This window comes from Microtus oregoni, unplaced genomic scaffold, assembly GCF_018167655.1.
Source record: "Microtus oregoni isolate MIOR12 unplaced genomic scaffold, Mior012 000015F_ref0000493, whole genome shotgun sequence".
In the NCBI taxonomy this organism is placed as follows: Eukaryota; Metazoa; Chordata; class Mammalia; order Rodentia; family Cricetidae; genus Microtus; species Microtus oregoni.
The window spans coordinates 28,233,200-28,372,106 of record NW_024543074.1 but is presented as its reverse complement, the minus strand read 5'-3'; the positions used below and the strand labels follow the sequence as shown (position 1 = coordinate 28,372,106).

Genomic DNA, 138,907 nt, shown 5'->3' with positions numbered 1-138,907 from the left:
AAACCTCTCCCAGCCCTTAAGTAGGCATGGGCTGCCAATCCCGGATTGCCAGGTGGGCACTGCCCATAGGTTCACGCATATGCAGGCAGCTGATAATCATTGCGTGATCATAGCATAGGTCAGACTTTAGCCATAGGAGTTGATTATACATCTCCATCAGTTGTGATTCCACGCAGCTCGCTACAGTTCCCCCTTTTGTTTTGCAAAGCACCAGGTAAGAGTAGAGGTCTGATCTCTGTTAAAAATGGAACATGTACTAGTGTTTGTCCAAGTGTCATCCACTCAGAGAACGCTAGACCTGTCCGGTGTCTTTTTACAGAGGTGGGAGCTAGACACCAACCCACATGCAATCAGACTTGCTCTTCTTGAGGCTGACGTATGCTTACCTCAAGTGCAGTGCGCAAGCTTTGCATCCTGTGCTCGCTTACATCTCTAGTCAAACTTGGGGAGACTGTCCTGCTTCAATGACCGTGAAGGCCTGAATGATCATAACTGCATTTCGATGTTGTGAAACCCTTATGCACCACAGGCATACCAGGGAGGCAAGCACCATTAAGCCTTGTTAGGGCTCCTATCCCGCCCACTCCTTCAGATGATCCATGGAGTGATCCAGGAAGATAGTTCTTCTGCCAGGCTGGCATCCATGCGTGTGGAATCTGCAGTCATCATCGTCACTCGCAGCTTTTCCAGTTGTTGTTCGAATTCACCAGACCAATTACCTAAAAGATAGCTAGACAGTTCTTTAGACAGATTAGTTGCATGAGTCATATTGAATGCTGGTCACACACAGCCCCAGATGGATAGAAATGTCTGACAGACTAGGGTATAGACTTAACATACCCCAGCTTCCATACCCCGTGGCACATTCATTCTTGTCAGCTGAGTGCATGGAAGACACTTTCTCCCTCGTGCACCTCTTTGGCTTCCCTAGCAACCCAGCTGATCCTGCTTCTGCTCTGAAAGGGCCCCGCTTAAACCGTGTTTTAGGGGATTTGGGCGTTGTCAATCTCTCTGGCTACTTCCTGCTGAGCGGGGATGTGGCATTCTTAAAGGTATTTGCTACAATCTACTGCTATTTTCCAGTCATGCTCGGACTCGGTTCGCAGAGACAGGGGAGAGGTGGAGACTTCACTTCCCCAACGTGCTGTAAGGTGGAGGTGTGGCGGGGCTGAGCGGCCAGCCCTGACCCCGGTCCAGCTGGTTGCCCTGGACTGGGACAGAGGTTCAGGCCAACAGATCTTACCGTGGTTGTGCTTCTATGCCCTGAGGCAGGTCCCGGTGTTTGCCGTTTTGCAGACCCTCAGCGCTGCTTGACCTTGGAGCTGCAGCTGCTCACACTCCACTACAAACTTCGGAGGTCTCGGTAACTCAAACCACACAAATATACCTCCCTTCCTTAGCGTACCTTGTTCAGCAGCAAAATTCAGATCTCTACCAAGCCTGTCCCAGGATGACACATTAAGATTGCCAGAGACGGCAAACCAAAGAGCAATTGTGTCACCTTCAGCCAAAAACCTCTCCAAAGGCTTAACAAACCTTAACAGCTCGTTAAGAGCCAGAAAAATCAGGTGTGATGTTGAAGCGCCCATTCTAAAATCCTATTCTTCCTTTTATTTTCATTTTAAACTGTCCACTATTGTCGTGGCTATACTTTAAACCGTCCACTTTGATCGTGGCTCTGACTTTAAACCGTCCGCTTTGGTGGCGGCCCTATTACCCCCACTCTCCCTTCTTCTACCGGCAAGAGTGGAAAACCCGCCTTTTGTTGAGGATCCCCAATCTTTACCTTGAGGATTATTTGGTGCACCCCCTGACTGTAGCAAGTTCTGGGCTCCACGGAGAGAGGTTTGGAGGTTCCCCGTAAGCTTGTCCCCGTACGAGGCCACCAACTGTCACACCCCACCTCAGCCAGCAAGGAATGACGCGACCACCGGAGCTCTTCTCACTGCAGTTTATTCCAAGACCTTTATTCACTCTCTCTCTCTCTTCCTCTCTTCCCCTCTCTCTCCATTGACCTCTCTCATCTCTCCTTTTTTCCTCTCTCTCTCCTCTCTCCGGGCAAACCTCTCCAAGCCCTTAAGTAGGCATGGGCTGCCAATCCCAGATTGCCAGGTGGGCACTGCCCATAGGTTCACGCATATGCAGGCAGATGATAATCATTGCGTGATCATAGCATAGGTCAGACTTTAGCCATAGGAGGTGATTATACATCTCCATCAGTTGTGATTCCACGCAGCTCGCTACATGTAGACCAGGCTGGCTTTGAACTCACAGGATCTGTCTATCTCTGCCTCCTGAGTACGGGATTAAAGGTGTGCATGTCCACCATGCCCAGCCTCCTCTTTTCTTGATAATAGCTATTCTGATGGAACCTCAAAGTCGTTTTAATTTGCATTTTCCTGATGGCGAAGGACACTGAACATTTTAAAATACCTATTTGCTATTTATGTTTCTTCTTTTGTTCATTTTTTCCTTAGATCTTTTGTAGATTGACAGTTTTGTTTTAGTGTTCCATTTTTGCAGTTAGACAGATAAAGATATATCCTAAATATTAACCCCTGTCTAGATGGATAAGATATTTTCATTCTGTGGGCTCTTTGCTCTGCTACCTCAGGATTCCCTTTGCGATGCAGAAACATTTTGTCTTCTGCAGCCCTGTTTATTAATTCTCGGCACTAGTTCCTGTCTTATTGGAATCTTGTTTAGAAATCATTTGATTATCTGTATCCTGAAGGGCTCTCTCTGTTTTCCTGTAGCAATTTCCGTGTTCCTGGTTTTAATTTAAAGCTGATCCACTTTGAACTGACTTTGTTCTTCTAAAAGTGGACATCCAGCCTTGCCATCACCGTGTATTAAATCGGCTGTGGCAAATATGAGGGGACCGCAGCTGTGTGGGCTGATCTCTGGGACCTCTCACTGGTATAGAAGCCTGTTTTGTTTTGCCGATATCGTGCTATCTTTGTCTCTGTAGCTCTTAGTATAAGTTGAGGCCAGGTATGGTGACACCTTGAGCTGTGCTCTTTCTGTTAAAGATGAGAAACACTAAGATTAACAGAACCAATACCCAAAGATAGGGTGGAAGGCAGACCAACTGGGCATTACTGAGATTTATGAGATTACTAACAAAATGGGGCCAAGTATTTGCCCATAAGTAAGACTTCAGCTAAGAACAAAAAGGAAAATCCTCTGGCTGTGATAAAACAAAAATGAGCATTTAAGTACATCCTTTAAAAACCTGCATTGGGGGCTGGAGAGATGGCTCAGTGGTTAAGGGCACTGACTGCTCCTCCAGAGGTCCTGAGTCCAATTCCCAGCAACTGCATGGTGGCTCACAACCATCTGTAATGAGGTCTGGCGCCCTCCTCTGGCGTGTGGGCATACATGGAGGCAGAATGTTGTATACATAATAAATAAATATATCTTAAAAACAATAAATAAAAACCTGCATTGATATATATTACTTTACCACCTCTCTAATTATTTTTGGACTTAAGAGGAAATGCTAAAGAAAATCCCACTGGTCTAGATGTGAACAATGCAAGCCCAGCAAACTGAAACTGTGGACTGGTACAAAGCGGTTCTCAGGAGGAACTGCGTGTCATCATAAGAATGAAGTAGAATAAGTGTTTTTAACTCACAAAAGTTTGAGAAAGGATAGAAACTCCTCCACTCCCTTAGTCAGTAATAAAAGTCTTCAGGAACCCTTATGGGGCAAAGATCTATTTTGGCTCTGGGTTTCTGTGGTAGTTTGAATGAGAATGGCTTCCATAGGCTCATACATTTAAATACTTGGTTCCCAGTTGGTGGAACTGTTTGGGAAGGATTTGGAGGTGTGGCCTTGTTGGAGGAGGTGTGTCACTGGGGTTGGGCTTTAAAGTTAAAAATCCAAATCCTTATCTCTGTGAATTCAAGGCCAGCCTGGTCTACAGAGCAAGTTCCAGGACAGCCTGAGCTACACAAAGAAACCCTGTCTCAAGAAAAAAAAAACTGAAAAAAAAATCCGAATCCCAGTCTCCCTCCCTCCCTCCCTCCCTCCCTCCCTCCTGCCTTCAGATCAGGATCTAAGTTCTCAGCTAATGCCACACCTGCCTGCTTGCTGTCATGCTTCTTCCACGGTGGTCATGGACCAACCCTCTGAAACTGTGAGCAAGTTTGACTAAGTCAAGTGCCTCTTTCTGTAAGTTGCCTTGGCCATGGTGTCTTGTCACAGCAACACCACCATGACCAAGACACACACACACACACGTGACAGTAGTGGCAGCAGTCACAACAGTCACAATGCCAAACCAGTTAGAGAAAGCAAAGGAATGAATTTACTCATAGTGGTGATGGTGAGTGAGATGACCCCAAGAGAAAACATCCAGAGTTACACATAACTCGCAGGTGTGCCTGGAACGTCAAGGAAGAGAAGAACAAGATGACTCCAAGCCTCGATGCTTTGGCCATCAGGCTGGAGCAGTCCTGAGGAAGGAAGGAGAGAGAGCGGCTTTTCAGAGGATCCTGATGAAGATGATGATGATGATGGCTCTGAGCAGGAAAGTGGTCACAAAGGATCGATGATGGGGATGCTGTTCTGACAGCCCATTTGTGTCTCCATTGCAGCAGCAGGCACCCACTGCTGTCTCCTCCTCAGATAGAAACACCTCCCACACCAGCTCCCAAAGCTTCTCTCTGACTACCACTTGCCCCACCTTTGTGGCCATCTGGATGACTTCTGGGGCCTCTCCTGGGGAGGCCCAAAAATGTGAGCCTATTTCCACCTCATCTGAGGGTCAGAGAGTTTGGAGGTTGCTCAAATTTGATGACAACAATTAGGGCTACACCTCCTGAATCAGGATGTGGTGACTTGGTACTTTTGACATTAAGATGACACATACAGGTGGATCCACTCCATCCTGACAGATGGTCAGGACATGCAAGCATACGCTGCTCTTTCTTTTGTAATAGGAGGTTACCCGGGGAGTGGCTGCCTTTAGGATACTTGGTCTAAGGTGTCTTCACTGCCTAAACAACAGAATGCTGATGACTTGAGTCTCAAAGTGTTGAGCAATTAACTGTTCCAATTGTCCTTTGTATCATGTTAAAGAAGTTTTTTGTTGCCTTCTTCCCCCTTTTGTGTTGGGGTATAAAAGCTTATGGAAAATTAAACACACACAATTTCAGTATTCACTGGAACTCCCTCTCGGTACTATCCTATGTTTTCTGTTTTATTATTTTATTCGCATCTTTGTCCTCTTTACTATTTTTCTGATCCCCACATCCCTACCCTGGCAAACGGTATTTTTGTTGAGGCTGGTCCCTGACACTCTCCACTCCTGAGACTACCTGGGATTCCAGGAATGGAGGGCTCCTACTAAAACTTCTACCACTATTGCACCTGACCTCTTGGCCCTCTTCCAGGTTCATCCACATCTCCTTAGCACTCTCTCCTCCAAGAGCCTCACCAAGGCTACATCCCCCTGTACCTCCAAGTGTCCACACATCTTGTTCTGGAATGATGTGCCCTCCTTTGGGGTCTCCACTCAGACCTGCCCCTAGTGGGCGTCTCCAACCAGCTCCCTTGTGGAACTAGGGGTGTTAAGTGCCCCAACAAACTTAACTCAGTGACCTAAGGCAGATGATATGGATTCAGCCACCACTGAGAAAGAAAGGTGGACAACCAACAGTACCAACCCAGAGATGATTAATTCTGGGACAGATGTGGGTTCATCCATGCCCACTGTGTGGAGGGTATGTCAAGAGGCTGATGGGGTTACTAGTGCTCTCCAAAAAAAGCTAAGGGACAATTCCATCAAGCCTCTCACCAAGGCATTCCCCATCCCCACAAATACGGCCCTTCTGTCTGTCTCAGTACAAGCTAAGGATGGTGTTTATGAGCGACCTTGGAGACCAGCTATGCCAGCTTCTGATGTCAGAACCAAGCTGGTTTGTGGAACAAGAGACTGGGGTTGAGCCTTTCTGGATATTTTCTTCAGTTTGAGGAAGATCCTAGAGTTTAGATTTGCTTAGACCTTCTTCACAGAGAAAGCGTTTGCTCAGAACAGAGTAGGAATCGGAGAAATGCTGCCCGCGTCCATTCTCTCCAGCATCATAGTCTCTACCCTTCTGTCCCCTTCTCCGCTGCTTTGGAATTAGTCACAGAGAATCTTTGTTCTGACTCTCTTCATCTGTGCTATGGGCACCCGAGCAGAGACTTCTGAAAACAAAAGCACCCCGCCCCATCCTGGTTCATATCATCTTGATCTTTGTGTTTGAGTTAGTTTGATATTTTCTCTGTAACTGGTTCATAGTATTTGACTTGTGGTGAAATGGATCGCAATGTCATTTTCTAATACAAAGTAGGATGTGTGGGGGAAGAAAATGTAATATCTTTGAAGAAAATCATTTCCCATTGACCTGAACCTTGAGTTTTTCATGGGAAAAATGCTCTATTCCAACATACCCTCTGTTAATAATAACGTGTAAACAATACCTGCTTTGTGGGAAGAAGAAAGGCACACATTTAAAACCTGGGATACAGAATGGAAACCAGTCTCACAGAAAATGTGGCAAAAAATCCAGTTTAAGTTTTTAAGAGATGAAGAAAAGAAGAAATTATTTTTCTTCAAAAGTTCAAAAGTGTGACAAATAGTGCAACTCAACTTTTCAGAGCATCAGAGCTAGTCCCAGGGCTGGAGAGATGGCTTAGTGGTTAAGAGCACTGGCTGCTTATCCAGAGGGCCCAGGTTCGAGTCCAGCACCCATATGGTGATTCACAGACTTCTGTAACGCATCCCAGGGGATTCTGGCCTCCGTGGGCACTGCATGCACACTGCGCAGACATGTTTACAGGCAAAAAAAAAAAAAAATACACATTTCAAAAACTCACTCACAGCCCTGACCATGGCTCCTGTGGAAAGCTTTGGAGCCTGGAAGCTGGTTTTAGTTACTTTCCCAGGAATTTCTGTCCGCTTACACTTGAGGGTGTTGACAGTTTAAAGAGTGTTCATGTGACTTATCCAGTACCCTTGCTTTATACACAGAAACCCTTCCACATGGCATACACCATACCACACGCTCACACATGCTACACACAACACATACTGCACACACACCCCACATACCACACACACACACACCACATAAACCATACACACCCCACACACAACACATACCACACACTCACACATGCTACACACAACACATACCACACACTCACACATGCTACACACAACACATACCACACACTCACACATGCTACACACAACACATACTGCATACACACCCCACATACCACACACACACCACCCATACATTCACAACCCACATACACGATGTATACCATACACACACATATATGCATACCACATATATATATATATATACACAAACACACACAGTACCTATTGTAGCTTGAATCCCTTTCCCGTGAGCCCCTAGCATCAAAGATTGCTGACGCCCTTACAGGTACTGCAGTGACAATGAGATGTATTTTCTAGAGCTGAGTTCCCTGATGGGTTTTAGATTTTACTCTGGTGTACTGAAACAAACTCTGCTGAAGCATTAAGGAGACCTCTTGTTTGAGGGCTTTAGTGTAATGAATGGATGCCGGAAGGTCAACTGGACCAGTGTTCAGATGCAAAGGCTAAAACTGTTATATCTTTAAATCAGTGCTGTAACATAGTTCTGTATAACACCAAACCATTTCCTGAAGCTGTGAAGTTCTGCCCAGTAGTGGAGGGTGGAGTGGTGGCAGGAACCATAGTGAGCAGAGCTGGGGACTGTCCTGCTCACTGCTGTCTGCTAAGGGAGACAGTCACAGTTGAGTCTTGCTTAGAGGAAGTAGGCCTGTTCCTTTCGCAGAAGAGGGGGACACTTTGGTTTGGGGATGCCAGGATGGCAAGTGTACCAACCGCTGGCCCAGGAACACCTCCCTGTTGGGTGACAAGCCCAAGTGAGTAACGAAGGCTGGCAAGATACGTCAAAGAAGAAGCAGCTGTGGCAAACAGCGGGAGCCTCTGCCAACGGAGGAAGTGTATTCGCCAGGACATGCACTTGTCACGGAGCAATTTAATATTGTGATGAAATGTCGAGTATGAATTTTAAAAATTAAGAAGGGAATTATCTGATGAAGGGAAAAATCACATCGCAGAAAGTTAAGAACTCATGAAGGAGATTGTGGGACCGGAGCAGATGAGGTGTGAACTAAATTTCAGAAAGGAATGGGGAAGTCGTAGACGCTGGAAAAACCGAGACGAAACTGAAGAAGTGGAAGAGACACACATCGTGGAAGACATCGGGAAAGGATGAAAGGCGAGGGGACCACTCCTTGGGGAGAGTACCTGTCGCATGAGGGTCAGGACTAGAGTTCAGCTCGCCAGTACTCCCGCAAAACCGTGGGGCACAGATGCCCACCTATAATCCCAGCACTCAGGAGGAAGCTGGCTGAGTCAGTGAGCCCCAGACTCGGCAAGAGTCTCACCTCCATCAGTGAAATGGACAGAGATCTAGGAAGACATCTGACACCAGCTTTTGACCTCCACATGTGTATAAATGTGCACACACATCCACACACATACGAACATGAACATATGAATACGAACATAACCATTCATGTACCGCCTATATACATATACCCTCGAAAGCAAAGCAAAACAAAACCCAAAGGCTAGAAGTAAGAAAAAGTGACCCAATATATATGAGACTTGCCAAAGAGCTTCAGCACGTGCCGGATGTAATGTGATCTGTGCAGGTAAAAACGTACAAAAACTACAGACACGGACGCCAAACCCACACATTTCAAGACACAATTCACGGAATTTCCCCTGCGACACTGTAGAGTTGCATGAATCTGCATGTTGTGTGAGAAATCTGAGGGCCGGGGCAAATACACAGTATTTGTCTCTTGAGTACAAACTCTCCTTAGGGTTCTTCCTCGGCGCTACCTGCGAGGTGACTGCCATCTCCTTTGCGGCATCATGGCTGCCCTCCGGCCTCTGGTGAAGCCCAAGATCGTCAAAAAGAGGACCAAGAAGTTCATCCGGCACCAGTCAGACCGATATGTCAAGATTAAGCGAAACTGGCGGAAACCCAGGGGTATTGATAACAGGGTGCGGAGAAGATTCAAGGGCCAGATCCTGATGCCCAACATTGGTTATGGGAGCAACAAGAAAACCAAGCACATGCTGCCTAGTGGCTTCCGGAAGTTTCTGGTCCACAACGTCAAGGAGCTGGAGGTGCTGCTGATGTGCAACAAGTCTTACTGTGCTGAGATTGCTCACAATGTTTCCTCCAAGAACCGAAAAGCCATCGTGGAAAGAGCAGCGCAGCTGGCCATCAGAGTCACCAATCCCAACGCCAGGCTGCGCAGCGAAGAGAATGAGTAGATGGCTTGCGTGCACGTTTTATTTGTGTTTAAATAAAACCACAAAAACTGCCGACTTGGTATTTTCAAAAAAAAAAAAAAAACCAAACCCTCCTTAGGCTTTTTCATCCTTTGCTTTAGCTGTGCGCCACCCAGTGGTAGGTTTGAGATACTGACGGTGGTTTTCCCATGAGTTCAGTCCTCAGTCTGCAGAGGATGAGATCCGTGCCTGCCCTGCTCTGATGGTTGTCCTGGAGTCTATAAACAAGATTAGGGCTCAGCATTCCACGGCAACATGTTCTCACTGGGTCTAAGTGGAGAGAGGGCCGAAGAATGAGTAATGGTTTCCCTATTCTACTGGAACTGCGGAAGGCTAATCCTGAATTTTGTCCCGAGCTAGCCCTAGTTGGGCCACTTGCTGCCATTCTGCCGTGAGATGCATGAGGGTTTGAACACAAGAAAAAAGAGGGAGGAGCGCATATTATTTTCATATTTCTTTGGGGTGTTAGAAGTTCCTGCTCAGAGCTCTGACCTGAGAGCTGGCAGGCATCCTCAGGTGCCCCCTCTGAGCATGCGCTGGTTTCTGGATTTCAGATTGTGTGACGTTCAGGCTGGAGGACACTAGTCTGTCACCGTGTGGAGAAACAAAGGGATGGGGGTCTCACACATCAAACACTGGCAGATTCTGATGAACGTTGTTCATTTGTTTAGACAAGTTTCACTATGTAACCCTGGCTGGCCTGGAACTCACTGTGCAGACTAGGCTGGTCTTGAACTCATGGAGATCCACCTGCTTCTGCCTCGCCAGTGCTGGGAATAGAGGAGAGCACCACCACATACAACATTCTGGTGTTTTGGGTTTTTCTTTTTTTCTCGTTTTGTTTTGCCGTCAATGATTTTTATTGAAGTTTATTTCTCAAAGTCTTCAGAGAATTGATGCATATGTTCCAAACATATTTCACTGTTGTTCACCGTTGTCAGGTGGAATTCCATCTTACCTGGAACCAGAAGCCCTCAATTAAGGTTTAAAGACTTAAAATAATAAATGTCCTATGATCAGAATGGAATTAAATATTAAACACTAAATTAATAATAAAAAGATACCGGAAAGACGCTCCACATAGGCTGAGATTACGCAGCCCACTTCTAAATCACTCCGGACCACAGAAGAAATCACAAGATAAATAATGTTTTGAACTAGATGAAAAATGAGAAAATGATATATTAAAAAGGTGATCACAGGGCTTCACAACCTCAGATGTATTGAGTCATCTTTGGGTAATTTAGGAGGTTGGCTCCAAGTCCTTGACTGCGGATGTCAAAATCTTCAGATGGGCAAGTTCCATGTCTAAACTGTGTCCCATTTGTGTATGACCTCCACACATTCTCTTTTGTAATTTATTTTTAAATTACTATAAATGCTTAATGCACAGTTTAATGCCAGATAAGCAGTTTCCATACCATTGACAGAACGGTAAGAAAAGAGCCTGCACATGCTCGATATAGTGCTAATTTTTCCAAAATATTTTTGGTTCTCCCTTGACGGAATCCATGTGGCCGGAGTCCCTGAGAACACACAGCTAGCTAGCTGAAAAGAAGAATCCAAATAAAAAATTCTAAGATTCCGCCTTAACAGACCAGAGAGGGAAAGCCATGTATGTGTAACACAGGAAAGTGGTAAACACACTGATGAGCAGAAAGCAATGAAATCAAAAAAAGGAGGGGCTGGAAAGGTGGCTCAGTGGTTTGAGAGCACTGGCTGCTCTTCCGGAGGACTCAGGTTTGATTCTCAGACAGGCAGATCTCTGTGAGTTCAAGGTCAGCCTGGTCTACATAGTGAGTTTCAGGACAGCCAGGGTTATGCAGAGACACCCTATCTCAAAAAAAAAAAAAAAAACTTTAAATAAATAAATAATGTGAAAATCAAGTAAGTCTTAAAGGAGAGACACTGTTATAGAGCCTCGCTCAGGAAGAGGAAACTATGAACAGTCTTCTAGCAAAAACTTATCAATAAATGAGGTGAAATGGACGCATTTCTTAAAAAGTACACATTACCGGAACCAGAGCCGAAAGAAACAGGGAGTCCGAGCAGGTTTATATGAATTTAGAATGAGTTTATAATTTGAAAACTTCTGACAAAGAAAATGTTCAGTTTGAAATGATGGTTTTTTTGTTTTTTTGTTTTGTTTTTTTTTTTTGTGAATTCTATTGAGTAGCTAGGACAGGGTATGACTGTTATGGCCTTGTGAGGGTGTCATGGTGGGTGACATGTGTCCCCGTGTGGCCCCGCGAAGGCTGTGATGGTTGTTTAGACATGTCCCAGTGTGGCCCTGTGAAGGCTGTGATCGTAGGTTAGATGTGGCCCTGTGTGGCCCTGGGAGTGAGGACAGTGAGGGAAACAAAGACACATTGTAGTCCAAAGGGAGAACAAGAAAAGGATGTTGAGGATCAAGAAGGAGGTGACAGGACAGCTGGAAGTCACCAAGAAAGAGAAAACTAGGTCCCAGTCCTACTGTTCCAACCCCAGCAGGAAGGGAAAGCCAAAGCCACAGCCGGGAGGTAGGCCCGCAGCTTGGTGACAACAGAGTGGCCGTCCTAGCTGAAGTAGACACCTGCGGTTACTGTAAACCTTAAACCAAGTGTGGTGGTGGTGGTGTGTGTGTGTGTGTGGTGTGTGTGTAGTGTGTGTGTGCACGTGTGTGCATGTGGTGTGTGTGTGGTGTGTGTGTGTGTGTAGTGTGTGTAGTGCGTGTGTGCACGTGCGTGCATGTGGCGTGTGTGTGTGGTATGTGTGTGCGTATGGTATGTGTGTGGTGTGTGGTATGTGTGCGCGCATGTGCATGTGGTGTGTGGTGTGTGTGCACACGCGCATGTGTGTGCACGCACGTGTGTGGTGTGTGTGTGTGTTTACTCCCACCGAGCCTAGCAGAGGACACCAGAATCCCTAGAGCTGGGGTTACAGATGGTTGTGAGCCATCCGCTGAGTGCCAGGAAATGAACTCTGGCCCTCTGCAAGAGCAGCAGTTGGTCTCAACTGCTGAGCCATCTCTCCCACCCCAGCAGGGCTGCCCCTAAGACCTAAACACGAGGATCAGTTGCCACACAGGGCGCCTTGGTTATTCTACTACAGCATGGGGGTAGAAGGGGTCAGGAGAAGGTTGTGGCAAGGGAGTGGATCCTGCTCAGATCTGCTGAGTTTACGCAATCGCAATCGGAAGTTTGGGCTATGGCGCCCAGTGGCTCTGAGCTCTGTAAAAAGGAGCCAGCCCTACCACCAGGGGACTACAGAGATGGAGCACATGGCTTCTGAAACTGCCTCTCTGTCAACAGGCTTTGCTCTCAGGGACAAGGGGCCCTGAACACAGGTGCAGAGAACTGCCCAGTTTCTCTGGCCTTTCCCCTCCTGCAGGGCAGCTCATTGTTGAGTGGGGGCTGAATGTGCCGAGCCCAGCAGGCAGAGTTCCCTCAGTACTTTAACCCCAGAGAATGAGTGTATAGTCTGTTTACTTCCCCAGCTCTCTCCGAGCACTCAGAACATTCCTAGGCTTGGACCTTCACAACCCCTGGGCAAACAAAAGGATACACCTCAGAAGTGAGAGGAAACTACTCTCTGAGACTCTGGCCACAAAGGTTCTCAGGGCCAGCAGCGGCTTCCAGTACCAGAGCTTAAGAGAATGCAGCCTGAAGTGGAGAAGGACCCTGGACCAGCTCAAACCAGCTGTGTATAGGGCGTGTAGACCTCCACAGTGGGGGGCTGCAAGAGTCCCAGCTCTCACTCTGTGGGGCTCCTCCAGGCAGTCTGATGCAGAAATAATTCAAGTATTCCTTAACTTTTACCTCCACGTCTCCTTTTGATAGCGTTTTTAGTATTGCTTTTATTGTGTTTTTGTTTTTAAAAATCTTTCACAATTAAATCTTGATTCCTCTTCTTGCCTGTAGTACTTGCTGATAACCATGACACCAGAAGTCAGACCGGAAGTAACCTCAGCTCTGCCGGAGGTAGAGAGTATTGCTGGGGCTGAGAAGACAGAGCCCTGGGCTCAGGGAGAAACCTTGCCTCAAAGGAATAGGCAGAGTCAATGAGGATCATACTCCATGTCCTCTTTGGGGCCATGTGTGCACACAGCATGCGCTCTCACACACGTGTGTGCACTATAATCACTAACACAGACAAAAATAAACAAAAGCTCTTATTTGGGGGTGGATATGATCGAGGTATGTAATACGCATATATGAAAATGTTGCTTTAGGGCTGGAGAGATGGCTCAGTGGTAAAGAGCATTGCCTGCTCTTCCAAAGGTCCTGAGTTCAATTCCCAGCAACCACATGGTGGCTCACAACCATCTATAATGAGGTCTGGTGCCCTCTTCTGGCCTGCAGGCATACATGCAGACAGAATGTTGTATGCATAATAAAAATAAATAAATATATTTTTTAAAACTGTTGCTTTAGATTCATTAATTTCTACCTGTATGGCTATATTAAAATATCTTAAGTTTTAAAAGACCATATACAATTAGTCATTCGATCTTGTGAAGGTTTAAATGAAAAAAGCCCCCCCCAACACACGCACACTCAGGCGCTTTGACACTTAGTTTCCAGTCCTTGGAGAGGTGTGCTGGTTTGTCCACTCCACACAATCTAAAGTCATCTGGGAAGAGGGACTCTCGATTGAAAACCTATCTCCATAAGATAAACACATGGCAAGGCTGTCATTTTCTTGACTAATGGCTGATGCGGGAAGGCCCAGCCTACTGTGGGTGGTGCCAACTCTGGGCACTTGGTCCTGGGCTGTATAAGAAAGCAGGCTGAGCAAGCCATGAGGAGCAAGCCAACAAACACTGTTCCTCCACAGCTTCGGCTTTGGTTCCTGCCTTGAGTTCCTGCCCCGACTTCCCTCAGTGATGGAGTTGTCAGATGGAATAAAGCCTTTAGTCCCTGTGCTTTTGATCATAGGGATTTATCATAGCACTAGAAAGCCTAAGACTGGAGGTTCATAGGTGTGGCCTTGCTGAAGGCAAAGGTGTCACTGGGCATGGGCTTTGAGAGTTTGTAGCCTCGTCCACTTCCAGTGTTCTTTCTGCTCCGTCCTGTGGTTAAGAATGTGTTCTCTCTGCTTCCTGTTTCGGCCGTTATACCTCCTGGCCGTGATGGAGTCTTACCCTCTGCAACCACAGCCCAGATAAACTATTCTATTAGTTACCTTGGCCATGGTATTTTGACACTGCAACAGAAAACTCAGAGGGTCACAAAGCTAAGGGCTCCCAGTCAGCAGTGGCAACAAACGCAGATGTTTTTATAACTAGTTAAGGAAAGTCACTAAAGATGAGCGGAAGCAGCACCAGTAAACAGCAAAAACAACTCAAGAATGATTACGCCCGACGCTTTATTGTGCTGCTATGATTCCTCGGAAGGTGGTGGGGAGCATCTTAGGACTTCTAGTACATCATCCTTTCATAAAGTTAAAGGAGAAAAATTTCAAAATAATGCCAGAGCTTTCACTCTCCTGGGGATTTTTCTCCCACACAAGTCGTCTTCAGAAGCTTCTGCCGTCTCTGTGGTCACGAAAGCATCTCAGTGACTCCTGGCTTGCCTTGTAGACTCACCAGCGGGGTGTCTATCAGTCACTGTGGCTCTGCTGGGGATGGGGGTAGAAGTGGGGGCAGTCCTCACCCACACCCGGCTCACACCCTTGCCTCTTGTCTGACCGTTCTACCATCTAGTTCCTGAACAAAAAGAGCAAACTGGGAGGGGCAGGTCATGTAAACAGAATTCAGGTCTCAGATGAGAGCCATATAGGCCAGATCCCCAAAGAACAGACCTGATGAAGGCCATGGGACACAGGAAGTCAGCCCTGCCCACCCATTTCCAGACTCGTTCAGGACCAAAGAGGCCTGCTAGAAATATAAGGAGCCTACAAGTCTGGACAAAATCTTGGACTGGTGGAAAGACAACGGTGATGTCTCCCATTCTACCGACTGCACAGACAAGCCGTTCTGAACACCGTCGGTTTCCATGACATCCCAGGGCTCAACTCCATTACAATGTTTGAGGTCAGTTTAGCTGGTCAGGGTTTCTAAAGCTCCCAGGGTAACTCTAATGTGAAGCAAGGTTGAGGACCATTCCCATAAATGCAGCAAGTCTTGGGAACCAAAAGTCAGAAGCCCCTACCTGTCCTCCTGGGAGTAATAACCACGAGGTCGGCGTTCTTCAATGGCCAGGACTTGCTGCTTCCGACCAGCACGTCTTTGAAAGACACAGTAGCAGCTGCTTTATAATTCAGCCAATTAATGGGGCCGCAGGTTCTTTCAGAGTCTGATGGCGCAAGAGAGGATAAAAAAAAGTGGAGGCTCTTCCTAGTGGACCATGGACAAGAAGTGGGGCCAGCAATACCAATAATCCTCCTTATCATTACTCTTAAGATCAGCCACGTGGTAAGCCAAGGATCTCAGGTCACCCATTGCTGGATTTGCAGTACGTAACGATTGATCTGAGACACACGGATGAGGGCAGGGAACTGGGTGTTCTCTCTTCTCAGTGGGTCCCTGCAGCACATATGCCCTGCAGAGCCCAGCCCAGGAGCCTCCCTCACTCCTTTGCACTCCGTGCCCAGGCATAGGAGCACAAGCATTTGACCTACTTTGGGTTCCTGCCTTTTTTCCTCCAGCCATCTCTCCATGGAAACCACCTTTGAGTTCAAACTGCAGGCTAGAGGTGCAGGCAGCTCAGCCCAAGAAGTTGTTCCTGTTTACACACTCTGGGAGACTAGCGAGTCTCTCATCCCCTTCAGGTTTCTGCTTAAAATTCTTTACCTCAGTTTTCATAAATAGTGTTTTTTCTTGCAAGGTGTGGCCCAGAAGACAGAGGACTGGAAACTTAGGAGTCAACCTCTGTACCCGGATCCGTCCCAGCCCAGAGCCGCATCCAAGCCCTCCTTCCTCACTCTCCTAAATCAGGGCGTAGAATTCAGTCCTGTAGTTGGCGGGTGGGGGGCGGGGGTGATTGTGAAAGTGGTTCTTAGGGAAACCAGTTCCCTTGGTAACTGATGAGTCTGTTGAGATGGCTGGGACTGATTATATGATCTCTCGGCCAGGACACAGAGGGTGCAGCAAGCCAGCTCAGGCAGGTGCTGTTAACATCTAGCATTGTATGGAAGGAAACTATGGCTTAGGAGGTGATGTTCTATGATAACTGAACGCAGTGGGTGGCCTAGCCAGCAGTCATTGCCACCAAGAGTCCTTCGGCATCTCCACCAGTGTCCTCAACACTATCCTCATGCATCTCTCCGTGGTTCCCTCTGGATATTGATGACAATGACAACCGATAAGGAGAAGTTGTTCATCTACAGATGCTATGACAGGCCACCACAGGGGGCACAATCCCGGAATGGCCTGGGGTGAGGACCAAATAGGTAAAGCCAAGAGAGATGCCTAAAATGGATGAGAGACTCCCAGGAAAAATGCCATGAGGATATTTTAATAAAATAGAAAAGAAAAAAAAAGAGAACGTAAGAGATTTGATTTGGCGGCCAGCCACACATTTAACACACTCACCAGTCTTGCCTTGCCTTTTCTGGTACGCTGCATGGTTACAGGACAGGGCTTTAACAGATTAGGGCTTAAATAATTTTTAACACTTTTTGAGTAGTTTTCTAAAGCACATTTTTTTTTAAACAAAGAAATGAACTCAGCTTCTAGGAGATTGTTCTCTCATCCCAGGTATGAGAGACATCATGTGGTCCTGGCTTATTTCTTGCAACTTAACAGTTCCACCCATGGTCTCGAAATAATGGTTTCATTTTTAAAATGTGTGTGTGCGTCTGTGTGTATGAATGTGTCTGTCTGTGTGCAGTGTGTATGTGTGTGTATACACATATATGTATATATATATGTATGTGTTCATGTATGTATCTCTGTGTGCCTCTCTGTGTGTATGTATGTATGTATATACGCATGTGCATGTGTTTGTCTCTCTATGTGTGTGAATGTGTGTCTCTGTGTGTGTGTGTGGTGTGTGTATCATGTCAAATGTGTGTAGGTTCCTGTGGCTCTAGAACGGAACACTGGGACCCCAGGAGCTGGAGCTACAGGTGATTTTGAACCTCTTGACCTGGATCCTGGGAAATGAACTCGTGTTCCTTGGCAGAGTAGCAAGTGCCCTTAATCACTAAGCCATCTTGCCAGCCCCAAATGACAGAATTTCACTTTTTTTCTGGCTGAAAATGATCCATGATACATGCACACTTAGTTTCTCAGGTGAGAGACGCTTGGGCTGCTTCCATTTTGTTGGTATTGTGACTAGCCTGCAACAAACATGGGAGTGAGGATAGTTCTTCCAAACACTGGCTTAGTTCTTTTGGATACAGGAAAGTAGTGAGTTTTCTAGGTCACATGTGGTTCTATTTTTAATTTTGGTTTTCTGTAAAATCTGTACAGTTGTGTGTGACTTATACTTCTATAATGTTCAACTGTTCCCCTTTCTCTGCATGCTTGCCAACATGAACTTCCTTATTTTCAACATCTGGGAGGGGGAACTGGACAAGTAAGAACTCCCCTGCCCCAATAGTTTCTTTTATTTCTCAGAATTATGGGTCTCTCAATCGCTGTACCAAGGGCTGACATATACTCCTACTTCAGACCAAGTTTTCTTACACACAAAATGGAAGCTAACAGTTCGGTGTACTGCATCCACTGGGAACACGGTCTCTCTCTTGTGGAACCATCCCTCAATATGATCATAATATAGTACTATCTGATTGGATGCAAACTCCAAGCAGATCCGAAGGGGTGAAGCTAGAACCTCCCCCACTTCTTCCCTTGGGAACCAGGGAGAGGGAACCGGTTAAGATGTGGTGGGTGGGACGGAAGTGTAGAACCTTTGCTTCTGTAGCTTGCTTGTGCCTTTCAGTCTGTCCCTTTGATCTGTCCCTGCTTAGGCACATCCCATCTCCTCCTGACAACCGTTATCTAGTTCCGGTAATGTAGCACGAATAATAAAAACTCAGAGACAGATACTGGGGTTCAAGCCAAAGATCAGAAAAGCAAAGCAGCCAAGCCACTAGAAAGCTCTTACCTCAGACAAACACAGGGGTGATCCTGTACTCAACGTGACTGCAGACTGCAACGCTCTCCACCAAACCTTGCAGACTGAGCCCTGAGCTCCTGTCTCCTCCTGTCTTATATTCCTCTCTAGTTCTGGGATTAGAGGTAGGCACCACCACCGCCTGGCTTCTATGGCTAACTAGTGTGGCTGCTGGGATTAAAGGTGTGGCCACCCCTGCCTGACCTGTGTGGCTGACTAGTGTGGCTGCTGGGATTAAAGGTGTGGCCACCCCTGCCTGACCTGTGTGGCTGACTAGTGTGGCTAGCTTTGCACTCTGATCTTCAGGCAAGCTTTATTTATTAAAACACAAATAAAATATCACTATACGGTGAGCTTCTTTTCTGCAGGACATGTGTTGACTAGAGTGTGGCATCTAAGGTCATATGGCCTCTCTAATGAAGATCACATATGACTAAAGAGAGACGGGGCCCAAAATATTGGCGAGCAAAGGCCACAAGATTGGCTGTCATTTTTGTCTGTTTGTTTCCCTCATTGCTATAGGACTCTGAGCTTTGATTGTCAAACACTTTAAAGAAATTTTATTTGTCTTGAAGAGGAAGCCATGAATTTATGTTTTAATTTTCGTGTAACATTTATTTTTTAAAATGAATCCTGATGTTGTTACAAATAAGTTTTCTGTATCACCCAACAAAATTGGGAGCATGGGGGTGGGAGGGGAGAAGGAAGGGCAGAGGGGGAAGAAGAGGGGAGAAGGGGAGGAGGAGAAGAACTTGAGGGAACAGAATAGTCGAGTTGGAGGAAGGGCAGATGAGAGAAAGGAAAGAGATAATTTGATTGAGGAAGCCATTATGGGGCAAGCAAGAAACCTAGCACTAGAGAAATTCCCAGAAATCCACAAGGATGACCCAGCTAAAGCCCTAAGCAATAGAGGAGAGGGTGCCCAAACTGGCCTTGCCCTGTAGTCAGATTGATGACTATCTTAAATGTCACCATAGAACCTTCATCCAGTAACTGATGGAAGCAGAGGCAGAGACCCACAGTGGAGCACTGGGCTGAGCTCCCAAAGTCCAGTTGAAGAATGAGAGGAGTGAGAATATGAACAAAGAGGTCAAGACCATGATGGGGTCACCCACTGAAACAGTTTACGTGAGTTAATGGGAGCTCACCAACTCTGGCTGGATAGGGAAGGAACCAGCATAGGACCAAACTAGACCCTCTGAATGTGGGTGACAGTTTTGTGGCTGGGGCAGACTATGGGACCACTGGCAGTGGCACCAGGATTTATCCCTACTGCTTGTATTGGCTTTTTTGGAACCCAGTCTCTTTAGATGGATACCTTGCTCAGCCTATATATAGTAGGAAGGGCCTTGGACCTTCCCCAAAGCAATGTGCCTTATCCTGTCAGAGGAGTGGATGGGATATAATAAAAATATAGGGCTGAAGAGATGGCTCATTGATTAAGAATGTTTTCTGTATTCTTATCTTACAGAAGACCTGGATTCAGTTCCCAGCACCCACATCAGGTAGGTCACAACCACCTAAGCACAGTTCTAGGGGATATGATGCCCTCTTCTGGTCTTCATGGGAACCTGCACATACATAATACATGCGCACACACACACACACACACATACTGGGGGTGGGGGGCTGGGAAGATGGTTCGGGGAATAAGATGTTTGCAGGGTTTGCTGTATATACAGGATGACCAGAATCCAGGTCCTTAGAATCTATGCCAATGCTGGGAGAGCACAGAGGCCTGCCTGTTTGTCTAGGATTCAGAAAGCAAAGACAGGGAGCTTCAGAGCAAGCTGGCTAGCTAAAAGTCCTAGCTTCCTTTCTGTTGCTGTGACAAAACAGCCCGACAAAAAGCAACATAGGGGAGAGCTTATTTCGCTCACAGTCCCAGCAGGGAAATCAAGGTGGCTGGGTCTGAAGCAGCTAGTACGTCCTGGTCAGGGTAGCAGAAAGGAATCTGTGCACACCCACTCGTGTGTTTGCTGTGCTCGGTTCAGCTTTTCCACGCTGATACACTTCAGGATCCCCGCCGAAGGAATGGTGCCGTCCACAGTGGGTTAAGTCTTCCTCCATCAATCAGCTTGCTTGAGACAATTCCCTACAAACAAGCCCACAAGCCAATCAATGGAAGCAATCCCTCATTGAGACTCGTTTCCCAGGCATTTCTAGGTTGTGTTGTGTGCAATTGATAATTAAAAGCTAACTATTGCACTAGAGTGGATACATTGCTGACGTCTGGGCCAAGAGCCATTGAGGAAGACACTCTCACATGCCCCCACACATGTGAACATGCATACCACACATGCACATACACATATCCCCTCCACGTATGCGCAATAAAGATGAAGATGAACAACGATGTTGTGCAACGATGTTGGAAAACATTGGGAACTTCTCCCAAACCATGCAGTCCCTCCAAGTTCACGCCATACTGATCATAGCAACGGCAAAAACAAAACCCGACAACCCTAGCCTGATTAGGGTAGGTTGCAGGCTTTCCCTGTTGCAAAAATCCAGAAACGCTAGGATGTAGTTGGGAAAGATTAGAGTGTGTGACAATCTATCTAGTTGGTGACAAGTTCTAGCCTGTGATATCAATATCTTGGAAATGGGCTGGAACTTAACAGAAGCACAAGGCACACAGCACAGCTGATGCACCGGGGTGCTCACAGGCTGCGTGGAAAAGAGGGACTTGCAAAAGCTACATGCTGTGAGATGCCCCTCTGTATGCTGTGAATATATCTTATTACCATTGGTTAATAAAAAAGCTGATTTGGCCAATAGCCAGGCAGAATATAGCTAGGCAGAAAATCCAAGCAGAGATACAGAAAAAAGAAGGTGAAGTCTGGGAGATGCCAGCAGCTGCCAGAGAAGCAAGATGTGAAGTAAAACCATGGCCACGTGGCAGTACATTGATTAATAGAAATGGGTTCATTTAAAATGTAAAAGTTAGTTAGTAGTAAGCCTGAGCTATCAGCCAAACAGATTGTAATTAATATTGAACCTCAGAGTGGATATTCTGGAACTGGCAGATGGGAGAGAAACTTCCAGTTACAGCTACATTTTCACAAGATAACAAAACCCCAAATTTTCAATTTTAGGAAACATCTCTGGCAAGCTCTTTAATTATGCAAAGAAACCTCCCAAGTTACTTAAGACCCTCTTCTCTTGAACCCACTCCCTTTCCTGAAGGAGACAAACCACTCTTTGTTTCTAAGTTGCTTCTAGAGGCAGGAAGACATTACTTGGACATGGCCATTGCTGATGTGACAAATTAGGTCGTGTTGTAGTAAGCTGGACCCTTGATCCAATGTAACTGATGACCTTCTAAGAAGAAAAGAGACAGACAGACAGACAGACAGACACACACACACACACACACACACATACACGGGATGGGGCGGGGACAAAGCTACGCAATGTCAAGAGCCTAGAGCTTGAAGTTCTGCAAATTGGCCCAGAGCCTCCCAAAGTGCTAGAAAGTTCTCTACCGCGGAACTCCAGCCTCAGCCTTGAGTTCTGTAACTGGAAGCTAAGCAGGAAGCAGAGAAGTAAGGAAAGGTTCTCCCCTGCATCTTCTCAAGGAAGCATGGCTTCGCCCAGATCATGATGACCAATGTCTAGGCTCTAGTAAGAGGATGTCTCTGTTGTTTTGAGCCACCTACCTAGTGGCGGTAGTGGGTTAAAGCAGCCTTGGGAAACAACCCTGGGGTAGGGACGACCCCTACTGTGCTCACCTTTCCTCTTCTTCCCCATTGCAGACCACCCTTCTTATCTCAGTGACAAACACTCTTGGTAGCCATTTCCTTTTCCTTGCTGCAACTAGCCCCTCCCCTCTTCACTTGAGGGCTAAAACTGGATGGGTTGAAGTCCACTAGGATATGCCTGCTCTTTCTAACCCATCATGATTATAGGAGTACCCATGTACTAGCAAATGACACTTGAAACTATCTCCTGAAGCTTCTGTGAAAAAGAAGTAGTGTGTGCGTGTGCGTGCGTATGTGTGCATGTGCGCATGCACATGCCCATGAAAACCAGAAGGGTGCTGGATCCTCAGGAACTGCAGTTACAGATAGTTGTAAGATACTGGACAAGTGTGCTGCACACCAAATCTGGGTCCTCTGGAAGAGCACTCTTAATTGCTGAAAATCTCTGCAGGCCAAGATTTTCTTTTGTGATGAAAAGGGAAAGGTCAAGAAAGGGGTGTGTCTCAGCAGTAGATGCTCCCTAGCAAGCAGGAGACCCTGGGTTTGATCCTCCACCCACAGGAACAGCAGACATCTGAGTGCTTGGTTGTCTAATGGGTCCACTCCCAGTCTCAGGGCAGGCACTGAACAAAGTGCCGTGAGCATTCTGCCTCTTGCCTGTGATGAGAATTACACGTATGTCTCTCTGTCACTGTTCATACAGGCTCAGCAGAGAGGAACGACATGGGTTAACAGAATCTGAGGAAAACGTATGAATCACTGGGTAGAAAGGAAGACAAATCGCTCTGATGCCACCGGAATTCTGAGGCTTTGAAATGTCAGCATGAGTCATAGCTGGTCATGTTTTATAAGTTAAAAAGCAATTCTATTGTGTGTTACTCACAGGGTGCCTGATTACTTCACGGGGGTGGACAGGAACAATCTATCGCCGTTTGACAGACTGGCTGCTGAATGAGGGAAGAAAGCCATTAAACCAAACACAACAAGCAGTGGGTACCTCTTCCCCTCCCGGCACCACCAGAGTTCTCCAGGTTGATTTGCACTGAGGGGGGCAAGAAAACCATCTGTTATGCTTTGGTTATTGCTCAATTGTGTTCCCCAATGGCTCAAGCATTGGGGCCTTGGTCCCTACGGTGGTTGGACATTTAAGAGGTGGTGTCAAGTAGATGTCAGGTAGGCCATTGAAGGCACTGCCCTAGAAAAGATTAATGCCGTTGTTGAACAACGAAGAGCAGGCCTGACCTCTGCATTGCCCTGGCTTCCAGCATTACCACGTGATTGCTCTTTCACGTGGCCACACCACCATGATTTCATCTGTCACGGGTCCTCCACAAAAGCTGAGCCGATAGCAACACTTTGCCCTTGAGCCTACAAAACCATGAGCTAAGTAGGACTCTGTACTGTATAAAGCTACCAGGCTTGGACACCACTTGAAAGCAAAAGTAAACGGCCCAATGCATTTCCCTTTCAGAACACAAAGCACAGCCACTACGATGAAAGCCAGCCACGTCCAGGAGCACACACACTCCGGGCATAACCTGAGCACCAAGAGCTGGAACTAGGAATGGAGAGGGTCCGTTCCAGAAAGCCATAAAGAGAACACATGCAAACCAGGCGGCTTTTGACCTTGGTAGAAAAATTGTAACATCAGTTCGGAAATGAACACCCCACTGTTCCTTTCTATCAGGCAAGCTGTTGTGCTCCCTCCTCCTGGAGGCTCTGCTTCAGCAAAGGAGTGGCAGTGACTAGGAAGTGATGGTCTGTGCCTTTCACCACTCAGGTTACCACTTACCTCTACCAGTTCAGCCTCAGGGCCAGCCGAGTCCAGACTGAGGTCTCAATGTAAGGCTCAATATAAGGGCTGGAATCCTCCCTCTTTTCCTTGCCTGTCCTCTGCCACCACACACAGCTGATCTTTCTTTCCTTAAGCGATTATTTAACTTTGTGTATGAACTTTCTGGCCTGCATGTGTGTGCACCATGAGCATATGCCCAGTGTCTGTGGAGGGCAGAACCCCGGGATCGGGAGTTGGGATGGTTGTATGAGACTTCATGGGGATCCTGGGACTCAAACCCAGGTCCTCTTCAAGAGGAGCAAGTGCTGTAAACCACTGAGCCACCTGTCCAGCCCAGTCTCACTTCCTTTATCACAGGCAGAGAGGAGGCCAAGTGTGGCGGTCCCTTCCCTTAAATCCAGCACTCAGGAGGCAGAGCCAAGAGGATCTTTCTGAGTTCGAGGCCAACCTGGTCTACGCTGTAGCTCCAAGACAGGAAGGAGGGAAGGAGGGAAGGAAGGAGGGAAGGAAGGAAGGAAGGAAGGAAGGAAGGAAGGAAGGAAGGAAGGAAGGGAAAAGCTGGGGGGTGGCAAAGCCAAACAAAGTTGCACATTTTCTAACTCTTCCTATTTGAGACTCACACGAGCTTCCTTGCCTGCATTCGGAAGCTGGGTTTCCCGACTTTGTAATGTCTGAATTGTGCCTTTTATGCAAGCCAGCATAGCAGGCAACGAGTCACACTCTTGGTCTTCTGTATGGGACCTGAGGGAACAACTCCTCTAAGCCAAAGTGGCCCATTGTGCCCATCGGCCATGCTTAGCTGCCATTGGCACCTGGCCCGCTAGTCTCACACGATGCCGGCCAGAACTGGCCCTAGATCCATGGATTGGACCTGAGATAGAGGGAGTAGCGATGGATGGTCCCAACTAGAAAACTTGTTTGTTTGTTTTTTTACAATAATCTCTTTCTCGTCACGTTTCCAGTGGAATGATTTGATGATCTCTTCCTCCAAAGAAGGCCTGTGTTTGCTTCAGCAAAGGTCTGGGGCCTGTCTAATCCACCAGTTCTTGGACCTCAGGTGTGTGTGTGTGTGTGTGTGTGTGTGTGTGTGTGTGTGTGTGTGTGTCTGGGTGCCCTGCTCTGATTGGGAGCAGACATTTCTGGTTATTTCATTCATTCATTCGTTTGTTTTGAGACAGTTTCACTATGTACTCCTGACTGACCTGGAACTCTAGGTAGACCAGGCTGGCTTCAAATTCACAGACACCTGCCTACCCCTCCTTCCCAAGTGCGAGGGTTAGAAGCACGTGCATCCTTGTCCAGCATTCATTCTGAATTTTTCTGAGATGGTTCTTCCTTCTCTGCCCAGAGGTGGGGATAAGACAAACCAGGTTTCTTTTTGCCTACTTTGTGGTCTTTTCAGAGCCTACGGTCACTGTCTCTCACGAGCCACACGGGAATGCCCCTTGGCTCCACCACAGGCGGTGATCCCTTGTGCTGGAATGGTTCTAAGGAATGTGATTAACTGCCCCGCTGTGAGAACAGGAAGTTAAAGGTGTGGTTTTCACCTCTATAGCCTGTATCCAGCCGTCTTGCCAAATTTTATTATTAATTCTGCTATTTTATACTAAAGTTGTCATATTTTCTAGGTGTTTAGTCTATAATCATGAACTTTCTTTTTGTCTTTGCTAGAATTTCTAGAAATCTGATAAGTAAAACCTATGTGGAATATCTTGCTTATTTTCTCTTTAAATTTATTAGATTTAGTAATTTTTCTCTTTAGAAATTTTTCTTTTTAACTTTTTAAAGAAATAAACTTTATTAATTTAATAAATTTCCTAGTAGGCCTATTTTGTTCGTTTGTTTGCTTGTTTTTGAGACAGGGTTTCTCTGTGTTGCCCTAGCTGTCCTGGAACTCGCTCTATAGACCAGGCTGGCCTGGCCTTGACCTCACAGAAAGCCACACGCCTCTGCCTCCTGAGAGCAGGGGTTAAAGGCATGTGTCACCACAACCACTGGTCAGGCCTATTTTCTTTAGTTTTCCTCTTTTCTAACTAAAAATGTTTTAAAAGATTCATTATATTTTATTTTATGTGTGTCTTGCCTGAATGTGCATCTGTGGACCACACACGTGCAGTGCCCACGAGGGACAAAAGAGGGCATCAGATCTCCTAGAACTGACCTGGAGTTACAGACGGCTGTGAGATGCCATGTAGGTGCTGGGAATCAAACTTGGGTCCTTTCCGAGATCAGCCAGTGCTCTAACCCACTGAGCCCTCTCTCCAGCCCCTGAAGGTTTATTCATAGTTAGGCTATGGTTGAAACTCATCCTGGCAGCTGGGGTCTGGGGTGGTATCCGTGGTTCTTGTTTCCACCGAGGGCTCAGTGGATGCCCCGGATTTGGTTACCTACCTGGGACGGTGCTGGTGCCTTGGGGACATGCTGATCTCGGTGGCCTGGGCTGCCACAGAAGCAATGGTGGCATCTGGGCCTGAGTGGCTGCTGAGGGCCATGACGTCTGGGTTGGTGGTCCTGCTGCAGCTGGGGTCAGTGGTGATGTCCCATGGCCTGTGTTAGCCTGGGGGTCATTGAAACCATGCTGTGCTAAGCATACCCAGCCTTCCCTGACCCTGGGATGGCTGGCCCTGCCCTTGCTGGATACTGCAGCACGCAAGTTGGCCCTACCTCTCAGGGGAGAGTGCACCTCGGCACTCAGGAAAGACGGCCCCACTTCTCACCAGGGGCATGCCTCTCACGTGGACAGCACATTAGAGCTGACCCTGGTGTTGGGGACGCAGGGGAGCTAGCCCTGAGGGTGTGAGAGCAACAAAGCTGATCCCACAAACCCCTCTGCCGTGTGGTAGGTGGCATGGGTGAATGAAAAATACCCTCCCTCTCCACTCCTTGCTACCTGTGGCAGGAGAGAGAGCTGGCCCCAGGGTCCTGAGAGTGATCTAGCCCTGCCCCTCACCAGCTGCAGCACACAGGAGAGTGGGTAGGCACACTAGAACCGACCCTGCTGTCAGAGGGCACGAACGATCCAGTGCTGAGGGCCTGAGAGCAGGAAAGCCGATCCCCTCCCCAAACCCCTCATCCCCTCAGTAGCAATCAGGCGAGAAGGCCTTGTACTTCGCCTGGGCTAAACAGTAGAGCTGGTGTGGGTGACCTGGATCTGAGGCCCTGAGAGCCAGAGAAGAGGCCCGCTTCTTGCTGTAGGCTGCATTGTGTGAGCTAGCTGAGGCAGCGCCGGAGAGCTTGCCCAGATAGCAATGATGAGGAACCGCTGCTGCTGACCAACCCAGCTACCGCCCAGGCCCAGAGCCACTGCTGTGAGTCGGCCCACCCCAGCATGCACTGGACCTACGAACTGTTGAAGCAAGTGAAGAGGATGAACCTACAGATCCAAAAAACGGCAGAGGGTGGGTGTGAGGGGGCGGGAGTGGGGGGATGGGAGGGATGAGGGGCAGGTAAGTGGGATTGGAATGCACCATGCGAAATACACAAAGTCAATAAAAATTAATAACAAAGAAGCTATTGTCTAACCCATTTGAGATGCTATAACAAAATACGGTAGAAAAGAACTTATAAATGATGGAACTGTCATAAGCACCAATCTGGAGGCCGAGAAGCCGGCAGAGTCGGTGTCTCACGGGAGCCATCTCTCTGTCTCCCAGATGGTACCTCACATAGCAGGAGGCGGCACAAGCTCCCAGACCTTTTACAAAGACAGTAATCTCACTCACCGGGGCTTTGTTTAATTGCTTCCTAAAGTCCCCACTTCTTGATACTGTTGTGCTGGGGATTAGATCTCAGCATATGGGGTTTGGAGGGATGCAGACATTCAGATCACAGAATTTACCATCCTTTTTTCATGGATTAGAGAACCGTGACACAGTACGAGTAAATACTGTCTCTCATTCATACCGCAGCTAACTGACTAAGACAGAGCCGGAAGCCAGCTGTCCCCCTTTCTGGATTCCTGTTCTAACCACCACTCAGCAGTGCCACTTGAGACTGCGTGTATTGAAACCCATATTCCATGCTGACTATAATACTTTTACTGCTAATGCATTTCCTGTGGCACCCGGGGCCTCACACACCTTAAACAAGTACTCCACTGCTAAGCTGTCTCTCTGGGCCTTTTACTTTTGCTTGTTTGAGACAGGGTCTCAGTGTGCAGCCCTGGCTGGCCTGGAGTTCAGTATGTCATCCAGTTACAGTCTCCAGAGTGCTGGGATTGAAGGCATGCACCATCACGCCAGGCTCTTTTCACCTTTTATTTGGGGACAAAGGTTTACTAAATTGCCCAGGCTGACCAGCAGCTCACTCTGTAGCCCAGGCAAGTCTTAAATGTTAATTTCCCTGCCTTGGGCTCTCAAGTAACTAGGCTTATCTGCCTGCATTGCCCAGCTCAGTGGCTGTTAAGTTTTTGAAAAGACGTGTATTATTAACACACATTTGTTTACAGAGGACTCCCTGGGCCTAGCATTGACTGATTTCCCATCAATCATTATGGATAGTAATGAAGAGGAGTCTTGGACAAAGAGAAAAGAAATTCAGCCTTTAAGTAACTTTCCATATAGACACTTTAGAAACACAGAATCCACCAAAGGTGTTGATGGGCTACTGTAATGTTTTGTAGACACATATCTAAGCATGGAATATTTTAGAATTTTCCTTTCCATACTTTAGAGCCCATAAAGGTGTCCACCCCTCAAGCACTTATGTAAACACTGGAGAAAGGTTAGCTCTGTAAACACTGGAGAAAGGTTAGCTCTAAGCCCTGATTACCCAAGGGACAAGTCACCTCTGCCTAAGCACAACAAGGAAATAAACTCAGAAACCACAAGCCTCCCGAGAGCCACCCAGAAGTCAGGGGAGGTGGCACACACCTGGAGGTTCCAGCTACTCATGAAGTTGAAGATCATTTGAGCCCAAGAGTTTGGGGTCAGCTTGGGCAGCACAGTGAGACCTTCCCTCCAAAAAGAAGAAGGGAGAAGAGGAGGAAGAGAGAAAGGAAGGAAGGAAGGAAGGAAGGAAAAAGAAAGGCTAGCTAGCAGGCTTTACATATGGTGGTGTTTAGTACAGACTCTTAGCCACGCTTGACTCTGCTGCTCTGAGACCTCTCTGGCCCCACTCCATCTGCTCCAAAGCCTTTGGCATCAGCTTCTTATCTCCCAAATCCCTAGATCCAGTGAGGTGTAAGCGCATTTCCTATAAACCAGAAGGTCTCCAGTTGCCAAATGCCTTGCCTCACCTCACCTCCAGGTAAGATCCTGACACCACCCTCAGGAATATGTTTTGACTGAGGAGCACCCTCCATGCAAATGAGTCCTGGTTAGGGCTCAAGCAAAGAGCAGCGCCCACCGCTGTTAGATTCAGTTACATAAAGGCTGGTGAAGCCATTTGTCCGAATGTGCTAGAGAGGAGGAATCTCTAGGGAGAGCGGCTGCCAGGGTATTTGAAAGGTTGAAAAACAGAGCGGGCAGGAGGAAGCTTTCAGAGGAAATAGCACCAGGTCGGACAAGGGCAGAGGAGATCTGTGACAGATAAGAGGAACTCAGTTCAGAAGCAGGAGCGCTGAGAGGGAAAAGAGCACCCAGTGGATAAACAAAAAGAGGGTGTAACCGCCGCCAGGTCATGAAACCTGCGGACTGGGGACTTTCCCAGGTTAGTCAAGGCTCCAATTTCACCCAGGCAGGCATCTGCCTTGATGAAGAAAGCGGGGTCCCCTGCTTCCTCGGTCCTGGAGAGCTATGCACACTTGTTTGGTTGGAGTGTTGGATAGGCATGTTTTTGCCTGGAGTATTGTTATTTCAAGCCGGGCTGACTGACCTCCGGCCTGCTCTGGTTTGTCAGTGCCCACAGGGTGTCTCGTTTACATTCCCACAGCTGCAGGGAAACCTGTTACCCGACTCCCTGCCTCCTCCCACTCCTGGCTTCTAGTCCTGGTTGACATGACTCAGCTAAGTAGAGATACTGGCCAGGCCAAGCCCCTGCATCCCAGTGGGGTTATCTAAGGTTTATCTAAACACATCCTCTAAAAGGCCAAGTAAGTTAGGTGCTAAGGTGCCGGTTTGGGACTGGAAAGTTAGATAACTAGGCACAGAAAACCCAGTGGTAACCGAAAAGATGGGCCCAGCAGAGAGGAAAACGACAGACCCACTCCTTGGCTCCTTCTAGTCTGATGCCCTTCTCATTTCAAACAGGAGAAGCAGCACAGCCTGAGGCAGAGAGAGAACTGGGGGGCCAAGTAGGGGGTGAGAACTGATAGAGAGAAAATTAGGATGAAATGAACTGGAGGACGGCCATACTAGGAAGTAGTGACCCTACTATGCACCTGGGTTTGTGATGGGGCCCTTACGTCTCCTCCCACTAGAGGGCCATCCTAGGTTAACCTGCTTTTAGAGATGCCAAGGAACTGTGGGAGTCAGGAACAATACTCTTCATAAGTCACCAGGTCCCGGATGTCATTGCAGGATACACATATGCTGATGCCAGGATTCAGAGTCCTCCGTTCCTCGGATTGAGACAATCTGTTTACTTGGACTAAAACAGTTAAAAGACATCGTAAGCTACCTTGAATCCGAGCTCCTTTCTTGTAGAAACCCCCCCACCTATTGTTCGGCTTTTTGTGTATTATTTTTAAGACAAGATCTTATCATGTAGCCCAGGCTGGCCTTGGGACCTCTCCCCTTCTTCTCAGCCTCCTGAGTTCTGGAATCACACGCATACACCTCATGACATTTTTGTTTCTTAGTTTGCTTGTTTGTTACATTTGTTTGTCTTTAATCCATTTAATTTTCATTGAAAATGCCTTGCTGTGTTTCCTTCTCTGGCCCTAAGCTCCTGACTTAACCTGTTCTCCAGCCTAGGCCTCCAGAGCAGCTGGACCAACTGGTGCGCACTTCCGTGTGGGGTTCTACCTTAGTTTAATAGGAGGCAGAACCATCTATCTGCAGACACGGAACACATGTGTTCGCCTTCCTGGTGCTCTGTCGACCGAGGAGGAACACACAGGACTAAGGCCAAAGGGGTCAGGGCCACGGCTTTGAACTTGAATTTGGGAGCTCCTCTGCCAAGATGCAGAGAACATTTATTTCCAAAGAGTAGCAAAGGTCATGAGACCCAGTGTTTGCAGCCAGCTGCCAGCAGCGACACCTAGTGTCCTAGTGGTGGCTTGAGCAACTTTTAGTCTAGTGCCAGTCCCATCCTGCCAGACCTGTCTGTAGTCTTCTTGGTGGTTTTGTGAGTAACCATCATGTCTCGTTCATGAACTATGTTAGAGTTTGTATCTATGGGTTTTTAAAAGGATTTATCTATATGTGTGTGTGTGAGTGCCCGTGTGAGTTTATGCGCATCACATGCATGCAGGTGCCTGGGGAGACCAGAAGAGGGTGTCAGATCCCCTGGAATTATAGTTCCAGGTGGTTGTACTCTGCTTGATGTGGGTGCTGAGAACCCACCCTCTTGCAAGAGCACTGAACCAGCTCTCCAACCTGGTCCATGGATTTTTAACAATCTGACACAGACCTTAAGCTCTAACATAGACATTGGCCAAAGTCCTAGAACCAAAATATTTCAAATAAGTAAAGTCAGAGCAGAGATTGCCTTCATGAGGAATTCAGGACAAACTGTTAGCATGTTAATAGGGGTGGGAAGTGGGGGGAGATGACAGATGGGGACTGGGTGGGAAGAGGCGATAGTAACAAATTTGATAAAGGAGCTGAGAGGGTGGTCATGCAGGGTAGGACTGCTATCCCAGCATAGGCTTTGGTCAACCCAATCAGCAACACCCCCAACACACACACACACACACACACACACACACAGGCTCAGGGGACTCAATGTGGTTTTCTATCCAGCTAATTCATGTAGTCACCAGACAGATTTGTGATGGCACAATGGCCCCACAACCATCCTGCACCGTTCCCTATCTCAGTGGTGTTCCTGTGGTCCTGAACCTGAAACCTGGGCCAGTGTGGCCTTACCTCCTTCCCAGGCCATGTTCTTCTGTAGGCTGTGTATCTGAAGGCTGAATTCCATGCTGACTTCCTGTGACCTGGTCACTGGATGAGTTGGGGTGGCGGCAGGTGGGGAGGGGGGCGGGGACAACTGGGGAATGAGAGGGGAGAGGCACATCCGTTAAGTTCTAGAAACCAAGCGATCACAGGAAGACTTGTCTTTTTTGGTGTTTCTTGTGGATGGCATGCATGCCTGCTCCTCGACTCCTAGCCACCTCTGCAGATCGTGCCCCTGGTACGTGGGCACAGGAAGAGCTGGGCTGCACGGAGCTTCACAGAGGCTGCAGGCAGAAGGCCTTAAGAATTTACAGGGTTCCTCTGAAAGCCATTTTAGAGTTCACTAATGCAGTCATGCTCCTAGATCCTGTGACCCCAACATAAATAATGCCTATACAGTCCTTGATCTCCCTATGGCTTTCCTAAAGCCCTTGTCTGGCTCCTCAGCTAGCTCTGTGCTTTCTCCACAGCCTGTGGCACTTCGAGCCCCGAGCCCACTCAGTCAGTCAGTCATTCCTTTTCAGAGTCTTGTCCCATTCGGCAGCTCATCCTCACCTTTACCACCTTCACATGTGGGCGACCCAGAGGTTGAGAATCCCACCCTTCATTTACCGTCTTCACATGTGAGCGATCCAGAGGTTGAGAATCTGAGATCCAGCCTCCGGGGCCTGGTGTTGTAGAAACAAGAAAACATAGGGGAAGGAAGACAAAGACAAAAGCAGAGTTTCCTGGCAGGCTAGAAGGGTTCTGAGGGAGGTTAACAGAGACAGACTAAGCCAGTGCCTGCTGGTGATACTAATAATCCCAACACACAGGGGGCTGAGGCAGGAGGATCACGAGTTTGAGGCCAGCCTGGCTTACAAAGTGAGTTTCAGAGCAGCCATGGTTACATAACAAGATCCTGTCTTAAGCAAACAAACAAATATATCAGGCCAACAGTTCTTGACCTGTGAGTTGCAACCTATGGGGGCAGTTGTCAAACGACCTTTTCACAGAGGCCGCCTAAAACCATCTGAAAACACAGGTATTTACATTACGATTCGTAACAGTAGCAAAATTACAGTTATGAAGTAATTTCATGGTTGGGAGTCACCACAACCTGAGGAACTGTATTAAAGTATCACAGCATTGTAAGTATTAGTTTACTGTAAATATTCATCAAAGGAAAATATAAAATTCCCTCTGAAGTTTCAACATTAAACATGACGTTTTGAGAAGCTTCTCATGTGTAAAAACCTATCCTCCACATTCTCACTCCTCTGACTGTGGCGTGACTCCTCTCTCACATGTCCAGCTTCCCATTTTAGTGACTCATCCTTCCCTGGAAACTAGGGGGACATATCTCTTGGAAAACATTGACATTCCTTTGCTCGGCCTCAAGGTCTTTCAGACAGGCCTCCCTGCCGCAAGACTGTCCTACCACCATGACCCTACAAAGTAACTTTTCATAGCTCTGCAAACCAAAACAATATGCCAAGTTACTTCACCGGTCTCGGTTGTCTCTGAGCTGTGCCATTTGCGTGGATTGCCCCTGCCGCCACATTCATCTGGCAAACTCCTACTCATCCTTCAAGGCCTTGCTCAAGGACCCTCTTCTGTGAAGCCTCCAAGCAGGCCCAAGCTAAACGAGCCAGTTTCTCTGTGTACCACTCCAGAGTAGTTTTCTTTGTCTTCCTTGTGCTGAGACTTTTTTCTATGACTATTCCTCTGACTTGATTGTGGGAGCTGGGAGAGGGAAGATTAATTATTATTTATGCATGTATCCTTACTCCTAAGCCCAGTGATGGATATGATAGATGTCTATAAACACACACACACACACCACACACATACACACACCACACCACACACACACACACACCACACACACGCACACAAACACACACAACACACACACATACACACCACACACACACCACAGCTATTCAGCCAGGGCCTTCTGGATATAGTGGTGTATGACTTCTCCTGGGGAAGTGTGTATAAACTCCTGCTCACCCCCAGAACAGTGCAGTGATGACAGAGCAAAGAAAACAGTCTATCTTGGGGAAGTGATGAGTTGAATTGGGGTTTTTTACAGGAGCACAGGCAAGCTAAAGGTGACACCATGGAAAAATGTCTCCCTCCCTAGCAATTATTAGCCACTTATGTGTCCCCAAGGAAGGATGGCTGCCGGAGACATCTCATGAGTCCCTCACACACCACTCATGCTACCTCGTGACCCCTGTGAGGTCTGAGCACTTCCGCATGGGGGGCATTAGTGGGCCCAATCATGTGAGTACCTCATGCAGTCACACCATCCCAAGACAGAAGCAGCCCTGTCGTGCCCCGAGCACACAGTTCTCCAACACTCCACTCTTCTCTCCAGCTCTTACGCTTTTCCACTCTCTCCTCTCCACGTTCCCTGAGCCTTGGAGGTGATGTGAACGTAGGGTTGCTTTCTCCCACTTAAAGCTGAGCATGGTTCCACTACACCACTGTCAGTCATTCATACTCTCAGCAGCAACCTCCACCTCTCTACAAAGAACCACAAGAGCAGTAACCTAGGGTGTAAACACAATGTTTAGAAGGCAGACGGACAGGCCTATCATAGTCATTTCATAAGACAACCGCAGTAACTTCTCCACTAGGGACGTTTGTCCTAAGACACCAAACATGTGCCCCTTTCTGGAAAGTGGGCCTGAGATTCAACAGAAAGCAGGTGGTTGCCCTCATAACAGTTGTGCCCCTGTTGAGCCAGTGGGCGCATCTTGCCTGGCGTGCCATAGTATTGCATGCAGAGTCCTTACCGAACAAGATCGTGGATGACAGTTCGCCCCGCAGCCGTCTGCAGAGTTCCTTCTGGCACCACAACAGCCAGGGATCAAGGAAGGATCTCTGAGTTCAACTCCAGTCTGATTTCTCCATAGCTTGCCACTAAACTGTATGGTATCTTCAGCAGTAGGGTCTCCAAGTCCAGTGCTGGCATGCACCCAAAGACAGTGGTAATAGCCAGTCTTGTGTAGGAGGCCTCAAGGACATCTCTGACCAACATCTCATAAGATGGAGGCCCATTTTCTGGCACTGAGATTTTCATTCAGTAACCTTACAGCACCAGGTGGTGGTGGTGCATATCTTTAATCCCAGCACTCGGGAGGCAAAGGCAGGTGGATCTCTGAGTTCAAGGCCAGCCTGGTCTACGAGAGCTAGTTCTAGGACAGCCAGGGATACACAGAGAAACCCTGTCTCAAAAAAACCAAAAACCAAACCAAACCAAAAAGACCCTTACAGTTTTTTTCTCATCCAGGCAAGGTACCTTAATTCAAAGTCTTTAACCATTATTTTACGTTATAGGCACTGGTTGTAGGATTTTTGTCAATCATCTTGTTGGATGTCACTTACATCTTAGGCAACCATAAACCCCCTAAATACCACCATGATGCCTGACCCTTGCACCCTGTGTGAACTGCTTCCCACCCTTGCTCCTTTAGGTGCTTACTCCACTCTCAATGCTTTTCTAAAGCTGTAAAACACATTGAACATCAGATAATGAAATCTTTTTGCAAAGGGTGGGCAGGATCTCCGATTTCCCACCGCCAACCATTTCAAGCAAGCGCCAACTGATCTTGAGATTTGGCAGCAAAGGTGATGCTAGAAAATAGGAAGGTTCACGACCGCTTGAAAAAATCTCATCACTTTGCACCAGCTGTTCCCTCCAAAGAGCAGGGCGGGTTATGGCATCTTGGATGAGAGGCGTGGTCTGATTTGGGTTTCTATATCCACGGCCATTCTCCACAGCCATTCCATTTCCCCACCTTGGATCCACACATGTCCTCACTCCAGAAGGGCTTACTAAGTCTGGCTCCCACTGTTTCATCCGCTATGAGGCCTTCGGGAGTGGGACTGCACTATCGGTTGCCACACAGGCTCTGGCTTCCTACTCTGATAGGCTCTAGAGTGGTTGCTTCCTTCCTATTGGTCACATTTGCCTGGGCTTGGTGAGTAACCTCCGCCCTCAGAGGAAAAAAAAAATGTATCCAGCATCCTCTGGGGAGAGAATTGCCCACCCCTGGGGACAACATACTCCGTTTCACATTTACTGTGCTGTCATTCACTCTTGTTATCCCCAAGGAGGCTCGCAAGCGCTGACTCTGGCTTTCGGACAGCTTTTCCCTCTAGGGACTCCAACTCCACAAAAATCTTGCCACATTCGCTTTTGAGTGACCTGGAAAATCCCTGGGTCTGCTTTTCCTTTTTCTTGTCCTGTATTGCTTGCTTTAGCACTTCATGGGCATGCTTTATGCACCAGCAACAGTCACTCAGATCTGCTAGGGCTCCTCCTATCTTCTAAAGAAAATAGCTCACCATGGGGCTCGGCCAAACCACTAGGCACCACAGGCCTGAGGTCCCTGCTCACCAGCTTCTTTCCTGGCTCCCCTGTGCACACAGCCCTATCAGGTCAAGGGAACTTAACCACAAACACTGCCTCTCCTACACCCAAGGGCCTTAGTAATGCTCCTCCTCCTCCCATGATCTTCCAGCCCCGATACTCACAGGACCCGAGTCAGGAATAACCAAGTGCCCCTAACAGGCCTGGTTTCTCTCATATCATCTCCGATACGCAGCCTCTGAGTCAAGGATGCAGGAGTCGCGAGTTGTCTTGCTCAGTTTCTTTGCTTCCACAGCATTCGGACTGACCCGTCCACCCCCACGTTCCATATTCTCTCCAGCTAAGGTTGCAGGCACTGTATGATACTTTGGTGAAGTCTTTTCTAGTTAAAGCAGTCCAGAGGAGTCTGCGATTGTCAGGGTTTTCTGCACTGGACCATGTGTAAGGCCTCTAGCTGCTTGCTGAATTATGGGCTTTCTCTTCCTCTGGATTAAAGGCCCGAAGGGCATTTCCTGTTCTCTCTCCCCCTCAACCCCCCCCCCCCCGTCAGATTGTTCCTATGGGTCCCAAGTTTTGGGATCTCAGGAGGGACTATTTAACAGATCTAATTTGTATTCTCTTTCCCTTAGATTCTTCACACACCCCACCCCCAGCAGCAGCAAGTCAATGCCTTCCCTTCTTTCCTCTTGTTTTCCGCATGTCCTGCCAATTAAGAGGCTATTGAAAACGACAGAATCCAAACATGGTTTTCAGGTTGCAGTTTCTCACTTAGGTGAGCAAGTTCTTCGTGGGCAGACAGTTGAGCCACAGTTGCATGTACGGCTTCCCTCCACTCCCCACACTCACGCGTGCATGCGCACGTACGTAGTCAGAGGAGAGCTTGTGGCAATCAGTTTTCTCCTTCAACCGTGTGGGTGTAGGGGACAAGCTCAGGTCACCATGCATGGTGACAAGTGTCTGCCCAATGAGCTGTCTCTCAGGATCCTCATGCCTTATTGTCACAGCAAAGGTCACACAACTGAAACCAAAGGCTTCTTGGGAACTTATTTTAGGGGACTGCAGAATATTCTCTACCGTCAGGCATTCGATGGTGTCTGGCGATGGTTCTCACACTTCTGTGGCGGACTCTACTCATCAAGGAGGTGCGTCATCCACGCCATGGAGGAGGGCGGCCATGCTGGGATCCCTTCCACAGACGCTTCCAAGGACACAGTCCCAGTTGCCTCTTAGCAACAGAACCACTGCTGCTACAGCCAAGCAGGGAAGGGCGCTTATGTCGGGGTGACCTCTGAAACCGCTCCACCTGCAAACAGTATCTTCAGTTGCCGCGCTGTGCCATCCAGAGCGGGAGACAAGGCTCCTCTTTGGTTTTTTCATATGGTTATTTGGCTGCCAACTGAGATAATTTTCCAGGGGAGATGTTAAAAAAAAATTCTGTTCACCCCCAAAGGACACTCAAGACTGACAAAAGAAACACTTCAGTCAGGCATGGCGGCAAACACCTTTAGCCCCAATACTTTAAACCCAGTTTCATCATCAGATGAAGCTCTGTGAATCCGAGGCCGGCACAGCCTGCTACATGCGCAGATTCTAGGCCAGTCAGAGTTACATGGCGAGATTCTGTTGTCATCCCCACCCCCTCCCCCCAAAAAGGTGCCATTGAAATCTAGCTTGGCGAGTCAACGAGTTTAATTGGGATTATTTACAGAAGCATGGTTGAGGAAGAATTTAAGAAAGCTCAGGTTTCATCTTCATCACTGCAAAAACAAACCCAAGCCTGCAACACATGCCCTGAAGGGGTGAAAGGGTAGCAGCATTAGCAGCGAAGAATCTTTTTCTGCAGCAGTAACTCGGCCCTTGTATGTTCTCGAGAGGTGCTGCGGCCTGGTGAGTATCTCACACGTTGCCACGGTGCCTCCCGGTGATCTACCCACGTCTTCACGTGAGCTTTGCGAGCCCTCACGCCTCCATAAGGAAATGCTAGCGTGCCTCTCACACGGGTACTCTGATGTCAAAGATGGTAATGGCCATGTCACCCTTTAAGGACAGCGTTCTACAACAAGACAGCTGCCCAGGAACTATTTTTGTAGCTCAGGCTGGCCTTGAACTTGTGACCCCTCTGTCCCTACCACCTGAGTGCTAGGATTATAGGTGTATATTACTACTCTATAGATACCTTTTATAAAAATGAATACAACTTATTTTGACTTCTCTTTTGGTTTTAGAGTCAAGATAAGGAAGTCGTCAGGTTCTCACAGAATTGGAAAATGTGATGAAAACAAAATAGTCACGATGAAAAAGCAAAATTCTCTGTATCAAGCAGGGGTCTTTCTGAAGGAACAGAATAAACACAGGCATTCATATGTGTGTGTGTGTGTGTGTGTGTGTGTGTAACAATGATGCTGTGGACTGGAGGGGATGTGCACGAAGTCTCAGGTTTCATCCTCAGCACTACAAAGGCAAACCAAAACCAACGGCACATCTTGATGGGGGTGACAGAAATGAGTGCCACCATCAAGGACTTGAAAGATGCAGGGGTGGCAGTCCTTACACCGCCCTTTATCTCTCCCATTTGATCTCTGCAGAAGACAGATCATGAAGAACGGCAGGTTCATCACAAACCTAATGAAGCAAAGATTCCCACTGTAATTGCTGTTAGATGTGAGTGTCCTTATTTGCACAAATTAACACATCTTCTGGCACCAAGGATGCAGGTAGTGACAGAGAAGATGCTTTTTCCTTAGCTCGTGTACACAAGGACCACTAGACTGCCTTCATCTAACAAGGCCGGTAGTACACCCTTTACAGATATACCTCAAAGGTATATCAATTCTCTAGCCTCATTCAAAGCGATCTTGATCACATTGTCCTTCCACAAAATGGTCCGCTATATTGACAATATTATGCTGTTTGAGCCAAGTAAGCAGAAGGTAGCAACCACTTAGAACTCATTGGTAACATATGCAAATCAGAGGATGGGAACTAAATCCAACCAAAACTCAAGGGTCTTCTACCTTAGTGAATTTTTTTAGGAGTCCAGCGTGGAGCATGCAGAGATATTCCTTCTAAGGTGAAGGATAAGTAATTGGACCTGACCCTTCCCATCACCTAGACAGAAGGACAACGTTTAGATGGCCCATTTGGATTCTGGACACAGCACATTCCTCATTTGGGTGTGTTACTCCGGTCCATGAACCAACTGACTTGGAAAGCTGCCAGCTTTGTGTGGGGCCTGGACCAGGAGGAGGCTCTTCAGCAGGTCCAGGCTGCTGTGCTGGCTGCTCTATCACTTGGCCCATGTGATCCGGCAGCCCTAACGGTACTTGAGGTGGCAGTGGTAGATAGGGACATGGTTTGGAGCCTTTGGCAGGCCCCTAGAGGTGAATCACAGTGGAGGCCCTTGGCTCTCCACCATCTGCAGACAACTGTTGGCCTGCCACTGAGCCTTAGTGGAAATTAAACTTTAAAAAAATATATATTTTACTTTTTATCTTATATCCATGGCTGTTTTGCCTGCACGTGTGTCTGTGTGAAGGTGTCAGAACTCCTGGAGTTGTAACCACAGACAGTGGTGAGCCACCGTGTGGGTGCTGGGAATTGAACCCATGTCCTCTGGAAGAGTAGCTAGTGCTCTTAACTCCTAAGACAGCTCTCTAGCCCCAGAAACTGAACTTTTGATGACAGACTACCAGATAACCGTGTGGCCTGAGCTGTCCGTCACGAGCTGGATATTATCTGGCCCACCAAGCCACAAAGCTGGCTATACACAGCTGCCCTCCATTATCAAACGGAAGTGGTATATGTAATTGGGACTGAGTGAGCACTGAAGGCACAAGCAAGTTCCATGAAGAAGTTGCCCAAATGCCTCTGCTTTCTGCTTCTTTTACAATGCTTTCTGTCCCCAAGCACACCCTACAGCTTCATGGGGGTGTGCCTTATGGCTTGTTGACTAAGGAAGAGAAGACTAGGCTCTGGTTTACAGACAGTATGCATGCTGTGCAGGCACTGCCAAAGAGTAGACAGCTGCAGCCTTCCTGTCTCTGTCTGGGGCTGGGGGGCCTTAAAGGGCACAGGTAAAGGGAAATCCTTCAGTGGACAGAACGGACAATGGTCATATGTTTTGCTTGGAAGGAGAAACGGCCAGATGTGGGATTTTTCTACTGATCCACGTGGGAGGTAGCAGAAGTTCAAAGTCATCCTTTGCTATGCAGTGAATTTGAGGTCAGCCTGGGCTTCATGAGCCCCTTCCCCCCACCAGAAAAGGTGTCACAATTTTCATTTAATTTCCCTATAAATATTCATGCTTTATAACCCATGTGATTCTACCAAAGCTCGCCGGATTGATGTGGTTCATTGACCTTGAATTTACTAGAGCAGTTTGAGTCCGTAGTAACCACCTGGCAAAGGAAAGCGATGTTTTGGAGTCCAGTCAAGTTGCCCTGAGTTACTGTGTTGACGGTGGGACTAGCACAGATCACATTCAGACACTGTTCTAAGTCTCTTGCGCTTGCACACACCATGACAAATTTAATCCTCATAACAACCCTATCAGGTAACTATTATTATAATCATTTCAAAGAAAACAAGGAAACAGACTCTTGTTTGCAATCAGATAGCTAAGCGAGAGAGCTGAGAGTCAGGCTCAGTAAGCCTTGCTGGGGGGGTCTGCTTTTCCAATGCTATATTACCTCCACGAATAACACACAGCTCCGGCTAAGAACATCAGGCAGAAGAAGAATGCACCCTTTCACAACTGATAATCCTAGGCTTTTGGGTTTCTCGTCCTGCCATGGTACACAGCATTACTTGGTACAACCCAGACCCAGAGGCCCCCAGTCTCCTCCCTGGCTATATTTCTACTTCACCATGGAGAGAGCGATTCCTTTCGCTTGGCCTGATTCAACTTACAGCAGAGTCCTCGGCAGCCTTCTCGGGAAACCAGTTCCCTGCCTCCCTGGTGACCCTGGCTGGTGAAATCAGTGAGGCTGCTTTCCTACGGTGCTGGGATTAAAGGCGTGCGCCACCACCGCCCAGCTCCTACGGTCTACTGTACTAGGACATTTCAGCAGATAGAAACCACTTACGCTAAAACGCAGAGCTGAGAAAAGAGTAGAGGGGAGTAGAGGAAGCTAATTCCCCAGGGTGGGAGGGTGGGATGGAAAAGTAGTTCCGCTTGCCCTTGGTGACTGGGGGCCTTACCCACAAGGGTGTGCTGCTGGAAGTCTGTCTGCCTTCTCTAGTCTTCCAGTCTCACAACTTTGGAGCTATTTTTCTTCCCTTTCTAGGCAGATGCTTTCTCATCAATTAGGAAACACTGCCATCCTGTGGCTATGCGTTGATATATGCTCCAACCTGCAAATTGCTGAAATTTCAATGACATTGTTTAATGATTAAACCAAAAGAGCACACCTATTGAGTCTGAAGGAAAAGAGCACACCTATTGGCTGAAGGAAAGCCAGAGTGACCTTGTAAAGAAGGATGCTCCTGGAGTCTTCAAAGAACAAACAAACAAACAAACGAAAAGACACCTGCATTCGTCTCTGTGAACTCTGACTTTGCTTATAAAAATCTAGCCTAAGCCTCTAGCGATTCTGGCGGCAAAGATGTCATCTACTCCCAGCCACCGTTGTTTAGAATCCTACTCACGGTGGCTCTGCTTAGACGCTGCCCTTTGCAGGGAAGTTCACATCAATCTGTCTCCAGGCTATTTCCCTAGGCTAGAGCAGGCTCTGTTTCCACTCCTAGGTCTGTTCGCCCTGTATCCTCCCACGGTAGGCTAAACCTAAATTCAAATATTTCCGCTTTCTTTTTTGAAGCTGAACGATTTGGGGGGTATGTCAGCTAAGTCTTTAAGCATCAGTTACTCCATCTGTTTGTAAAGTGGGATAGCAACTTCATCATAGGGCTAATGTAAGAATGAAATGACAAAGTGTGTGTGTGTGTGTGTACACTGCCTGGAACATCACAGGTCTTGGTAGTAGGAAGTCATATTCCCCGTGAGGGCTTGCTAGTATTGTCCATTAGAGGCCCAGTGATTTGATGTCGGAGATTTACAGGATCCTCAGCAACAAATCCGAGAATGGAAGAACTCTTTCAGGCTTTAGAGACCACCGTTATTTTCACGCGTGGGCAGCCGGCCGAGCACGGATTGCAACCCGGCTCTTCTTGCGTGCGCAGTCGGCTGCAGGTGCGTGGGCGTGAGCCCCCGCGGCGCCGGGATGGGCGGGGCGCGGCCACTCATTCCTCGCGGTTCCCTATCCAGGACTGGGGGTTGCGTGTGGATAATTCAATCCCCGTGGGACTCGGCGTCAGGCCTCGGCCCAGTCTCGGTGGATTGGCTGTCTCGCTTGCCCCCGCCCTCGGTACTCACACCCCCACCCCCACCCCGTGTCCCAGGTGGCTCGGGCCCCTGTGGTGATCTCTGTTTACGGAGAGAGCGGGTCCAAGTTGGGCTCCATCTCTGCACTGGCTGGCGGCTCGGCAGAAAACTGCTTGCCAGGAACGCGCGGAGAAAAACCGGCCTAACCCACCTTCGCCCTGTCCCTACTCCCAACGCCGGGAGAGGTCGGGTAAGAGAAAGAGGGTGCGGGAAGGAGGAGCCTTGGCCTGGGGGATCCTGCTGTTCCCCCATTCCAGGACCTCACGCGCACCCAAGACTTCTATCCCTAGGCCTGGTTCCCGCGCCCATGCTCGGGGCGACGTGCTCACCCTGGGCGAGCAGCCCGAGGCTGGATCTCAGGGACGTCAGCTCCCTAGCGGAGGCCCAGGCGTGGAGACTTCATTCACAGGTGTCTCCCCACCCCAGCAGACGGCGATGACCCCCAAGCCGGCCGGACCCCCGGACGGGGGCTGGGGCTGGGTGGTGGCGGCCGCAGCATTCGCCGTGAACGGGCTCTCCTACGGGCTCTTACGCTCCCTGGGCCTTGTCCTCCCCGACCTCGCGGAGCACTTTGAACGAAGCGCCCAGGACACTGCGTGGGTCAGCGCCCTGGCCTTGGCCGTGCAGCAGGCAGCCAGTGAGGGGGGGCCCCGAGGTGGGAGGCGGGAACCGGGTGGAGAGGCCGTGAAGGTAGTGATGGGAGACAGCAGACTTGATTACCAGACAACCTGAGAGCTACTGGTGGAACCAAGTTCTAGAAGAGTGGGTCTTGAGGTCAAAGGGAGGAGTTACCAGGCCAAGCAAAACAGCCAATGAGAAGTGTTGGAGATAGTTTGGGGGTCCCGGGGCATGTCTTCGTTGACTTCGCCCCCTTCTAGGCCCAGTGGGCAGCGCCCTGAGCACTCGCTGGGGGGCACGCCCCGTGGTGATGGTTGGGGGCGTCCTAACCTCGCTTGGCTTGGTCTTCTCGGCTTTCGCCCGAAGCCTCCTACATCTCTACCTCGGCCTGGGCCTCCTCGCTGGTAAGAAGAATGGGATGCTCATAATGCTTCAGGGATGATAATGCAGACAGGAGCTTCTTGTGGGGTAGGGGGCCGAACAAAGCGCTGTGTGTGTGTGTGTGTGTGTGTGTGTGTGTGTGTGTGTGTTCGTGCACATGGAGTAGAGAAGCAGGGCTAAGGAATGCTAGGAAAAATCATCCTCGTACCCCTATCCTGTCCTATCCATTTGCAGGTTCCGGCTGGGCCCTGGTGTTCGCCCCTTCCCTGGGTACCCTCTCTCGGTACTTCTCCCGCCGTCGGGTGTTGGCGGTAGGGTTGGCGCTCACCGGTAATGGGGCATCCTCGCTGCTCCTAGCACCTGCCTTGCAGTTCCTCCTTGATACTTTCGGCTGGCGGGGTGCCTTGCTCCTCCTTGGCGCTGTCACCCTCCACCTCACACCCTGTGGCGCCTTGCTACGACCCTTGGCTCTTTCTGGTGACCCTCTAGCCCCACCTCGAACTCCCTTAGCTGCCCTTGGCTTAGGTCTCTTCAGGCGCCGAGCCTTTACAATCTTTGCTTTGGGCACTGCCTTGATTGGGGCCGGATACTTCGTCCCCTACGTGCACTTGGGTCCGCATGCTTTAGATCAGGGTATGGGGGGTTACGGGGCAGCGTTGGTGGTGGCTGTTGCCGCAGTGGGAGATGCGAGTGCCCGACTGGTCAGCGGATGGGTTGCAGACCAGGGCTGGGTGCCCCTTCCGCGCCTTCTGGTTGTGTTTGGGTCTCTGACTGGGTTAGGGGTACTGGCAGTGGGACTAGTGCCCACTGGGGAGACGGAGGAGGGTTGGGGGGCTCCCCTGCTAGCCGCGGCTGGGGCCTACGGCCTGAGCGCTGGGAGTTATGCCCCACTGGTTTTCGGTGTGCTCCCGGGGCTGGTGGGCATTGGAGGTGTGGTACAGGCTACAGGGCTGGTGATGATGCTGATGAGCCTCGGGGGACTCCTGGGCCCTCCCCTGTCAGGTAAGGGCTGAGTCTGAAGATTCGCTCAAGATGTCTGCCCCTGGGATGCCAGGCCTCTAAATTCCTTTATCCCTCTTCTCAGGTTTCCTAAGGGATAAGACAGGAGACTTCAGTGCCTCTTTCCTGGTGTGCAGCTCTTTCATCCTCTCTGGCAGCTTCATCTACATGGGGCTGCCCAGAGCCCTCCCAACCTGCCGTCCAGTCTCACCTCCACCTACCCCTCCCCCTGAGAGAGGGGAGCTGCTCCCAGTTCCACAGGCCTCCCTGCTCTCGGCAGGGGGCGCTGATCCCACCCGGGAAACCACTTGTTGATCGTTTTCTTGTTTGAGCCCCTTCCCTAATAAAGGCTTTTTATCTGACTCTGTTGAAAAGCAACAACAAAAACAAAAAACCATCTGAAAGCAACAGGGCCCCAGGGGCCCTGGTGGTGAGGAGGATGCTGATCGAGACAGTTTTCCTTTGCTCAAATCCTTGCCTTAAGAAGGTCTTTAAGAAGTTGTGAGCTTATCAGTTTCAGTTTGCTGACGGGCATATCTAAATTTCATACTTCAAATGTTTATTTATGTGGGTTTGTGGTAGCCAGATCTCTTGGAGATCTTGGAGCTGGACTCCAGGCAGTTGTGAGCTGGACTCCAGGCAGTTGTAAGCTGCCTGGTGTGAATGCCCTGAGCCAAACAGGTCACCACAAGGAACAGCAATCTGCTGAGTTCTCTCTCCAGACCTGCTTTTAAAAAGGTTGATTTTTATTTATGCTATGTGTGTGTGTTTGTGTGAATGTATGCCACATATGTGTGGGTGTCCACAGAAGCCAGAAGAGGACATCGGATCCCCTGAATCTGGATTAATAGGTGGTTGTGAGCCACCATGTGTGGGTGGCTTTGGCCCTCTGGAAGAGCAGGAAGTGCTTTTAACTGCTGAGCTTATTATTTTTTTTTTCCAGCTCCCAAACTTCATGCTTTTTCTTGCATTTTGATCTGCCTTTGTTAGTCTAAGAGAAACAAAAACCCATCGGTATGGTTGTGAGCACCTGTAATCCCAGTACTTGGGTGGAGGCCAGGTCTCAAGTTCAAGAGCAGCCTGAGCTACATGGTGAGGCTCTGTCTCAAAAGTACAAGAATCTTAGGTTGCAGCTTCTGCTCCCAAGCCGCCTTCCTCCACACACAGACTTTTCTCTTCGTTTTCTTCCCTCTGTATCACAGGAGTGGTGGAGAAGAGGGAGGGAATGGACGGGAGGGAAGAACTCTGGGTCAGCAGGCTCACGGACATCTCTGCTCCTTTGTTCAGCGGTGACCTGTTAGCTGCCCCAAGCACCTGGACCTCCAGTTCTTTTTGAGGTTACAATTACTGTTCAGTTTCCTTATTTGCTTTATATCCAAGCGAGACCAGAAATCACATATAAAACATGAGAAGACTCTTGGCCTTTGATTTTCAGATTTGATTCAGAACTCAGTGGGCTGAGATCTCCTGGATCCTTCAGAAAAGTTGGGGAGAACAGAGGAGGTGATGTGAAAGTCATCAACAAAATACAGAGGGTTGGCACATCAATCGCGGGAACCCCAGGTCTGCTCTGGTGGAGGCAGATCAAGAATCCTAAGGCACTGTGTTTCTGAGGACGCCTTGACGGGGCAGAGGACCTGGTGCTGTCAAGCTCCGGCTTTCCATGACCACTACCTCCTGGTGGAGTTCAGTCCTCTCCCAAGCCCTCCTCCTTGGGCAGGGGAATTTTGGTCTCGGGTGCCTCTATTACAAGGTCCTGGGGTCTGGAGGTAGAAGCTGAGATGCAGGAGAAGAAATGGGGCAAGGTGATAAGAACTCCACTCCCTGCAAGAAGGAAGGCCCCAGCCACCATAAAAGAAGCCATGTAGTTGCCTGTCACATCCCGGAGGTAGCCTGGGTCCAAGACAGAAAAAGAAACACACATGGGTGACCTGCACACTGGGGCTAATGGCCTAGATCCCACTTGGGGGCAAAGGAAGATCCATTGTCTTAGAAGAGATGCAATTCCCAAGGTAAGACGGAATGAATACGAGACTCTGGTTTCTCAACAGCCTCCCTGTAGGGAGAGCAGCCTGTAGGTATTTGGGGAGCCATGTTAAGTCAGGCGGATCTGTGTGGTTTCTTCCTACAGCAGTGCCTCTTCTAAACCTTCAGTTAATAGTTAAGAAGGAGGTGTTTAAAGATCAGAAGGTTCTAGCATCTTGAGCTTGGAGACCTTTAACCAGACATTTGGGCAGGGGCCCAGTGGGTCAAAGGGAAAAAAAGACAATGTTAGGTCAGGCTAGGTCTTCTAAAAACCCAGCCTGCAGTTCATTGGGTTGCTTTTTGTCTTCCCACTCAGACCTTCTCAGACCCAAGTTCTGTCCTCCTGCGAACCCACCTCAGGGCTGTGAGGATTGGCTCTGCAGACTGTATGCTGTAACATACTAGAGGGCAATATTAACATATGCCATATGTTAGTATGTGGGGATAGTTCCTTCCTCCGATTATGCAGCATAACATCCCTGGCCCAGCTGGCAGCCCCATTCCTCTTACCTGAGAGAGGTGCTCCCAATAGCCCCCCGATGCTCTCTATCATCTGTACCAGTCCCAGGCCACAGTAAATCCTTGCCGTCCCCACCAGCTCAGGAAGCACGGAGAAGGCCACTGGGGTCAGGGCCCCTGACGTGAAGCCGTAGGCCACAGCCAGAACCACCAGGGTTGTGGGAGCCTGAGCCACAGGGAACAGGGCTAGTGACACCCCAGTCAGGGTGGTCCAGAGCATCAGCAGTCGTACCACAGGCCCTGGAACTGCATCTCCCAGCCAACCAGAGGCGACCCGGCCCACGAGGTCAGAAATCGCAGCCACCGAGAGTAGGAAGGCAGCAGGCAGTGGGTCCCAGCCCAGGTCCTGCAGATGCGCCACCAGATGGACGTAGGGAATGAAGTAGCCAGTGTTGATCAGAGTAAGGGCAACAGTGTAACGGAGGAAGGGGCCATGATGGAGGAGGGAGGTGAGCTGGGCCCCAGGGCCACCCACGGAAGAGTCTTCAGTCAGGGAGAGTGGGCGGAGGAGAGCACCGCAGGCCATCAGGTGCAAGGAGAGGGCAGACACTAGCAAGAGGGCTCCCCTCCAGGCATACTTGCTTATCAGCCACTGGAAGAGGGGGGCAAATGCAAAAGAAGAGAGACCCACTCCAGTCAATGCCAGCCCCATGGCCAGAGATCGACGTCGAGAGAAGTAACGGGAGAGGCAGGCCAGGGTCGGAGTGAAGGTCAGGGCCCAGCCAGAGCCTGCCAAAAAGAAAAAAAAGGGGGGGGTGGCTGTGGACTTTGGGGGTGCTCAGAACACCCAGTAATCCCAATACTACCCAGCAGAAGACCAGCCCCTGCTTTGGATTCCACAGACCTGGGTATTTTAGTGCTGGTTTTGATACTTTCTAGCTGTGTGACCTTGCCTGTTCTGCTTAATCTCCCAGGCTCAGTTACTTAATCTGCAAAATGGGGTTAACACACTTTAGGGCAGTGGTTCTCAACCTTCCTAATGCTGTGACCCTTTAACCCAGTTCCTCATGTGGTGGTGATCCCCCCAACCATAAAATTATTTTCGTTGCTACTTCATAACTGTTATTTTACTACTGTTACTGTTATGAATCGTAATGTAAATATCTGATATGCAGGATATCTGAATGCAGCCCTTGTGAAAGGGTCGTTCAACTCCCAAGGGGGCACAACCGAAAGGTTGAGAACCCCTGCTTTCTGGGATCTGGGAAGACAAGAGATAATGCTCCTAAAATAACTAAAACAGAGCTTTGGAATTAGAGCCCCAACTCTACCATTTCTGGCTGCATTAAACTTCCTTTACCCAGGTGTATACACATCGAAAAGCGTTGTAAGCTTTATTATTATTATTTTAAAATAGGCCAATGATATTTCTATTTCAGTCGATACCTAGCACAATCTTAAAGAAATTCTCCCACTACACTCCATTCTGATGGGTTTGGGCTTGTAGTAGTTTCTGGATTCATTATCTTTGATTTAGTCATTCAGTTTAAGAATTCCCTTCAGGGCACAGGTTCTCCCTAAGCCTTTCTGGACAGAGGTGGAAGAAGGTGAAAATCCGGAGGCTTAAGATCTAGGCCTTGGCCTTCTGCCCTTGCCCAGGGTCTCACCTGACAGCAGCCCAATACTCAGGTATAGGTGGGTCAAGGAGGTAGCAAATGAAGCAAGCAGCATTCCCAGCGCAGCCAAGATGCCCCCAGTCATCACCACAGGCCTGGGCCCCAACTTCGTGCTCAGGGCACTGCCTATTGGGCCTGGGGAATTGGAAGGGGTTCTGCGAGGTGGTCTCCGCCGTCCTCCCACAGCATCCTCCCGACCCTTCGCCTTTCCCTGTTCTGGTTCCCAAATTCCCTCTTTTCCGAGGGTCGTAGGCCACCGCACCCAGGCGCAGCACTCACTCCCAAACTGCTGCACCGCGATCCCTATGGAAGCGATCCAGGAAACTCTGGCTGCCTGTTCCTCAAACGCCGCCACAAATTCCACGAAGAAGACACCGAAGGACCGGAGCACCCCAAATACGAGCGCCGACTGGAAGAACGCTGAGAGCACCACCATCCATCCCCAGCCCCCGTCGGGGGGCTCAGCCCTGCGCGCCATTCGGAAAGGAACAAAGCTGCAGCCCCTGAGAGCCCTTGCGAGATCAAGGCTTCAAACCGCCCACATTGACCAACCCACCCCGCAGGACGCTCGGGCGTCGAAATGTGGCTGGTCGCTAGGAAGTTACTGAGAAAGCATGGGGCGCCTGCGCCTTTCCCTCAAGAGGAGGGAGGTCTACGAGCTGGGACCTGCCACTGCCACCGATTAGCCCGCAGCTAGAATCCAGACCCGTGCCAAATGATTTCTTTAGAAGCTAGAGAATAGAACTGGGTTCGAGCCACAACCCCAAGGAAAGAGTCTGGTTAGGGATTGTGTTATCTTTGAGGATTCAGCACCTGCCTAAGTGGGCCAACATCCAATCCCAAACTCGCCAATTAGGCTGCAGGTCTCCGGAGCAGGGGGTGGGTCCGGAGGGGGTGGGCGGGATTTACAGCATTGTTCTGAACCTGCAGTGAGAGGGGCGCATGCGTAAGGAGGGACTAGCCAAAGATAGGCCCCACGTGACAAGGGACCTACGGGGAGGGTTCTGTGGGTGCTGGGATCATTCACTTTTCAAGACTTGCCTCTGAGAGCTGGTGGTGGATAAACTGGTCCTGGCCAGGCAGGAACCCACTTGCTTAGTGAGGCATCCAAGAATTGCCAGGGAGCGTGGGTACGAAGGGATAGGTTATGAGGTAAGAGTAAAAACTGATAGTACCTGGGGCGGCTAGCAAAGCTTTGGAAACTCTAGACCGCTGGGTCTGAGAGGAACAGAGGCAGAGGGAAGACGGGAGAGCCCAGCCTGTTATTCCAGCTGTTCCAGAGGCAGAGGTAAACTCATGGGTCAGCGTGGGCAAACCTAAACCCTGTCCCAAAATTTTAAAATAATTAAAGGTAGTACACAGTTTTGTGTAGATCCCGGTTCAATCCCTAGTGCTATGTTAAGGGGAGGGGGGGCAGACTTGTTGGACTCCTGGCATTCATTTCTGTAATGAGGATTCGTTCCCATAGACAGGAAACTTGTAGGTCACCGAGACCAAAAATAACGGGGAAGAGGAAGGGCGGCCATCAGACCATCCAGAGTTGCCCAGTACCACCTACCCTTTCCTCCGCAGCGCTGGAAACTTTCCCTGTGCCTTCTAGTAATGGCCTTTCCCTAACCAGTTTTTGATCTCAGACTGTGTAGGAGACATGCCATAGCCCCGGTCACTGGAGCAGTCAGCCTCCTACGTTTCGCCAGGCCACTAGCACGCCCTCACCTCATGACAGCAATGGCTTGGGCTTTTCTGTTCCTTTATTGTGTACCTCGGGCTCCCCAGGACTCTGACCTTGAAACCTTGGGTTCAGAATTCATATCCAGACCAGTGGGGAAGGAGGCAAAAGAGGGGCATGGGCCAAGGAACTATGCTTTTAAGAAATACTGTAAGGGCTGGAGACATGGCTCGTCGGGCTTTTCAAAGCAGCAGGGTTCAACTCTTGCCTGCACCCACACTGGTCAACACAGTGGCCTGTAACTCCTGTTCCAGGGGATCTGACACCCTCCTCTGGCCTCCACAGGCACTGTACCCATGTGGGTCACTTAAATTCACAGGGGCAAAGAAACTCAGGCCAGCCTGGGGGCTGGGGGACATAAGTTTGTCTCAAAGACCCAGGGAGGGGCTGGAGAGATGGCTTAGCAGGTAAAGTACTTGCTTTGGGAGTCTGATGTCCTGAGTTCAATCCCTGGAACATACAGAAACATGGAAAAAGAGAACTGACTCCACAAAGTTGTCCTCTGACCTCCACATGTACACATGCTATGTACATGTACACAAAACACCATACATATATGCACAATAATAAATTAGCTCATTAAATTTATAAAACTAAAAGCCCCCTTCCTAAACCCAAGAGGTTTTTGGTTTAACATGTGGAAGTCCCCAGGTTCAATCCTTTGCACCAAGCAAAACCAAACCAAACCATATTTTTTTCAGTTGCATAGATGGAAAACGAAATAACTGTACCAAAACACTATGGGTCTGCAGTCTTGTTATAAGTAGACTCATAAGAAGGGATCTGCCAGTGGTATAGGAAATAGTCGGATCTCAGGAGTCAAGAGTCCAGTCTTGAGATCTCTAGATCCAGGGCACAGTCCCAACCTTGACTTTATGACCTATTTTGTTTTTTAGATTTATTTATTACATATACAGTGTTCTGCTTCCATGTATACTTGCAGGCCAGAAGAGGGCACCAGATCTCATTACAGATGGTTGTGAGCCACCATGTGGTTGCTGGGAATTGAACTCCAGACCTCTGGAAGAGCAATCAGTGCTCTTAACCTGAGCCATCTTTCCAGCCTGACTTTATGACTTATTACTTGGTCAAAATAGTTAATTTCTCAGTTGGTTTCCTCACCTGTAAACTGGGGAGAATACTTCCTACTTTTTAGGGCCGCCCAGAGTTAAATGAGTAAGTCTGCACTAGAATGCTTTATTTAGGATCTGCCATTCAATAGGCGGTAATAGTAGCTGGTCTTATTTTCAGTGGGGGACAAGCTAGAATGGAAGGTCATGGGGACTTTTGCTGTTTTATTTTTCAAGTATAACCTAGGTTATAAAAGAAAGAAAGAAAGAAAGAAAGAAAGAAAGAAAGAGAAACTTAAGCAGTCCCTAAACTAGATTATCAGGGAGAACATCAGACTGAAGCACAATCACACTCACCTTTGCCACAGGTGAGGCAATGTCCAGAGGGAGGCAACATTAGAATCAGTGACTTTTAGCCTTGGACTAGAAAACACCTGTTCACCCTGGACACACAGGTCAGGGGGAAAAGACTCATGTATTGGACATTAGCTAGATCCCAAGATATTAGGGCTGGGAGATGAGCAGGCACACGGGCACTAACGTACTCGGCCTTCTCCTAGCTGCTCTGACTCGCCTCTGTTGTTTAGGGGACCCGAGCCCTACCCCTTTTCTCTGGTGATGGTGTGAGGGGTGCCTGGATCACAAGAACCCGTGCTTGCAGATACATTTCCCAGGCTCTTGCTTTCCTACTTTCTCTCTGCAGCCTCCACACCTCGGCCAGGAAGTGACTTCAGACCAGCAGGATGCAGGTGGCTCCGGATAAGCTTCGTGAAGTCACTGGTTCCTACACAATGAGCCGGAAGGCTAGGGCAGGGAAGGGAGAATAAGGACCATTGAAGAGGGCAAGTGGGACACAACAGCGAAATGAACACAGAATCCAAGTTGTTATTTTTTTTGGAACCGCTTTCCAAGTTCCCAGGTGACCCTCCCCCCACAAACAAGCTAGGACACAGAGGGCAAGAGAGGCTTCTTTATTCCATGGATCTGATCTTGCAGGATCGAACATCTCATGCTGGCACTTCCCACATGCCCATCCAGTCTGCTGAACAGAAACCGTAATACCTTCGCAATATCTCCTCTGCTCCCCCCCCCCCTTCGATTCTGTATTCAGGTGATGGGGAAGGGAAGGGAATGGCTTTCTCACCAGCCCCCAGCCGACGGCTTAATTCCTTACAGATTCAAGTCTTCTTACCCAACTCCTATCATCAAATAAGGTCCTGGGGCAGCAAGAAGCAGGACTACAAATCGAGGCTCCCGAACATCATCTAACATTCCAGACACTCCATCTAACCAAGGAACTCCATCCCTAACATTTTTATCTGCATGGCCTACACCAGAATCTGCAGCCCTCGGCTAACCTCATGCACCATCTGGCAACCTGTTCACATGGGAGGGGTCTTTGGCCAACCCATCAACCAGGCTTTGAAAGCCTTGAAACATGTAATTCCAATGACAGTCCTCAATGACCAGCATGGAATTCAGCCCCTTTGTCTCCCGTGTAAAGTCCAATGTCACAGACAGGAACATAGTGGAGGAAGACTGAGTCACAGACCCAGACTCTCAGGTAAGAGAATTACCAAGCACCCATGAAACAGGAAATTTTTAGAATCTGGTCACTTTCCAGAAGCTGTCCAAAACCAAAACAAAACAAAAAAAAAACACATTCAAAGACGAAGGGCATATTGAACCCCAAGGAACATTTGCTGCAGCTTCTCCTGCAGCAAAGGATGGGTCAGACTGGTAGTCAAGGCAAGGAATGGCATGAATTCTCCCTAGGTCGTGACATTCTCAGGAACTGAACAGATAAGAACAGGTTCTATAATCTCTGGTACAGATCTTTAGCTCTCTCCCCATGAAAATACTAATTCAACCTCAGTGGGAGGATCATGGGCTCAGCTCAGACCCTGAGGCAGACTCTGAGAGATGGGCACAGTGCATTCAAACCCGGGTGGAAAGAGCAATGGTTCAGTTTAGCTGCTATGCTTTCTAGCCGGAGAGACTACCCACCTCCATTTAGAATGATGAGGAATCTAGGCCCCACTTTCCCAGCCTTCAGGAGGAATTTATTATCAACATTTTGTGTTCATCTAAAAAGGTACCCATCACCCTCGAAGAGCTGAACGTTCTCTTTCCATGTCTGGTCTGCTACCGGACTTGCACCATCCAGAATACCAGAGAGGATTCCTTACCCAATCTTACATGTTCTCAGGGTCTGCCCTAGGAAAGCAAAAGGTCGCATCCTAGAACTGAAGGGACAAACCAACAAGCAAACAAACAGAAAAAGGACGATTCCAGAGAGAACGGTTACAAGGAAAACAACGCGAGACACTCATGTCAAAGGAGAGAGCCAAGTGCTAGGAAGCCCTGCCAGCAGAGCGGGGCCCTCACCTTCCGTGTCTCGGAAGATGGAAGTCGGAAAAGCAAGCAGAACGAAGGCCCTGGGGCCACCCACGGGCCTTAATAAATTATATTTACAGATAAACCATTTGGAGTGAGGGAGGGGAGTAGGGGAAGGTTCCCGGGAAGAGAGCAAGCCCCCTGCGTCTCTCCTTTCCCCCAGCCCCTAGCTATCCAACCTGGATTGTGAGGAAGAGGTTTTGACCAGCAAAACAGAGGCAGATCTAGCCAGGATCTGCCACCCCTGCTCTCCTCAGTACAAAATTAGGTGACGAGTTCCTGATACCAGAGTGGCCTGGCACACTCATATCAAGACTGCCAGGGAAGCCAAGCCTGGGCCTGCAGCTTTGGCAGCCCCCTTTGGCAGTCAGTGTGGTCTTGGTGAGGGTTCAGCTATGGTCCCCCGAGGATGTGGTAGCGCACTTTAGTATTGGTAGCAGCCCCGTGTTTCTGACGCAGGTGCAGCCGGAGTTGACTCTTGTGCCGAAAATGCAGGCCGCAGGGGTCGCACTGTGGGAGGACAGATCTGTGAGGTCCCTACCCTTCCCCCAACCAACTTCAGTTGGGATGGGAAGGGGGAACTGTCCAGCTCTAGCTGACAATCAGCCCTTTAGCGTTCACGCCCCTAATTCCCTTGGGGCGCCCAGGAGATGGGCCTTGCCTTACTTAACAGACACATTAACACTTGTTAGCCCCTTGGGACAACACTGCCTAGTCCAAGAATATAATTATCCCTTCCCCTCTCCCCAGTCCAAGTCCCTGACTCACTTGGATTCTTTAGAAACCTAGCAGCGGTGGCAAGACCTGGCCCTGCCTGTATTTGGGGGGTGGGGATAACGATTAGGCCCTGTAGGGTACCTACATGGTATGGCTTCTCCCCCGTGTGGATGCGAACGTGGCTTTTGAGGGTCTGGAGGTGGCGGAAGCGGGTTCCGCAGGTGGGACACGGATAGGGCTTCTCTCCAGTGTGGATCAGCACGTGCGCGCGGAGGTGTGCCACCTGAGGGGGGCGGAGCCTTGAGATCGCTTCGGGGAGGGGCAGAACCCTCTCCGCTCCTCCCACTTGCCTTCCTGCCCTCTCCTTACCTGAACAAAACGCGAGCCGCAGGTCTCGCACTTGTACGGTTTCTCTCCAGAATGGATGCGGCTGTGCGTTTTTAGGTTGGCTGGTCGGTTAAAACGTGCTCCGCAGATGGAGCAGCGGTAGGGCTTTTCCCCTGCAAGTAGGGAGGAAGACAGTCAGAGCGTCCTGAGAGAACGAAGGGCACCAAGACCAAGACCCCCTCCTACCTGTGTGCACTGTGCGGTGACTAGCCAGGTTGCCCTTATAGCGGAAGGCCGATCGACACAGCTGGCATTTATAGGGCTTGTCCTCGTCCCCCGGAGCTAAGGGGTCCAGCCCCGATGAGCCCCCAGCCACAGCTTCACAGTTCTGGCAGCTGAAAAACTCACCTCCTGGAGAGCAATGACAACCTTAGTTATTAAGGCCTTCCCAGGTACCAGGATTTGTGTGCCTTTTAACCCCTAAGTTCCTGTGAAGGCTTTTGAGGACTCATTTGGCTTACTCACAGCCGTACAGTCAGTGAGAGGTGTCTGATTCAGTAGTATGTTTAGAATTGTCGATAGTGGTGACACTGTGGAGGTTCTTGCAAGTGGGTGGAGCTTTCTGTTTCTTTTCCTTCTTCCCTCACTCTGGGTGACAGACTGCCAGAGAGGCCCTGCCAAACTCTGGGCAGATTATTTAGGCCAGAAATTCCCAAACTGTACTGTTCTTTGGAAGGACACGGAGATCTTTTTTTTTTTTTTTTTTTTTTTTATGATTGGTCCCCACTCTCGGACATTCTGACTGACGAGGTGAAAACATCACAGAAGGGTCTAACATGCGGTCAAGTTTGGGGACTTTTAAACAGGTCTTTTCTGAGGTCTTCTGATCCAGGTTGACCTGACACAGCTATAGAGAGAAGCCGGAAGAGAAAGAAAGAAGGGCTCTGACCTGGTGGTGGGTGAGCCTGCTTAGAAGTTGATCCAGAAGTTTCTTGAGCCCGGGGTGTGAAGAGGTAGGAGGTATTTGCTGGAGCTCCACATTTGAACTGTGCAGTGGCAGCAGCTAGACATAGTCTAGGCAGATGGTAGGAGCCATAGAAAAGGTTAGGGGACACACACACACACACACACAGGGGTGGGGTGCTTTTTTCATGGAAAATATGGACCTATATCTTCTGGAAGGGAACTAATACTGATCAATAAGTCACATCCCCTCTGGCAGTTGGTCAGGTCCCTAAAGTGGGTTAGTTCCTCTGAAACCCACCCCCAGGTAGTACGTTAATGGTTCTGCCTGCTAAAGGAGGCCAGCCTCTAAAACTCCTGGGAGTTACAGATTCTTTACCTGCTTTGGAGACCAGGTGTGGGGCCTTCTTCACTGCTGCTGTTGCTGGAGGCTTCATCTCCGCTAGGGAGCCTGGCTTGGGGGCAGGACTGACTAAAACTCTCCCCAGCCACGCTCCCTGCTTGTGAAGTCTGAGAATTTAGCACAATAAATTTGTACTTTTTCCAGTTACAGGCCTTGGGGTCTGGGCTAGCTGGGCTTGGGGAGCCTTGACTGCAGCTTCGAGACTCAGTAGGAGGGTCTGGGTGTCCTTCGGAGCGCCTGGGGCTGCCTGGTGGAGGGACTGTCGGGGGGCTTTGGGGTTCTGCTTCCAAGGGTCGCAGGGAGATGCCTAAAGGTTCGTAGCTAGAAAAAGTATGACGGTCATTAACACCGTTTCCTAATCGTTGCTTTTGCCCATAATACCCGGAGCATCACTTTCACAGAGAACACAAAAACCCATGGTTCCTTCACCTGGCTTGGATGAAGCGGTGGCATGCCTGGACTACATGTTCCATCTGCAAATAGGTAGCAGCCGCCAGGACGGCTGGAGCAGTGGCTGGAGAGAGGCGAAGCCTGGAAGTGTACATGAAGTCCAGAAGAGGGGCAAAGCCTCTGGCTTCTGGCCCGCCGGGCAGAGAGAGAACATCCACTCCGACTCCTGCTCGGCCTCGGAAAATTGAATAGAAGAAGCCACTGGAGAGAGGGCAATTGGGACATGTTAGGAGGTGGGAGACCGAAGGAGACACAGGATGCTTTAGAATCTTTCTGCCCCACTAGTATTGCTACCCCAATTCTTGGATGCTTCCCCATGCTTCTCTTTCCTGCCCCCCCTCCCCGCTTCCCCAGTTCTCGATTACAGGTGCGGACCATTATTGACCATTATTTCTAACTTCCTTCCCGCATTGGATTGCCTCTGAACGGCCTTGTGACTCTGTTCTCTACCCAGTTAGCCCCAGGAGCCCTACCCCCTCGAACCTGCAGGCAATAAGAACTGCCTTGTGCGCTCTTAGGGGTTGCCCGCCAACCAGCAGCGTGACGTCAGTGAGGATCCCGCGCAGGCGCAGCTCATTCAGATTGCCAAGCACGTCGGAGGAGTGGCGCGTGAACTCTCGGACGTAGCCCAGCGCTCCCTCTGGGGCCGCTGTGGAACCCATAGCGACCCAGGCCTGCGCCAGCCACGAAAAAAGTTAGGGGATCCAGGCACGCCTAGGACACAATCCCTTTTCTGCTGATGTTTTCTTTCCGGGGTGTCCATAGAGCCAACGCCATCAGATAGCGGGCCCAGCATCAACAGCCCCACTTAATTCATCTCGTTCATTCTGCCTTCAGCGGTAGCTTCCTTCCCTTTGCTGGATCGCAGAGTTCTTAGAGCAAGTTAGAAATTCCCGCACTCGCACACGCCGCGCGTTGGTTCACTCTAGGTACCTCATCGACTACCTTCCTTTTCCCTGCTTTCTGGCGCGCCTGGGTCACAGGTATCAGACCTTGCCCGAGGACCTCATATGATCTGCAGCCCACACCCTTCCATGCCCATGCAACTGCCATTGCTAGATCCCATACTCCCCAGTCTCTTTTTAGAACAATTTCTGGGATTCAAGTCTTATTACCATCAACAAACCCCTACCCACTTTGGGGACCCAGAAGTCTGATTTCTTCAAGGTCTGGTTCTTACCCCTGTCCTGCAGGGGCTGCGCCTTCTCTCCTCGAGGGGGGGCGGGGTCTCTCTTCTCTTTCGGCGTCGGCTCCTTTATCCGACCGGGATGTCGGGGGCGGGGGTAGAGGTGGGGTGAACCCGTGGGTTCGTATCCTTCCTTCCTCTTTCGCTCTCCAGATGGTGAGCCTAGGGCGGGGTCTCTGTCTCAAACGCTGTATCTCAGAATCGCGGGGTGGTCGTATCATAGGGGGCTTTGGTTCGTTAAATGGGTACCCGAGAATGAGGATATTAGAATTGGGGAGGCGGTTAGTGGTTGGAAGGTGGTAATATGGGAGCCTTGGGTCGTCGGAGGACCTGGGACAGCGAGAATTGAGTTTTGGCTTTTGGAAGAGGATGCGAAGAGCCTGTTGAAGGAGAAAGGGAATACCGTAAACCTCCGCTTTCTAATGTACTGAATTCAGGGAGCAAATAGAGAGCCCAAGCTCTCGGGTTTGGGCAGCAGTAGTGGATTCCCGAGGGGGATCTCAAACAGTGGGAGGAAGCGTGATTGACAGGCAGGGTCCACAAAAGGGGGGGGGGGGCTGACCAGGCGGAGTAAGAAGAGAGCGGATATGATTTCTAGTGTGTTTCCTTCCATTGTCCTGCGACCGGACGGCTCCTGCAGCTGCTTCCCCTCGAGGAGGTGGGGAAAGCCCCGGGTGGGGACCGAGAGACGCTCGGGAGACCTAGGCGTCCGGCCTCTTACTCCCGATTCTTTTCTGAACCCTTTTAGGAATCCAGAAGGACAGACTCCCGCCCAAAGCTCTGCTGCTCTCCGTCAGTCCTAGCTCACTAGGGCCTCGAGCACCCGCCTGTCGGCTGCGCTTATAGTCTGGCGGGACGCCGGGGTCCAGCGCGGCAAGTAGGCAAAGCTCGGCAATGTCTGCATCCTTCCACGAGGGGGCGGACGAGCACAAGCCTTGCTTCGCCCCTAGGTCTCCTCCCGGCTGGGGATGTGCTCAAACCAGAGAGCTGGATGCGTTCAGTCTGGGCTACCTTAACCTACTGCTGCCTTCTCTTGGCGAAGAGTTTACTCTGCACCTCTGTCTCTTAGTGCGGCACTAGGTAGAGGACAGGAGAGTTAGGATCTCCGAAGGAAACTCGAGTTGGAACTCGTGTGGAATTGACCTTGGAATGAGGGGAGAGGTTGGGACAAGGAGTGGGGTCTTGAGCCTGGGAACACCGGGTTATCTTTTCCTAATTGGACAGACACTGCTATCTAGATATCTGTAGAGTTTTGAGTGAACATTAATTGAACATTGGGTGGAGTAAACGAGAGGACTGAGGAGAAAGGCAGGAGGAACGCGGGTAACCTTATTTTAAGTCCTCCATCCAGGAGATGGGAAGGGACCACACCCTTAGATTTTGTTTGGGGAGCCTTGTGGTGGGAAGACAATGTTCGTTTGAAAAAGAGAGGTCAGAGCTGAGCCCAGGAGCAGAGCTTGAGCTCTGGTTATGGGGTCAGGAGTCTACGCAGCTGGCCTAGAATGAGGGAACACTCACCGTGGAGCAGCTCGTAACTAGGCCTGAGACCTCTCTCTCCTGTTCCAGGGGACTTTTTTGTTTGTTTTTTTGTTTGTTGTTTTTGAGCAGATCCACAACAAACAAAACAGCAGACCAGCTGAGAATCGGGGAGAATCGGGGATAACCTAAGGATTCGGGATGAAAATGTGTCTTTACTTTATCAGGGTTATTTTGGTCTCTATCCAATTTTTACCTCCAATTTTGAGGTGTAAACATCAAGGGCTCCCTTTGATGTTCGCTTGGAATTAGGTATGTGGTCAGTTTTGGGGTGTCATAGGATGCTAATAGAGTCCATGGGGCCTGATTTTTAGTCTTGAGAGCTAAGAGCAAGCTGGAAGCATGGGACTGTTCTTAAAGGTTTGGGGAGGGGGTTCCGATGACCATGATTTGGGGACTGTCCATCTCTGTTATTTTGGTCTTCCAGGTGCTCTGTTTCAAGGTTTAGATGAGATTGTTTGGAGACATAAAATTGAACTTAGAGCTTTTAGGAAGCAAAATTACATTAAGTTGGAGGCAGAGCAGGAAGCTAGGAGCAAGTTCAAAGGCTTTAATAGTTGAGAACTTGATGGGGGGGCAAAGTTTTATATTTGAATCTTGTGGAAACTCATTTTGAGGGGAGGATATTCCTGTGTACCTGTTTAGGTCTGGAGCTCTTCCAGAGGAGAGACTATGAGAACCCCCCTCGTAGGATAGTTTGGGGGTGTCCGACTTCGGGGTGTTTTGTCATTGGCCACACTTGGTGAAGCGGAGATGGATCGTAAATTGAGATTGATTTGGAGGCTCACCTATTCTAGGGTGCATTTCTGGTTTAGGTTATCTTTTGCTGATAGCCCCCTCTTGCCCCAGATTCCAGAAAGTTCTATTTTAGTGAACCCCCAAATAGTTTGAATTTGAAGGGAGAAGCCTGGAAAAAGCAGTTTGTTTCATCATAGAATGATTAGTACGTGGCTTATAGAGCTGAGGGGGGAAAGGTGGCTTCACACTCTGAACCCCAATTTCTTATGGAAGAAAAAAATCTGTGGAGGAAAATGGGGTGTTTCTTGTTAAAGTGGGTGCTTCTGACCAATATAGTGCTGCTAAAACTGGCAAGGAGGGACTGTAGTGGACTGTAAGGAGGTGATTCTTGCACCCTGGTTTTTTAGGATAAAAGCCCCAAACAGAAAGCCGACAGAGGACTAGGAGTGAGGGTGAACTGAGGGGGGAGGGGTTCCCAACGGCAGCAGGGGCTAGAGGGTAAGCCAGGCCAGATATTCCCGCCTAGGTCCCTGTTCTCTTCGGCTCTCCTCCCCTCTCTCCCTCCCACCGCCCACCCCCCCAACCCAAGGAAAAAAAAAACTGCCTGTGCAATAGCAATGGCAGATTCCAGTCCTCCAGGCTTTCCTAAACCACCACCGAGACCAGCCAGGGGGGAGGGGAGGGGAGGGGAGAATCGGGCTTTCCTGCTTCCTTGAGACAGGGGCAATGAGCTTGACCTCTTGGCCCCTAGCCCTCCAAAGAGTGTCCCCCGGTCTGGAAGCCAGGTGTCCTGGACCCTAGCCCCCAAGCGGGGGGGCCTGGAGAAACGGGGAGGAGGAAGGAGGGAGTGACTTCCAAAATTGGCATCGGGACAGAGCAGGGCTGGCGGGAGGCAGGAGAAAGACAGAATTTTCCTGAAAAAACGGGGGTATCTAAGGACCCCAAATTTGGGTAGCTAGTCCAGAACCGTCTTCCCAACATCCTAGATTTTTTTGGGATTTTTTGGGGGCCCCGGGACCCCTCTAGATGGGGTGAGGAATGTAGTGTTGGGGGAATCTGACTGGGGCATTGCAGCTGCCTCTCCCGCCGAGTTGGAGACGGATGGGCTGGGACGGGTTTTGGGGGGGTGTCCCCAGTTCTGACTGGGAGTGGAGGAACCCCTCCAGAGCTCTCTTGTGGGGGTCCCCCTCCCCAGGGCACACCCCAGTCCTTGAGCCAGCTGAGAGGAAGGAGGCCAGCGATGCGACTGGGGCGGCTCTTTTTTCCTGCACCCCAAATGTGAGGGATGCACCCCCAAATTTGCTCCTTTCAAAATAGGGGACCAGGATCTCAGGGGAGAGTAGCTGAGGTAAGTGGGGAGGAAAGTGTCCCCTGTTTTCAGGAGAGACGTGGCGGTTGGGGGGGAGGTTTGGAGGTGCGTGCTGGGGTGGGGTTGGGCTCTGTAACTCTTGAAATTGGGGGGATGACCAGAGAACCTTTCTCTTGTATCCCTAAGATGTAGTCCTCCAGATTGAAACCAAAGCCTGAGACTTGAGAGCCCCCCAATATCCCCAGATATTAGGATAGTGTTTGATTTTTTTTACCCCCACAAAAGCTTTGCTGGGATGGGAGCTGGGGGCAGCCGCTGTTTGGGGGGTTCTGGAGGGTGTAAGGAGCAGGAGGCCTTGGCAGGGATGGATATAGGACAGGTAGTAGTCTTGGAGAGGGTCTGAAATCCTCAGGGGGCCTAAAAAGACTGCTTACACTCACCATCTTAGATTTTTTGATTGCTAAGAGTTTTGGGGGTGTGTCGGAGCTTGGTGGTGCTGGTGGTGAAGGGTGGGATGAGAGATGGGAGGTTAATATTTGCGTATTACACTGTTTTTTGTTTTTAATTTCTAGAAGAAACTTTTGCCTTCTGGGAGGTTCTTTTAAAAATCAAATCTTGGGCAGAAGGAAAAGGCTAAGGGAAGGCCTAGGGTTGGGGGTGGGGAGAGACATGTTTGTCTTTGCTTAAACGTGGCTCTCAGGGGTGGGCCTGCCTGGGCCTGGTGAATGGGCTAATGAGTGTTGCTGTGGGGGTGGGGCGTGGGTGTTGGGGGACCATGGGGAGTAGCAGCAGCACTTGGGGTTGAATTCTTGGCCCTTAGGTTCAGATGGGCCTCTTACTGGGTTCTGCTGCTCCTCTTTCTCCCTGGCCTCCATTTCCTGCCTTTGGCCTCCATCTTGTGGCAGGCCCAGGGCCCAGGGTGACTTCCGGCCCCCCTCTCTCAACCGTGTTCCAGCCCCACCACCTCTGGACTGCCAACTCCCAACCCTGCTGTCCTTGGCCCTGTCTCTTCTAGCATTTCTCTTGGGTTCTGACCTAGCGAGAGAGGAATGGACACAGGAAGCCTTAGGTCCCTGCTTCTGTCGGGGGAGGCAGTTTGTTGGTCTTCCCTAGTCACCCCTATTTCTTCTGCCCCTAACCTAAGGATCCCGAGCTGAATTTCTACAGAAGTCAAGAATGTTCCAAGCTTATCAGACTGAACCCTAGCCTCCCTATTGCCTGCTAAGCTATTGCAGATTCCCAGTTTTTTCCAACCCTTTTTGGGGCCATGTTTGCCATTCACACTTTCTCCATCTTCTCACTCTTGGTGGGGGTCTTCATGGCACTGTCTTGTGCCATCTTCCTCTCAACCCATCCAAGTCCTGCTCCCGCCCCAGCAGCACACTGTGGTTTGTACGGCACTGTGGCCACGTCCAAACCACACTGTGGTGTTAGAGCGAGGGTGGGGGAGGCACCGCTGAGGCCTGGCCCTGGGAGGCCACCCTGGAGGAGCCGCACAAGAAAACCCATCTGTGGTAGTGATGGGGTCCTGGCAAGGGGGGGGGGTATGAAACACGGAAAGAGCCCCTCTAAACCCCCAGGTAGTCTCATGTTAGCTGTCAGCAACCCTGGGAATAAGTTCCGGCCTCCAGAGCAAAGTAGAGTCTTTGTTGCCCACACCCAGCTCTCCTGGCTCTAGCAGCACAGAAATATTGGCACTGGGAAGCGAGTCTGCCAGTATTGGCTGTGCTGCTCCAGGCAGGGTGGTGAGAGCTACTGAGAAGGGGCCGGGCCCCGAGGGAGAAGCAGAGGAGAGGGAACGGCAGCTGGCAGCACCATACTGAGAGAGTTTTTTATTATAGTTTTCTGTATAAAAATGTCCATCGGCAGACGGAGGTCAGAGGGTGAGGGCACAGGTTTATCAGGAACAGGGCGGCCAGCTCCAGCGGCTTTCTGACCCTCTCTCATGCAGTCCTTGCTTAGAGTCCCAGGTGATCCACAGGTCCACAGTGAACAGTGAGGGTCAGAGTCGGAAGGCTCAGCAGGAGAGGAGAGGAGCATCAGCAGAGGTGGAGAGAAGGCCAGAGTCTAGGGTCAGGCTGTCTGGAACAGGGAGGAAATGGACCGGGATGGAGCAAGCACGGATGTGTTTCTAAGAAAACCCTCACCTTCTCAAGCATCATCACTAACTGACCCAACCCCCTGCACTGAGTACCTTCCCTTCTGAAGCCCTTGCACAAGAAAGGGGCTTCTGCTGGTCCCTCCCCTACCGTCCAGGTGAGTACTTCTTCCCCACCCCAGCCAGTGTGGGAGGAGGAGGAGGACTCCTACCCTGGTCAAAGTTGAGTTTCTTGGCTGGAGGAGTTTCTCCTAGCCCTTCTACATCCACCAGGTCACTGTTGGCATCGGAGTCGTTCAGAGCACTGAGTGTCACATCTGGGAGGGGCATAGGCTAGGTTCTAGGTCTCCTGACTGCTTTCCCTCCTCCCAGTCTTCAAAGCTTCATGCTCTATACAGCCCTCTGCCCATTTTGGGATCACCAGAGTACAGAAGCACCACCTGTCCTTCTCTGACCCAGGCCCAGTTCTCATTGAATCTCAAATAGGACCTTCAGCCCCTACCCTAGGCAGCCACTCCACAGCCCTCACCAGCCTTCTGTTTCTTTAGGGGAGGGCCCCCAGCTTCAGGGACACTGGAGCTGCTGGGTGGAGGGGCGGCTGGAGGTGAGAGGACCCCAGATGTCATCTTCTTGGGTCCTTTCTTGGGGGACTCAGTTGTCAGAGGGACGCCAGAGTCTTCATATACTTTTCGCTTTACAGTGGTCTTTATCTGAGCCCTGAAGAGAAGAGGAAGCAGATTAGGGAGGCAGTCATCAGAGAAACCGAGGGAAGAGGGGAGGGGAGGAGTAACGGGCCACTCTGAAGGAATTCTACGAGTTTCTTCATAAGTATCCAGATCAAGGCCCTAATCCATGTGTAATAAGGGCCCCTCCCCCCAGCAGCTCTGCGCCCACTCGGGGTTATGAAGAATGGCCTGCCTGAACAGAGCAGCCAGAAAAGCCCTTTTCATGAACCTCTGGGAGAGAGATGTGGATGTGTAAGGCCACCAGGTATGTTGTGGTGAGATAAAGGCAGATTGAGACTTTTTCGTGGATCCTGACCAGCTAACCGGTTCAGAATGCAACCCTGGAAATGCTAGTCTCAAAGGATTTATAGAAATAGCCAGGGAACCCTCATCAAATACACCCATGGAGTATCTGGGCACCTGAAAAGAAAGTTCTCTGAAGGTCCTAATTACCATTGCATTTCCTCAACTTCCGATCAATTGCCACAATTATTATGGTCTTTCAGTCTTCAAGGAAATGCTAAAGAAACTAGCAACAAAGTAGGAAAGATGCTGAGCTGGGGAGTCTGAGAAAGAACAATGGGTAAGGAGAAGAAAGTTGCCCGCCCCTCCCCTTTCTCTGCCAGCCACCCTCCCTCACACTGTCCGTTCCTTGATGACACAGCTGATGTGATTAAGATCGTCCCCAAATCGCTTGACAGCAGCCCTCAGCATCTCTATCTCCGTCTCGGTCCACTTGGCGCTGTCGGAAGGGGAGAAGGGTGATAGCAAAAACGGAAGGAGGAGTGTGTGGCGCCAGCCCACAGGCTATTCCGTCCACAGCCAAACAGCCTCTTTCCCCTAGTCTCTGGGGCACCTTTCAGAGATTCCTAAAGAGGACCTCCCTAAGAAAAGCCCTGGGGACAAACCGCTAGCCACATGAAATTGCATCCAGAGCCACCTGAAAACATCTCTCTCCATCACGTAACAGCTGCTCTAAACAACCCACGGAAACGAATGCAACAAGTAGGGGCCTTACAAAAGGAACCCTTGAAAGATGTGTAGCAGCAGCGTGGGATTCCACGCGGCTCGGGTTGGGTGGGAGACAGTATGTCGGTCTGCAGTGGCGGATTGCGGATCTGGCAGTATCGTCACCTGCCATTCACTAACTCAACAATGACTAGCAACTACGCCGCGCTGGCACACGGGATTTAATACAGCTCCCTGCTAGATCTAGAGAGGGTCTTGTCTGTGACTGAATCCAAGCGTCTGCTCGCGGCGTCCGGGTCCTAGGCTGGTCCCACGTACCCGGCAGGGGAAGAGTCCGATACTGGATGCAGCTGCATAGTCAGCTCCCCGAGCTTCGTGAAGGCGGCGCCGGCCGCGGAGAAGATCTCTCCAACCTGGGGGCGGAGCAGCATTACGGGGGGCCGGCGGCGCGCCGTCCCAGCCCAGCCTCGGATCCGCCCGCCCCCCGCCCAGCGCGCACCAGCCGGGAACCAGGCAGGGGGCCCACCCTCCCGTGGCCGCCAGGGAGCGCAGTCCGCGAGGGAGGTCGAACCTTGGTGGACGCTGACGTCATGGCCCCGCGCACCTCCTCACGGAGACGCTCCGCCGCCACCACCACGCGAGCTGGAAACCACGGAGAGCCGGGCGGCCGGCCTCTGGGCTCCCGCGCAGGAAGTTCCGCCCTCCTCGCAGCCGATTGGCCAAAACCCGACCTCTCCCCCGTCACTCGCGTAGCCTCGCTGCGCGGAGGAAGACGAGATGGAAGACGTCGCCTCACTTCCGGCTGGCTTCAGTCCACTTCCGTCGAAGGGTCGGGACTGCTCGTTGAAGCTGTGCTCAGTCTTTCAAAGCCCAGGCCCGCCCCCTCCCTGCAAACACGGACACCAGGCTTAGGAGAATCGCTTCTTTTTATTGTAGTCCAGGGCGCGCTCGGGCCCGGAGCAGAATTTGCAGGTCCCAGGGGACGCCAGATGGGTGGGACAGACGGGCTGAGGAGTCTTTAAATAGGGGAGCGGGTGGGGAGGGAGAGCCGGGCCGCGCTCTAGCGCACCATGTACTCCTTTCGCTTATTGAGCCGAACTTGGCAGAAGGAGAAGCCGCCGAGGAGGAGGTAGAGGCCGGCGGCGATGAAGCAGTTGTAGCTGACTTGCTCGTACAGGCTGTATATGTTCTGCGGGCCGTTCCTGGGGATGGCGAGTCAAGCAGGGAAATGTCAGTCACTCAGAGCACCAGTGCGCACGGCCCGCGAGCCAGACACCACGCTAAACGCTTTGACTTCTCTTGGTCCTCCTGACAATCATGCCTGGCCAGCTCTATCATGGGATCCATTTTGCAGAGGTATATTAAGGCGCAAGCAGGCAGAATATTGGGAGAGGCCACGTCTAAGCTGGTGGAATTGGGGTGGCCACGGAAACCTGGCTTGCAAGACTGCTCCTAAGTGCTTTTTGTTTAAAACGGTTTAGTGCTGGGGATTGAAACTAGGACCTTGCATGTTAAGCACAGTTTGCCACGGAACTGCTTTATAGAGGGCAGCTCTCCTCTTGCAGTTCCCCAACCTTCAGCAGTGTCCCCCACAAAATTCTGAGCCTACACCCGGCTCCCTCTCATTTGCACCCAGCCTCACCTAAGTACCCGACCACTTACTCAAAATCTTTCTCTGTGAAGGGAACATCCTCAATTAACACAGCGGAGTGGACATTGAAAAATATCCCGAGCATTATCTGAAAGAACAAAGGAATAGGCAGGTTGTCAAATTCTGGCACCTTACCTCTTGGTCGCTCCCTATGCTCCTCCCATTTCTAATATTGGCTCAACAGAACAGTAGAAAAGGTTAGGAGTAGGGTGGTTGTAGCTGGTCTCGGAGGCCTCAAAGGAGTCTGGAATAGGGCGTCAGGTGGGACACTGGGAAGAGGGGCTGGGTTCAAGGAGGCATAGCAAGCAGCTCTCCAAGACGCGTCATTATCATGGGACTAGGCGGAAGAGGGGAACCCAGCACTTCATATTTCCAAAGTGAAGCCCGGTGAGCCCTGGAAAAGCAAGGCCTCAGCTAGCATTTTCGGGAGCAAGCACACTTCTTCCTCACCTCCATCCAACTCAAGCATGTCTCGGGGGCCTAGCTCTTGCTTACCTCAAGGGGTCCGCAAATTTACCGGCGCTGGCACCCATTCCCAGGGTCCTGCCCCATCACCCTTTCGCTCTAGTCCTCAATTTTTTCGATCTAAGTTCCGGCTCGTTTCCCAGCGGCTCATTAGCCAGACCCTTAATCTGTCTGCCACTTCCAAAGTCCTGGGGGTTCCTGGCCTCCCAACCCGTCAACCCCGGAGCCCCGCAGGCCCGCTCCGATTCTCGAGGGGCACCCCGCTCACCAACATGATCACGCCCCAGGCGCTAAGGACGATGCCACAGGCGGCCAGCTTAGGCCCACAGCACAGGAGCGACGCCATGGAGGAGAGAGGGAGGAACCGCTAGAGGCTGAGCGAGGCGCAGAAGCGGCCAGAGGGAAGCCTGGAGACGCCGGGGACAGGGAGCTGGATTCAGGGACTTGCGCGGAACCGAGCGGCGGGGGCGTGGCCTTAGGCGTGGACCACTCCGAGGGGGGCGATTGGAAGAGAGCGCTGCGCCACGCGGCGGGCCGAGCCTCAGGCGGAGCACGCGGTGTCAGAAGCCAAAGCAGCAATTTACAAGTCCTCCTTGACCTAGGTGGCAGGGACGTGAATGCTACAGGAACTAGGGCCTGATGATTCTTCCTCTTCACCTACCCCGTCTTGCAATGGAAGGCGCGGGCATCTCACGTGACCGACTTGACAGATCACATGACCAGGAACTAGCTTTAACCTGGCATCAGGAAAGAACCTCTTCGGAATAGGGGCCTGCAGAGTTCAGTAAGGTACTGTTTCGTTAGGTCGAGAAGCTCGGGATCGTCTAATTCCACACCCCACACACATACCTTAGTCTCCGGTGGTCTTCTGTAGTGGGGAAAACGGTAAGCGAGACGGTGGAATTACTCGCCGGGCAGGTCTGTCGCCTCTATCCTGGTCTCCCTTCTGAAAGATGCTTTGACACTTTGAGAGGAAAAAAAAGGAGCCCCTTCCTGAGCCTTAACATCCTGCTTGAAGGAACGCTTTTCATTAGTCTCGGCCTTCTTGACCCTGGAAATGCTTCCCTTGCAATACAGTATCATTCCAGACGTCACGTTCAGGAAAAATATGGGGCTAGGAAAAGCAGGCTCGCCGGGCGGTGGTGGCGCACGCCTTTAATCCCAGCACTCGGGAGGCAGAGGCAGGGGGGATCTCTGTGAGTTCGAGGCCAGCCTGGTCTACAAGAGCTAGTTCCAGGGCTGGAGAGATGGCTCAGTGGTTAAGAGCATTGCCTGCTCTTCCAAAGGTCCTGAGTTCAATTCCCAGCAACCACATGGTGGCTCACAACCATCTGTAATAAGGTCTGGTGCCCTCTTCTGGCCTGCAGACATACACACAGACAGAATATTGTATACATAATAAATAAATAAATAAATAAATAAATAAATATTTTTTTTTTTTAAAGAGATAGTTCCAGGACAGGAACCAAAAAGCTACGGAGAAACCCTGTCTCGAAAATAAAAAAAAAGAAAAAGAAAAAGAAAAGCAGGCTCAGTGGAGTTGCTAAATGTGGGGGAGAAAGAAGAAAAGACACAAAGAAGTCACTGTTGCCTCTCTCTCCACTAAAAATGCTGCAGGCACACCAAGTAAGACAGGACGTAAGATGAATGTGTCTTGGTCACCGTTCAGGGCTGGGAGGAGACACCATGGCCAAGGTACCGCTTAAGAAGCATTGAACCGGAGCTGGCTTACAGTTTCAGGGGTTTGGTCCGTTCTCATCATGGTGGGGAGCGTGACAGCACACATGGTATGGCCTGGAGCAGTAGCTGAGACAGACGTCCTGATCTGGTGGGGAGGGCAGCACTGATGGGGCCTGGCAGATCCCACCCCAATGACACACCTCCTCTGTCAGGGCCACACCTGCTAATCCTTGTAATCCTTTCAAACAGTTCCACTCCCTGGTGACCAGAAATACATGGTCCTATGGGGCCATTCTCATCCAAACCACCACAAGATATGTTATAACCAAGAATAAGGCTGGTCGGTGGTGGCACATGCCTTTAATCCTAGCTGTTGGGAGGCAGAGGCAGGTGGATCTCTGTGAGTTCGAGGCCAGCCTTGTCTACAAGAGCTAGTTCCAGGACAGGCTCCAAAGCTGCAGAGAAACCCTGTCTCAAAAAACCAAAACACACACACACACACACACACACACACACACAAAGCCTTCCTTTCCAAAACAAATTTGGTAATAATTTGAGGGTAATCAGATGTTTAAAGAACACTCCCTCCTCTCCAGGGCTGGGGTTCAAGCTCAAAGCCACCAATGAATAAAAACTTTGCACCGAGATTGGTGTACCCATGCTAGTAAGGACAATAGTCACAGAATGATTGCGAGAATACATTTTAATCTCAAGACTCCAGGACCAAACCGAGGAACACTGTCATGGACTAGAATCTTGTGACATTTTAAAAATTTATTTTGTGGATATTAGTCTCAAAATGGCTGTGAAAGATAACTTGTGAAACAGTGATTACTGGGTGTTACAGGCCTGAGACAAGGGTTTTCCATTTCTCCTAGTGACTGCTGTAGAAGGAAGCTGTTGGAGAAAGCTTTTTATTTGGGACCAGTAACACCCTTATTTAGGGATATTCAGGGTATTTGTTCAAACTGGAAAAATAGGGCTGGAGGGGAAATTGTCAAGGAAGAGAGTCAGGAATTTACATGTTGGCCATCGAATATGAGGGCTGGTTCCTGGCAGAAGAGACTAAGCTGTAATAGTTGACTTCACCCAGAAATATCATTTTCCTCTCCTCAGCCTCTTGGATGCTTTTTAAACTGGAATTTTTGGCCTGAGGCCTGTATGAGGTTAGACCAGATCTAATCTGAAATTGTGCACTTTTATCTTCATCTGTTTGCTTGTTTTTGTTTTGTTTTGTTTTTTGAGACAGGTTTTCTCTGTGTAACAGCTCTGGCTGCCCTGTAACTTTCTCCATAGACCAGGCTGGCCTTGAACTCAGAGGTCTGCCCCCTCTGTCTCTGTAGTGCTGGGATTAAAGCTGATCACCACCACCACCAGACGTTGTTTTTGCTTATAAATGGCTGAAGGAAAACAAGCCAAAATCCTATCTGGTGACTTGTGAGGTTCACATCTCAGTGTCCACACACAGTTTTATTGGAACATCGTCACACTCATAATGTCAGTGACTGCTTTAGTGGTACAGGGATAGAGCTGGGTAAGAGTGGTAGAATGTGTATGGCCTACAGAGATGAAACTATTCCTCTTTACAGCAGAACATCTAGTGCCCTGTGGCAGAATACTGATGTGGAGTGTGTTTAGTTGAGGAAGAGATTAGTCTTAGCAGCAGACGTAAAAAGGCACAGAATCAAGAGGGCAGTGGCAGCCCTGGTGCTGATGGGATTGTTCTGAGTGCTGGCAGCTCGGGCTCAGATGGTGATGCTGTTCTCTATGCGGCTGGGCTTGAGGTATTCATAGGGCAGGTCGAGTTGCTCATTCCGGGCTATGATCTCTCTTTCCAAATTTCCCAGATCTGCTTGAAATTGACTGAGCACAGTTTTGGTCCTGGGGTCTGAGAAATATTTTTCTTTGTGTTGTCCTAGAGGTACCTGAGACAGAATGGATCATTCAGCTTCCAGCCTGAAGACACCAGCCCCTCATGCTGATACCTTTTCCCCAGTTGTTACTTCCCTCTCCTTGGTCCTTACTCACCATGTCTGGCTGGAGGCGACCCAGATGCCATGTGATGGTCATTTGAAGACAGGACTTCTGAATATCAGGTAGCGACCCCATCACCATCTCCATAGTCACCTCTTCCTTGTTGGTGGGTGGAGGCATCCTCATGGTGCACGGAGCATTGGGTACCCAGCCATACCAGTCCAGCTGGTAAAAGAAGCTACTCTAGCACCCAGACATTAGGATTTGAATTCCCACCTCTCCCTTAGATAGCCCAAGGTCCAGACACGCGCTCTATGGGCCCTGGGCCCTGAACTCCATACCTGGCCCTGGTTGATGGCTGCGTGCTGAGATGTACATGTGAAGACACACATCGTAAGGAAATGGCAGAGCTGAGCCCGGGTCTGGAAGGAGACAGGGAAACCTGGCCAGGGAAAGAACAGGACTTAAATGCGACAGAGCAAGAGGAAAGAAACGCAGGATGCTCTGTATTTTAGGACGGGTGTGTGTGTGTGTGTGTTTAATTTATGTAGCTATATTTGTATCAGATATAGGTTTCAGCACTGGCCTAATTTCTTCCATCTTGGTTACTTTAGATCAGAGGTTCTCAACTTGTGGGTCTCAACCCCCACAGGGGTCCCATATCAGATGCCCTGCATGTCAAATATTTACATTTTGATTTATGGCAGTAATAAAATTACAGTTATGAAGTAGCCACAAAATAATTCTGTAGTCGGGAGTCACACAACATAGGAACTGCATTAACATAGGGACAGCGTCGGAAGACCAGTCAGTCACCTAACTTCTCCACACTCCAGTTTCCATCTGCACAGTGGATGCAGTGGTGCGTGATGTAATCCCAACTCAGAGGCAGGAGGCTCAGTGAGTTCCTGGCCATCCCGCACCACTGTCTGGACTACACAGTGAGATCCTGTCTTTAAACAAACAAACAACAAAAAAAAAGCATCAAAATGATCTGTTTTTAGATAGTGCTCAGCAAATAATAGATACTGTTATTGTGGAAGATTAAGGGCTGGACAGTCAGTCATCCCTAGTCGGTTAATGTAGGGGCTGGAGAGAAGGCTCAGCAGTTAAAAGCACGGGCTGCTCTTCCAGCAGTCCTGAGTTCAATTCCCAATACCTACATGGTGGCTCACAACCATCTGTAATGAGATTTGGTGCCCTCTTCTGGCCTGTAGGGATACATGCAGGCAGAACACTGTATGCATAATAAATCAATTTAAAAAAAAGAATTAATGATGTGCCAGATGGTGGTGGCACTCGTTTTAATCCCAGCACCCAGGAGGCAGTGGTGGGTGGATCGCTGTGAGTTCAAGGCCAGCCTGAGTGGGCTACAGAGCTAATTTCATGACAGCCAGGGCTACACAGAGAAACCCTGTCTCAAAAAACCAAAATAACAATAACAACAACAACAATAATAATAACGTGTCTTCCTATTTCTAGATAAGGAATTATAGTCTCTTAGTTATACAATGGAGAATAAGAGAAGTCCTGAGCTGGGCCTGGTGGCACATGCCTGTAACCCAACACTTCAGAGGTTGAGGCAGGAAGAACATGAGTTCAAGGCCAGCTTTCATTGCAAAGTAAGTCTGAGACCCAGCTAGGCTAAATGACCCTGTTTCAAAACAAAGTCCTTCTGGGTGGTAGTGGTGCATGCTTTTAATCCCAGCACTGGGGGGGGGGGGGGGGGCAGAAGAATCTCTGTGAGTTCGAGGCCAGTCTGGGCTACAGAGCTAGTTCCAGGACAACTAGGATATACAGAGAAACCCTGTCTTGAAAAAAACAAGAAAACTAAATAAAATTCTGAGTTTGTCTTATGCCAATTATTTTGCAGTGTGTGTGGGAGCTTTGATTTGAGCTGGTCCTTGTAATTACATCTGCTGTCTGATAAGAACATCAAAGGGAGGTTAAATGCTGGTTGAGGCTGTCCAGGGGAGAAAGACTGACTCTGAACGCATTCCCGGCGGCTCTCCTCTCACTGTTTTAACTTTAGCACACCTCCTCGAAGTGCAGCAGCGCATGTGGCAAAAGTGAGCTGTGCGTCGAGAGAGAATAGAGAGAGGAGGGGCTGAGACGCTGTTTGTGAGGATAAAGCTAATATTTATGGTACGGAATGGATGTGTTTCCACCCCTAAGCTATTATCCTGAAATTGCTTGCCTGTGTGATGAGGTTTGGACATGAGGAGGCTTTGGAAGTTTATAAGGTCAGAGGTTAGAGCTCTCACGAGTGATGGCAGTGTCCTTGCGAGACAGGACAGAGATCTAGTTTGTTCTTTCTATGCCACATGGTGCCATGAGAGTGACCTGTGTCATCTGGAAGAGCATCTGCCAGACTCAAACATGCTGGCACTCTGACCTGAGACTTTTAGCCTCCAGAATGGTGAGAAATAAACTTCTGATGTGTAAGCCACACCGTTTGTTCCACTTCATTATTTCAATCCCAGCAGACTGAGACGCTGAATATTTATTGTGAATTTCAAGATGTAGTACTGCTTGCGGAGATGGCAAGGGAGACATCTTTCTGGACATCTGAAGCCAAAGGATCAGGACTGAGAAACTAGAGAGAGCTTTTTCCTGCAAGAGTAGGGGTGTTAAACTCAAGGAGAGGTTTTCTTTAGGGGACAGGTGTTTGCTGCACTGCAGGGTCTGGCTGTGGTGGTTCCACTGTGCCATTAAGACACAGTGGATGGGATTCAAGGTGGTAGTCTCAAGTGTGGAGGGGCAGTGGCTGGAAGAAACCTCAGAGCCGGAAGCCTGTTTAACCCAGGAAAGGCTGGTTCTTTCCGGAGTTAGGGAGGAGGATGGAAGCTGACTGGTGGGAGGGGTGCTAGAGAGTGAGGATCAGATTAACTGAAGAAATCTGAGCCCCAAGAATCGGGACCCTGAATTCAGTTCTGAGCCATAGCGTGCAGATGGTATTGTCTGGCATCGAGAATGACATCGCACTTTGGCAAATGTACAGCGTGCCAGAACCCTGTGTGCGTGGACAGTAGCCGGCAGGAGGGAAAGGAATAGCCATGGTGGGACATGATGGGCTTTGGTGGGAAGTCTTTCCATTTATATCTCCAGGCAGAAAAATAGGGAATCATGAACACAGAGCTCCATAAACCCCAGCAGGTTGTGGTTCGGCTCTAGCTGAGTCCAGTATACAACTATGGCAGGTTCTAGATATAACTGAGTATCAGCTGTTGGCTGGGGCCTCTTTAGAAGAACAACCGAGGTATAGGATGCTTCTGGGTATTTGGAGGCATGGAGGACGCTGTCATGAACGGAAGGGCAGATGTGACTGGAGAGTTCTGTCCCCCAGGTCTGGGGAGGGACCCTTGTTGCTGGGACAGATCTTACCTCTGTCCTGGGCATGGCACAGTCCCACCTCAGTGATCTCCCAACACCAGGCCTGCAGCTCTGGGTCTCCCCTCACAATCTCATCACTCTGGTAGAAGAGGTGGACCATCCCCTCCACGTACCTGCCCAGAGAAGGAAGCTGAGCTGAGAACACGGGCTCCAACCTCTCGCCTCTGGGGCCACCTCTCAGCTGGCTCTCACTGTGCCAGGGTTGGATCCTATCACATTTGTGTTTTGAAGTTTTAATTTTCATTTAAAAATTCAAGTAATTAATTTATTGCAGCATTAGGGATCAAAATGAAGGGTTTGCTCGTGCTAAGCAAGCATCCTGAGATTAACACCCCAGGACTTGGATATATTGATGTAAGGAAAAGCGGTAAAAGTTAGTCATTCTAACTGCCCATGACTGCTAGTCACTCCAGACAAAACCCTGGTTCTTCCAGATCCCCAGCCTCTGCTCTGACAGCTGTCCTCTCCTGTGTCCTGCCCCTAGTCTAGTCTCTCCTTTTAAACCTGACAACTGACCCCACCTGTTCCTTACCCCACTCTGGAGAGACACTTTTTGTCGCAAGCCAGATCTCACTCACCTGGCAGTGACTTTCCAGAGCTGTAATGCGTCCTGAGCATAGAGAGCACTTGGGATTCTCAGCAGGCCTCGGTTGGCCAGGTCATCAGGAGGACAGAGGGAACAGTAAGTCATTTGGGCCATTGCCCGAGTGAGCAACTGAACATGGCCCCCTCCACCTGTGCTCACTACCTGGGACAAGAAAGTTGACAAGTCTTGATGGATGAAGTGGGGATAGAAAGCCAGGGGCTGTACGGTGCTCAGGCATGGAGTTTTCAGGTTTGAAGTCACATATATGAATGGACAGGACTCATAGGTTAAGACTGAGATTTTCACAGAAGTTGGTCTGGCATCCCCAAGTGTTCAGACCATCAATGGAAGCTGGGTGATGAGGTAGCACCATACCCCCCGACCCTTACCTGATCAAATATTCCCCCATCTGAGATGAGCTGGGTCCGGCTTCGTGTGTTGATTTCCATAGTGTAACGTATGTGGGGAACTAGGAGCTGGGTGGAGATTAAAGGGGGCTGTGCTCGAGACCTTCCTTGTAGGACCTTACACTTATTGTCCTCTTGGTGCTTTCGTTCATGCCGAGGCCTTGACAGGCTGGACTCTTCCTTCTCTGGTCACTTATTCACATTCTCTAAATTCCTCAGGAGTTGTCCTCTAGAGCCGTGGTGACTAGGATTTCAAACCACACCTTACCACTCTGGTACCAAATTAATTATTACTTAGCATGCAAGCCAACAGGGGGCAACAGTAGGCTCTTACCTGAGGGAGCCGTTCCCATGTGTGACTATGTAGGTGATGTGTTTGTAATACCTAATAGCAGCTGTTATTCATTCTCTTTATTTCCATCCTGAGTGTGGGTGTCTTTTAGGAGCTCTCAGCGCCTTTTGATTTTCTTTTATTCTCTCATTTATATCCTCATAGCTTAAATTAGCCTGAATATTCCTTATCAAAACTGCACCTTTATTCTTTGCCTATTTGATGCTTGGGTTTCTTCGGGAGTGGCTTGTGGGGAGGGTATTTGAGGCTGTCTGCTTGCACGGTAGAAGTCTCAGCATCCATTCTGTCCCCCAGCCTTGATGGTACTGTTGGGTCTCCTCTCTCCTTTTCCTCGGCTCTCATAAAACTCCACCTCATTCTCATGCATTCTTTTTTGTCTTCTTTTTTACACAGCTAATATTCATATTTCATCTAATTTTGGTATTTATCTGAATTGCTCAAGCCAAACACAGGAATGGCCCAAGTGATCTCTTTGATTTTGAGATATCAAGGCAACTCACATTAGTCTGAGATATTTTTGGACAACTCACACAAGATTCTGAGTGTCACAGAATGCCCCAAGTCACAGGAGAAGAAAAGATGACTGGAAATAACTCTGAACACAAATTTCAAGGACTTTTAGATAGCATTTAGCATGTGGCACATTACAGCCTATGCCGTTTGTCCCTTAACAACCTAACAGACCCTCTGTCACAGTTGAAATGTGCACAGCTAGGCTGGAGATGTAACTGGTTGGCAAAATGCTTGAGCAGCGTGAACAAAGCCTCTGGGTTCAGTTCCTGGCACTCCATAATCTGGGTGTGGTGTGCATGCCTCTGATCCTAGCGTGAGGGAGGTGGACGGAGGAGGACCGAGGAGGTCTTTGGATTAGAGAGCTGGAGGCTTGTGTGAGACCCCCGTCTCAACATCAAAACAAAACAAGAAAGTGGACGTTTGGAAAATATTAAGGTATGATTTAGGACTTAGACCCTGACTGTCAAAGTAAGGTACCCCTGGGACATCGGCACATTTAGCCCTACTGTGTGTCCTGTGACAGACAGCAGTTTGCCATGGGATGTAATCGTTAGGGCAGATGGAGACTGAAGGAGACTGAGCCAGAGGGGAAAGTGTCAAGTGTGAATATAGGTTCTAACTGTACACATGGAATAGCAGGTGCAGGTGCATCATGGAGGAAATGAAATCCAGGATTCTGTTAATCAGCCTGTGTTACCTGAAGGGGTCACAGCTAGACTGGCCGGGCTTGGGACTTAATTGTCTTCCTTACCACGTTCCTACCTTGAATACTCCGACAGTGCTTTATACACCATGTAGCTAAAACAGACACCCCGTTTTCCTTTACCCTAGCCCTGACAATCACCCCCTTATACCATGTAGCTAAAACAGACACCCCGTTTTCCTTTACCCTAGCCCTGACAATCACCCCCTTACACCATGTAACTAAAACAGACACCCCGTTTTCCTTTACCCTAGCCCTGACAATCACCCCCTTACACCATGTAAGCTAAAACAGACACCCCGTTTTCCTTTACACTAGCCTGACAATCACCCCCTTTTAAATACTTGCAGAGGTTTTTTTTTGTTTTTTGAGACAGGGTTTCTCTGTAGCTTTGGAGACTGTCCTGGAACTAGCTCTTGTAGACCAGGCTGGCCTTGAACTCACAGAGATCTGCCTGCATCTGCTTCCCAAGTGCTAGGATTAAAGGTATGCTCCACCACCACCCGGCATGCTTGCAGTTTTGTGATCTTTGTATGTGAAATGTTATCAAGATTTTTCAAATCTTTTTATTTTTATTACATTATTTTATTTGCCTGAGACTGTGTGTGTATGGGCCCATGTGTGTCACTGTGCCCCTGTGGAGGTTGGAGGACAACCTTTGGAACTGGTTTCCTTTGTCCTCCCACCACCAGCTGCTCGGGCTATAGGTGAGCCACCATGCTTGGGTTTTGCATGGGAGCTGAGGATTCAAACTCAGGTCCTCAGGCTTGAGCAGCAAACCTTTTATCCACTGGCCTCTCCCCCACCCCCCACCTGGCTCCCTCCACTCCCAGCTAGCAGTGTTTCCGCTATATTGTAAGCCCACAGAGATACTGCCAGATGTTTGGGAATTTCAGGGATGCCCTCATCATGGTCCTTAAGAGATGTTAAATGACTCAGCTTGACTAAAGTAAGTTCCAAGGTGTTGGTACAGTTTCTGTCCCCCGCTTTTCACTCAGAGATTGCTATGAAGAGTTTTGCTGTGGTATCTACCTCTTTTGAGTTGTGGAGAGTGGAGACAGGCATATCCCCTGGACTTACTGGCCAGCCAGCTGAGCCACAAGGGTGAGCTCCAGGTCCAGCTAGAGACTTTGTCTCAGAACATCTTACTTAGGTTCTAAGGGAGATGGGACAGAGGGTGGAGTCTGTACCTTGAAGATAGGGTGCAGTCCCGGGAGGCACCTCATGGTGGCGACAGCGATGACCTCGGCCACCAGATGAGTGTTCAGCAAGTGGAACTGGAGCTCCTGAAGTTGGAAATCTGAACTTCGGACCCATATCTTAGCCAAGAGCCAGGCCAGTGGAGGATCTGAGGGCAGGAACAATGATGGAACTGGGGAGCTGGGACTGGGAGGCTGAATCTGGGAGAAATAGAAATTGAGTATTGATGGAACTCCCCCTCTGTGTACGACATGGCCACAGTTCCTGGAGAAACCCCTGACTAAGCTAAACTGGTTCCTTCCAGTGCCTCACACTCAAGTGGAAGGAATGAGAAACCTGTCATTCTGCTCTCCTAGCTGGAGTGCCAAGATGGGCAGGCTGAACGCAGGACAGACGGGAAGCAGGGTTCCAGAAAGGAGGTCCTAGTGGTGGTGTGGGGGAAATGCGAGGCTCAGAGAGCAGGTGATGAAGGAGAGCGGAAGCTGCGAGGACGGGAGCCTCTTTAATCTCCTGCACTCAGGAAGCTGCTGCAGGTGGATCTCTGTAGTTTCAAGTCTGGTTTACATGGGAAAGTCCAGTGAGACTGTCTCAGAGACCAGCACACCTGAACAGGTGGATGTGAAGATTATTGGCAGCGCTCACCAATGATTGATGGAGTAGGTGAAAGAGTCCAGCAACCATGGATATTTAGACGCAGTGGACACCGAGATTAAAGAATGGTTCTCAGTGTGGTCCTCAGCTACTTAATCTTAGCATTAATTTGGAACGTGTAAGGAAAGCACTTTTTACATCCATTTCAGATACACTGAACCAGAAAATCTGGGGATGGGACTTAACAAACCCCCTTCTGCCCCACCTAGATGCCTCGAGCAGTAAGTGCTGTGCACTGAGCTACACCAACCCAGAAACCTGTGCTTTTCACGAGTACCTGAGGTGAAGGAGATGCACGCTGATATTTGAGTATTGTTAGTGATAGGGTGAGGACTCAAGAGGCCATTTGTTTGTTTGAAGATCCTACTATGTAGCTCAGGCTGGCCCCAAAACTTGTCATTTATCTTTGGACAGTCTTGAACTCATGATCCTTCTGCCTGCAGAGTGTTGGGATTTGGGGTATACACCACCACACCCCGCAGCTTCTGTGACTCGTGAACAAGCACTTCTGTCTGGATGAGCTGGGGGGACTAGGCTGTGAAAGGAGGGTAGCTCTCAGAAGAGACAGGACCGGGGAGCCAAGCACCTGGACATCGGGTTTCCGGATGCAGAGGTTTAAGTGACCAAGACCAGCATTAGGAATGAGGCACTTAAGGGAGCCTTACCTGGATCGCCATGGGCAGCAGCTTCCCACTGGGATCCATCCTCAGCATGACAAGAGGGGCAGCCAGGTACTGCTGCTCTCCCCGGATCACGTTGGCTGGAATCCCATCCAGCAGAATGAAGTCAACTTCAAACAGGGAACCATTCTGGAGAAAGGAATGCATCCATTCTTAGAGTTCAGAGGTCACACACACACCAGCTTCTTGTCATTGTTGTCCATCGGTTCCAGAGTCCCATTGTCATAGCTACAGTGTCTGGTTGGTCTGGTTCTTCTAATCTTAAGGTAACAGCTCAGAACACAAACCACCCGGCTGAGGGCAGACGCCTTGTGTGGGGATATGTGTAGCAGATCTGGGTTTGGAATAGGCCTGCCCAGTCCAGTCTGTCTCCCAAGCACAAGCACCCTGACTCCCTGTGCAAGTGGTCAGTCCCCTGTCCTATCATTCCCAGGTGGCCTTCTGTTCTTGGCTCCCATCAGCTCAACAATCCCTCTTCCGCTCTGTGAGGAAGATTCCAGAGAGCCTCCTGTGTTTTCTTTGCCAATGAGCACATTGTGGCTTATCCTCCAGTGACCAGTCCATCCTTCCCAAACTCAACTCCGAAATTTTCCAGAAAACCTCCCGAACCTCCCCACTCCACAGCGCAGGCATTGCCTTTTCCCTGCCAAGATCACTGGAATTCGGAAAAATTTCAGCAGCAAGTGTATCGTTACTCCTTTCAACATCTCTGCACCCAGTCTGTGCCCTCGGGATCCATCTCTCTTCCCCATACAGGAGTCCTTGTGGCTTTTATATGACGTCACCATTCTTCAGACACTTTTTTTCCTAGCAAAAGGTGTGCACCAAGGGTCCCTTCTTTTCTGCCATCTGACGTTGGCATCTCAACCTCGCTAGGTCTTACACACTAGTGATGAGAGAGCAGTGCCAGGCCGGGGGAAGATACCTGGAGTTCTTTTTCCAACTGCGCTTGGAGCTCCTCTGCCCCAGAGGGCAGTACCAGCCTGGAGGGCAGAGAGGTAGAGCGTCTCAACAGCATGGGGTTGGCACCATTGAGGAACTGGTAGCCAAAAAGCTCATCGTCCTGCCAGCACCGGTGAACCTTCTCTGTGGTGCAGGGGTGGGGCACAGAAAGGAGGGAATTTACTGCAGCCTAGATGTCTCTGTTCTTCCCACTGGACCTCAGGGATTTAGAATAGCCTACGCTCAGCCATTTTTATTTTTTGTCATTTTGGGGGCTTCTGTGAGAATATCAGTCGTAATATATGTTAATTTGCCAAGGAGCTCCAGGAACCATGCATGGTAATGTAAAGGGACCACTGGGAGATTATGGAGATCTGGGGAAGCCACCCACCAGCCAAGGCACTTTTCTGGCCCCAGAAGATCTGATCAAAGTCTTCCAGACGGTTCCAGCTTCTCAGGAGGGTGTAAACACGTTTGAGACCCATTTCCAGAACCCTAGGACAGATGTTAAGACATGACCCCATCATCTGACCCTTAGCTTCTCACTAAATACCACCGCGCTTTGGTCCTCCTGCTCCCATGCCTGAAGCTTCCTAGCCCTTTCCTTACCCTGCCTTCAGCGTCCATTCAAAGTCCAGCCTCTTCTCCTCATGGAATCTCATATTCAGAGGTAGGTCGTCCTTACAGTCTGCGGCTATGGTCTGGGGTAAGCCTTCCTTCCAGGTGGCCCAGCTAGAAGTTGGGAACAACGCTTCAGGGGGAGGGTTGAGATGAGCGGTGGGGGTGGGTCAGGGAGCGGTGTGGGCAGTTGGGAGGCTGTGGGTTGAGAGTCACCAGTAGGCCTGTTGTCTTTCCTTCAGTTCCTTTTCTCGATGCTTCTGGAAGACATCCAAGGCATTGTCTCCTGCCAGGCGGGCTAGGGAAAGTCAGAATTAGCCATACTTCTTGTCTGGTTCTGAGCACGCTTCCGCTTGTCTCCTGCCCTCTTTTTGCAGCTAGTCCATGCTTTCTGTTGGGTTCTGTTGTCTTTATCTCTGGCTTTGCCTCATTTGACTGATCCCCAGGCATTCATCCGGGTCTTGCCTGGGCTCACAGTTTCACTGACTTCAACCCACATCTTCCTTCCAGACCAGATATCTGCCATGTTTCCTCGTACCTTAAGCTCACAATCTCCTTCCTGACCTTATTTCATCGATGTCTAGAATTGGGGGATCTCACCCTAATTAGGTAATAAAATCTTGGTCCCTGACACCGCAGCGATCTATTGCTGCCCGTTGCTCTGGCTGACCTCACACCGTAAGCATCCGGACACCCTCACCCTTGCTTTCTTCACCTGGCTTCACTTTTCAGAGTAGATCACCGCTCTCCAGTTACTGACTCGTCCCTGCTGCCACCTCGATTAGATCCACCTGTCTCAATGTGCTGTTTCCGGTTTTCACCTGTACCACCCTGGGTTTCCTTCCTCTCTTTCTCTTGTTTCCCATGGTAAATATTTGAAGTTTTGTGACTCTTATGCAAGCTCTCTGCTGCCAGGTGGTCCCCACTACTCCAATCAAACCAGCTGCCCATCATCCCTTCCTAGCTGTCTGTCTGTCTGTTGCTGGCAGTCTCCTGTTCTGTGAGCTCTTCACCTGTCCCTGTCCTAACTTGTTCTGAATCACAGAACTCGTCCTGCTCTTTGCTTCTCTTTGTGTGACCTACTTCCTATTTAGGAAAACAGGGTCTCCAGATCGCTTAGTACCCTCTTTAATTCAAGTGCAACATCACCTATTCTGGGAGACCCTTGGGGAATTCATAACTTCTTCCCATTTCCTCACTTGCATCCCGGAAACTCACTGTACCAGCCAGCGCCTGTCCATCCTTTCTTGAGGTTCTTCTCCCCCCCCCCCCCCTTCCTCCTTCTCCCTCCTTCCTCCGCCCCCGCCCACCTCCTTTCCCTCAGGTGCTCGCCCACTTGCCCAAGGTGAATTGCTGCCTGCTCACCAGTCCCCTCGGGCAGGCTCAGTTCTCCGTCTCCCTGCACCCAGCGGTAGCAGGGAAACACCGCCTCTGCACTTGTTCCGGGCCCCTGAACTGTAATGAGGTTGCAGAACCAGGCGTCGTCCACCACTGTGTGCTGTTTGTGCAGTTTCACAAACTGCAGTGGCCCCAAGTCCTCAGGAACATCGAAGTCAAACTCTTCCTCCTGTGGGGACCAGATTCGCTAGACTTGGAAAGTAGCAGGAATTGGGAGAAGCCTTTCGGAGACGGAAACGCCCTTTGTGGAGCCTCAGTTTACCGCAGCCGTCAAACACCTCTCACTCCCACTCTCCCTCCCTCTTCCACCCCTAACCTGTCTGGTGGATCTAAGGAATTCCGTTTCTGTGGGGAGACCAGAGCCAACAGCGCGCTGACCAGGGAGCTTCATCATCACCTGTCTCCTGTTCGCTGCGCTCCCACCACGCTGGAGCTCTGAAGAGCTTCATGACTGACCACAAGTCCTGTATTTATATCGGCTTTGGGGCACTTTATTCAGGAGGAATCAGAGGCTGCCTGGGCTGGGGTCCGGGAAAAGGAGACCAGCCCATGCCAGTTGTTTGACCTCATTCCCGGTGTCCTACCTCCACAAAACTCCACTGTGGTCGTGAGGTCACAGCCCCTAGCCTCCTGTCCCTTGCCAACCTCCCACGCCCAGCCCGGACACTGGGGGGACCCAGCTCTTGCCCGCTAACCTTGCCCCGCGCGGGCCTCAGCGGTAGCTCCAGCTTCACCTCCCGATGCGCCCCAACCAGCCACAGCTCCACTCGGTTGAGGGATCCGGAGAAGAGCCAGGCCCCAGTGACCACACGGACGCGGTAGCAGCCCATGGCGCCCTCTGGCCTCTCCGGAGGCAACCCAAGTGAAGCTCAATTCGAAGACCGCCCAGGGCCACTGTGGCCTCAGGGCCAGTTCCGAGGCTTTAAAAGATGGATTTGTGTCCCCGCCCTCACAATTCTAGGCACTCCTCCCTAGTCCCCGCCCTAGACTAGCCTGAACCTGCTAGTCTAGCAGGCTTTGGGGAAAGGCTGTGCCTTTGAGTTAGCTATGGTGTGAGGGAAACTGAAGGTGCTCTGGCCGTGTTTGTGTGTGTGTGTGTGTGTGTGTGTGTGTGTGTGTGTGCGCGCGCGCGCGCGCGTGCACGCGTGCGGGTGTTGGGGGGAGGGATAGAGTTAGCTATGAGAGGGGACTCTCTGGATCAGTGTTTCTCAACTTTCCCAATACTGCGACCTGTTAATACAGTTCCTCATGTTGTGGTGACCATCAACCATGAAATAATTTTTGTTGCTACTTCATAACTCTAAGTTTGGTACTGTTATGAACTGCAATGTAAATATCTTGTTTTCCAATGGTCTTAGGCGACGCCTGTGAAAGTGTCTTCAAAGGGATCACGACTCAAGTTAAGAACTGCTGCCCTAGACTTATAGGGGATTTTCAGGGCTGGAGCATCCTGGCTGGAGCCAAGAGGGCTTAGGAGCTTTCCCAAGGCCTCTGGGTCTTTAGGAGAACTTGCAGAGGGGTTGAACCCAGTTTTCAAATGGAGGGGGAAATGTCTCTTTTCTGGGCTGAAACCAGAGGACTGCTTCTAGAAGGTGAACCTGGGAGGATCTGGGGGACGCCCCAGTTGCTAGACCAGCTGCGTGCGGTTCTCCCACTCCCCTGTTCCTGCTCTCTACTGCGTTTGAAATCTGCTCTTCAATAAATCCCCAGGCTGCCTTGAGCCTGAAAGGACAGCATTTCCAGACTTAAAATCCCACCCCTCCCTTCTTCCCCCACCCTCAGCTTCTCCCCCACTCACCTGAATATCAATCAAGACTTTAACATTTCAAATAGGCCAGATATCATGGGCCAGACATCTCAAGGGAGACCAGAGACAACGAATGTCTGCATTCAGACAGTGGGTGCAGGAAAGGACAGGCACCCAAGAACCGCAGCCTGGCATTCAGCAGGTATGGGTGGGTCCCGTGAATTTATTCCTCTCAGGTGAGGAAAGTGAGACTTCTTCAGTGGATCGCAGGCTGGATTTTCTTCCCAAGCTATGTCCTGGTCTTGGGTCTCAGAAAGCCATGAACTTAGAGGGATGCTGCTAGGGATTCTTTGCTATAGTTTGGTGGCTTGGGATAGGCTAGGGCCAGGCAGATCCGTTTCCTGGGCCTGGCATGCTGACTGTTGGTAGGGACAGTCTGCAGGGGTTCTAGCTCCAGACCTTAAAGTATGCCTGGTCCTTGGGTAGATTACCGGTCCACATCTAGGCCCGTTTCTGTTTATACGTTCTGTGTTCTGGAGTGGGTGTCTGTCAAGTGACAGCCCCCCTTTTTCAATGTCTTGGTGTCACATTTTCTGTACATTCCCCATGGTTCATATCTGCAGGATGAGGTCCTCTTCCACAGACGTTTTCATAGATCCCGTTTTGCCTTCTCAGAGAGTTTGGTTCACATCTACTAAATGATTCCTTAATTCAAAACTGCTTCTCTAGCGCCTTGGGACCAGTTTTCTGCTGCTTCTGTGTGCTATGAGGTGGCATACAGAGCGAGAGAACCTGAGATGCTGCAGAAGCGTGATGAGTTAGTATGTTCAAACACTTAGCACAATGTTTGACACACAGCCCTCTGTACTAAGTCCCTTCCATTTCTTACACCCACTGCTTCCTCCACTGGCCCCGCCGCCTCCCACTAGGATCCTCATTTCCCAAGTCCTGCTCCCTCCTTCATTTTTCACTGGTTTTCAAGCAATGTGGTAGATTTGGAAGATACGTTCAAGTTGTAATTGTTTTTCTAGTGCTGAGTATTGAACTCAGAACCTCATGTATGCTACACAGACATTCTACCACTGAGCTACGCCTCAAGTCGGGGAGCATATATATTAAAGTCTTCTCCCAACCCTCGAAACCTCTCCATAACAGTAGCAGAGGAAGAAGACAACTTTCTTTACAGAGCGAGCCTTAAACGGGAGTGTGATGTACATCACAGGTGAAGAAATTGCAAAAAATTCTTTTTTTTTTTGATTTTCGAGACAGGGTTTCTCTGTAGCTTTTGGTTCCTGTCCTGGAACTAGCTCTTGTAGACCAGGCTGGCCTCGAACTCACAGAGATCCGCCTGCCTTTGCCTCCCGAGTGCTGGGATTAAAGGCGTGTGCCACCACCGCCTGGCTTCGAGAAGAACTTCGTACAGACACACAGGTACAGCCCACTGCAGTCCCCAGAGTAAACTGACAACTAACCCCAAGGCAGGTACCCCACATAGAATGCCAGTGTCTGAAAGGCTAAGGCAGGAGGGCTGTCAACATTTCAAAGACAGCTCATGTTACATAGGGAATTCCAGGCTGGTCTGGGTTACAGGTGCTGGAGAGATGGCTCAGAGGTTGGGAGCACTGGATGTTCTTGCAGAGGACCTGGGTTTGATTCCCATCACCCCCAGGATGGTTCATAATCATCTACAACTCTACTCTTAGGGGATCTGATGCCCTCTTCTGGCTTCTGTGGACACCAGGCATGCACGCGGTACACAGATAGTCACATAAGCAAGATATTCATGCACATAAAATAAAAACAAAGTTTAAAATATACAAACAAATAACAAATTCTAAATAAAACAGATGAGCCCCTCCTCCAAGCCTCAGGTACGAGGACTTGATGGTGCCTTGTGTCATACACAGCACATCCTAGACCCGCTTGGGAACTGGAATGAGCATCTGTGTCTGCCTAGATGGATTAATGAGAAAACAATCTCCTCCTGTATTCTTCTGAGAGGAGACTAATTCACAGAGCAAAGGAAGTGCCTGACTGAGTTAGGTAGGATCTCACCCCTCAAACAAAGCTTAGACACAGAGGCCCTGTCTCCCTTTGCATGCATACTGCAAATCTACCAGGTCCTCGAGACGCACATTCCTGAGTAATAAGGCTTGTAGAGGTTCGTGGATTCACACAACTTCCTCAGAAATAGAAAAGAACTTTCCAGTACATCCTCTCAGACGCTTCCCTCCCTTCCTTCCTCTCTCCCGCCCATCCTAGTTATTTGTTTGTTTGTTTGTTATTTATTTATTTGAGAGAGTTTTACTCTGTAGACAAGACTGGCTTAGAACCCACAGAGATCCGTCTGCCTCTGCCTCCGGAGTACTGGGCTTAAAGGTGTGGGCCACCATGCTCAGCTCCTTTCCTTACTTTTTAATGGAGAGAATTCAGCATCATATTTGAAATCTGTCCTCTGATGCTATGATCTAGTTCACGTTGGCACAGGTGTACACTTCAAAGCTAAACTCTTGGTCCAGACTTCCAGTGCCTGCTGTCTGCGCCAAAAGCCAACTCCTACATTCCCATGACCTGTCTCTGCAACTTTTAACTTCTTGATCAAAGCTTCTTTCACTGGGTTATGCCTCGGGAATGTGGACGAGCAGGGTGACCCTTGAATCCATAGCCAAAGATGCTTCTTAAAACTTTTTCCAAACACAAGAGTCCCATCATGTTCTCTCTCCCAGGCCAGTGTGCCTCACTTTGCAGTCAGTTCTTAGGGTGATGCCTCTAGTGTCTTTGCTGTGTTATTCCTTGGAGTTCATGTATGGCAATGGGCTATATAAACTCATATTAGTTTCTTGAGGCATTTGCTCATAAGAAAGTCATTATTAACCATGTAATTTTAAGCGTGTGACCATAGGATATGATTTCAAAGCAGATAATGGAATATTTACTTTTCTAATTACTAATTTGGATACCCACCTGTCTCTACTTGCAGGACAACCATAATTTCCCTCTCCGAGTGTGGTCATTGGTATCTGGTGTCTGGTGGTGTGGTGGGGGAAACTTTGCCCTGTGAAATCTAATAGCGTCAATTCCCTCGTGCTTCTGGGATGCCTTGAATAGACCACAGCAGAGACACAAACTAGAGCTTCCAAACTCCGGGTTCACATGAGTTTGGACAGAGTCCCCAAGCGTGACTGTGGCACTAGGTGGCTGTGTCAAGGCTCTGTCCATCCACCCACAGTGTTGTGGGAGCCCACAGATTTGTCTCGGTTCCATCTTGACTTAAGGTTAGAGAGTTCAAACCTATTCTTGATCCTTAAGGTCAGATAACTGGATATTTGATCTAAGGTGTGGTTGCTAGGTGCCTTGATCCTCAAGGCCCAGATAACAGGATGTTTGATTTAGGGTGTGGTCATTAGCCGTTCTGAGGGTTAAGAAATTAGCTAACACTTGTTTGTTCCTTGTGTCACGGTAGGAAGGTCTTTTGCCCTCCCCTTCGGCTTAGGGTATATTCGAGCTATGAGAAATAAATTTGGGCAGATAACTATTCAGTGGACGCCCTCCCAACTCTGTCTTCTGTCTCTTGTCTATTTCTTTCCTCAATCCTTACTTCACCTTTCAGGACGAACTCCACCTCCACATTTGAACAGGTCGGCTGGTTTCCGACAGTGTCCTGAGTCCAGTTGCGGATAGTTCTCCCTTGGGATCATGGGTGTTCTTCTGCTGATGCAGCCCTCTCCTGAGACGGTCTCAGTCTTTCGGAGAGGACTTAATATTGAACGATGTAGAAGATTTCTTCCCTTTTCCTTCACCCTCAACTCTGTATGATGGGAATGTTAGGGTGGAGAAGAGGGCATGGAAAAGGAAGGACCAGCAAGGAGAGCACTGTGTGCCTTTGGAGGGTTGTTTTTATTTGGTGGGTTGTTTTAAATTATTTTATTCATTTGTTTAGCCTGGTGCTCATGTGGCACTCCTGACAGTGGGAGTGGGGGTGGTCTCTGACTCTTTTGCCTGCTTTTGGGACACTTGTCCTCCCACTGGGTTAACTCACCTAGCCTTAATTCGAGAGAAGGTGCCTAGTCTTATTGCAGCTTGATATGCCACGTGTCGTAGACTATCACTTTAACTAGGCAAAGCTGTGTTCTATTACTTTAAGTGTAAAGGTGTGTTGCTTTTGTTTATGCCTCATTTGTTTAATTATATAAAACATCCAATTGCTCTAATAAAAAGCTGAACAGCAAATAAGTAGGCAGAAGAGGGATAGGCAGGGTGCTAGGCAGAGAGAATAAATAGGAGAAATCTAGGCTCCAAAGAAGAGAGAAGAGGAAGAACGAGAAAAGAAAGAGAGAACGAGGGACATGCCGGACACGCCAGACACACCTGGGTCAAGAAGCTAGGTAACTGCCAGCCGTCAGACATAGAGAAGCAGTGTAAGATACACAGAAATAAAAAAGGTAATAAGCTCCGAGTAAAAGGTAAAGAGAAACAGGTTAATTTAAGTTAAAAGAGCTAGCTGGAAATGTGCCGAAGCTAGGCCAAACAGGAACAGCTATTGATGAGTTTCTGTGGTATGATTTGGGAGCTGGTTTGTGGCCCAAAAGAAAAAGCCTGGTTCAGACATGTTTGGTTGATATCCCTGGGAGACCTGTCCTTTTCTGAGGGGAAATGGAGGAGGAGTAGTAGATGGGGGAGGGGGACTAGGAGGAGAAGAGGGAGGGGAAACTGCGGTCAGGATGTAATATATGAGAGAGAAATAAATAAAATAGTGAACATGGAAGAAAAAAGAAAGAGAAAGGAAAGAAAAGAAAAAAAAACCCATGCTATACTGTCCCCCCCCCTTTTTTCCCTGTAGCTTTCTTAGAGAGCGTGGTTGGTTCACACTTTTAATTCCAGTACCTGGGAGGCAGAGGCAGGCATATCTCTATGAGTTCAGGGCCAGGCTGGATTGTATAGTAAAACCTTGTCTCAAAGACAAAGGGCTCTGTGTGTGTGTGTGGCCTGACTCGTCTTACAGAAATCTTTGGAGCTCTGTAGTTATATATCTGATTCATTCTTTTTTTTTTTTTTGTTAATCGGTTGGTTGGTTGGTGTGTGTTTGTGTGTATGTGGGGGGCAGAGACAGACACTGGTGACTTCCTTAGCTGCTTTCCACCTTATATGGAACCTAAAGAAAAGTTGAACTAACAGTCAAATGGTTCCTGGGAGCTAGCATGTCCTCATCTGATTTACATTGCTGTGATGGAACACTGACCCAAAGCAACCTGAGGAAGAAAGGAACTTTTTTCTCTTTTGGTTTTCTGTTTCTTTATTTGTTGCTTCTTTACCCTGATCATAGTTGGCACTGAGGGGAGGCAGAGCTGGAACTCAAGCAGGAGCAGAGGCAGAAACCATGGAGGCAAGCTGCTCACTGGGTCGCTTTCTGTGCCTTACTCAGCTCGTTTGTGTAGACCCCAGGTTCACCTGCTTAGGGGCAGCACTGCCTAGAGTGGACTGAGCCCTCCTACATCAAAGTTAGCAATCAAAGAAAATGCCCCAGAGGCAGGTAGATCTCTGTGAGTTTGAGGCTAGCCTGGTCTACAGAGTGAGTCACAGGACAGCCAGGACTACACAGAGAGACCCTGACTCAACAAACTGAAGAAGAAGGAGAAGGAGGAGAAGGAGTGGGGAGGAGGAAAAGAAGGAGAAAGAGAAGAGGAGGAGGAGGAGGAGGAAGAGAAGGAGGAGGAGGAGAAAGAGGAGGAGGAAGAAGCACCACCAGCAGCACTCGGGGTTAGAAGAAAAGGGGAAATATTGGTCACAGTATACAAGACCTTACTTATAAGATGCATAAATCTGCACAGAACATAATAACATATGCCTGAATTTTACTACGAGAATTCAGGTGTTCTCATAAGGAATCAGTATTCATTTTAAAATAAGCATAATATAAACAATACCAGGTATACAAAGAATAAAATGTCTGCTAGATGATATGTAGATGTATTAATTATTTTGGTTATGATACACATAACCATCACACATGCCCTATTAAAATATAACTCTCACTTTCCCATCATGCCTCCACAGAGCAGGGGCAAAGTTTCATTCAGCACCTGGTTTTGCTTTTACCCGGCTAACACAGCTAACATTCTCTCACCTGGGAGCGCAGATGGATGAGTCTCTGAGGGTGATGCGGAGATCCGAGCTCTTCCGTGCATGGAGAAGGAGAGTTCATTGGAGACAGAGGCAAAGGGCAGGCAGACGCACAGTGAGTCTTCCAGGAATTAAGCCCACGATGAAGACGGGAGGAGAGCTGGAGAGGGTGATCGGGAGGACGAGCAAGAGACAGAAGAGATGGAAGACCCCGTAGGAAGCGGTAGAAGACCCCGTAGGAAGCGGTGGAAGACCCCGTAGGAAGCGGTGGAAGACCCCGTAGGAAGCGGTGGAAGACCCCGTAGGAAGCGGTGGAAGACCCCGTAGGAAGCGGTGGAAGACCCCGTAGGAAGCGGTGGAAGACCCCGTAGGAAGCGGTGGAAGACCCCGTAGGAAGCTGTGGAAGACCCCGTAGAAAGTGGTGGAAGACTCTGTAGGAAGCGGTGGAAGACCCCGTAGAAAGTGGTGGAAGACTCTGTAGGAAGCGGTGGAAGACCCTGTAGCACAACAGTTCTCAACCTTCCGATTGCTGGGACCCTTTAATACAGTTCCTCATGTTGTGGTGACCCCCAACCATAAAATAATTTTCACTGATGCTTCTTCTAAATGTAATTTTGCTATTGTTATGGACCATGATGTACATATGATATATAGGGTAGCTGATACCTGTGAAAGGATTGTTCAGCACCAAAGGGGTTGCGACTCGCAGGTTGAGAACCACTGCTGTAGGCGGAGAGAAAATTCTGAGAATGTGTGGAAGAAGAATGGGCTCACAGTGATGAATTCTCATTAGGGAAGCAGGACAAAACATCTTAGCTATTCCCGTAGGTTGTGCCCCCCCCCCCCCCAAAGCGCACAGTAGGTAAACGTGTTGAAGGTGTTAAATTTTTATGAGGTGGAACAGGTAGCAATTAGAAAATAATGTCTTAAAGACTCCAGGAGCAGAGAAACGTGGCCCTAAATAGCAGGGAAGACGCGCCACCTCCCCGTGACAGGGAAGCAAAGGGAATACCCAAGAGTGGCAGTAGATAGGAAATCAGGGAGGAGCCCTTGTAAGCTGTCTGGTGGCGCGCGCGCGCTCCTGTGAAACTGACAGCAGGGAAGTGACACCATGCCCAGCTGCCATTTATATTCTTAAAATGTTTTTAATCAATCATTCCTGTAATCAGAAATGTCCCTCTGGCTGATTTGATCTACAACACCCACATCCCCCACACCGTAGATGCCGTGTCCTGAAAATGCTTTGCTTCGTCTTGTTTATTTCCAGGCCTTCTCCTCAGTGACGGCATAATTGAAGGCAGTTAATATTCTCTCTCTTCCTCCTTACCTCCCTCCCTCCCTCTCTTTCTCCTTACCTCCCTCCCTCTCTCTCTTCCTCCTTACCTCCCTCCCTCTCTCTCTTTCTCCGCCCCCCCATCTCCGTCTCTCTCTCTTTTGGTGCTAGGAACCAAACCCACAGCCTCATTAAAGCTAAACATGCACTCTGCCACTAAACTATACCCAAGTCCTAATATTACTTTATCATGTTAAAAAAAACTTACCTTTTAAACAATCATTTCTTTTTTAAGGTCTGCTTTGCTTCCCATGTTTCCAAAACCAAGGTGGCCTTCAGGGTAAGTTAAATATAGGCCATCTACAACAGCTAAACCAATGATTTTCCAAGATCAAATTCTCTGGTGTCAAATTCTTTCAGTATCTATAACTGAACAAGACAGGGGGTGATGGGGCTTGCCTGTAATCCCCGGGCTTGGGAGGCAGAGGCAGGAAAATCAGGAGTTCAAGGCCAGCCTGGGCATGAGATTGTGTCTGAAAAACAAGCAAATAAAACCATAGAGGTTTTATTTGAACTAAGGTGTGTTCGAACTAAGAAAATCAATGTGTCTGATTTACCCTCCAAATTTCTGCAAAGTTACTATCTCAGGTTTATACTCAGACACTAAAGCTCAAAGAAGGAATTCTTTTTTTTTTTTTTCGAGACAGGGTTTCTCTGTAGCTTTGGAGCCTGTCCTGGAACTAGCTCTTGTAGACCAGGCTGGCCTCGAACTCCCAGAGATCTGCCTGCCTCTGCCTCCAGAGTGCTGGGATTAAAGGTGTGCACCACCACCGCCTGGCTCAAAGAAAGAATTCTGTCAAAAACGCACAACACAAGGGTAGAACAGCTTAGACACTGTCGAGAGTTTGATTCACATCATCCAATCAAATACTGTAATGAAGGTGATGCGTGACTAAAGCCCCTCTTCAGTATACGAGGAGTGGAATAAAAGCTTTACTGTTGGCATTCTGTACTGGGGAACTGAAGCAGCTCAAACATATCTTTGGAAGCTGGTAGCTGCAATGCATTGGACTTTAGGAGAGGAAAAAGACTCATACCTCACCACAAAAACATTTCCTTTGATTAAAACGAAGTTATAAGAGTTGCAATTCAACCGTGTGTCCATTGTTAATTATCATACTAGAATTATGGTATTGACCAGTTAATATTTGTAACCACTTCTGTTCACATTGAAAGTATTAATGGATGGAAAAAAGGTTAGAACTCATCTGAGAGGGATTGGCATGATGATAATGAATCCTTGAATTCAGTGCAACTAAAAAAGCAGATTTGGATTCTGATGCAACTAAAACTGCTGGAGACATCCTGGACCAATTTAAAGAGGCCGTTCCATCTGGATCATCCTGTACTCCTTTACTAGGAGGTATTGCAGTCACAGAAGCATGTGCAATGCTAAGTATCATCTGCTTGCCTATGGTCATCAAGTAAGTTACTTGTGACCTCTCAATGGAAAGTTGGCTCAGAGGTATCCAGTGATGACCTTGAATTCCCAACCCTACCTTCTCAAGTTCTGGGATTAAAGGCATGAATCACCCTGTCCAGAAGAACATTCTTTCTTAAAATAATGTTTTGCTTCCTATTGTTTTCCATCTTTTCTTTTTGAACTTTTAGATTAATGTTAGAATTCTTAGACACATTTTCCATATTTCTTCAGTATTTTCCTCCTCCATTTATAAACCTTTATCTCTGGGTGTTGCAGTTTTAGAGAATTTGGCAGCCAGGTCTTCTAGGGCAACAGTTGGCTCTTCAGCTTTGCCTACCTTCCTGCTCCAACAGTTGTCACCTTTCACTTCCAAGGCCTCTAATTTTTTCATTTAGTAAATTCCAGTTCCTGTGTCATGATTGCATTGTCCACCATTATATTTATTTATTTATTTATTTATTTATTTATTATTTGGATGCATTTTAAAATAAAATAGAATTGTATCACTTTACTCCTTTGCTGAGTGCTGCTGTGGAAGTATACAGCAGGTGACAACTGATATTTAAGTCAACCCACCAGACTTAAAACTCCCTGTTGTGGAGCCCTACTAGACAAAGCCATGGGTCGCTGGCTGTAAATGACCGCTTGCTCCTGTCTGTGATTTCTCTCATGTGTCACTTCATTTCTTCCCTAATAACAGCTATGGGTGTTTTCCCACTGCTTGTGTGTTTATCTCATCTATTGAGCACATATATAACGCTGGGTGGTCAGGAAGATGATTTCTGCTTAAGCTGTATAATTCTGATGAATAGAAATAACACTAGGGTATTTTTCATTATCCAGACTGACATAGGAAAGTAATAGTTTTCTCAGTCACAAAGATAAGTAGTTTGGGACTTTAGAACATATTCAAAAACAAACTGGTTAAGCTGGGTGGTGGTGGCGCACACCTTTAATCCCAGCACTCGGGAGGCAAAGACAGGCGGATCTCTGTGAGTTCGAGGCCAGCCTGGTCTACAAGAGCTAGTAGCAGGACAGGAACCAAAAGCTACAGAGAAACCCTGTCTCAAAAAATCCAAAACAAACAAACAAACAAACAAACAAACTGGTTGCCCCAGGAGACAAATATCTGGTTGCCCATAGAGACAACTACACGAGGTCATTTTCTGAGGTGTTTGTTGCTAACTCAAGGTCGGGCTTGAGGTCACTTTGGTAGACATAAGCCTCATGCAGTAATGGACTTTCTGCACATACTCCTTACCAATCTAATTGTTATTGTTAAGTCTTACATTCCAATGTCATTTTCTGACTGGAACCTTTATCAGCTGTGAGCTATGTGCATGACCAAGCTCTACTCATTGGCCTGTCAATGTGACATCGCTAACCTAAGAGAAACTACATGACTTATCTTGTGCTATGACAAAGGGTCAGGCCCTGAACATGTAGCATGTAATTGTCCAGAGTTTGGCTGTGAGATGAGTGGTATGTAGAGCTATGTAGAGGGCTGCTGTTGAAAGAGCTGGGCAGAGGTGTGAGTGAGTGAGTGAGTGTGTGTATGTGTGTGTGTGTGTGTGTGTGCTGAGTGAGGGATGTAGCTGAATGGGCAGAGAGGGAAGGCTTGAGAGATGAAGAAGTGTGAGAGAGTGAATGAATGTAACAGTCAGTAAGAGTGAGTGTGTGTGTGTGTGCACACGTGTATGTGAGTGTGAGAGAGGGAGCTGAGTGAGAGAGCTGCTGCTATGTAGAGGAGCTGTGACTAGGAACGGTGTACAGTGCTGTGTGGTGGAGAGCTATGTGAATGAGATGCACAGCTGTGCTGTGTGAATGAATGAGATGCACAGCTGTGCTGTGTGAATGAATGAGATGCACAGCTGTGCTGTGTGAATGAGATGCACAGCTGTGCTGTGTGAATGAATGAGATGCACAGCTGTGCTGTGTGCAGATTGGAAACTGTGGGGAGGCAAGGAGGATGCAGGTGCACAGAGAAGAGACGCAGAAGAGAAGGGCGTGTAAGAGAAAGAATGCAGCCTGGTGAAAATAGATGTAGCTGTGTAGAGATGTACGATCGTGTAGGAGAGAGATGGATTTGTGTAAAGAGAGATGTGTAGCTGTATGTAAAGAAGGTAGCTGTGCGGAGACAGATTCTTAGAGAGCCTTTTGTTTGTTTGTTTTTTATTTTTTGAGGCAGGGTTTTGCTGTAGCTTTGGAGCCTGTCCTGGAACTCACTCTTGTAGACCAGACTGGCGTCAAACTCACAGAGATCCTCCTGCCTCTGCCTCCTGAGTGCTGGGATTAAAGGTACCACCACTGCCCAGCCTTAGAGAGCATATTTAAGATAAAGTAAAAGAAGTCAGAAGCCTGGGTTTGCTTATTTACCCCTCAGGTAGAAAAGTCTAGCCTTCACCACATTTGTGGGTTTTTGTTTTGTTTTGTTTTGTTTTTTTGCAGACCCTGGTGCTGACTGGAGGCTGGCCCCTCACTTAGCTGCCATGGGAGTATACAGCACCCCTTCCCTTTCCTCCCTCCAACCCCTCCCCTATCCTCTCTCTCCATCCCTTTTCATGTCCCTCTCTCAAATTAATAGCCTTTTTGGTTTTTACTGTTACTTACATGTATGTGTGTGTATATGTGTTCAGAAATATTTAACTACAACCTTCTGAGTCCGATTTTGTTGTTTGCATGTATTTGATTTCAGGGCTGACCAATTTGTATTGGATAATCAATAAGGGGGGCTCACCCTTGGAAGAGGCTAAGTCTTCCTCTCCCAGCAGTCAGTAATTGCCAGTAATTCTTTGTCTAGGTGCGAGAGGGAGGGGACGTGGGAAATTTTCCCCCTCCACATCCACTCTTATTTTTGATGGTATTAATTATACTTTTTTTTCTTCTGGGTTTCTGGAGAAAGAGAAAGCTCTCCTTCTCATGTCTTGGCTGATGCAATTTTAAATACTGTCTTGTTTTTCACAGCCTAAGTGGGTGGAGGGGGCGATCCTGCCCTCTGGTTTTCATGCCATCTCTGTTTCTACTGGATGCTGGCACTGGGTAGGTTGTGCTGTGAGATACTTGGGGAGTTTGTGTGTCAGGTACAAATGTTCCTTCTTCCCTGTGGGCAGGGCCTCTGTGGCTACTGTGCCCCAGGGCATAGTCCTATTTCTACCGGAGCAGGTAGTCTTCTGTCTTCCCTTCAGCTCCCTGTCAACCTAATCTAGATGCCTTCCAAGAGGCAGCACATGATTGACTCGCTAATAATAGTCTTTTGTGGTTAATTATTTTTTTAAAGATTTTTTTTAAAATTTGTGTCTCTGTGTGTTCCATGTGTTTGGATACTTGCTGGGATCCATAGGCTCCCCTGAAGCAGGAGTTACAGGCAGTTGTGAGCTACCATCTGTCATGGATACCGGGAACCGAATACAGGTCCTCTGCAAGAGCAGCAAACACTCAACCACTGAGCCGTCTCTGCAGTCCCTCTTGTCTTTATAGTTAGAATTTGGTGTCCAGTTTGTCTTGTAACCAGTATTAAGGATTTGTTCCCTCCCAGTCTGTACTCCTGATTAAGCAGACACTTCAAAACAGTCTTGTGGTTATTAAACTATGAATCAAAACAGCAAAAAGGAGTTCCACCAGTGTGTCTTGTTTTACCAGTTTGGTACAAATCAGGTCACACTCCTTTTAACACTGAATCTGTTCAGCCCTCCACTCTCCCTGTTAGGATATGCCTCTTTCTTTCTCCAGGACCCTTCATCCATGCTGCAGGCCCAGTTCTATGACACTTATTTTGAGTCAGACTCTGAGACAGGACCTCACTATGTAGCCCCGACTGTCCTGGAGCTCATATGCACCAGTTTGACTGCAAACTAGCAGAGATCTGTTGGTGATCAAAGGCCTTTGCCACTGTTCTGGGCCAAGTCAAACAATCTTTTTTTTTTTTTAAATATTTATTGATTTATTATGTATACAATGTTCTATCTGTGTGTATGTCGGCAGGCCAGAAGAGGGCACCAGACCTCATTACAGATGGTTGTGAAGCCACCATGTGGTTGCCGGGAATTGAACTCAGGACCTTTGGAAGAGCAGGCAATGCGCTTAACCTCTGAGCCATCTCTCCAGCCCAGTCAAACAATCTTTTAAGTGATTTTGAACAATATTAACCCATGACAGGCTCCTCAGGGCGCCTTATGAGGTTTAATGGAGAGGTACTCGTCCTTATCTAGGGGACAGTGAAGTCTGAAGACTCACTCAGCCAGCAGAGAGTCCTCCTTGGTGTTGCCTTTGTTCTCCTCGATGTTGCTGATGACCCTCAGGCTGCTTGATGGATTTGCCTACCTCCTGCTCAGCAATCCACAGAAGCTAGCGACGTAGGTGCCACACCCTGTTGGATTGTATAAGGTGACAGGCATGTGGCCAGAGGGGCTAACTGGAGCCAAAGAGGGCTTTTCTGGAACTTTGATGGAAATAGAATGCAGTCTTTGTTTCAGCTGTGGCTGCTGTAGACTATAGACTTGTTGAGTCCACTTGACTCTCCCTGCTCAGAACCTACCAGAGCGGACAGAAAATGTGGAAGAAGAGGAGAAGTTGGAGGGAGGCCTATCAGGGGCACAGAGAAAATGCTTAGCATCCTCCCCTGATTCCAGCGGAAACAAGACTGGTACCTTGTCCCTGCTTTAGTGGCAATGGAAGTCTAGGAGCCCCGTGTGGTTTCCCCCTGATATTTTAAAAGGGGGGGGGTAGGGGAAAAGAAATCGGAGAGGGAGGAGGGGGAGAGGGAAGAGGAAGAGAGGGAAGAGGGGGAGAGGGAGGAGGAGGGGGAGAAGGAGGAGGGGGAGGTGACATAATTTGAATCCCTAGATCTGTACTCAGGCCACCCCAACCTTTCAAGTCACAGAAATCAGCACTTGCCTTTTATTTATTTTTTTTAAATATTTATTTATTATGTATACAATATGCTGTCTGTGTGTATGCCTGAAGGCCAGAAGAGGGCACCAGACCCCATTACAGATGGTTGTGAGCCACCATGTGGTTGCTGGGAATTGAACTCAGGACCTTCGGAAGAGCAGGCAATGCTCTTAACCTCTGAGCCATCTCTCCAGCCCCCCTTTTTTTTAAAAATATTTATTTATTATGTATACAATATTCTGTCTGTGTGTATCTCTGCAGGCCAGAAGAGGGCACCAGACCTCGTTACAGATGGTTGTGAGCCACCATGTGGTTGCTGGGAATTGAACTCAGGACCTTTGGAAGGACAAGCAATGCTCTTAACCTCTGAGCCATCTCTCCAGCCCCAGCACTTGCCTTTTAAAAAGCATTCCCTTGGCGGCCACTCTGACCCCTATGAGAAGAGAAAGCACCTGCTTCTTGCTTCATGGGATGGAAGCCAAGGATCCCCAAGGGGTTTCTCTGGATGTTTGAAGGATGATCCTCATCACTGCCACGTGAGATCCCAGATGTTTGAAGGATGATCCTCATCCCTACCACGTGAGATCCCGGATGTTTGAAGGATGATCCTCATCCCTACCACGTGAGATCCCAGATGTTTGAAGGATGATCCTCATCACTACCACGTGAGAGCCCAGATGTTTGAAGGATGATCCTCATCACTACCACGTGAGATCCCGGATGTTTGAAGGATGATCCTCATCCCTACCACGTGAGATCCCGGATGTTTGAAGGATGATCCTCATCACTACCACGTGAGAGCCCAGATGTTTGAAGGATGTTCCTCATCCCTACCACGTGAGATCCCGAATGTTTGAAGGATGATCCTCATCCCTACTACATGGGATCTCAGATGTCTGAAGGATGATCCTCATCACTACCACGTGAGATCCCAGATGTTTGAAGGATGTTCCTCATCACTACCACGTGGGATCCGGATGTCTGAAGGATGATCCTCATCACTACCACGTGGGATCCCGGATGTCTGAAGGATGATCCTCATCCCTACCACGTGGGATCCCGGATGTCCGAAGGATGATTCTCATCACTGCCACGTGGGATCCGGATGTCTGAAGGATGATCCTCATCACTGCCACGTGGGATCCGGATGTCTGAAGGATGATCCTCATCACTGCCACGTGAGATCCCGGATGTCTGAAGGATGATCCTCATCACTGCCACGTGAGATCCTGGATGTTTGAAGGATGATCCTCATCACTACCACGTGGGATCCCGGATGTTTGAAGGATGATCCTCATCACTGCCACGTGAGGATGAAGTGCTGGATACCCACTGAGTCTTCCTGATATCACCCTGGCATCAAATGATTCGTCATAGGTGGCAGGAGTCTGACTCCCCACTAAGCCCTGGCTGATCCGGGGTGACAGGCTGTGGCTGGTTTCTGGTATTTGCTGACACAGGGTGATTACTGTCTAAAAGGTTTTGTTTTTAAGTCTTTATTTGAGAATTTCATACACGTATTTTGATCATATCACCCCCCATACCTCCAATTCCTCCCCAGAATTCCCCCACATTCTCCTCTCAGTTTTCTTTTGAGAACTTACTGAGTCCAGTGTTATCTTTATGTGCATGGGTGCAGGACCATCTATGGGAGTGTGAACGTCCGGCAGAGGTTCTTTGATAAAATTGGCTCTCCCTACCCCCAAAGACTTCAATTGCCAAAGCTCTGATGGGCCAACCTGACTCCATCTTAAGATTAAAAGTCAAAATAAGTTCATTCCCATTTTCTGAAAAATTGACTTTGATCAAGTCTTGACCCATGTCCTAGATTTTTACTTGTTCCACACCCTACATCCTAACCTCCACCCTGATAAACCAAGACGTTCTGCAAAGTTCCTACATAACCAAAAAAAAAAAAAATCCCTTAACTCCTGCATCCCAGCCTTGCAGTTTTGGGGCTAATATAAACCCCACCTTCTCCTGTGTTCAATGCTGTTTTTTTTTTTAACCCTGCTTTAGGGAGATAGCCCTGTCTGACAGAAAATAAAGCTTGCATAATTTGAGCAAAGCATTTGGGTAGTGGTCTTTACTCTTGTTTGTGGGATTAACAGCTCCTCAGCCAAGGGGTGCATTTGTGAGGCCTTTCCTCATCTCTGATGGAATGTTGACTGGACTGACCATGAGAAGGTCTTAAGAAGGCAACCACAGCCATTGTAAGTTCATGAGTACAATGGTTTAGACATGTCCTGAAGACCATGTTTCTCAGCAGTCCCTGTTTCCTCTAGCTCTTTCACTCTCTCCATCCCCTCTCCTGTAGTGTTCCTTGAGCAATGTGGGGAGGGGACATGAAACAGATGTATCATTTGGGCTGCAGACTCCACAGTAACTCACCTTCTGCACCCTGCTCATATGCAGGGCTCTGAATGAATTGGTACTCAGTTCAAAAGGAAGCTTTCCTGATGAGGGTTGAGAACCACTTTAATCTATGGATGTCAAAACAAGTATTAGGCTATTTGGTAGTGGGCCCATTTAGCAAAAAACAAAACAAAACAAAAATTAAAGAAGTTTTTTTTCCTTTTGTGACAGTCTACATAGACCAGGGTGGCCTAGAACTTACTATGTAGCCAAGGATGATTTTGGATTCCTTATCTCCCTGCTATAACCTCCTAAATTCTATAGTTAAGGTGTGTACCATCATGCCTAGTTTCCTCTCTACTATAGTGTCTCTAGTTTTAAGTTATATTAGTGGCAGAGTTAGGAAGGAGTGTTTTGATTTCACTTAAAGCTTATTCGTGTTCATTTCCATGCTTCCTAAATTATATCTGTCGTCTATCTATCTATCTATCTATCTATCATCTATCAATCTATCTATCATCTATCTGTCTATCATCTATCTATGTATCTATCATCTATCTGTCTGTCTATTTTTCTATTATCTATCATCTATCTGTCTATCTTCTATCTTTGTATCTCTCATCTGTCTATCTATCTGTCCATCCATCTATCTATCCGTCTATCTATCTATCTATCTATCTATCCATCCATCCATCTATCTATCTGTTTTGATAACAGGTCTCATTATATAGCCATGGCTTGATTGGAATTTACTATTATAGACCAGGCTGGCCTTGAACTTACACAGATCTGTTTGTCTCTGCATCTCAAGTGATGAGATTAATTTGCACACCACCACAATTAACTCTTAAAATGTTTTAGATGTTTTTATTTTTTTATTTCACTTTTTCATTTTATGTGTGAGCGTTTTGCCTGTGTTTATGTATGTGTACCATGTGCTTATTGCCCATAGAGGTCAGAAGAAGATGTTGGGTCCTCACTCAGATGCCTGAGATAGCCTTGGACTTGCTAGTATCTTAGGCAGGCCTTGAACATGATCGTGATCCTCCTGCCTTAGTCTCTTAAGTAGCTGGGATTACAGGCCTGTGGCGCCAGGCCCACCACATTCGTTCCTTATATAGATGAGCATTGTTTGATCATATAGACATACTGCAGTTTGTCTATCCATTTACCTATTAGGAGCATTTGGACTGTTTCCAAATTTGGGCTTTATGAAATGCTGCTGCTTTGAACACAGTTTAATGCTGTTATGAATATATGTCATCAGATCTTCTTGTGGGCATGTGTTTTCACTTCTGTTGGGTAAACACCTACGAGTGGAATCACTGAGTCACGTGGCAATCACGGTGAACTTTATGAGAAACTGTCAAGCTGTTTTCTACAGATGTCTGTCTGTCTTTCCGACCTGCTGAGTTCTAGATAAACTACAGCCTCAGCAGCTTTTGCCTCTGACAGTCTTTTATATTTTAGTCATTCTAGTTTTTGTTTGCATTTCCCTGATAATGTTAAATATCTCTTCATGGACTAATTTGCCACTTCTTTATCTTTGTTGGTGAAGTGTCTGTTGTTAAAATGTTTGGCCTAATTGTTTTTAAATTGGGCTGTTTGCCTTCTTGCTATGGAGTTGCAAAAGTTCTTAATGTATTTGGAATACAACTTTTTAAATTAGATGCAGGTTTTACAAATATTTTACCCCAGTCCACGCCTTGAATCTTCATTGTCCTGATAGCGGCTTTCGTAGAGCACAGTTTAAAATGTTTATAAAGTGTGTTTTATTAATTTTTCTTTTGTGGTTCATATTTTTATGTTCTAAGAAAACACGAGCAAAGCTGAAGTCACAACATTTTTTCTTACGTTTCTGTCTGAAAGTTTTGTAGGCTTGACCCATGTATTGGGCTTGTAAGCCGCTCTGACTGACCTTGTGTGGTGAGGTGGGGGTTAAGCTCTGTGCTTTGTACTGTCCATGTGATCTCTCCAGGGCCTTTTGAAACTCGGTTGACTGTGTACGTGTGGTCTAGTTTTGGACTCTGTTCCGTTAACCTAAGGGTCTGTTACATCAGAATTACCCTGGTGGTGATGTCCCTTGCTGTGCACATAGTTCAGATGCCCCATTGCTAAATGATCACAGACTAATTTGCCAGCTCTCTGCAGGTCTGGAGGTCAGGTAGTGTGGCTGTTTTGGGTCTTTTAGATTCTTTGCCTTCTTCTTTAAAAATTGAGATTCTCTTGTTCAACGGATCTTGACTGGTGTGTTAGTCCATAGACCCATTTCGGGGGAACTGAGAATTCACTGGGCTGTCTAGTCCTCTTAAGTATTCTATTTATTGGTGTTTTATAGAGTGGTTTTCAGTTAAGGTCTCTCTCTCTCTGTGTGTGTTTGTGTGTGCATGTGTGATTTTTAAGATCAGTTTTCCCTTCTATTTTTATCTGATTCCCTCGGTTTAAAAATGCTTCCCTCCGTTTAGTCCCCTCCCCCCCCTTTTAATAAGGCTATATTTTACACACCTTGATCCCCACTGGCATGTCCTCAATTTAATACGTCTTAAAACAGGTTATATAGACAAACATAGTTGGCTAGTCTTAAAATAAAATTAGCAGAGGTTGCAGCCAAAGGCACAGCCCTCCTACGTGGAGGTGCACAGACAAAGAGCCTGTCTACCCTTCCACTAGATGTCTCACCTTAGGCCTCCACTTTTTCACTTCCACATGAAAAAATAATAGTACCCCTATCTAATGGTTTAGGGGCTACAGGTCAATATCTTTGAGGAATTAGAGTAACATATGGGGAGCCCTTTGTATACAGCGACTCTAGTGCTTAACTTGAAGGCCTGCCTGCAAGGATCGAGGTGCGTAAACACAGCTAAGTGTAGAGGGGGTGTTGATGTGTCTTTTCTTGTTCTGCAGTCACAAGAAAAGTGAAATGCATAAGAATTCTAGGGCCAGTGAGATGGCTCACTGAGTAAAGGTGCTTGCTACCAAGCCTGATGTTCTGAGTTCGAATCTTCACGACCCACATGGTGGAAAGAGAGGCCTGACTCCCACAGGTTGTCCTCTGGCTAAATGCATGCCTCATGCATATGCTGGTATGCACACACACGGAGACACAGAATAAATGAATAAGTATAAAAAGGCATTATAATTGAGGAGCTCAGAGTGGAAGGCTCGTGACGCAGGGACCTGTCTTCCCCCACCTCTTTCTCTGTGTCTGTTGCTCAGCGTGGCCTCAAACTTCTCATTCTGCTGCCTCAGTTTCCTGAGTAGCTGGGCTTCCAGGCTTTTCAGCCATGTCTGGCTCAGTGTCTGCTTCTGTGAGTGCCCTCTGTTGCTTATGTTACTTTTCTGCTTTCACATAGCTGATTTTCTAAGTTGTAGCCCACTGGGCTCTTAAAATGACAACTATTTTGAGTCTCTTTTCAGGAAATTCATAAGGGTGAACCACTGGATTTGAATTTTCTCCCTTCTGTGGTGCCATATTGCTTTGATTCTTCATCCTTGAAGTCAGCATCCTGAACTCTATCCGCTTTCCCTGCTCCTAGTGGTTCCCAGATGCCTTAGCTATGCTTATCCCAAGTTTCCAGGCCAGGGGAAGTAGAAAAGGTTCTCTTAGCGCATACACACACACTTTTGTTTGTTTTTCTGAGACAGGGTTTCTTTGTGTGATCTTGGCGTTCCTGGAACTTGCTCTGTAGACCAGGCTGGCTTCGAACTCACAAAGATCCGCTTGCCTCTGCCTTCCAAATTCTGGGATTAAAAGCATGTGCCATCACCACCACCACCCAGCTACTTCACATATTAAGAAATAGTTATGTCCTCCAGCCTTCACTGACTGGCCACAGCAGACAAAGATCGTTGCCAGTAAGCTCAGCTTGAGATCCAGCTCTGACCACCCTGTTTCTTTATTGGCTTTCTCTCTACCGCCTGTGTTCTCCCTTAGGGGGGAACTCTTAGAACTTGTTCCTTTTCTCACTCTCAGGAAGTCAAGAATGGTGTGCAGAGCCTCCAGTTTACAGTCCCCAGAGTGGCGCTCTGAAGTTTGGAAGTTTTGCATTTTCTTTTAAATCTGCAAGGCTGAGGTAGTTGTCACAATCCACTTGTAAGCGGTCACAGTGGCATGTATCTGTTACCCTGACATTCAGGAATCGCAAGGCCAGGCTGGGCTATGGAGTAAGGCTCCACCTCAAAATCAACCAACCAACCAACCAACCAACCAACCAACCAACCAACCAACCAGTCAATCAACCAACCAACCAACCAACCAACCAACCAACCAGTCAATCAACCAACCAACCAACCAACCAACCAACCAGTCAATCAACCAACCAACCAACCAACCAACCAACCAACCAACCAACCAGTCAATCAAAAACAGAGGGAAAACGAAGAGAAATGGTCTACCTGCTCTTGAAGTTCCTCTGACATCTGAGGGATCAGCTGTGGGTCATGCATGGAGGCTTGTTGGAGCCTATGCAGAGGGGCCAGACTCACAGCTGGGGCTCGTGCATAAGCCGCTTGGGCATGATGGAACACGATTTATTGTCAAGAGCAGGGAGAAGGGGAGGTACACAGCAACCAGCATGGTGGGTTCTTAGCGGCCCACTACAAACTCTGCTAGGCAGCTCATGGAAGCACCCTGGAATCAGAGGCCTGCCTACGGATACTGCCAGAGAACTCTCCCAGGCACCCCCACCATGGCTCAAGTGAGGATTAGGATAATTTAGCCAGAACCCCCCAACATACTAATGTTTCCTCTTAGTGATTTTTGACTCGCAGACTCCAGTACTGCTCTTTGGGTACAAATTTCCATTTCCCATCCCTCCTGTATTTGAAATGGAGCCCTGTCCCTCTGCCACCGTGAGACCCCATTGCAGTGGCCCCTGTACTTACTGCAATGGTCTTGCGTAAAGTCTTCTGTACTATACTTTACAAGTATGGCTGGGTAAGTTTTGGACTAGTTAACAGAGAAAAAGGATTAGTTAGAAAGAGAGTGTTTGGTATTCTTTGCGGGAGTCAGTAGCTCAGCACAGTCAAGTTAAGCAGGCTAGAAGCAGTCTAGCGGTGCCTTCTGGGAGGAGACTTGGCTTCTCTGGATGCTGGATGCCAGATGCCAGTGGAGCCAATGAAACAAGTCAAACGAGGGGCTGGAGAGGTGGCTCCGTGGTTAAGAGCATTGCCTGCTCTTCCAAAGGTCCTGAGTTCAAGTCCCAGCAACCACATGGTGGCTCACAACCATCTGTAATGAGGTCTGGTGCCCTCTTCTGGCCTGCAGGCATACAGACAGAACATTGTATACATAATAAATAAATAAATATTTTAAAAAAAGAAACAAGTCAAACGAAAGGCTCATGCAGTTTGAGCTACATCCTGTGGGGACTGGGACTCAGGGTGACACCCGACATTTGTCCCTTCCCTGGCCACCCTTCCATGCTCACTCTGGAGGAGACAGTGAACATTGCTCCATGGAGGAAAGGAAGGGAAACATTAAAGACCCGGACCTCTTCCTCTGGCTTCTCCTTTACAAGGTTCTGAAACCAGAGCCAGACCTACTCTGGGGAAAGGGGAATAAGTTCTGAACGGAATGAGAAATAAAAGTCTGATAATGGATTAAGCAATTGGATGAGAGTCTTTCTCTTGTTTATTTTGAGACAGGGTCTCCAGTAGCCAAGGATAGCCTTGAATGTATTTTTTTTTTTTTGAGATTTTAAAGTTTTATGTCTGGGTGTTTTGCCTGCATGTATGTATGTATATGCACTATGTACAGTCTTGGTGCGCACAGAGGTCAGAAGAGGGCATCAGATCCCACGATAGAGGGTTGTGAGCCTGGGCACTGGGAATGGAACCCGGGCCCTCTGGAAGAGCAACAACAAGTGCCCTGAACTGCTGAGTGTCTCTCCAGCCCTGACCTGCTGATTCTCCTGTTTCTTTTAAACTTGAAATTTTCACTGTTCTAATAGCCAAAATAACGCAAAGAGCTTTGGGTCTTTGATGTTAATTAGACAATTATATTAAGCTTTTGAGTATTTGTTGAATTGTATACAAAAGATATGGGCAGTTTTCTGTGTATACATTATATATAATTAAAATTTTTTAATAATAATAATTTTGGTTTTCTGAGATAGGGTTTCTCCATGTAGCTTTGGAGCCTGTCCTGGAACTCACTCTGTAGACCACTTTGGTGAAGTCACAGAGATTCTCCTGCCTCCCAAGTGCTAGGTTTAAAGGTGCACACCACCACTGCCTGGATTTATTTTAATAAAACTTTAAAATAAAGACACAGATTGTGATGCAGTCTGGACGTACAGGTTTGAAGCCAGTGGAGAATTCCAATGCAGTGTCTTTCTGATTGTCTGTTGCCATGTTCACAGCAGTTTCGAGCTGACTGTGACCTGCTCTGTTACTGCTGGGAGAGCATAGCTCTCTATGTCTTGCTGGGAACTTTTATCTTAAAATTGTCAGAATGAGTTGGTAGAAATTCACTGTTTCTGCTGTGGCTGAAGACTAGAGGAGACCAGGGAGTCTCCGTCTGTCAAGAGGCCTCTAGGAGCCTCAGGTAGAATTACAACATCTTCTGGGGAAGGGAATTAAGAGGCTTCCCTCATTTCCCTCCAGCCCAGACCTCTGCTTCAAAGATCAGACCCCTCATGCATGTCAACGTCTTAGTTGTTTATTCTAGGTTTTGAGGCAGCCTCTTGTCTTGTAACCCAGGCTGGCCTTGAACTTACCATCCTCCAGTCTCAGCACCCTAAGTGCTGGGATCACAGGTACACAACACTATGTCTAGATATTATTTTGAAAATCTTAAAAACCACTTCAAACTACACATTTAGCCTACAGTCATGATCTTCCTTCTCAAACCTATCCTTATTTCAGCATCCCCCAATACTCTACACTTCCACCACACATCTAGCTCTACGGGAGTCATCCTTCAGCTTTGCGGATCTTATCTCTTTTTGCTTTGTATTTATGTATATGAGTGTTTTGCTTGTGTGCACCACCTGTGTGCCTGATGTCAGAAGAGGCCATCAGACTCCCCGGAACTGGAGTTACAGATGTTGTGAACCGTGTGGGTGCTGGAAACTGAACCCCAGCCTTCTGTAGCCAGCGCTCTTACCGCTGAGGCATTTCTTGAACTCCGATCTTATCTCTTACATGTTTGTTGGCTCCTTTAGTTTCTCTATAACTTGTAACTCTTTTCTAATGCCAAAGCAGCCTAGGGACTATGACAAAATCCATGTTTGCCCACTGTCTTTAACCCACCACACTCAGGCAAGCCTCATATTAAAGGTTCAGGATTCTTATGGCTGGATTCAATCAGTGGTGTTCTTGCCACGCAGTGAACCCTAATACAGCTCTGTCAGCACAGAGTGGCTGAGGCACTTCTCCAGGGGTAGGGAAGAGAGCCGATGACTGAGGCGTAGTCCCCAGGTACGGGCTATATACAGATGGCTGGTAGATGTAGAAATAGTCAGAATGTGTGTTAATTCTAGGAGCAAATTCCAGCCTCATTCATCCCAAAAGGAGTGTTCTGAACATTTGGTCAAATGGAGAAGTCAGTCTCTCCCCTGCTTTTGTCCCATTCTTAAGTTTGATATTTGAGTCTCAAGGGCTCCTAGGCATCCAAAGGAACTGTTTATTCACTCCTTTGTCACCTCCCCCAGGACTTCTGCCATCCTCTGTGGGCGAGTTGACAGGTGGAAGAAAAGAGGCAGGCCTTTCTATAGCAAATCGCTTCGGAGGTGAGCACTAGTTCAGGATTTGGAAGTAAGATAGGTTTCAGCTCAGAGAAATGTTGTCTAGAATTGGTAAGTTACAAACTTGGAACTCTTGATTTTTTTCAATAAACTTTGTTTTGGTTTTGTTTGTTCGTTTGTGTGTTTGTTTTTGTCAACTTGACACAAGCTAGGGTCATCTGGGAAGAGGGAACTTTAGTTCAGTTGAGAAAACAACTCCCTTCAGCTTGGCCGTGGCCAAGTCTGCAAAGGTATTTTCTTAATTGGTGATTGATGCGGGAGGACCCAGCCCACTGTGGGTGGTGCCATCCTCTAGGCTTGTGGTCTTGTGTTGTCTAAAAAAGTAAGCTGAGTGAGCCATAGGGAACAAGACAGTAGGCGACATTCCTCCATGGCCTCTGCTTCAGTTCCTGCCTCAACTTCTGATAATGGACTCTGATCTGTTAGCCAAATAAACCCTTTCCTCCTCGTGTTCGCTCTGCTTTAGCATATGACAAATGAGAGACTATTATAGGGAAGAAAGCCTGTGACTTGTGAATGTCCCTTTTTATCTTGAAATATTAGGTACAGGTTAGCGGAAGGGAAGAAGTCAAACCAAGGCTGGAATTGATGGTGGGCTTGGCTTACTTGGGACTAAAGCAGGCAGTGTTAAGGGAGGTCCAGGGGGAATGCGGGGAGACTCTGCCTTTCACTCACTCGTTCCTTCCCTCCTTCCCTCTTTTCCTCCCTTTTGCTACCGGAGTTGAATTCATTATTTGATGGCCATTGTCATTTAAAGTATGGTGAGGAGAAGCTTGGTAGCTCAAGCAGTTTTACTTCTTTATTTTTAAGTAACTACTCCTTGCTTGAAATATTAGGATGGATGCTTGCCTTTTGCTTGGGAAAGGTGCTAGCCTTAATGGGATTGTAGAGGGGGAACTTAGGGGGACACAGCCCTTCATAACACCCTTTCAAGCATCTCCTTTGGTTTGGGCTTCACATGTCTGTCACCCCTGCCCCCACAGGCTGAGCTGTTCTAGGGTCACTGGAGTCTCACTCACTTGCCTCTGGGTCACCTCGCCCTCTTTCAGGATTAGGGTTAAGTTGGCCAGAGTCACATGTGGAACTCAAGCTTCTGTCCACATTTGTTCATGTTTAAATCTCTGTTTCTATTTTTGCAGGACTAGAATAAAGCCTAAGAAGCCACAGCAAACAGAACACCAGAACTAATTACCAGGTCACCTAGGCTAACCGGCAGGACACTATGTACAGGTCTAGCCCATCAGGACACTATGAACAGGTCTAGCCCATCAGGACACTATGCACAGGTCTAGCCCCGGCTGGTGATTCGCATAATCATGAAACATGATGTAGAAAGAGATACAGTTTCACTGCATATGATTATCTGGCGGAGCATAAGGAAGGTATTAACCACAGCAGGCAATGACAGAGAGAACAGGTGTTCTCTTGTGCTCACAGCCTGAGGGCGAAGCAGGTTTACCTTTCCTGGGGACTGGTGCCAAGTTTTCTCCATGGAGCAAAACTCATATCCTGTGCAGCTTTTGTCCTGGAAGGTCCACCTTGGGGAGTTTGTTTTCAGGGAACAATGATGCCATGCACAGAAATTTAGTGGCATCCTCATTTATAGCATTAAAATTTTAATAGATCATCTGCCCATTAAAATGGGCATCATAAGGCAAAATCCCACACAGAAAATAATGTTGAAGATTAATTTTAATAATATGAGAATGTGGTCATATCAAATTAAATACATAGGCTTTAAATGTATGTTCTTGATTTTTTTAGTACTACAAAAAGATTCTTCTTATAGCAAACTTGAAAATTCAACTAAAAATGGCTTAAGAAAGAGACAGAAAAGGGATGTATTGACCTATAGTTTGGGAAAGTCCAGGGGTCATAATGCCTTCAGCAAGGGTAGATCCTGATTCTGCAGCCCCACCCTAGCTCCGCCCTCTAGTTGAGCAGTGTCCCTCATACCTGCCTGTGAGCTACGCCCCCAGCCTTTCACTCGATTTTATTTACTTTGGTTTTGCTCTTATTTCTTGTTTGCTTAGGTATTATTGTATCTTTCTGGAGTCTTTGGAGTTGAAGAATAGTTAGTTATAGTTATAGTTATAGTTTTCCTTAGTTATGATAAAGATAAAATAGATATAAATATTGTAATTTTTACTTGATAACTGTTTTGTTATATGTAATTTTGCTATGTTAAAGTTAAAGCCTTCCTTTTTTTTCTTTTTTTTTAAATATTTATTTATTTACTATGTATACAATATTCTGTCTGTATGTCCACAGGCCAGAAGAGGGCACCAGACATCATTACAGATGGTTGTGAGCCACCATGTGGTTGCTGGGAATTGAACTCAGGACCTTTGGAAGAGCAGGCAATGCTCTTAACCACTGAGCCATCTCTCCAGCCCCCCATTTTTTTTGTTTAAACAGAAAAAGGGGAAGTGATGTGGGAGTGTTTTGCTCTTAACAGACTTTCCACAGGTGCTGCAAAGGCGCTGTCAGCAGTTCTGGGCTTGAGGTTTTGTTTGTTTGTGTTTTTGTTTGTTTGTTTGTTTATTTGTTTATTTATTTATTATGTAAACAATAGGCAAGAAGAGGGCACCAGACCTCATTACAGATGGTTGTGAGCCACCATGTGGTTGCTGGGAATTGAACTCAGTACCTTCGGAAGAGCAGGCAATGCTCTTTACCACTGAGCCATCTCTCCAGCCCCGTTTGTGTTCTTGAAACAGAGTCTCTCACGTAGTTCTGTCTGTCCTGGAGCTCACAACGTAGACCAGGCTGGCCTCGAACTCACAGAGATCTGCCTGCCTCTGTCACCCGAGTGCTGGGATTAAAAGCATGCACCACCACAGCCCTATCCTGGGGTTGTGTTCTTACCAGTTTCATAAACTGACAGAAAGCCAACAAGACTTTCTTTCCGACTCGTCGGCCGCGGACCACTCACCCTCTCCTTGGCTGAGAGGCTCTGTGAATGCCACTGAACTATGTGGTGCTGACGACAGCGGAAATTTATTGAGCCAGTTGTATCCAGTTATGAGTCTGAGGTCCATGATGTAGGGAAGAACTTGGGCAACCCTCATGAAACAGCTTCTATCATCCTTGTTTTATTGGTGAAGAATCTGAAGCCCATGCAGGTCAAGTATGTTATAAAGATAAAAGAATCAGCAAATGGTGAGTTCACCCTGTGAACTGAGAATATGAGACATAGCAGGTCTTCAAAGAGACCAGGTGTTGCTTCAGACGATGAAGATAGAGCCCCCCAATAAAAGCAAAACCCCCAGTTGCTAAAGATAGTGTTAAAAGAAACTCAGAAAAGGTAAGAGAATGATTAACATCTACAGATGTTACAACAACAGGACATGATTGTGATGGAGAGGGCAATGCCATCCTTTAATATTAAAGCAGGATAACAGAGCCGGGAAGTGTAACAGAAGGGCTGCAGGCCAGGTCGACAAGGTGATCCCTGCAACCTACGATGGAAGACAGAACTGACACCTGCAAACTGGCCTCTGACTCCCACATATGCTCCACAGCATGAATGCGCTCTCTCTCTCTCTCTCTCTCTCTCTCTCTCTCTCTCTCTCACACACACACACACACACACACACACACACACACACGAGTAATAATAATAGTAGCAGCTGGAGGAACTACTTGAAGAAATCTAGAAGACAGAAGGGACACGAAGACAATGAAGAGAAAAGATAAGAATAGAGAAGAAGCCTGGGAGGATTAATATCTGGATGACAGGTGTTCGAGAAAGAGAGCAGGAAGGAGTCACACAACAACAAAACCCGGGAGAGAGAGAGAGAGAGAATTACCATCCCAGAAATGACTTTTTCCGTAAAAGATCTTTGAAAGGCCTAGAAAAATGAATGATAATAGCTCATCTAGATATATTGTTATGAAATTTCAGAATCTGCTCTTCTAGGAGATCTTAATGGGCCAGAGGAAGAGAGAGGGAGGGAGGGACAGAGAAGGAGAGATGGAGGGACAGAGGGATGACGAGCATTGTGGGAAGAGAATAGGAATGGCGTACAAAGGATGGGGATGCAGACATAGCTTTCTGCACTTAAACAACACAGGAAGCAAGAAGACAAGAGCAACGCCTTCAAAATCTTGAAGGCGAACAATTCCCTAGAATTTTGTTCCTAGCTAAATTATCAATCAACTATAAGGACAAAATAAAAACACATTCCCATATGTGAGCGTTGCTTCTCATGTAGACTTCCTCAAGAATGTCTCGGAGGGTGGACCTTTCAGATGAGAGAACAAAGCAGAGGAGAGCCTGGGAAACAACACATACACATCCTTCACAGGACGCAGTGAGGACGGCCCTCAGAGTGACCTGGTTCAGACTCCCAGGGTTCCAGGCATGTGGGGGTATAGGGAGGAGGAGGGGGAGGGGCTAGGGAGGAGGAGGAGGGAGGGCCCCCTCCCTCTCCCTCTCTCGTCACCACTTCCCCCACTATTGCCATGCTCGCTTTCTTTTTCCTTTTTATTTTCTTCTTTTTTTTTTCTTTTTTCTTACTACATAGCCCAGGCTGTTCTTGCACTCATGGGCCTTCCTCTCCTTGAGTGCTGGTCTTTCAGGCACATACCACCATTCTGAGTTCACTTGAGTGCTGGTCTTACAGGCACATACCACCATTCTGAGTTCACTTGAGTGCTGGTCTTACAGGCACATACCACCATTCTGAGTTCACTTGAGTGCTGGTCTTACAGGCACATACCGCCATTCTGAGTTCATCACATTAACTCTTAAACCTAGGTCAATATACTTAGAGTGTGAGCCAGGGTTTTTTCTGTACTAATACAAGGTCCCCGCCTTTCATACAGGCTGGGTGTATTGTCTATGCAGATCTGGCCTCTCCTGGTAGGTAGAGGGAAGAGTCAAATGAACAACCTTGTCTCTCTGACTGTGACCTGGCCAAACATCTGAAGCCTGGCCCGGGCTCCTGTGTCACTGCGTGTCTCCATGGTGCCAAGCCCTGTCTCCCGGAGTTACTCACCAGCTTGCACAACGCCTTTCCCATAAAAGCTTCTAATGAATGCTGAGAAGGCCAAGCCAGACAACCACCCAGAGACTGCCAGCCCATTCCTAGCCTTCCTCTGGCAGTGCCATCTTCTTTCCTTCCTCTCCTAGGTGGCTGCTTTCCACTCCGTTTTTGTAAAATTAAGCGCTCTATTGCCTGGAAAGGAAAAATGGCAGTGGCTCGGCACAGGGCCCTGACGGTGCAGTGACAGTAGCTGAGGAGGGCTGAGCGCTTCTAACGAGCTGTCATGCTCTCTAAACGAAGTGGGTAGAAGCCCTATCATACTCCCCCTCCCTGTCATGCGTAAACGCTGCCACCGGCTTCACTTCCCTCCTATCTGTGCGATGCACAGCACATCATTTTAAAGTCACTGCAAGGGGGAGTAAGCAGAGGACAGGAAGAAATAAGAAGTGCTCACACCTTTTATCCCAACATTCGGGAGGCAGAGGCAGGTAGATCTCTGTGGGTTCAAGGCCAGCCTAGTCTACAAAGTGAGTTCCAGGATAGCCGAGGCTGTTACACAGAGAAATCCTGCCTCAAAAAAGCACACACACACAACAAGGAGCTGTCTTGAGCCAAAACATAGGATTATCTAGAAGATAAAAGAATTTTCCGCTTGCCTCTCAGGCATTTTGGTGCATCTGTCTGTTTGGCTATTGGCTGGATCACAAATCTCCTCACCGTTCGCTGGTTTAAATAGCAAGCATCCTTCGCTTATTGGTACATGACACTGTAATTTGAGAGAGATTGGCAGGAACACCTTGTGTTTGCTCATGAGGTGATGGCTGGGTTGGCTTGACTGGGGTGGGAGTGGGGGTGATCTTGCTTTGGTTGAGATATGAGAGCACCTAAAAACCCTACCCTCAGTCTCTCCGGGAAGACAGCCTTCTTCAGAGGGTGGCTCAGACTCCACGAGAGGGAAAGTAGATGTCAGGCCTCCAAATGGTTAGGAACCAGCACGTGGCCTATTGTGCTGGTCCGAGCAAGCCACGGGGCTGGCTCGAAGCAGACTTTACTCTTGACGGGAAAAGCAGCAGGTCTGAGGCAACTTTTCCAACAGTTTGCTGGGTTTTTGTTTCTCTCTCAGTTAACCAGTTAGGTTTTCAGGAATTTTAGCTTGCTATTGCTTCTCTCTACTTTTTTTCCTCTTATCTCCAAATTCTGTTGCTAGCTAGCAAATCCTTTATGAATTTTCAGTGTCAAATTCCCAAGAATGAGCTGATTTTGTCTCTTCCCCTTCATGCCATGCCAGGAACTGAAGACTTGATTTCAGCCTCTTCCTCCTGCTTTTTAGGGTGAGAACATTAAGCCCCAAGGGCAGCTGTGGATGCAGTACTGCACGCATCTGAGTGCTTGTTAGGTCTCACGTTCTCCCTCTCTGCTTACCTACATGGAGCTGTCTGGACGGAGCGTGGTGTTGTTTCTGTACCTTCAAATTCTTCAGATCTTCCTCCTGAGAACAGGGGCGCTGTCTAACACAACCTCAAACAAATGATCCCACTGCGCCCGGCTTTAATCCCAGCACTCGGGAGGCAGAGGCAGGCGGATCTCTGTGAGTTCGAGGCCAGCCTGGTCTACAGAGTGAGCTCTAGGACAGGCTCCAAAGCTACAGAGAAACCCTGTCTCGAAAAAAAAACCAAAAAAAAAAAAGAAATTTAACCTTTATGTATAATATAATCTGATGTGGTCGTTATGTTCTTGTTTTTATGACTATCCATAATAACCTTTGTATGGGATTCTTTTTCTGAGCCGTATTCAACCTGCAATATTTCTTGTATTGAAATCAATTGCCATCTCTCCCCGGTGACCTTTAGCTTAGGTAAGTCCTTTGGTCTTTTTCCTCTTTTTTGACCTTAACAAGTTGCTTTGTACAAGTCTTTTCTAAAAGACAGAATATCATGTAGCCCAGGCTGGCCTCAAACCTACTCTGTAGCTGAAAATGATCTTGTACTTCTGACTGTCTTGCCAGCACGTACCACAGTCCCTGGTTATGCAGGGCTGGAGACGGAGCCCTGGGTCTCCAGTGTGCTGGGTAAGCACTCCGCCAACTAAGTCACACCCCGATCATCCTCACATTCTGTTAGTGTTTACAGCGACAGTAGTGACTGACCACCTTAGACAGTTGTGGGCTGGGCTATTATTCTCTGAGTCCTCTGGAGTCTTCAGCTGTGGCTGTTTCTATTGAGTGCCTCAGAACCCATTAATCAGAACTCCCTGTGGGTTCCAGCTACAATTATGAAATTCCCCTTCTCAGCTCTGTTCCTTTTGATTGGCCACGACTTCACTTCAAAAACCCTACTTTCTCGTCCCTTCAGCTCTGGGGTGGTATTTGCCTCTGAGCACCTAACCTCTCCATTACCTCATCTGTGCCTGGGTCACAACTTTCCCGTGGAAGCACTTTTCCTCATTAAAGCTCTTCTTTATTTGTCTCGAAACCCCAAGGGTGGTGTCTGTTCTCGTGACTAAACCATGACTAAGAAGGTATGTGGCCATCATTGTCCTAATCCACATGTCTTGTGGAATGGGGTCACAGGCCACGAAATACAGCCACGTAAGTGCCAGGGCTATAAAAGGGCTTCTTTCCAGTTTCATAAATACCCAAAAATTCAAAAGAGATTAATTTTAGGGTAGTATAATTTTTAAATATATGTCTAATAAAAATAAGTATTTATTATTCTTAAAGGAAAATTGCTGTCGTTCTCTATTTGGTAAATCAGTGAAGGAGAATACTATACCTGCTATGCACAGGAAGTCCTATCAGGCAATTCAGAAGCAGTTCACCCTCATGAAAGCATTCTGGCCTTCAAATGTTCTAAAGTGGACAAGCAAGAGGGTCATGATGGACCAGCCTGACCTCATATTAACACTAGAAGCCATCATATTACCAGGCCAAAATAAGTTCATTCCTGTTTCCTGTAAAACTTGGGTTTGACCATGTCTTGATCTATAGTCTGGAATTTGACATGTTCAACACCCAACATCCTGACTTCCACCCCAAGATTAGATTTTCTGCTAAATAATTTTGAGATACTCAGCCAAATTCCTATACAACTAAAAACCCGTGAAAACTCCCTCGCCTTGCAGTTATTTTTGGGCTATATAAACCCCACCTTCTCCTGTGTTCAAAGCCATTTTCTCAAACCCTGCTTTATAGGGGTAACCCTGTCTGACAGGAGATAAAGCTTTCTTAATTTGACCAATGAATCTGTTAAAGGCACCTGTTGCTCTTCAGAGACTAGGGTTTCATTCCCAGCACCCACATGATTCCAGAGGCTAGGGTTTCATTCCCAGCACCCACATGATTCCAGAGGATAGCCATCGCTCTCTTCTGGCCACCACAGGTACTGCATGGATGTGGTACACCAAAATTTATACACCCATACGATAAAATAAAATAAATACAATACAATAAATAAACAAATCCTGGATGGGGGTGTGTGTGGTGGCACACACCTTTAATCCCAGAACTGTGGAGGTAAAGACGAATGGATCTTTGTGAATTTGAGGCCAGCCTGGCCTACAAGAGCTAGTTCCAGGATAGGCCCCAAAGCTAAAGAGAAACCCTGTCTCAAAAACCAAAACCAACCAACTAACCAACCAAACAAATAAATCCTTTTAAAACACCACAGATGTTTGTGTCTTTTTCTTGCTTAAGAGTAATCACATACATACTCAACAGTGCAATACATAGCCAATACCCTAAGAAAACTGCTTTTCCTCTCAGGGCATTTAAATTAGCCATGTAAAACCCAACCTACTTTAAAGTACTTCTATGAACAATACCCACCCCCACTTTGGTCTACATCTCAGTTATGATCAGTTGAGTTCAAAAAGAGTGTGTCTTCGCCAGACATGGCCGCACACACCTGTAACCCCAGCACTGAGGCAGAAGAACCGTGCGTTCCAGTCCAGCCCGAGCTACACGGTGAGATTCTGCACCAGAAAGCCAAGAAACTAGTCAACAAATAAAATAGGTTAGTAGGTCCTTTCTCAAAGGAGCCTGGCTTTCCCCAGTGCTCCTCAGTTTCACTTCCTCCTGCTGTGCCCAGCCCAGAGCAGTGATTCACCATTCTTGCCCTTCCTTCTCAAGGTGAGTCTCGCCTAGTTTGTCCTTGTGAGTTAAGATAAGATGTCAGGTAGTTTATAACCATTTAGCAGATGACACTTTGGTTCTACATGTCTCTTGAGAAAATCTTACCCATTTATAATCTACAGTCAAGTTGTTTTCAGAGAAAAACTTAACAGAAAAATTAAGTAGAAATAGAAATCTTTTGTCTTCCTTCCTTCTTCCTTCCTTCCTTCCTTCCTTCCTTCCTTCTTCCTTCCTTCCTTCCTTTCTTTGTAGGTTTTGGGTTTTGGAGACTGGGTTTCTCTGTGTAGCCCCAGCTGTCCTGGAACTCACTGTAGACCAGGCTGGCCTCGAACTCACAGAGACATGCTTGCTTCTGCCTCCCAAGTGCTGGGATTAAAGGCATGTTCCACCACTGCCTGGCTACTTTAGTTTGTTTGTTTTTTTTAATTTTCTTTTTAAATTTTATTTTACATTTCATCCACAGTTCTCCCCCCTTCCTCCCACCCTCCCACTTCACACCCCCTCCCCAGCCCACTCCTTCATTCAGTCCTCCCAACCAGTAAGGACTCCTGTGGGACATTAAGTTGGGGCAGGACCAAGCCCCTCCCTCCTGCATTAAGGCTGAGCGTGGCATCCCACCATAGGGAATGGGCATTGGAACGTCCCCCTCCTAGGCTGCCCACTTCTTCTGTTCGGGTCAGATGGACGTATGCAAACAAAAGTTCTACCATTGGTTCCACTCAGAGTTGTTAGGATCTAGCCCACGGAGGAACTGCTGAGTTGCTTGGCAACCACTCCCAGGTTCTAACTAGTGGATTCTGTCCTTACTGGATGCATAAGCAGAATTTTTTTTTATTATCATCTAAAATAGTTTCGGAGAAATTTTTAGTTTAGTATCACTGTCAAATCTCCTGGTTTTCTGTGCTGTCCTGTTTTTAAGAGACTGGCCCTGTGTAACCCCATGCCTACTAGAAGCATGCTGCTCCAGCTGACAGCCTTGTGGTCTGTGGTCTGTTGTACAGTCACCCTGGGTCTCAAAGAGAAAAAAATACATGATCACCCCTTGGTTTTTAAGCCATGCCCGGGCTGGCGAGATGGCTCAGTGGTTAGGAGCGCTGGCTGCTCTTCCAGAGGACCTAAGTTCAATTCCCAGCAACCACATGGTGGCTCACAACCATCTGTAGTGAAATCTGTGCCCTCTTCTGGCCTGCACCAGAACACTGTATATATAATAAATAAATAAATCTTAAAAAAGAAAGCCATGCCCTCGTAAAGTAACTCCTACAAATGTAGACCTTGTATCCACAGACATCACAGCTAAGTTTTCAGCATTGATCCCAAACACCCTCTTGTTCATAGCTGAATTCAAAAAGATTTGTGGATCTTCTAAAACTACATACAAATTTCCTGTAAATGTTCTGTTTCTGATTGGAGAGCCCTTTATCTTCAGCACATTCTTCAAAATCTGGTGGCCAAACAAAGATTAACTACTTTGTCAATACATTTTTATGTCTATCACATACAATATGAAGTATATGAGTAAATGTGTGTATATATGTAATACACACATTTGTACATGCTTGTATCAAAGAAAAAGTCTGAACAAATTTTAAAAGCTCCTGGGTAAACATGAACCAGTTCAAGAAGTTCACTGGTAACACACTGGAGAATGAAAACAAAGGAACTTCCTCTTGGGCTAGTTTGATCCAGCATGAGCCGGTTTGAATACTTCACCTCTCCTGTGTCTCCTGTCTCTACAAAGGGCTTTGTTCTGTATCAGTTGAGCAGCACAGGAAGCGTGGCGTGGGGAAGGGATAAAGGATTCCACACAGAATCTTTAAAGGTTTTACAAGGGAAGTGATTACTAACCCAAATGATGCAGGCAGAACCCACTCAAAACTGCAAACAGGAAGTTCTGCCTATATCCCCACTGATGCTTTCAATATCTGTGGGATATTTGCTCTTAAGGTTTATTCCAACCTATTGGCTACTTTCAGCAAATGATTACACATTACATTAACATATGCACACATAGGTTACTCTGGGTCAGGGGCATGGAAGGGTATTTAACTAAGATTAAGGCTATGCATTTCTCTTAAATTGTAAATGCTGATTTGCAGGGGAAATCCAAGGCATGGTGAGGTTGGTTACATTGTTCTTCTTTTTTATTTTTCATTTTCCAAGACAGGATTTCTCTGTGTAGTCCTGGCTGTCCTGGAACTCGCTCTGCAGACCAGGCTGGCCTCGAACTCTCAGAGATCCGCCTGCCTCTGCCTCTTAAGTGCTGGGACTAAATGCATGCACCACCAGCGGCCTATCGGTTATATTGTTCTCTTAAAGGCAGATTAACAGGTTATGGACACAGCAGAACAGTGGGTTAAGTATATAGTCTTCAGTGATCTCAAGGTATGTTGTTAACTTGTCTGCAGGGCCCAGCGAAAGTTCATTTTCTTCAAAGGCAAGAGATATTTTCAGAAAAAAAAAAAAGTAAAACAAAGCAGAACTCTGACAGCATCCCACCATCTACATTTTCTGGTCCTCCTCCCGCCAACCCATAAATAACCGCCTTCCTAGCCTTCTGGCAACCACTTCCCCACACAGCGTAGACGACCATGTATACACGCGCTGCTTAGTCCCAAGTGCTTTGAATTTCATGTAAATGCAGTCATTTTACCTTGTTCCCCTAGCTCCATTTATCTTATTAAATGTCATTGCTTCATGCAACTGCAGTTCACTCGTTTTCATTATCTTACGGCGTTCAACTATAGGAATGTGCCCGATTCATTCATTGTTTTTGCTATTGATGGATTGTTGGGTGTTTCTCATTATTGGCTATAGGATAGTGTGATCTTTTTCATGTGTGTGAATCACTCAAGGGTATACACTTAGGGCTATACTGACTCCTTTGCTAGGGTCTGAGCAGGTTCATCCTTATGAGAAGATAGCAAATGGCTTCCCACAGTCTCCCTGGCAATGGGTAAGCAGTCCCATTGGTCTACATCCTTGGTAATCCTTGGCATTGTGTTTTAGTGTTAGTTATTCCGGAAGTACACATTGCTTGTTGTTGAGATTTAAGTTGTTCTTGAAGTTGAGAAGTAGAATTATTAGCCACCACACAAATATATAGATCTTTGTTCCCAAATGAGCTAACTGTGGTGTTTTTGGGTTTTTGGACACAGACTAGCCTTGAGCTCCTGCCCAGCTCCAGTCTCCTGAGTGCTGGTATCACAAGCAGGCACAACCACACCTAGCCAGGGTTTAGGATCTATGTATATATGTATGTATATATAAAATATTGAAGATTTATTTTATTTTCAATTATTTGTATATGTGTGTTGATATGTACCCATGAGTGCAGGTTCTTGAGGTGGCCAGGGGTGTTGGATCCCCTAGACCTGGAGTTACAGGAGGTTGTGAGCCACCCAGTGTGGGTGCTGGGAACCAAACTTGGGTTCTCTGCAGGAGCAATACAAACTTTTAACCACTAAGCCATCTCTCCAGCCACCTCCTCTAGAATGTCTATTTTGTTAATATTTTAAATCAGTGCTTTGGTGATGAAGAGTCCAAGAGTAAGAATATGGGAATGTAGGTTTCAGAAATAAAAATGTAGAAAAAAAAGAAACAAAGTTGTAAGCCTAGGAGAACAAGAGCAGACCGCCAGCAGCTTTCTCAGCAGTCTAAGGATTAACTAGGAACAGTGGGTGACTTTGCTTTACAACCCGTAGAGCTCTGCCTGCAAGGCTGCAGTGGCCCTCTGCGAACTGAGGGTCAGCTTTTAGATAAACCCTGGTCACTTGTGACCAGCAGTTGAGCCGAGTTAACCTTTAGAGGGTGGGATGTAGGTGACTTCAGTTATGCACTGTCCCTGCTGTGCGAGACTGGCAGCTTCAGGGGCCACACAGAGCTTCTGTAAACACCATCAGGGATCACCCAGGAAGAGTGACTTAAATACAAACACTAGCGTAACTAAAAACCTCTGTGAACGGAAATGGGAAAGAAGGGCAATTTGTATCTGAGTTCACCTCGGAATTGTAAAAGTTCTTTTGCTCGTGCCTAGTTCTCCTTGCTTCTTGCTGTAAAAAGGGAGTTCAGAAACAGCCCATTGCCGCAGGCTTACAGGTCCATCACTGGCTGTGGTCTTAGCTAGCCGATAAGCTTTTTGTGCCCCATGGAGATTTATTTTTTAAAATTTTTTCCTGAAATAAAGTATGCTTCTGGTTTAATAGACTTTGGTGATCTGTCCCCCATCTTCTCATGACTCCCAGGGACCCAACTGGTGACACTTTCCTTTGGATCTATTTGACTACATTTATTCTTTGTGTGATTTCTGACTGTATTTCACCCTAGGTGAAAGATACATATCGACTTTGGCAACTCTTATTTTTTTATTATATTTATTATTATTATTTTGCAACAATAGTAATATGTATATGTGTGTATGCACTGCCCTGGTGCACACATGGAGGTCAGAGGCCGGCTAGCCTTGTGAACTCTTTCTTTCCTCCTTCATCTGGACTCCTGCAACCAGACCCACGTCCTCAGACTTGCCTGCTGAGGAGCTTTACCCACTCTGGTCCGGTCCGGAATGTTTTGTTGTTGTTTTGGTTTGCTTTGGTTGGATTGGGTTTTTGTTGTTGTTGCTGTTGTTGCTGTTGCTGTTGCTGTTGCTGCTGCTGCTGCTGTTGCTGTTGCTGTTGTTGTTTGACTGCTTCTTTTTTTTTTTCTTTCCTGGTGCTGGAGGTCAAACCCCAGCCTTTGGTCAAACCGGGCCTTCCACATGCTATCCTGAGCTCTGTCCTCAAGCCTGCAATGGCTGCATTAGCTTCCAAAATGTTTCTTGTATAAAATATGATTGTTAGGCTGGTTAGTTAGTTTTTATTATTAATTTGGGACACACTGGATCATTTGGGAAGAGGAACCTCAGTTGAGAAAATGTTTCCCTCAGATTGGCCTGTGAGCAAGTCTATGGGACTTTGCCTTGATTAATGATTGATGTAGGAGGGCCCCGCCCACAGTGGGAGTGCTGCCCCTAGGCAGTTGTCCTGAGTTGTGTAGGAAAGGAAGCTGAACAGGAGCCCGAAAGCAAGCAGGTAAGCCTTGAGTTCCAGCCCTGGCTTCCCTGGAACATAAAACAAACCCTTCCCTCCCTGAGTTGCTTTTGGTTACAATGTTTTATCACAGCAACAGAATCCCAAGCCATTGCCCTCTGGCAATTGTTTTCTGGTTCTCATGGGGTTTCATTTACCCTTTGTCCAATCAGTATTCAGCTGACCACCAGGAGAACTAACCCTGGTGATCGGCTTCCTGACTTCTGCCTCAGCTTGCCTGACTCTGAATCCAGACACAGAAGCCCCGTTTGGAGAGTTCTTTCTGTTTTCTTCTGGACAGAAGCTGCGTTGAGGAAGAAGGCCTGGCAGTCGGTGGTCCCCTTGTTTGTTTCCTTCAGCCCAGTGCTATTCTGTGCGTTAAAAAAATTCCTATCTTGCTCTCAGAAAGGAAGAGAGGAGAAGGAATGAATTCACAAAGACCATAGGAGTGACTAGCAGGATCCTGTATATGGTGTGTGTGCCTGTGTGTGCCCGTGTGTGTGCAGGTTGTCCTGATCATGTAATGGTAGTGTGTGTATATGTGTGAGTTTGTGTGTGTGTGTATGTGTGTGAGTTTGTATGTGTGTGTGTAGGTTGTCCTGAACCTGTAATGGTAGTGTGTGTGTGTGTGTGTGTGTGTGAGTTTGTATGTGTGTGTGTGTGTGCAGGTTGTCCTGATCCTGTAATGGTAGTGTGTGTGTGTGTGTGTGTGTGAGTTTGTATGTGTGTGTGTGTATGTGTGTGTGTGAGAGAGAGTTTGTATGTGTGTGTGTGTGCAGGTTGTCCTGATCCTACAGTGCCATTTAATTTTTATTAACAAGTTCGGTAAGATGAAGAAAACATGTCAATGCCAAATAACAAATTATATGTAAGTAACGTGAAGATTTAACATTGAATACCTAAGAAGTCACATTAAAGAAACACATGAGAAATTACATGAAAAACACTGAACTCGGACTCAGAAATTCTGAGTTCTAGTTGCTCTCTAGGTCTATGCAGCTTGCAGCTCATCCGAGTCATTGTTTCTTTATCGCATGGGGAAAGTCTGCTGTCTGGGCCTCCGGAGAGGCACCACCTCCTACCATACAGAGGGGAATTACCACTGTGGATTCGCTATTCTCGCCTAGAAGATAACCAGCTGTAGAGCAGCAGGCACCGGGGCATATTCGAGGTCTTCCTGCAGCTGACATTAAGGACACAGCTCATAAGAAGGTGGGAAGGAGCTGCCATGAACAGAACCTCAGAGGTAGAAGCAAGCTCCTCAGGGTTTCATGGTGGTGGCCCAGGCTAGACTTGAGCTCTCACCCCGCTGCTTCAACCATCTGAATACTGGGATCGTAGATGTGTGCCACTATGCCAGGGGCGAACTCACTTTAGGCCCTTGGAGAGTTTACCCTCCCATCCAACAAAAAGCAGCTGGCTCACTGACACTGAGGAAATTGGGGCAGGCTGGAGGGACACGATTAGGGGCATGCCATGAAAACAACAAGGATACTGGCTAAGAAGGGATAAGGGGTGGCTGGACGGAATGACAGAAGCAAATGGTTTATCACCAGTGTTCTTTGGCCGCCGTGGGGGAGGGCGGTAATCCTAAACTCAGTTACTGCTGTGGAAGTCTCTGCACAGTTGAAGGGAGCGCCCTCACTTGTACCCGTTTCTAAAGATGTGCTGTGGTCCTCACGTCCCTTTTCTCACACGTTCAAATTATAGATAAAAATTTACACTTAGAAGACAGGGGTCACTTGCTCTGCCTTCCACTTCTTCCTGTGCTGGTTCTGAGGCTCACCCAAACTGGTTCCTTCCTGTTCCCCGCTCTAAAGAGGAGGTGTGTCTCAAGGCTCAGTCCTCCGGTGGCTGCTCTCTCCTAGGTCTCCCTTTCAGCGGCTGACTTCTCTCAGAAATCTGAAATCCCTGCTTCCCAGAACCTTGCTGAATGCCTTTCTCCCCATTCCAGCTTCCGTGGACTTGCCCACAACGAAGATGGGTTTCTTTGTCAGGCCTCCCAGTTTTGCTTTGGCTGGTTTCAGACTTTGTACCAGAGGATGACTTTGAACTTCTGGTTCAGTGACTTCCACCACCGGGATGCTAGAGTCACAGGCCTGTGCCACCGCACTCATTCTGCGGTTCTGGGCTTTGTGTATTTGAGGCTGGCATTCTCCCTACTGAGCTACATCCCTAGGTCCTCTTTCCATTTTTATCAATGTCATTGATATGTTCCCAATGCTATGTGCTCAAGGGCAAAGGCAATAACCTATAATATTCGTGGATCTATGGGACCTCAGCAGCCAACAACTCCAAAAGAAGGAACTCATACCTGGCACTGGGCTTTGACTTACTAGTCTCTGGAAGAGTCGTTGTTGCCCTATAATAGGGTAGCTGCATTAGAAATTAGATTGATTTATGCATGCCTGGAACCTTCAGAGGACATCAAATCTCCTAAACCAGAGTTACAGATGGCAGTGAACCATGCGGGGCCTGGGAACTGAACTCAGGTCCTCTGCAAGAGCAAGTGTTTTTTTTTTTTTTAAAAAAAACAACAACAACTTTATTTCATGCACATTGGTATAACGATGTAGGTTCTCTTGAACTGGAGCTGCGAGGTGCCATCATGTGGGTGCTGGGAACTGAACCCGGGTCCTCTGGAGGAGCAGTCAGTGCTCTTAACCACTGAGCCATCTCACCAGCCCCGAGCAAGTGTTCTTAACTGCTGAACTATGTGTCCATCCTGGGAAACTCCATTTTAAATATAAATATGCATATGTACATACAAGCATATATGTCAATGATATATATGTGTGTGTGTGTGTGTGTAAGATATATATATATATATAGATAGATAGATATATATAGATACATGTAAACTTATACAGTAGTGGGTTTCCCCATGTCTTTTTCAGAAGTGTCATTTGTCCCTCCCCACACTCTGCTCCTCCACTTTCCCACCTTAGTTTGACCATTCCTGTTCCATTATTCCCCTTTAACCCTCGTGACCTCCAAACATGTGGCCATACACATGTGCTTGAACACACATGCACATTAATACTAAAGTCTAGAAAATCAAATGGGAAACTATAAAGGGGTTGGAAAGATGGCATGCTGGCTAGTTTTACCTCCCCTTGATACAAGCTGGGGTCGTTGGAGAGGAGGGAGCCTCAGCTGAGAAAAGGCCTCAGTAAGATTTGACAATAAGAAACCTGTAGGGTGTTTTCTTAACTAGTGATTGATGGTGGAGGGCCCAGCCCATTGTGGGTGGGGTCATTCCTGGGCAGGTGGTCCTGGTTTCTATAAAAAAAAGCAGGCTGAGCAAGCCGTGGAGTGCAAGTCAGTAAGCAGCACCCCTCCACAGCTTCCGCATCAGCTCCTGCCTCCAGGTTCCTACCCTATTTGAGTTCCTGACCTGGCATCCTTCAGTGATAGACTACAATGTGGAAGTGTGAGCCAAATAAGCCCCTTCCTCAAGTTGCTTTTTGCTCATGATGTTTCATCACAGCAATAGAAACCCTAACTAAGGCAGATATCTCAGGAGTTAAGAGCACTTGCTATTCCTGCAGGGGACCCAGGTCCAGTTCCCAACACCCACACTGCACCAGCAGCTCAGACACCTGTACCCCCAGTTCCCAGCACCCACACACCAGCAGCTCAGACACCTGTACCCCCAGTTCCAGCACCCACACTGCCCCGGCAGCTGAGATACCCGTACCACCAGTTCCAACACCCACACTGCCCCGGCAGCTGAGACACCTATACCTCCAGGTCCCAGCGCCCACACTACACTGGCAGCTCACAGGCACCTGAACTCCAGTTTCAAGGAGTCAGGCTGCATGCGTGTGGTGCTCATATGGACAAGCCGGTACATGTACATACGTGCACTCACTCATTTAAAGAAATACTATAAAAAAGGAATTTTAAAAAGATGTTCCAGGCTCGTGCTTCATAATTTGTGCCCTCATCGTATAATTGGTCATCCCCCGAGGAGAGGGACCTTGGTTCTCTTCAGTACGCAGGAGCATCACCGGCCAGGCCCTGATTGTTGATACTGGACCATCATCGTTTCTAACTGCTCTCAGCTGCCAGGGTGCTGGTGTCACGTGTGCCCGATAACCAATAAACCTACACAAACCTATCACTATTGTCTTGTCATTTGGTTGGTTTCATGTACCCCAGGCTAGCCTTAAACTTGTTCTGTAGCTAGGGATGATCTTGAACTTGTGATCCTCCTGCCTCAACCTCCCAAGCTCTATGATTACCAGTGTGCGTCACCATGTCTAGCAGTATTTTAATGTTTAGCCATCCATATCTAGAAAGCTAGACATGGGCTCATCCTAATGTCTCAAACTAACCCGCAAACACCAACCCTCTTATTTGCAGCCTCCTGATTAATTTTAAACATGTCTTTTATGTACCGCACAGGAGCGAACACAAACTTTCCTAGCAGTAGGCAAGATGAGTTGACTTACATTTATTGTCATGTGTATCTGTTCCTGGATGCTGGGATTCTCTTCATACATGTGTCTTTGTTCCATATGTCTCTATGTCTATTAATACAGACAATAGTTAAATACTTTCATAAATGAACTGTTTGCTTTTGCCTTTATTTTGTGTTTTTAACTTGACATCATCTCACTGTGTAGTCCTGGCTGACCTGGAACTCTGTGTGTAGACCTTGCTTATTGTGGAATCTTATTTTAAGATACGTTGCATGTATTTATACTGTGGAACATTTGTTTAATGATGCAAGGATGTGTTGCATTCTTTTATGTTGCATTTGCTTAACTCTGTGAAACTGTGTTACTTTGTCTAAAGTGTCTGGTTGATCTAATAAAGTATTGAAGAGTGGAGAGGGAGGCAGGAGAAAGGATAGGTGGGACTGGCAGGCAGAGAGGATAAATAGGAGGAGAAATCTGGGAGGAAAAAGATCGAGAAGCAAGAGAAGAAGAAGAGGCCTTCAGGGGCCAAGTACCCAGCTACCCAGCCACCCAGCCACCCAGCCACCCAGCCACCCAGCCACCCAGCCAGCCTTGGAGTAAGAAGTAAAAAAAGGTATATAGGACAGAGAAAGACAAAAGCCCAGAGGCAAAAGAAAGACAGGATAATTTAAGAAAAGCTGACTAGAAACAAGCCAAGCTAAGGCCAGACATTCGTAAGGAAGAATAAGACTCCATGTAAAATTTATTTGGGATCTGGGTGGCGAATCTCCAAAGAGAAAAGAGCAAAAAAAGTATAAAAACAACCAACGACACAAGCTGGCCTTGAATTCAGAGATTCACCAGCCTCTGCTGACCCAGGACTGATGGTGTGACCACCACGCCCAGCCGTTTGCTTTGCTTTATACCGTTGTTTCTCACTCTTCAGGAAGACTTTTTCTCCTCACAGTGACTTGCGATAGTTGTATTTTGATCATCTCAAATAACAGTTCTTTATGTGAGCAACGCTAAAATCATTTTGTATTATATTCTTTCCATATTTTCCCTACCACTCAACTAGAAAACCCAATCTTAATGTCCTTAACTTGTATCTTTTTCCTGTTAAACATATTTTTGCTACCAGAGGCTTATTCCATTTTCCATCTGTTCTCCTTGTTCCCTAATTTAATGGTTACGTAATCCCCACATTATAAGAAATGGAATACTTATCACTTTCCTCTAGCCAGCATCATTCTGTTCATCATGCTTCTGCAGAAAAAGAAAGGAAGGAGGGGGGAGGGAGGAGGAAGGAAGGGAGAAAATATGTATCAGTATTTACACCCAGCCCCTTGGACAGAATCTCTCTTTAGCTGCCTGGAATTCGTCTTCCAGTGGCTTCCATAGAGGCTGAGAGTTGTCTCAGTTAAGTACCTGTGGCAAGTGTGAGGACTTTATGCTTTTGGATCCCAACATCTGCATGAAAATCCAGATGTGGCCATATGCATCTGTAACCCTAGCACTGTGGGGCAAAGAGGGGTGGATGTGAAGTTCATCGGCCAGCTAACCTAGCCAAATCCATGGACTTCTAGTTCAGTGGGGCATCCTATCGCAAAAATAAGGTGGAAAAGAATTAAGCAAAAACAATCTCAGGCCTCCACAGGTAAGTGAACGCACACACACCCACACACACATACACACACACACACACACACACACACACACACAGGTACAACCCATCCACTCACAAATAGAACAGTGTTCCTTTTGTTTTTAATTTTTTCATTACGTTCTAATTTATCTTGTGTTTACATGCAGATGGGGTGTGGGAGTAGGTACACGCCCGCTACAGAGTGCATGCTGAGGTCAGAAAACAACTTGAGGGATTTGTTCTTTCTGGCCATCATGTGGGTGCTGGGGATTGAACTCAGATCCTTGGGCTTGGAGGCAAGAGTCTTCCCCTGTTGCCAGCCCACTGGGTGTGATTATGACCTGTGTATGCAGGTGAGCAGGACCATGTATACACACAGAGGCCAAAGGAGGGTGTGGGGATCCTGGGCTCCACCGTACCCCTAGGCAGGGTCTCTCACTGAACCTGGAGCTAGGTTGCCAGGCAGCAAGCCCCAGTGATCCTCCTTCTCAGTTTCCACAGTGATGGAGGACAGGTGCTTGTGCTGCCGGCCTCGACTTTTTCTGTGGGGGTTCGTGAGCCAGACTCAGCTCCCTGTGATTAGGTTGGGCAGCAAGATCCCTTAAACATGGAGAGTTCTCCAGCCTTGTTGACTTCCTTCCTTCCTTCCTTCCTTCCTTCCTTCCTTCCTTCTCCTTTAAAAAAAAAACCATTTTTTTGTTTGTTTGTTGTTTGGTTGGTTGAGACAGGAACTCACTACATAGCTCTGCCTGGCCTGGAACTTGCTACATAGATCAGGCAGTGGTCTTGAAGTCATAGAGATCTACCTGCCTCTGCCTCCCAAGTGCCAGAACTAAAGGTGTTTAGTTCTTCCTCTTAAAAAAAGATTTACTTATTTTTACTTTATGTTTATGAATGTTTTGATTAAAAACATGCCTGTGTACCCTGCATAGGTGGTGTTCTTGGAGACCAGAGGAGGGCATCAGATCCCCTGGAACTGTAGTTACAGAAAGCTGTTGGCTACCATGAAGGTGCTGAAAAACAAACCTGGGTCCCTTGCAAGAGCAGCAAGTGCTCTTACCTAGGCAGCTCTCCAGCCCCCTACTCTTGTTCTGTGTTTGAAATGGTTGGTAGCCCTTATTCCAGGAGGGCAGGGTGACTGGTTATAAAAATCCTTTTACCCCTGGCGTATCTTTTACATGTTCATTAAGTTCTGGCATGGGCCAATGATTTCCCATGACCTTACTTTTCTCCTCTTCCTCTTCCGGATCATTCTGTGTAGCCATTCCTCACTGTGCTCTGTCTTCACTGGCCTGTTGGGCCTGTTCTCAATCTTATTCTTTCTGAATCCCACCAGCTCTGTTTTAATTTCTACAACTGCCAAGTTGTCTGTGTTATCATGTATTTACTTTCTCTGGTTCTTTCTGGCTGAAGTTGCTTTCTTAAGCTTTTGGCTGTGAGTCTAGCCTTTAAGGATGGGACTGAGATCTCCCCAGTCTAGTACTCGCTTTTAAAATATTCTCTTTAATTCACATTGAAACCTTTGGCCTCGTTCTCATTTCTGATGACCACACCCATGGAAATGCTGTGTGCTAGTCCTCAAACTTAAAAGTATGTACTCTAAAATGGCTGAAAGACCTTAAAGAAATGTTCAACATCTTTAGTCATCAGAGAAATGCAAATCAAAACAACTCTGAGATTCCATCTTACACCTGTAATAATGGCCAAGATCAAAAACACTGATGACAACTTATGCTGGAGAGGTTGTGGGGAAAAGGGAACAACACTTCTACATTGCTGGTGGGAATGCAAGCTGGTACAACCGTTTTGGATGTCAGTGTGGCGATTTCTCAGAAAATTAGGAAACAACCTTCCTCAAGACCCAGTAATACCACTTTTGGGTATATATCCAAAGGATGCTCAATCGTGTCACAAGGACATGTGCTCAACTATGTTCACAGCAGCTTTGTTTGTCATAGCCAGAACCTGGAAACAACCTAAATGCCCCTCGACCAAAGAATGGATAAGTACACAATGGAGTACTACACAGCAGAAAAAAATAACGACAGCTTGAATTTTGCAGGAAAATGGATGGAGCTAGAAAACATTATTTTGAGTGAGGTAACCCAGACACAGAAAGACAATTATCACATGTACTCACTCATAGCTGGTTTTTAAACATAAAGCAAAGAAAGCCAGCCTACAAACCACAATCTCAGAGAACTTAGACAACAATGAGGACACTAAGAGAGACTTACATAGATCTAATCTACATGGGAAGTAGAAAGTAGAAAAAGGATAGGGTCATTTCAGGTTCCCTATTCTCAACTGCCCAAGGAACTAACTGGGGACCTCAGCTTGGACACCTGGGAGCCCCTCTAGGGTCAGGTCTCTTGCCAACCCTAAAGTGGTTCCCTTAACTAAGAATTGTGGTTCCGTGCTCCCCTGTCCAACCTTCCTTTATCCCAATCCTCCTGCTTTCCCAAGGCCCGACCTCCTTCCCTTCTAACTTTTCTCTCCCCATCTCCCCTTACCCCCAACCCACCCCACCCCAAGATCCCAATTTTCTCCCCGGCAATTTTGTCTACTTCCCTTAGCCAAGCGGATAACTATATATGACCCTATCCTTGAGCAATACTGACGAATATCTTGCATATCATCATAGAACCTTCATCTGGTGATGGATGGAGATAGAGACAGAGACCCACACTGGAGCACTGGACTGAGCTCCCAAAGTCCCAATGAGGAGCAGAAGGAGGGAGAACATGAGCAAAGAAGTCGGGACCACGAGGGATGCACCCACCCACTGAGACAGTGGAGCTGATCTATTGAGAGCTCACCAAGACCAGCTGGACTGTGACTGAAAAAGCATGGGATAAAACTGGACTCTCTGAGCATGGCGAACAATGAGGGCTGATGAGACGCAAAGGACAATGGCACGGGGGTTTGATCCTACGTAATGTGATGGCTTTGTGGGAGCCCAGCCAGTTTGGATGTTCACCTTCCTAGATATGGACGGAGGTGGGAGGTCCTAGGTCTTACCACAGGGCAGAAAACCCTGACTGCTCTTTGGACTGGAGAGGGAGGAGGAAAGGAGTGGGGGGAGGGGGAGAAGGGTGGGAAGAGGGGGCGTAGGGTGGGAGGAGGGAAAGGGAAATGGGAGGCTGGGAGGAGGTAGAAACTTGTTTTTTTTTTTCTCCTTTTCTCAATAAAAAAAGAAAAAAAAAAGAAAGTAGAAAAAGACAAGATCTCCTGAGTAATTTGGGAGCATGGGGACCTTGGGGGAAGGTTGAAGTGGGGGGAGGGGAGAGGCAGGGAGGGGAGCAGAGAAAAATGTAGAGCTCAATAAAAAAATCAATAAAAAATTAAATTAAAAAAGTGTGTACATTAACTGGACAGTGGTGATGCACACCTTTAATTCCAGCACTTGGGAGCCAGAGGCAGGCAGATCTCTGTGGGTTCGAAGCTAGCCTGGTCTACAGAGCAAGTTCCAGGACAGAGAAACTATGACTCAAAAAACAATAACAAAAAATAAAATAAAAGTGTGTATTCTGTATAAGAAGGCTGCGTTGGTTCCTATTTACAAGTCATATTTGGATATGTCAGATTCTTCTCTATCAACTGTTTGCAGAGTTTCCTGTGGACACAGGAACTGCTTTCCCATTGGGTGTAGTCAAGGGTTCCTTTCTCTATTTCTAGAGAGACAAGTTGTCTTTCCATAGAAAGACAAGTTTTCTTCAGATGTGTGCTTTTGCATAGCCTTGCCTTCTCAGTGTCCCCAGATCTCAATAGTTTCAAGGGGACTTGGCTCTTTCCCTTTTCTTGCCTATTCTTTGGGACCATGCCTAAATGGTCATCACCCATTGCTTTCCTCCCATGCTCTTCTTTGTATTTTTCTGGTTTCAGTTTTTCTGGTTTTTTTTTTCTGTTTGTTTTGTTTTATTTTGTTTTGGGGGGAGTTGTATTGGTTTTTATTTGTTTATTTTTTGGTTTGTTTGCTTTGTGTTTTGAGACAGGGTTTCTCTGTGCAGCCCTGGCTGTCGTGGATTCACTCTGTAGACCAGGCTGGCCTTGAACTCACAGAGATCCCCCTGGTTCAGGAAGAGAAGACTGTACTCATGGGAAGTTTCTACAAGAGACGAACGCATCGGTCGGGCTTACGTCACCGTCACAATGCACCCCAGACTAGCAGCTGAAGAAGAGGAAGGTTTGCTTTGTCACTTGGGCTCAGAGGTTTCAGTCCATGGTGGCTTCGGTGCTTTGTGCCTGTAGTAATGGAGAAAGTCATTGAAGCAGGAGAGCTTAGAAGGCTGTTCACCTCCTGGCGGCAGGAAGCAGACAGGAGCGGCAAGAGCACAACCCCAGAGACTCACTTCTGAGCATGAAGTCCCATGTCCTGAGAGCTGTACTAACTCCCAGGAGCTATGGTGCTTGGTCTTGGGGAAAACATTTCATCCTCAAACCACGACACCTCTGCTCTCCCTAATACCCATTTCCCATCGCATAATGAACATTTAGCCCGTCTCCAAGAGTTCTTCAAGTTGCAGAAGTTTCAATTTTGCTCTAAAGTCTCCTCCCAAGGCCAATGTCTAGCTCTGATCCCCTATATAAAACGGGGGGGGCACTTCCAAGATACCATTCTATGGAGAAAACATTTACCTTCTGAAAGGGGGGTATGGGGCATAGGAAGAAAGACATAGACCAAAGGCAAGGCTGAACCCCACCAGATCAGTAGCCGGTCCCATTGTTTCTCGTCTGGTGTCTAGAATGGCATGGTGGAAGGTCTAAGTAACTGGGCAGATGGGGCCGGAGAGATGGCTCAACAGTTAAAAGCACTTAGTTCTTGCAAAGGACCCAGGTTCGAGTCCCAGCACCCACATGGGTGCTCACAGCTGTCTATAATTCCAGGCTATCCCACACCCTCTTCTTAGCCTCCCCAGGCATTCACATGCTCTTGTTCCACAGCCCCATGGCCAGTCCCAAGGTTCCTGATATCTTTCCCTTCATCCTAATGTGAGGGGAGTCAGAGTGACCGCTTAGACCCTAGGCGTGTAAGGGCTCTAAGGGAGCTTAAGAAAATATCCTTGATTTAAATAGCTGTGCAGTTTCCCATATGAGTTGTTACCCAGTGAGCTGTCTACATGACCTAGTTAAATTTCTACCCCACCCTAGTGTTTGAGAACAGGGTGCTCAAAGGCCAAAAGTTTCTCTTCAGTGACTGATTCAACATCAGAGAGATCTAAAGTGGTTGCCAGGGTGACCACCAGATAACCTCTGGATTCATTATATTCCGAGTGGCACACCTACCAGCAGACAAGACGGGAAGCACTGAGCCATTAAGGGTGGGATGCTCATGTTCCGAGAATCTTTGCCTGCTCCAGGAAAGGTTATGATCATGCCTCTGGCCTACCCCTCCCTCTCCCATTGTCCTATTGCCACTAACATGCTGACAAGCGGTCTGAGAGGAAGGCTCCTGACTGGCCACTCAGTGGTCACTTTATAAATGTGTGTTGCTTGGCCTCAGCTTTCCTTCTGCAATTTGACTCTGAAAACCCCAAGCAAGAAAGAGTGCTACCCTGAGGATCCCTGCCTCAGGAGATGTGCTGGCAGCCAAGCAGCAAATAAACCCCAAATTCTCAAACTGTCCATTCTGAAACACTTTCATGGTAGAATTTCCCTTCTGAGATGGTCCAATCGAAGAGCTCAGTGCTGGCCTCCACAAGAAAGTACAATGAATGCATCAGAGTTGCGTGACTAGGGGGGGCGCAGGGACAGAGGAGACACGGGGACTCACACTGATACCTCAGATGGGAGCACGGGGAGAGGAGCAAACCCCAGGGTAACCAGGGCTCTGCAGGAAAGGCTGGACAAGAGACCCCCAGCAGATCTCACTGATTGGCCCCAGGTGACACTAACTGACCAGAGGATGGCCCAACAGTTATCACGGGGTTAAAGTGAATTAGGAGCCGCCTGGATCCTGGGAGCTTTGCTTCAAAGGAGAACTCGCATTGCCTTCTGACACACTCACACCATCAGAGACAGTCAGAATTCACGTCTCTGGAGGAGAGACACCCTGCACGCTGTCCTCTTCTCTGGAAGAGAGACACCCTGCACGCTGTCCTCTTCTCTGGAGGAGAGACACCCTGCACGCTGTCCTCTTCTCTGGAGGAGAGACACCCTGCATGCCGTCCTCCCCATGGTCTTGTATTCCATCACAGCAGCATCTGGGACTCCCCGCCCACATGACCCAGCAGTGCAACCGTGACCCCAGCATCTCGTCTATTTCTCTGGACTGTAGTAGGTGGACATTTCAGTTTGGCAGAGATATGGCCACCTGGAAGACTCACGTAACAAAGGACCTGACCTCTGAGATTCAAGACTGCTCCTCCACTTGCCACTGCCTCTGCTTCACACGTCCAACCACCCCTTGGCTCCTGTCACTTTTAGACCTTAGGGGATACATTCCCATTGTGCCAGGGCCACCATTACCAGAGGTCCAGTGGTGCTCGGGGGAACAGAAGAGTAGATAAATCTGTAAGAATACATAAGTGTGCACGCACGCACACACACACAACACACAAACAACACACACACAAAACACAGACCTACATATACACCGACACACACACAACACAAACATATATATACACAGACACACAACATAGACACACACATACACACTGGCACATATACATACACAACAGTCCTTCCCAGACAGATGCACAGTTCTCATACAGTTTGTCTCTAATTCCCAACAATAGTGTGGATGTCAATAAGACTATTCTAAAGTTTTTATACAAAGGCCACAGCATTAGAATGGCTAAAGCAACTGACGCAATGAAGCAGTAGGCAGGGTCAGTATACTCATTATGAGACTTACATAACTATAGATAACTACAGTAACCAGAATTAAGTTTCAGGAGGTAAGGACACACAGACCAGTGGCACCCAGCTATGGAAGACTACAGAAAAATTAAAACCTTTAGCTACATGAAAAAAAAAAAAAAAGGAAATCAGTTGTCTCCTTGGGACTCTGTTTTGAAGTCAGATGCCACCCCAACTGATGAGTGAGCTTTTTTCTTCAAAATTAGACAAAGAAATATAATTAAAGCACAAAAAATAGAAGGAAATGTGTGAATGCCAGGAAATAAAACAACCCGTACAATGAAGCTTTTTAAACTAAAACAAGTATAGTAATCTTCAAGTCTTTTCATTTCAAAACTTTTGCTCCTACTTTTAAAACTCCGAGCAAAACTTTGTTAAGAAGAACCACGCTATGTGTTTAATTTTTGTTTGTTTGTCTTATTATTATTATTTTTTAAATCATAGTAATTATGTTGCTAAAAAGAAAAGGGAAGTTGGAAAAAACTCACAATTTAGTGTGAACTTTTTTCTTCTTTTTAGCCATTTGGGATTGTTTTGTTGTTTTCCGTGCACCCATAAAGAGAGAAATATAAACCGCCCGGTGCGCAGAGCCTGCAATAAACCCCAGGCTGTCGCGGTCACTCCTGGGGAGTCAGTGTCCATAGTTTAGAGAGAGCGCCCTCTACAGGTCATTTCGGGAATCACAGGACTTGATATTTGAGTCATTGAAACTAAAGAACTCTTGGTCACTTCTCTAGCTCACTTCTGTCGCTAGATGACTTCCATGTTGCAGAACTGAGCCAGAACTCCCAGAGTTCCTTCCCCACATCTGTGTAAAGTGCTGCCTTTGGCAGAGGTACAGACGGAGTGAAAAATTGTTCAAACTCATCTCAACGCAATCTAATCGAGGTTACCAAAGTTCTCTTGAGCCAAGTTTAAAAGAATAAACGTCTAGAGGAAAAAAGCAGAACTCCTGTGGAGGTCCAGCAATCCCACTTCCGGTTTTATAGTCTAATGAATTGAAACAGGACCGCAAAGGGCTGTTTAAGCACCCGCGTCCATTGCGGCATTCTTCACAATGGCCACAAGGTGGAAACAAACCAGATAGCCCCCACCAGGAGAAGAGGGAAGGAGAATAGCGGGGGAACAGGACAGAGGGGACCTCAAGCACTAGAGCGGATTTAAGTATGTAAAGCAGTGGTTCTCAACCTGTGGATCGCGATCCTCCTAAGGTCAAATGACACTTTCACAGGGGCCACATATTAGACATCCTGCAATCAGATATGTACATTACGATTCATAACAGTAGCAAAATTACAGTTATGAAGCTGCAACAAAAATAATTTTATGTTTGGGGAATCACCACAACACGAGGAACTGTATTAGAGGTTCTCAGCATTGGGAGGGTTGAGAACCACTGGTGTAGAGCGTACGATTACTATCCGGTGTGACTAGGATTGTTAATTCTGTGCTGATCTTTCATTAGCGTACCCACTGAACTGTTGAAACTGTCAAGCGCAGGCCATCTGACAGCTGGCAGGACCGCCTGTATGGTAGCCAGCTGCCTTGAACTTGCCCCCCGATGCCCCGAGGAAGAGACAGTAAGACTACAGCTGTTGGCTGCCGGAACCAACTCTACTCTCCTCAAAGCTCTTTCTAGTCAGAGCAGCTCACTCCGGACTTTTAGCACCGTTTTTATCCAGGCCAGAGATAAGCGCTTCCTCTGCTGGCCTTCCAGGAAGGGCTGCAGACACCTTTGTCCCCTTTCCTGGATGCTCCTTTTGCTTTAGTCAGCAGGAAGTCTCCCTCTCTCATTCTGTTCTCTGCTATTGCAGCTTACGGCTCAATAAAAAGTTTCTCTTCGATAGTCTTTGCCTAAGCATGAGTTTTGGTTTTTAATCTATTTTTTAGATTATAACAAAGTTACAATGTTCTATCTTCCCTTTTTTCCCCCCAAAACCTTTCATGTGCTCCCGTTTGATCTCTTTCAACCTCATGCCTTCACTTTTCAGTAATTGTTATTACATGTATACACATACAAGCACCGCTGTTGTATTTGACTGTAGCTGCTCTGGCTGCTTCTTGGAGCGGTGATTTTTTTCCACTAGATATTAAGTGCCAGGCCGTTGGCAATGGGAACCTGGAGCTGTGAGCATCTAATCTCATTTCTTTCAACTCTAAGACTCTGCTTTCTAATGCCTGGAATACTAAGTCTCTAGTTTTTGGGATCTGAATCTCTGGGCCTCTGCCTGCCAGGTGTCCAGCACGCAAGGGCCAGGGCTTCAATGCTGGACAAACTACTCCTTGCCAACACCCAATTCCCATCCAAGTACATCAATAGAAACCCATCCAGCTCACTGGAAATAAACCCGCAGAATGGATTCTGTATCCATAGGAAGGAAATCCTCTCACATTTGACAACATGGATGAACCTTGAAGAAACTCTGAGAAGAAACTCTGCCAAGTGGAATAAGCCAGCCGTAAAGCAGCATATACTTCACATTGGTTCTTATATGACGAACCTACAGGATCTAAACTCATAGGGAATGGAGAATGAAAGGATATCGCTAATACCTAAGAGAGAGAAATGGGAGTTACTATTTAGCTTCCGTTTTGCAAGATTGTGAGGTTCTGGAGATTCTGGAGATTTATTACGAACAACACAAATATTCAACAGGCCGAGCTGTACTGTTGAACCAACCAAGACTGCAAATATCTCCCCAGCCTGTGGGTTGTGTTTTCACTTTGCTTCTCCTCTGCTTTGATGTAATCAAATTCTCTGTCTTTGTGTCTGTTGCCTGATCTTTAAGAGTTATATCCCAGAAGACTTTGCCCAGACCAGTGTCATGGACTTTTTCCTATGTTTTCATCCAGCAATTCCATAGATTTAGGTCTTGTGTCTAAGTGTTTAACTTGTTTTGAGTTTTTGTTTGTTTTGTATGTGTGTATGTGTGTGTGTGTGTGCCTATGTGGTGTGCAAGTATGTGGAGGTAGAGGTTCACACCAAGTGTCTCTCTCCCTCCACCTCACTTTTTGGGATAGCATCTCTCGCTGAACCTAGATCTTACTGACTTGACAAAACTAGCTGCCAGCAACCCCAGGACTCCCCCCGCCCCGGTCTCTATCTCCCCAGCACCGGGATGGCAGGCTTACACCAACACACCTGGCTTTTTACATGGATGCTGGAGATCAAACTCCTTGCATGGCAAGGTACTTTGCCAGCTAAGTCATCCCCCAGACCCATGTCATGATTTGATACATACAGGCATTGTATAGGCTAAATATATCCTTAGATATTTATTCCTTCTTTACATGGAAAGTAGTCGATACCCATTCTCCTGGTTTTAAAAAAAAATATTCACAATGAGTCACTTGCTATGTAAGTAGGAAAGTGGAACTCACTTATTTCTTAACTAATTGCAGCTCACTGCCCACTGGCCAGTCTTCCCTATCCAGCGGTCTTTACTTCTCCCATCTGCTGGCAGTCCCTGGTCTACAAGCAGTCCGGTAAGATCTGCTCTCTTTTCACTCCAGGTGTGAGTGGCATCCCTCAGT

The 138,907-nt window shown here is 47.9% G+C and overlaps 7 protein-coding genes and 2 long non-coding RNA genes across 20 annotated transcripts; 4 read left to right on the top strand and 5 right to left on the bottom strand.

The window, feature by feature from the left end:
* Positions 1 to 8,911: 8,911 nt before the first annotated feature.
* LOC121456828 (60S ribosomal protein L32) lies at positions 8,912 to 9,416 on the top strand. The gene has a single exon (XM_041665305.1). It carries the CDS (start codon positions 8,958 to 8,960, stop codon positions 9,363 to 9,365), a length of 408 nt encoding a protein of 135 aa, XP_041521239.1. The 5' UTR covers positions 8,912 to 8,957; the 3' UTR covers positions 9,366 to 9,416.
* Positions 9,417 to 42,563: 33,147 nt separating this feature from the next.
* Positions 42,564 to 45,021, top strand: Slc16a11 (solute carrier family 16 member 11). Of its 3 annotated transcripts, none has more exons than XM_041665006.1 (5): positions 42,564 to 42,858; positions 43,095 to 43,305; positions 43,547 to 43,690; positions 43,902 to 44,669; positions 44,752 to 45,021. In XM_041665006.1, exons 2-5 carry the CDS (start codon positions 43,104 to 43,106, stop codon positions 44,979 to 44,981), a joined length of 1,344 nt encoding a protein of 447 aa, XP_041520940.1. In that variant the 5' UTR covers positions 42,564 to 42,858; positions 43,095 to 43,103; the 3' UTR covers positions 44,982 to 45,021. The 3 variants fall into 3 exon arrangements, with proteins under 3 accessions (XP_041520940.1, XP_041520939.1, XP_041520938.1); XM_041665005.1 differs by having other exon boundaries at positions 42,945 to 43,305; XM_041665004.1 differs by having other exon boundaries at positions 42,565 to 42,858; positions 42,959 to 43,305.
* Positions 45,022 to 45,517: 496 nt separating this feature from the next.
* Slc16a13 (solute carrier family 16 member 13) lies at positions 45,518 to 49,359 on the bottom strand. 2 transcript variants are annotated; one of them, XM_041665490.1, is made up of 4 exons: positions 49,106 to 49,359; positions 48,818 to 48,961; positions 47,202 to 47,939; positions 45,518 to 46,559 (listed from the first exon to the last, which is right to left on the bottom strand). In XM_041665490.1, the coding sequence occupies exons 1-4, from the start codon at positions 49,302 to 49,304 to the stop codon at positions 46,354 to 46,356; spliced, it is 1,287 nt and encodes a 428-aa protein (XP_041521424.1). In that variant the 5' UTR covers positions 49,305 to 49,359; the 3' UTR covers positions 45,518 to 46,353. The 2 variants fall into 2 exon arrangements, with proteins under 2 accessions (XP_041521424.1, XP_041521425.1); XM_041665491.1 differs by lacking the exon at positions 48,818 to 48,961.
* A 3,254-nt stretch (positions 49,360 to 52,613) lies between these two features.
* On the bottom strand, positions 52,614 to 58,104 carry Bcl6b (BCL6B transcription repressor). The gene is made up of 9 exons (XM_041665143.1): positions 58,063 to 58,104; positions 57,366 to 57,556; positions 56,862 to 57,083; positions 56,409 to 56,753; positions 56,016 to 56,140; positions 55,313 to 55,477; positions 55,109 to 55,239; positions 54,885 to 55,022; positions 52,614 to 54,532 (listed from the first exon to the last, which is right to left on the bottom strand). The coding sequence occupies exons 2-9, from the start codon at positions 57,542 to 57,544 to the stop codon at positions 54,416 to 54,418; spliced, it is 1,422 nt and encodes a 473-aa protein (XP_041521077.1). The 5' UTR covers positions 57,545 to 57,556; positions 58,063 to 58,104; the 3' UTR covers positions 52,614 to 54,415.
* Positions 58,105 to 63,464: 5,360 nt separating this feature from the next.
* Positions 63,465 to 66,240, bottom strand: CUNH17orf49 (chromosome unknown C17orf49 homolog). Of its 6 annotated transcripts, none has more exons than XM_041664724.1 (6): positions 66,015 to 66,240; positions 65,762 to 65,856; positions 65,115 to 65,216; positions 64,279 to 64,466; positions 63,962 to 64,066; positions 63,465 to 63,733 (listed from the first exon to the last, which is right to left on the bottom strand). In XM_041664724.1, the coding sequence occupies exons 1-6, from the start codon at positions 66,033 to 66,035 to the stop codon at positions 63,669 to 63,671; spliced, it is 576 nt and encodes a 191-aa protein (XP_041520658.1). In that variant the 5' UTR covers positions 66,036 to 66,240; the 3' UTR covers positions 63,465 to 63,668. The 6 variants fall into 6 exon arrangements, with proteins under 6 accessions (XP_041520658.1, XP_041520659.1, XP_041520661.1 ...); XM_041664725.1 differs by having other exon boundaries at positions 63,465 to 63,729; XM_041664727.1 differs by lacking the exon at positions 63,962 to 64,066.
* A 111-nt stretch (positions 66,241 to 66,351) lies between these two features.
* On the bottom strand, positions 66,352 to 68,094 carry Rnasek (ribonuclease K). The gene is made up of 3 exons (XM_041664730.1): positions 67,828 to 68,094; positions 67,106 to 67,182; positions 66,352 to 66,645 (listed from the first exon to the last, which is right to left on the bottom strand). Exons 1-3 carry the CDS (start codon positions 67,903 to 67,905, stop codon positions 66,504 to 66,506), a joined length of 297 nt encoding a protein of 98 aa, XP_041520664.1. The 5' UTR covers positions 67,906 to 68,094; the 3' UTR covers positions 66,352 to 66,503.
* A 15-nt stretch (positions 68,095 to 68,109) lies between these two features.
* Positions 68,110 to 99,177, top strand: LOC121456510. 4 transcript variants are annotated; one of them, XR_005975643.1, is made up of 4 exons: positions 68,110 to 68,444; positions 69,005 to 69,185; positions 71,159 to 71,335; positions 98,431 to 99,177. It is a non-coding gene; the product is annotated as an uncharacterized LOC121456510 (long non-coding RNA). The 4 variants fall into 4 exon arrangements; XR_005975644.1 differs by lacking the exon at positions 98,431 to 99,177 and adding an exon at positions 92,092 to 92,137 and having other exon boundaries at positions 68,111 to 68,444; XR_005975641.1 differs by lacking the exon at positions 98,431 to 99,177 and adding an exon at positions 71,501 to 72,417 and having other exon boundaries at positions 68,112 to 68,444.
* On the bottom strand, positions 70,499 to 83,535 carry LOC121456507 (polyunsaturated fatty acid lipoxygenase ALOX12). Its single transcript, XM_041664722.1, has 14 exons — positions 83,352 to 83,535; positions 82,624 to 82,825; positions 81,475 to 81,556; positions 81,250 to 81,372; positions 81,032 to 81,135; positions 80,624 to 80,784; positions 79,684 to 79,827; positions 78,358 to 78,567; positions 75,582 to 75,668; positions 75,185 to 75,354; positions 74,598 to 74,719; positions 71,555 to 71,655; positions 71,268 to 71,438; positions 70,499 to 71,164 (listed from the first exon to the last, which is right to left on the bottom strand). Exons 1-14 carry the CDS (start codon positions 83,484 to 83,486, stop codon positions 70,985 to 70,987), a joined length of 1,992 nt encoding a protein of 663 aa, XP_041520656.1. The 5' UTR covers positions 83,487 to 83,535; the 3' UTR covers positions 70,499 to 70,984.
* A 23,228-nt stretch (positions 99,178 to 122,405) lies between the features above and the next one.
* LOC121456147 lies at positions 122,406 to 131,203 on the top strand. Its single transcript, XR_005975604.1, has 3 exons — positions 122,406 to 122,461; positions 123,503 to 123,670; positions 131,154 to 131,203. It is a non-coding gene; the product is annotated as an uncharacterized LOC121456147 (long non-coding RNA).
* The last annotated feature ends 7,704 nt before the right edge of the window (positions 131,204 to 138,907 follow it).

Bases quoted from the DNA above. Each gene is read 5' to 3' on its own strand.
- LOC121456507 (XM_041664722.1), bottom strand. From the start codon at position 83,486: ATGGGCTGCTACCGCGTCCGTGTGGTCACTGGGGCCTGGCTCTTCTCC. The intron at 75,669-78,357 runs GTACAGACTCCA...ATCTCCACCCAG, and splicing joins GACTGCACCCTATCTTCAAG to CTCCTAGTTCCCCACATACG. The intron at 71,165-71,267 runs GTGAGTAAGGAC...ATTCTGTCTCAG, and splicing joins GTCGCCTCCAGCCAGACATG to GTACCTCTAGGACAACACAA.
- LOC121456828 (XM_041665305.1), top strand. From the start codon at position 8,958: ATGGCTGCCCTCCGGCCTCTGGTGAAGCCCAAGATCGTCAAAAAGAGG.
- Slc16a13 (XM_041665490.1), bottom strand. From the start codon at position 49,304: ATGGCGCGCAGGGCTGAGCCCCCCGACGGGGGCTGGGGATGGATGGTG. The intron at 47,940-48,817 runs GTGAGACCCTGG...TCTTTTTGGCAG, and splicing joins GAGTATTGGGCTGCTGTCAG to GCTCTGGCTGGGCCCTGACC. The intron at 46,560-47,201 runs GTAAGAGGAATG...TCTTGGACCCAG, and splicing joins ATTGGGAGCACCTCTCTCAG to GCTACCTCCGGGATGTGACA.
- CUNH17orf49 (XM_041664724.1), bottom strand. From the start codon at position 66,035: ATGACGTCAGCGTCCACCAAG. The intron at 65,857-66,014 runs GTTCGACCTCCC...CTCCGCCCCCAG, and splicing joins TGACGTCAGCGTCCACCAAG to GTTGGAGAGATCTTCTCCGC. The intron at 65,217-65,761 runs GTACGTGGGACC...CCCTTCCGACAG, and splicing joins TCGGACTCTTCCCCTGCCGG to CGCCAAGTGGACCGAGACGG.
- Slc16a11 (XM_041665006.1), top strand. From the start codon at position 43,104: ATGACCCCCAAGCCGGCCGGACCCCCGGACGGGGGCTGGGGCTGGGTG. The intron at 43,306-43,546 runs GTGAGGGGGGGC...GCCCCCTTCTAG, and splicing joins GGCCGTGCAGCAGGCAGCCA to GCCCAGTGGGCAGCGCCCTG. The intron at 43,691-43,901 runs GTAAGAAGAATG...ATCCATTTGCAG, and splicing joins CGGCCTGGGCCTCCTCGCTG to GTTCCGGCTGGGCCCTGGTG.
- Rnasek (XM_041664730.1), bottom strand. From the start codon at position 67,905: ATGGCGTCGCTCCTGTGCTGTGGGCCTAAGCTGGCCGCCTGTGGCATC. The intron at 67,183-67,827 runs GTGAGCGGGGTG...TTGTTCTTTCAG, and splicing joins CCTGGGGCGTGATCATGTTG to ATAATGCTCGGGATATTTTT. The intron at 66,646-67,105 runs GTAAGTGGTCGG...CGCCATCCCCAG, and splicing joins TTCACAGAGAAAGATTTTGA to GAACGGCCCGCAGAACATAT.
- Bcl6b (XM_041665143.1), bottom strand. From the start codon at position 57,544: ATGGGTTCCACAGCGGCCCCAGAGGGAGCGCTGGGCTACGTCCGAGAG. The intron at 55,023-55,108 runs GTAAGGAGAGGG...CGCCCCCCTCAG, and splicing joins GCGGCTCGCGTTTTGTTCAG to GTGGCACACCTCCGCGCGCA. The intron at 54,533-54,884 runs GTAGGTACCCTA...GTCCTCCCACAG, and splicing joins CGGGGGAGAAGCCATACCAT to TGCGACCCCTGCGGCCTGCA.